This window comes from Bubalus kerabau, chromosome 17, assembly GCF_029407905.1.
Source record: "Bubalus kerabau isolate K-KA32 ecotype Philippines breed swamp buffalo chromosome 17, PCC_UOA_SB_1v2, whole genome shotgun sequence".
Taxonomy (NCBI): domain Eukaryota; kingdom Metazoa; phylum Chordata; class Mammalia; order Artiodactyla; family Bovidae; genus Bubalus; species Bubalus kerabau.
The window spans coordinates 4,086,316-4,230,494 of record NC_073640.1 but is presented as its reverse complement, the minus strand read 5'-3'; the positions used below and the strand labels follow the sequence as shown (position 1 = coordinate 4,230,494).

The following is a 144,179-nucleotide window of genomic DNA, read 5'->3' as shown; positions in this document are numbered from 1 at the left end:
ATCTGTAGTGATTTTGGAGCCCAGAAAAATAAAGTTTGACACTGTTTCCCCATCTATTTCCCATGAAGTGGTGGGACCAGATGCCATGATCTTCGTTTTCTGAATGTTGAGCTTTAAGCCAACTTTTTCACTCTCCTCTTTCACTTTCATCAACATGTCTGACACTTGCAGCCTATTCCTCTGTCTGGGGACCCCCAGCCTTCCTGCCCATTACTCTCTCAGCAGGAACACCAGTGGTATTCCAAATGTATATTTATTTACATTTGTCAATTAAAAAAAGATGTACAACTTGAGAGTTGTGAGTTAAGTTTTATTTGGGGCAAAATGAGGACTGCAGCCCGGGAGGCAGCATCTCAGATAGCTCTGAGAGACTGCTCCAAAGCGGCAGTGGGGGAAAGTCAATATATAAGGTTTTGGTGACGGAGGAGTTCAATACCATGAAGCACTCGTTTTACAAAAGGTTTTTTGTTAGTCATGAGGATCTGATGTCACCATGAAGGGATTTAGTGATTCTCTAGATATGAGGAGATGCAAGGATTGAGATCATAAAATCTGTTCCTAAAAACATCCAACCATCTAGAGACCTGTCCCACCAGATTTTCTGGAGCACAGAGCACCTCACTCCACCCTGAACTCCCTCAGGGGTTGTTGAAGGTCAACAGCTATAGTGGCAGGCGGTTCAGTCTCCCTAGAGGCAGATGGCAAATGCCTTTGCTGTTCAGTCGTTGGCAATGCTCTTGGTAAGTGCCAATTTGTAGTTGACACATTTAAGATCTTAAACATAAGTATTCTCCTACTATGTTACTTTATATTACTATAAGAATAAAGTCCAACCCCTAAATATTTCTGTTTTATACATTTGTGCTCTTTAAAGACAGTATTTATACAGAAATAATTTGTATATGTGTTGTGAAAAAAGGAAAATACCGGTAAGGGGTGTGTATGTGTGTGTGTCCACTTGCATGCACATTCACTCATAGTCCTCCATCTGGAGGCGACCGCAGCATGTAAGGCCAGGAGGGCTTGAGCTAGAGTGTGCGGTAAGTCCTGCCCAGCTGGAGCTTCATCTCCCTCATGACCTCACACTCTGCTCCCCACTGCCTGAACAGCCATCTTTAAGCCCAGTGGATAGAGGGTGGGCATGTTGCAGGAAGGCGGACCCCTTCCAGGGCCCAAAACTGTGCTCTTGTCTAACACTCGGAAATGAATTGTCTGAGGAGACACACGTGCCAACAAAACAAGAGATTTTATTGGGAAAGGGCACGTGGGTGGAGAGCAGTAGGGTAAGGGAACCCAGGAGAACTGCTCTGCCATGGCTCAGTCTCGGGTTTTATGGTGATGGGATTAGTTTCCAGGTGGTCTTTGGCCAATCATTCTAATTCAGAGTCTTTCCTGGTGCGCATGCATCGCTCAGCCAAGATGGATGCTAGCGAGAGGGATTCTGGGAAGTGGATGGACACGCGGGGTCTCCTTTAGACCTTTCCTGAACTCTTCCAGTTGGTGGTGGCTTATTAGTTCCGTATTCCTTATCAGGATCTCCTGTCATAAAACATGCAAATGGTTACTATGGTGCCTGGCCAGGGTGGGCGGTTTCAATCAGTGTGCTTCCTCTAACAGGCATGTCTGTTCTCACTGCCTGCCTAACACTCATTCCCTCTTCTTAACCTCAGTTTCCCTTTGAGAAACCACAACCACACTATATTAAGCCTAATGTGAGTGGAGTGGGTGGTTTAACCCACATGTGGGGTGGTCATATGACCTACACTTCAGTCAGTTTCAGTCACTCAGTCGTGTCCGACTTTTTGCGACCTCATGAATTGCAGCATGCTAGGCCTCCCTTTCCATCACCCACTCCCGGAGTTCATTCAAACTCACGTCCATCAAGTCGGTAATGCCATCCAGCCATCTCATCCTCTGTCGTCCCCTTTTCCTCCTGCCCCCAATCCCTCACAGCATCAGAGTCTTTTCCAATGAGTCAACTCGTCACATGAGGTGGCCAAAGTACTGGAGTTTCCGCTTCAGCATCATTCCTTCCAAAGAACACCCAGGACTGATCTCCTTTAGAATGGACTGGTTGGATCTCCTTGTACTCCAAGGGGCTCTCAAGAGTCTTCTCCAACACCATAGTTCAAAAGCATCAATTCTTCAGCACTCAGCTTTCTTCACAGTCCAACTCTCACATCATACATGACCACTGGAAAAACTATAGCTTTGACTATACAGACCTCTGTTGGCAAAGTAATGTCTCTGGTTTTGAATATACTGTCTAGGTTGGTCATAACTTTCCTTCCAAGGAGTAAACGTCTTTTAATTTCATGGCTGCAATCACCATCTGCAGTGATTTTATAGCCCCCCAAAATAAAGTTTGACACTGTTTCCACTGTTTCCCCATCTATGTCCCATGAAGTGATGGGACCAGATGCCATAATGTTAGTTTTCTGAATGTTGAGCTTTAAGCCAACTTTTTCACTCTCCTCTTTCACTTGCATCAAGAAGCTTTTTAGTTCCTCTTTACTTTCTGCCATAAGGGTGGTGTCATCTGCATATCTGAGGTTATTGGCATTTCTCCCCGCAATCTTGATTCCAGCTTGTGCTTCTTCCAGCCCAGTGTTTCTCATGATGTACTCTGCATATAAGTTAAATAAGCAGGGTGACAATATACAGCCTTGATGTACTCCTTTTCCTATTTGGAACACGTCTGATGTTCCATGTCCAATTCTAACTGTTGCTTCCTGAAACCTGCATATAGGTTTCTCAAGAGGCAGGCAGGTGGTCTGGTATTCCCATCTTTTTCAGAATTTTCCACAGTTTATTGTGATCCACACAGTCAAAGGCTCTGGCATAGTCAATAAAGCAGAAATAGATGTTTTTCTGGAACTCTCTTGCTTTCTCCATGATCCAGCGGATGTTGGCAATTTGGTCTCTGGTTCCTATGCATTTTCTAAAACCAGCTTGAACATCAGGAAGTTCATAGTTTATGTATTGCTGAAGCCTGGCTTGGAGAATTTTGAGCATCACTTTACTAGCATGTGAGATGAGTGCAATTGTGTGGTAGTTTGAGCATTCTTTGGCATTGCCTTTCTTTGGGATTGGAATGAAAACTGACTTTTTCCAGTCCTATGGCCACTGCTGAGTTTTCCAAATTTGCTGGCATATTGAGTGAAGCACTTTCACAGCATCATCTTTCAGGATTTGAAATAGTTCAACTGGAATTCCATCACCTCCACTAGCTTTGTTCGTAGTGATGCTTTCTAAGGCCCACTTGACTTCACATTCCAGGATGTCTGGCTCTAGGTGAGTAATCACACCATCGTGATTATCTTGGTCGTGAAGATCTTTTTTGTACAGTTCTTCTGTGTATTCTTGCCATCTCTTCTTAATATCTTCTGCTTCTGTTAGGTCCACACCATTTCTGTCCTTTATCGAGCCCATCTTTGCATGAAATGTTCCCTTGGTATCTCTGATTTTCTTGAAGAGATCCCTAGTCTTTCCCATTCTGTTGTTTTCCTCTATTTCTTTGCATTGATCACTGAGAAAGGCTTTCTTATCTCTTCTTGCTATTGTTTGGAACTCTGTATTCAGATGCTTATATCTTTCCTTTTCTCCTTTGCTTTTCGCTTCTCTTCTTTTCACAGCTATTTGTAAGGCCTCCCCAGACAGCCATTTTGCTTTTTTGCATTTCTTTTCCATGGGGATGGTCTTGACCCCTGTCTCCCATACAATGTCACGAACCTCCATCCATAGAGAGAGTGCCTGACCTACACTTAGGTAGTGACAATGATGCTGAAGGACCCTTGAGGTGCATCTTGGGAAACAGAAGCTCTATTTCTGCTGTGAAGCTAAGGTGGCCATCTTGCCACCAGGAGACTTTGCTGAGAGGGAGCCACCCAGAGAAAATCAGAGCCTGGGAGACTGAGGGCAAGAGACTGCATCCTTATGCTGTGGTTTTCTGTTACATAAGCGGATGCATTTCATTTTTTTGCTAACTCCTGTTGGAGCTGCATTTTTGATCATTAGCTCAAAGTGGGGGAATGGATGACCACGTGCTAATAGAGTAGACATAGGACAGTTACTTTTAAAATAAAATGATTTTTATTGCCCCAGTTCAGTGCTTACTAGAAAGCTGGGAGAGAATATTCTTCCCAAAGTGTAAGGTTTCAGCTATTGCCTAAATTCAGTTAAAATTTCAAATTTATTTCCTTTGTGGTCAGAGTACATACTCTGTAAGATTTTACTTCTATTGAAATTTATGCAGTCTACTTGGTAAGTATCTATTTGTACTTGAAAAGAGTGTGTATTTTTCAGTTGTTCAGTGAAATGTTCTATAAATGCCAAAGTAATTGATAATGTTCTTCAGATATTTATTTTTACAGATTTCTTGCTTAAATTGGTCTATTAGTTCCTGGGAAAGTTGTGTTAGAGTCTCTTACTATGGTTGTGGCCTTATCTGTTTCTGCTTTTAATTCTATCAGATTTTCATGTATATATCTTGAAAATCTGTTTTTAGACACATACACACTTGTGTCACTTCTTCCTGATTGTATTGATCCTTTTAAAGTAATGGAAAGTCCTTTTTGCCTTGAGTAATACTTGTTTTGATGCCTATTTTGACTCATGTTATTAGAAGCACTTCAGATTTTTCATGCGTACATTTTGCATCTTTTTTCATCTCTCTTGTATTTGAATTGAAAGTGTGTCTATTGTAGACAGCATATACTTGGTTCTTGCTTTTAATCCTGCCTTAAGATTTCTGCCTTTTGACTGGAGCGCATATTCTTTTTACATTTAATATAATTATTGACATAGTTGTATTGAGGTCTGTCATTTTTCTATTTTTTTATATTCACCTCATCTTGCTATTGTTGTTACTCTGTTCTTTCTTTCCTTCTTTTGAATTAATAAAGTATTTCAGCATTTCATCTAAATTCACCTTTTGGTTTTTATCTATGTATCTTTGTTTTTAGGGACCTTAGGGTTACAATATCCACCTTTAACATAATGCATTCTTATTGTTACTATTGAGTTACTTTAGGTTAAATAGAGAAGATTTGAAACAGCAAATTTCATTTTGCTAACCTTTTCTAATGCTATTTTTGTTGTATATATTCATTGTATGCTATAAACCCATTTTTGCAATATTAAAACATATCTTATTTTTAAAATATAATATATTTTTAATGAAGTCATATAATTTTAAAAGGACAAAATTTTAAATATAGTGTTTTGTATTTATTTAAACACCTACTATTTTCAGAGGTATCTATTTTTTTCAGCTTAAGGATCTTCCTTTAGTGTTTTTTGTAGTGCAGGTCTGTGGATGACAAATTATCAGTTTTTGCTTTCCAAAAATGTCTTTATTTTGCCTTCAGTTTCAAAGAACAGTAATATTCTGGATGCAATATCCTTGGTTGGCAGTTCTTTCCCCTTTTTGGTACTTGAGTTATTTTGTTCCTATTTCCTTTGGCTTCCATTGTTTATGAAAAGAAATCAGTCATTATTCTTACTGTTTTTCCACAGAATGTTATCTGCCAATTTTGCTGACTGCCTTTAAAATTTTCTTTCTTTGGCTTTCATAACTTTGAATAAGCTTATTCAAAGAGTTTTCTTTAGTTCTATTATATTTGGGGTTCATGAGTTTTTGGATCTGTAAGTTAATATTTTCAACCAAAATTGAGACTTTGGGGAGCCATAATTATTACTTTTGAATATTTTCTTTTTTCCTTTATTTTTCTTTCACCATTCTAAGATTCAAATAACATGTATGTTGGACCCCAAACTACTATTGTCTCACAAATCTGTGAAGGTCTTTCATTTTCTTCAAACTTTTTCCTCTATATACCCCAGATTAATTTATATTGATCCAGCTTCAAGTTTACTAATAACTCTCTCACTTAAACTTTGCTACTAAGCCTTATTCAGTGGATTTTTAATTTTAGTTATCATAATTTTTAGCTTTAGAATTTCCTTTTTTATGTCTCAATTTCTATGTTAAGATTAATTTTCTGTTAATTTATTTTATATTTCTCTTTATTGTTTTAACATATTTAAAACTATTTAAACATATGTATAATAGCTACTTTGAAGTCTTTATCTGCTGAGTCAAACATATGAAGTTACTTTCTTTTTCCTTTGTCTTAAAATAAACCTTGTTTATATCTTAGGTATACAATGTGGTTTTTGATATACATATACATAGTGAAATGATTACTAGAGTCAAGTTGTTGCGGGAAGGGGGACCCCTTCCAGGGCCTGAAACTAGACTCTTGTCTAACACTCAGAAATGAATTGTCTGAGAAGACACATGTGCTGACAAAGCAAGAGGTTTTATTGGGAAAGGGCACCCGGGTGGAGAGCAGCAGGGCAAGGGAACCCATGAGAACTGCTTTGCCATGCAGCTGGCAATCTTGAGTATTATGGTGATGGGATTAGTTTCTGGGTTGTCTTTGGCCAATCATTCTGACTCAGATGACTCAGAGTCCTTCCTGGTGGTTCACACATTGCTCAGCCAAGATAGATGCCAGCTAGAAGGATTCTGGGAAGTGGTTGGACACGTGGTGTCACCTTTTGACCTTTCCCAAGCTCTTCTGGTTGGTGGTGGCTCATTACTCCCACGTTCCCTACCAGGACCTCCTGCGGTAAAACAGCTCATGCAAATGGTTACTATGGCCAGGGTGGGCGGCTTCAGTCAGCGTGCTCCCCTAACAAAGTCAACAGGCAAATTATCTCACAGAATCACTTTCTATTTACTGCTTCCCGCCCCCCGCCCCCGCAACCCTGATTTCCCCCAATGTCTATTAAATTTTAGATGAAAACTATATATTGCAGATAATTTTTAGTGAATCTGTATTTTATTGTGTTTGAGAATTTTATTTTCATAATGAATTTGCTTGGACTCAAGCTGCAAACTTTGCCTTTCCTGTAAGCACGCAGCAACTGGTATCTCTGCTCTTTATTTTGTTTCTTAATGCTACTTTGGTCAGTACTCTCCACCATGACCTGTGCATCTTGGGTGGCCCTGCACACCGTGGCTCATAGTTTCATTGAGTTACACAAGGCTGTGATCCATGGGATCATTTTGGTTAGTTTTCTGTGATTGTGGTTTCTGTTCGGAAGGCCATGGGATTGAAGTTCTTGCTTCTTCTGTCTGCCCTCTCCGATAGGTGAGGATAAGATAAGAAGCTTGTGCAAGCTTCTGGATGGGAGGGACTGGCTATGGGGAAAAGTGGGTCTTGCTCCATTGAGCAAGGCCATGCTCAGTAGATCTTTAATCCAATATTCTGCTGAAGGGTGGGGCTGTGCTCCTTCCCTATAGTTTGGCCTGAGGCAGCCCACTCCTGGAGTCTGCAGTCTCTATGATAGGGCTATGGGCTCTATGGCAGGGCTAATGGCAACCTCTTCTAAGAGGACTTATGCTGACAGCAAGAGAATTCCAAAAACATCTACTTCTGCTTCACTGACTACACTAAAGCCTTTGACTATGTGGAGCACAGCAAACTGTGGAAAATGCTCAAAAAGATGAGAATACCAGACCACTTTACCTTTCTCCTGAGGAACCTGTATGCAGGTCAAGAAGCAACAGTCAGAACTGGATGTGGAACAATGGACTGCTTCTGAATTGTGAAAGGAGTACATCAAGGCTGTATTTTGTCACTCTGCTTATTTAACTTCTATGCAGAATACATCATGAGAAATGCCTGGCTGGATGAATTGCAAGCTAGAATCAAGACTGTGGGGAAAAATATCAATAACCTCAGATATGCAGATGATACCACCCTAATGGCAGAAAGTGAAGGGGAACTAAAGAGCCTCTTGATGAAAGTGAAAGAGGAGAGTGAAAAAGCTGGCTTCAAACTCAGCATTCAGAAAGCTAAGATCATAGCATACAGTCCCATCTTTCATGGCAAACAGATGGGGGAAAAATGGAAACAGTGACAGATTTTATTTTCTTGGGCTCCAAAATCACTGTGGTTTGTGACTATAACCACGAAATTAAAAGATGCTTGCTCATTGGAAGTAAAGCAATGACAAACCTACACAGTGTATTAAAAATCAGACTCATCACTTTGCCGTCAAAGGTCCATCTAGTCAAAATTATGATTTTTCTAGTAGTCATGTATGGATGTGAGAGTTGGAAGGCTGTGTGCTGAAAAATTGATGCTTTCAAACTGTGCTGCTGGAGAAGACTCTTGAGAGTTCCTTGGACTGCAAGGAGATCATACCAGCCAATCCTAAAGGAAATCAGTCCTGAATACTCATTGGAAGGACTGATGCTGAAGCTGATGCTCCAATACTTTGTCCATCTGATGCAAAGAGCTGACTCATTGGAAATACCCTAATGCTGGGTAAGACTGAGGAAAGGAGGAGAAGGGGATGACAGAGGATGAGATGGTTGGATGGCATCATCGACTCAATGGACATGAATTTGAGCACACTCCAGGAGATAGTGAAGGACAGGGAAGCCTGGCGTGCTGCAGTTCCTGGGGTCACAAAGAGTCGGACATGACTGAGGAATGAACAACAACGACAAAATTCTACTGTTTAGCTGATACCTTTGGTCTCCTTTGTGCCTGTGTAATTTGTTGGTCAGTTAATGATTTTAACAGTGGTGGGGATTACATTATGTTTTCTTTTCTTGTAGGAATTCCCCCTCCCTGCAATTTTCAAAGTTTGCTAGCCTTGGGTTTTGACTTCTGATACATCAAACCCATGAATCTTCATCTTTCTTCTGATTGCCTCCTGAGCTGTGTCTGATTGGGACCTGCACTTGTTTGAAAAAATATAAAGTTTATAGATTGTTCCCTGAGTAGCTCTTTCTTTCATGAGCGCATTTCTTTCTTCTCTCTCCTGTTTCTTTGCCGTGCTTCCGGGGTCTCCTTCATGCTTATGTAATTTAGTTGTCAGCAATGGTTTGCTTCCAAGATTTCTCCTCTACAGACTCTCTGATCTTGAACTCTGACCTCTAGCACCTCTTTTTCATAAGGTTTCAGTTTCCACTCTCATTTTCTATGCCATGTCACTGGATTGAAGAACAACCTCAGATCACAAAGCTACAAATTCAAAATTGTGTCTTTCAAGTGCAACTCACTGAAAGCAAATGTCTCTCTAGTTCCGTCTTCTTTTGGATCCTTCCCTGAACTTTTAAATAGTGTTCTGTTTAAATTATTTTATCAAGTTTTATTATTGTTATCTGTGGGAGGGCTCATGTGACTTGTCATTATTCAAAGTAGTTGATGAATTTTTAAAAAATCTCCTGAGAGTATTCTATTGTCCATTCAGGTTTGAAACCAACAAACCAATGTGCCACTTTGCCTCCATGAAAGACTGGGTTTATTCTTACTCTATTCTTGCTCTACCTGCTGTAGAATTAAGTCGAGTTTGAATAAAAGAATGTTGGCAGCATCGGTAAGAGGATTTGTAATGTTTCTTTCATTACAAAAGGCACCTTTAACCCCAGTGTGGAGATCTGGGGCTCAGTGTTTTAAAAAGTCTCCTAGAACTGGAGACAGTTGGGCCCAGGGATACTGACATCTTCATTTTCAATCAGATGTGGTCGATCACCCTGGCCCCAGTTAGGGCGTATTGGTGACTTAATCTTTGCTGTCCTCAAAATTGGTAAATATGACATCCTCTCAGCCCCGTTTCTTCTTATGAGACAGCTTCTTGGGTGCGGCTGTGTTCCCTGAGACTCACTTAGATGTCTGTGGAATCAGGTGCGTTCTCTGTCTTAGCTCAGAACAGACACTGTGGCATCACTACCAAGAGTCTGGACAGCTACTCATTCCTTTACTCAGCCAACACTTCCTGAGTTTCTGCTCTGTGACAGAATCTAGCCAAACTTTGGGGATGAGGGGAGGAATGGATCACAGTCACTGACCACTACAGACCACAGAAACACATTATGCTGTGATTGTTGTCATATTTTAATATAGGAACATGTCTTGTTTGGTTTGAAAGGCAATAGGGAGATGAAGCAGAGAGGATTCTAGTCCTAGACTGTCTGGGTTTGCCTTTTTAGCCTGGCCATTGACTGTGACCTTGGAAAAGGCATTTAATCTCTCTCTGCTTTTCTTCCTGGGAGTGAAGTAACTACTTCAAGGAACTGTTAAACAGGTCAAGTGAGTTAATATATGTGTAGCTCTCAGTTTGGTGTTTGACAAACAGTGAGGGCCATACAGTGTCATTTTCTTCCCTTTTCTGTGGTGGACTTGGTGTTTGCAATGTAAAATGTCCTCCCACCTCCTGGGAAGGTATAGCAAGTAAGATACTTTTGCTTTACAGGGTACTGCTTTTTCCATGGCTAATAATTCAGGCTGCAGGGGTAATGAAGATTCATTGAGAAAGGAAAGAGAACAGGATTTAAAGCAATGGTGGAAGGAAGGACGAAAGTATCTCGCAGGAAAGCAGAGTGGAAGAAAAGTTCTCCCAAGACAAAAGGACGATGAATGATGAGCGAGAAGGGAGATCACAGGAGGGAGTGGAGTGTACAGGCTTTTGGACAAACCATCTAAGAAGGACACTTACTGGGAAAAGCCACGCTCTCTGATCTGGCCAAGATCTTCAGGAGATCTTGTGTGAGTTCCTGAAAATGGCAAGGCAGCTGCTTTCACCACAGACTGCCCAGCTGAGAACTTGTCCTGAGACCACACCAACTTTCCTGTCGATCTTCTCTGGTTTAGAAGTCAGCACAGCATCGAGGTGACCACTTCCTATTGTCAGTATATGCTCTAGGTCAGCCCCTTGCCCTAGGTCACCCAGCAGAGGTGACACCCAGACCTGCCCCAGGACTCATCTGTCCCAGATTATTATTTCATGTGATAGCCCCCTTCACAAAGCTCCAGGACACTGTGAACCCAAGAGAAGGATTCCTCTGCCTGTTCTCAGTGGGATGGTGCTGAGCTTGAATCTGAGGACCTCACCACTCACTGGACAGTTTTTACTGGCCTCCCCTTAGTGACATGTTGAGTCCTTGCTCCAGGTAGACCACCGTGCCCTGGCTATCACATTCCTTCAGGAGAAACTTCTTGTAGCACCTGGAGAGGTGGCTGTTGCTCCCATTGTCTCAAGGAGAAGCAGGAGCTCCGGATGTTGAAGGGCTTGTCTTGTGCCAGTAGGGAGGCAAACCCAGCAAGTTTGGCTACAGGGCCTGGATGTTTAACCACTGTGCTTTTCGCCTGCCTTGGAAGGACTCAGTATAGGTTTTCCAAAGTCAATTCAGATGTTGTATTTTGTTTTGTTTTTAAATGTTGATCCAAGCCTGCAGCTAGTACCCAGCATGGGGTCAGACATACTCATAACCTATCTGAATACCATACTTTACCTGAATGCCTAACGGGGCTACCTGGGGGCACAACTTGGCAGCCTGGGTGCTTGCGTTTTTCCAGGGCTGGGGATGGGAATGGGGGAAGAAAGGAACTAGTCCAATGGCATTGCCCTGGAGTCCCCAGTGGCACCTGGGGAAGCTGCCCAACTTGCTGGAGGGGAGCTGGCTCCCACAATGCACAGTCTGACTTGGACCTTCAGGCTGCAGGTGTGAGACTGAGGCTGGTATTGGGATGTGTGCTAACAAGCTAGTGGTAGGTCCAGGTCCGCAACACAGGCCTTTGTCCATCCCTGCATGCAACCATCTGTTGGATACTAATTGCCAGGCACTGTTTTAGAAGCTAAAGATTTAGCAGGAAACAAACTAGACATTGTGATTGTCCCTATGAAGTTGATGTTTGGGAGAAAAACCACCCCAGAGCTATGTCCCCAGTATCCTGTTACTCCTTCCATAAATGCTGTTTCCCATAGGCAGGAGCAGAGCTTAGGCCTCCCCAACTTCTGGTGTAGTGAGAGTTGTGTCCTGGCGGAGAGAGCCCAGGCTTGACAGCAGACTGGGTTTGAATCCTGGACCTGCCACTGACTAGACATGATCACTGCACTACCCTGTGATTTGGATTCTCACCTCTGAAGCAAAGATCATAATATCTGCATTGTAAAGTTGTCAAGAGGACCAGAAACACTTAGTTCAGGTGGCTGGACCAGTGTCCTGAAGCCTCACGATGAGCAACACAGATCTGTCCATATCTGTGTTGGACCTCATACCCTCTCAGAACACAACTTCCTGAGAGGCAGGGATGCACCGTACCTGGCACCTCTGGTACTCCACACAGGTAGGCTCTTTTTCTATCACGCTGGGAGGATTCTGTTGGCAGTTTCTCCAAGAGACCTCACTGGCTGCCTTTTCTTGAACAAGAATGAGTGACCTTTGCCATTCTGGCATTTGCTGCTGACGAGGTTCACATGGGGGCCTCTCCTCTGCTCTGCCTGACATTTAAGCGATTTTATCACATCAATTTAACTTAGTCTTCTTTCTTCAGAAGGGTAGGTGAGGGCCTCAGCAAGACAAAGAGACTGCAGACAGCACTTGAGCCACTTGGACTGGGTTTTCCAAATGTTATTGACCTCAAACTACTTTTTTACATTGATATCCCAGTGTGTATGTAGGCATGTATACCTAAAACAATAACAAAGTGTTTGTGAAACAATACTTACTTTGCTACAAGTGATGCATTCATATTTTATTTACTATTGTCTGCTGTTTTATTTTTTTAAATGGTGGTTGATATCCACAGAATTGATCGTATGACCTAAGGATTGGTCATCGCTCACAGTTTGAAAAACAGCCCTGCTAGTTGGCATGCCTGCTGGCCAACTCTTCTCCCTTTCTCCCACTCTTCCCCCCTTTCTCTTTATCTCTATTCTCCCAAACTTGACCTCAGCTGCCCACTGAAGCTCCAGAGTGAAGGTATGAGTGACTGGCCAGTAACACATCTCAATGGAAGGCAGTATCTAGAAGGTTTTGGTGGGTAAGGGGCAGCAGTAACCACATAACAGCAGGGTGCACAGCTGAAACTCAGGTCCTGTCAGAGAGCTGGTCAGAGGGCAAGAAGTCAGGAAGACAGTGGGCCACAGCAGAACACCAGGCCTGGAGAAGTAGCACACAGGGAACTGTTGGCCTCCACAGTGAGACTGAGGCAGGATGCAGACCTGCTGGGGACCAGCCCCGGCTGATCCAGGGTATTCGAAGGAGAGACGGCTAGGCGAGGGTCAGTCTTTCCCAGAAATACAAGAAACGTCTGCCCCTGTATCTAATAGTCCTTCAATAGACTTGCCACTAACGAGGATAGATTTCATAGGACGCGTCTTAGTAATTTCTGTTACCCAAAAAGCCATGTCACTAGATCCAAATCCTTTGTCCTGCCTTTCATTTTGGGTGGCTGTTTGCCCAATTGCAGTATGATAAGGCAAAAGTAAAAGTTGGGCTATTCTCTGTCCCTGATGTATTTGGAAAGTTTTAGTCGGGGGTGAAATCATTATCTGAATTTCTCCTGTATAATCTGAGTCAATTACTCCAGGAATAATTGTAAGACCTTGCATAGCTAGGGAACCTCTGCCTAGTATAATTCCTACCAGGCCTGTTGGTAACGGGCCTTTAACTCCTGTAGGGATTTTTACAGTGGGGCTATCTGGTGTTAATATTGTTGAGGTGGTGGAACTGAGGTCCAGTCCTGCGCTGCCTGGGGTTGCTCTGATGAGTTCTGCGACGGGACGAAGGGAATGAATGGGTTCAGTGAGGCTGCCCCAATCGTTGTCGGGGCCTGGGGCTGGCCCCTCAACCCGTTTCCCGACTGCTGGTCGGGGCCTAAAAAGACTCCATTTCTATGGAATCGTGACCTACAGTCCCTTGCCCAATGATATCCTCTCTGGCTGCGAGGGCAAAGAGACCTAGGATTAATGGGCAGGGGGGCAGGGTTTTGCGGAGCAGACGCAGCCGGTTGGGCCGGATTAGGCAGATAAGAACCGGGTGTTCTTTGAGGGCAATAACGAGAAGTGTGTCCCTCCTGGCCACAGGAAAAACAAGTTCCAGGGAATGCATTCCTGCCTTGGTTATTGGGATCGCCTTGTGATGGCTTATTCTTGTTAGTAAAAAAAGTTTGGACTGCCTGCTGATAAGAATTCCCTTTTATTGCTGCAGCTATAGCAACACCCTGTAGCACTGACGGTCCTACATCTGCACACTGTTTCATATAATCAATTAAAGATCCAGTTCTTCTAATAGGGCGCAATATAGCCTGGCAGGTGGAATTAGCATTTTCAAAGGCCAAGTGTTTTGTTAATAATTCAGCTCCCTCGGAATCAGAAATTATTCTCTGGACAGCTTCTGAGAGTCGTGAGACAAAATCTTCAAATGGCTCTTCTGACTTTTGTTTAATATCAGATAGAGCGGCACCTGATGCCTTACCATCGGGCAATGAGCGCCAGGCAGTAAAGGCACAATCAGCCACCTGTTGTATAGCAGTCCTATCTAATTTCATCTGTTCGTCATATGAGGGGTAGTCGGTCTGTCCAAGTAATATAGGTTCAGTGATATGTTTAAGGTCAGTATTTTGGTTAGAAAAAGCATATATACGAGCGAGATCATCATATTCAGATTTCCAAAGTATGAAATGTCCTCCGGACAGGCAGGCCTTAGCAATTGTTTTTCACTCTCAAGGTGTTAACCATTGGCCTGCTAAATTTTCTACTAGCTGCATCGTATATGGGGCTTTAGGCCCATATGAAATACATGCGTTTTTAAGTTCTTTTACCAATTGAAAGGAAACAGGCTCCCAGTCGATAGCCTTTTGTTCCCTTTCATCATTGTCAAAAATTAAAGGGAAACAAGCCTGGAGTTGGGGATCAAATTTCTCGCCAGGGGCGAAAAAGGCCCGTCTCCGTGGGATCGATAGTGGAGCTCTCCCACTTCGATAGGGAGGTGGCAGCAATAATGCGGGTTTAATAGGACCTGTACGGCTTGGTAAGGGAGGTGGTGGCAAAGGCATGGGTTCCATATTCTCTGCTCTGTACTCTGGAGCTCTTTGAACTGTTTGGTATCCAGAGGTTACATATGGAGTAACTGGGAAGGTCTCTTGGAAATCCCTAGGGGCATATGGCCTAATGGGAGACGTTTCCCTTAGGTTCCTTGGAGCAGATGGCCTGATAGGGGAAGTTTCTCTTAGGCTTTTTGGGGCATCTTTGTTTAAGAGATGCCAATCTTCATCGGAGTGATATTTAGTTGTTATCTCGTCTAAATTCTCTTTTCCTTTTGGGGAAGGCTGATCTTGTTTCTCATCCCTATCTTTAAGTTGTTCCTGAGTAGTCATGGCTGCTAACATTTTTCTTAGTTGCCGATAGTCAGGCGGGTCTTCGTTTTTCTCATTTTCCTCAGGTTTAACTACAGTTTCGACCTCATTTTCCTCTTTAAGGGTTACTCTTTTAGATTCAGGGGCAGATTTAGCTACAGCATTTTCTTCACTATCCCTTTTAAGATGTACTTTTTCTGAATCAGGGGCAGGGTCTAAGACATCTCTAATGGTATTCCATAAGGAAAAGGCGTCATTAGGCACCTTTTCAGAGCCATGTTCGGCATGGTAAGTTTTTAGCTGTTTTCCTACTTTCTCCCAGACATCTAAGTTAACAGAGCCTTCGTCTGGAAACCAGGGACAGTGCTCTTGTACAAAGGAAAAAAATGATTGAATGGTAGATTTTTTAACTTTGATTCCTCTTTTATTTAATAACTGTAAAATTACTCCTATAAAGAGCTGTCTTTCATTTGATTCAGTGTTACCCATGTCAGAAAATTAAGTATAATAGAGGATTTTGCTTTTAGCTATCAAAAGATCAGGCCTTTCTTGTCAGACTTTTTAGAAACTGTTTTTTCTCTCTAACTCTTCAACACTTTCAACACTTCCCACTCCTCTCGCCCTGTCTATCCTACAGGGGGGTCCGCGGCACCCTTGAGTGGGGTCCTAGCCGTCCCGAACACTGGAAGGACAATAGGGGCTGATGACCCAGATTGTCCCGGGGGGGAAACAGAAGGCTGACGACCCAAACTGTTCCGGGGGGGGGGCAGTAGAGCTGATGACCCAAACTGCTCCGTGGGGGAACAAGAGAGCTGATGACCCAGTTGTTCCGAGAACGGGGGAGCAAAAGGGCTGATGACCCTAATTGCAGGGAGCTTACCTTGGAATAGCCTGTCTCGGGCGCCACCTGCCAGGGACCAGCCCCGGCTGATCCAGGGTATTCGAAGGAGAGACGGCTAGGTGAGGGTCAGGGAATAACTGCTTAATTACACTTTAATTAAGGATACAAAGAGTAATAGAATAAGGATAGCTCAGTGAGGAAATTCAGTGAAGAAAAGCGGCTGAAATAAGGATAGCTCAGTAGGAAAATTCAGTAGAGAAAAGAAGCTGAGTGGCTTGGTTTACGCGGAAAATCAATATAACCCGTGACACCAGGTTAGCTCTGACCACGGAGGCCGCAGGCGCCCTCTCGAATAGCGGAAGGTGCCCCACCTTAGACACCTTCTCGAATGGGTCTTAGAAGCCCAGGCAAATAAATGGTCGCAGAGGACATCTGCGCTCCAGATGGACACTCAGCTGGAATTTGGGAGAGAGAGTGACATGGGGAGACCAAGTTTCAGTGAACAAGGCCCGCACTTTATTTTCCAAAGTAGTTTTTATACCTTAAGGTATGCATAGAGGATAATGGGGGAAGGGGTGGAGTCATGCAAGGACAGCAGTTCCTGGTTCTAATCTAAGCCAGGCTTTCAAACTTATCATATGCAAAAGTTCAGGTGATTGACATCATCTTCTGGCCCGGAGGCCTGTTAACATTTTAAGAAACTTATTTTTCTCTAAAGGTGATTATTCCAAAGTCAGGCACCAGCCTTCCAAAAAGCATTGGACAAAGCTGCATTTTACATTTCTATACACCCATTATATCAATCAATACACTGCCAAAGACACAGTAGGTAAGGAGTATGGAGACTTAGCAGCAAACATTGGCCCAACAAGTGAAAAACCCTTCACCAATACATTTTCTAATCAATCTTTTAACTACTCAAAGGAATCTGTGTTTAGGCAGTTTAGAACATCTCCTGCCTCTCACAGTTGGGAGGCTCTGAACAATCACATGTGGCCGGAAAAACCTATTCAGGCAGGCTAGAGGATTTCCAAAGGAGTTTGTAGGTTAAACACTGTCACACCCAGGAATTATTAACTGGAGCTGTAAGCTAACTCTTTTTCCAGAGAGAGGTAGTGGGAGACAGCCCCCCGTAAAGTCAGAGGTGTAGGTGAAAGCACAAAGCAGAAAGTAGGCAGACTCTGGTTTTGGGGGTAGATGCTCGAGAATTTCCAGGGGGACTCCTGAGGCTCGATCCCGCCTTTGCGTATGCCGAGCCTCCTTCCTCATGACCTTTGTCATGGGCGGAGTGCCTCACACTGGCTCCCGGCAGTGATAGAATTCCAGTTGAGCTATTCCAGATCCTCACTCAATATGCAATATGCCGGCTCCCAGCACTTCTCCCTTTCTCCCACTCTTCCCCCCTTTCTCTTTATCTCTATTCTCCCAAACTTGACCTCAGCTGCCCACTGAAGCTCCAGAGTGAAGGTATGAGTGACTGGCCAGTAACACATCTCAATGGAAGGCAGTATCTAGAAGGTTTTGGTGGGTAAGGGGCAGCAGTAACCACATAACAGCAGGGTGCACAGCTGAAACTCAGGTCCTGTCAGAGAGCTGGTCAGAGGGCAAGAAGTCAGGAAGACAGTGGGCCACAGCAGAACACCAGGCCTGGAGAAGTAGCACACAGGGAACTGTTGGCCTCCACAGTGAGACTGAGGCAGGATGCAGGGAGCCCTCTGCAAACAGGTGCATGGAGAATGCACTGGAAATCAGGGGCACTCAGTCTCTCTTGTTGGACTGGGAGCCTCTCATCTACAGAGGGATCCACTGATGCGGATGATGTCCAGGTGATGACTTGGAACAAACAGGGGCTCAGGGATAGTCATAAAATAATGAATAATTTTTATTAATAATAAATAATAATTTCAGTTCAGTCACTCAGTCATGTTCAACTTTGTGACCCCATGGACTGCAGCATGCCAGGCCTCCCTGTCCATCACTAACTCCTGGAGCTTACTCAAGTTCATGTCCATTGAGTCAGTGATGCCATCCAACCATCTCATCCTCTGTCATCCCCTTCTCCCCTGCCTTCAATCTTTCCCAGCAACAGGATCTTTTATAAGAAGTCAGTTCTTCGCATCAGGTGGCCAAAGTATTGGAGTTTCAGCTTCAGCATGACTCCATCCAATGAATATTCAGGACTGATTTCCTTTGGGACTGACTAGTTGGATCTTCATGCAGTCCAAGCGACTCAACAGTCTTCTCCAACACCATAGTTCAAAACCATCAATTATGGTGGCATTCAGCTTTCTTTATAGTCCAAGTCTCACATCCATACATGACTACTGGAAAAACCATATTTTTGACTAGACAGACCTTTGCTGGCAAAGTAATGTCTCTGCTTTTTAATATGCTGTCTAGGCTGGTTGTAGCTTTTCTTCCAAGGAGCAAGCCTCTTTTAATTTCATGGCTGCAGTCACCATCTGCAGTGATTTTGGTGCCCAAGGAAATAAAGTCTGTCACTGTTTCCATTGTTTCCTCATCTATTTGCCATGAAGTGATGGGACCAGATGCCATGATCTTAGTTTTCTGAATGTTGAGTTTTAAACCAACTTTTTCACTCTCCTCTTTCATTTTCAAGAGGCTCTTTAGTTCTTCCTTGCTTTCTACCATAAGGGTGGTATCATCTGCATATCTGAGGTTATTGATATTTCTCCTGGCAATCTTGATTCCAGTGCTTCATCCAGCCTGGAATTTTGCATGATGTACTCTGCATAGAAGTTAAATAAGCAGGGTGACAATATACAGCCTTGACATACTCCTTTCCTGATTTGGAACCAGTCTGTTGTTGCATGTCCACTTCTAGCTGTTGCTTCTTAACCTGCATACAGATTTCTCAGGAGGCAGGTCAGGTGGTCTGGTATTCCCATCTCTTTAAGAATTTTTCCACAGTTTGCTGTGATCCACACAGAAGCAGAAGATATTAAGAAGAGGTGGCAAGAATACACAAAAGAACTGTACAAAAAAGATCTTCATGACCCAGATACCCACGATGGTGTGATCACTCACCTAGAGCCAGATATCCTGGAATGCAAAGTCAAGTGGGCATTAGGAAGCATCACTATGAACAAAGCTAGTGGAGGCGGTGGAATTTCAGTTGAACTGTTTCAAATCCTAAAAGATGATGCTGTGAAAGTGCTGCATTCAATATACCAGCAAATTTGGAAAATTCAGCAGTGGCCATAGGGCTGGAAAAGGTCAATTTTCATTCCAATCCCGAAGAAAGGCAATGCCAAAGAATGTTAAAACTACCACACAATTACACTCATCTCACACTAGCAAAGTAATGCTCAAAATTCTCCAAACCGGGCTTCAACAGTACGTGAATAGAGAACTTCCAGATGTTGAAGCTGGATTTAGAAAAGGCAGAGGAACCAGAGATCAAATTGCTAACATCTGTTGGATCATGAAAAAAGCAAGGAGTTCCAGAAAAACATCTACTTCTGCTTTATTGACTACACCAAATCCTTTGATGGCATGGATCACAACTGCAGAAATGAATAATAGTAAGTCAGAATATTTTTATTTTCATATTATTTTCCTAATTATTATATCACCTAAAATTTTTTTTTAATTGGAGGAAAATACCTTTGCAATGTTGTTTTGCTTTTTGCCATAATTATACATATATCCCCTCCCTCTTGAGCCTACCCTCTCTCCAGACATCACAACCTTCTAGGTCATCACAGACCGCCAGGCTGGGTTCCCTGTGTTATATAGCAACTTCTTCTTCTTCTTCTTTTTTTTTTATTAATTCATTTATTTTAATTGGAGGCTAATTAGCAACTTCTTACCTGGAGATGCAGATGTAGAGTACATTATTTTTCTTTTCCAATATAGTTTCTTACAGGATATTGAATATAATTCCCTGTGCTGTACTGTAGGACTTATCTGTTTAATCACTCTGTATATAAAAGTTTGCATCTACTAATCCCAAGCTCCCAATACAACCCTCCCACGCACCTTCCACCTTGGCAAGCAACCAAAAACATTCTGAGTATATTTCTGTTTCGTAGATAAGTTCATTCATGTCATACTCTAGATTCCACATGTAAGTGACATCACATGGTATTCATCTTTCTCTTTCTGGGAAGTCAGAATCTTTACTCCTGGAACTTCTACCCGTTGGTCATTCATTCATTCATATTCCAACTCTGGGCCAGGCTCAGCACTGAGATTTAGGAGTCAGAGATGGATGAGACTGCCCCAGGCCTGAGGGCTTTGCATTTTGAGGATGTGTGGGCAGGGAACTGACAGACACACAGAGCACAGAGAGCTGCAAACTCCCCAGAGGCTTCCAAGGGAGGCTCTTCCCCAGCTGTTGTTCTTACCTTTACTTGTTCATTATACCTGTGTAATACCTGCTACCTGCCAGGCTGAGAGTATAGTAGAGAATAAGATAAAGTTGACCAAGTTGAGGGCCTTCCTTTAAGTAGCTTATCTTCTGGGCGAGGCACCAAAATCACTGCAGATGGTGACCATGAAATTAAAAGAGGCTTGCTCCTTGGAAGAAAAGCTACAACCAGCCTAGACAGCATATTAAAAAGCAGAGACATTACTTTGCCAGCAAAGGTCTGTCTAGTCAAAAATATGGTTTTTCCAGTAGTCATGTATGGATGTGAGACTTGGACTATAAAGAAAGCTGAATGCCACATAATTGATGCTTTTGAACTATGGTGTTGGAAAAGACTGTTGAGTCCCTTGGACTGCAAGGAGATCCAACCAGTCAGTCCTAAAGGAAATCAGTCCTGGATATTCATTGGATGGAGTCATGCTGAAGCTGAAATTTCAATACTTTGGCCACCTGATGTGAAGAACTGACTCCTTGTAAAAGACCCTGATACTGGGAAAGATTGAAGGCAGGGGAGAAGGAGATGACAGAGGATGAGATGGCTGGATGGCATCACCAACTCAATGCATGTGAATTTGAGCAAGCTCCAGGAGATGGTGAAGGACAGGGAAGCCTGGCATGCTGCAGTCCATGGGGTCACAAAGAATCAAACAAGACTGAGTAACTGAACAGCAATACTTCTGGCCCATGAACACTGGATATATTTCCATTTATTTGTGTCTTCTTCAATTTCTTTCACCAAAGTCTTGTATTTTTCAGTGTAAAGATCTTTCACTTCCTTGGCTAAATTCATTTCTTAGTATTTTATTGTTTTTAATGTTATGGCAAATGGGAATGTTTTATTTTTTTCAGATAACTTATAGTGTATAGAAACACAATTTTTTTAACTTCTTTTTTATATTTAATTGGTAGATAATTGGTTTACAATATTGCATTGGCTTCTGCCACACAACCATGTGAATCAGACACAAGTACACATATGTCTCCTCCCTCATGAAGCTCCCTCCCCTGCCCCCCCATTCCACCCCTCTGGGTTGTCACAGAGCACCAAGTTGAGCTCCCTGTGTCGATACAGCAGCTTCCCACTGGTTGTTTATTTTACACATGGCAGGGTATATGTGCCAGTGATGCTCTCTCAATGATCCTCTCCTGAAAGGACTGATGCTGAAGCTCCAGTATTCTGGTCATCTGATGCAAATAGACAACTCACTGGAAAAGTCCCTGATGCTGGGAAAGATTGAGGGCAGAAGGGGAAGAGGGTGTCAGAGGATGTGATGGCTGGACAGCATCACCGATGCAATGAACATGAACTTGGGCAAACTCCAGGCAATGGTGAGGGAGAGGGAGGGCTGGCATGTTGCATGGGGTTGCAAAGAGTCAGACACGACTGGGCAACTGAACAACAACAACTCCTTTTTTGCTCTGTGTCTAAAGTCTGTTTTCTATGTCTGCATCTCTATTCCTACCCTGCAAATAGGTTCATCAGTACCGTTTTTTCTAGATTCTGTATGTATGTGTTAATACATGAAATTGGTTTTTCTCTTTCTGACTTACTTCATTCTGTATAACACAACTGTTTTTTGTATGTTGGTTTTATATCCTGAAATTTGCTGAATTTGTTGATTAGTTCTAACTTTTTTTTTGTGGAATCAATCAGTTCAGTTCAGTCGCTCAGTCGTGTTTGACTCTTTGCGACCCCATGAATCGCAGCACGCCAGGCCTCCCTGTCCATCACCAACTCCCAGAGTTCACTCAAACTCACATCCATTGAGTCAGTGATGCTATCCAGCTATCTCATCCTCTGTTGTCCCCTTCTCCTCATGCCCCCAATCCCTCCCAGCATCAGAGTCTTTTCCAATGAGTCAACTCTTCGCATGACGTGGCTAAAGTACTGGAGTTTCAGCTTTAGCATCATTTCTTCCAAAGAAATCCCAGGGCTGATCTCTTTCAGAATGGACTGGTTGGATCTCCTTGCAGTCCGAGGGACTCTCAAGAGTCTTCTCCAACACCACAGTTCAAAAGCATCAATTCTTTGGTGCTCAGCCTTCTTCACAGTCTAACTCTTACATCCATACATGACCACAGGAAAAACCATAGCCTTGATTAGACAGACCTTTGTTGGCAAAGTAATGTCTCTGCTTTTTCATTTGCAGACAGAGACAATTTTACATCTTCTTTTTCAATTTGGATGCCTTTTCTTTCTTTCTCTTGCTCTAGCTAGAACTTCCAACACTATGTTGAATAGGAGTGGTGAGAGTGGGTTTCCTTGTCTTGTTTCTGATCTTAAAAATTTTTTTTTTTTCAATCTTTCACTCTTGAGTTAGGACAAAACCCACCTGATCATAGTGATGATCCTTTCAGTGTGCTGTTTAATTTGGTTTGCTAGTATTTTTAAAAATTAATTCATTTATTTTAATTGGAGGCTAATTACTTCACAATATTGTGGTGGTTTTTGCTAAACATTGACATGTATCAGCCATGGGTGCACATGTGTCCCCCCATTCTGAACCCCCCTCCCTTCTCCCTCCCCACCCCATCCCTCTGGGTTGTCCTAAAGCACCACTTTTGAGTGCCCTGCTTCATGCATCAAACTTGCACTGGTCATCAATTTTACATGTGGTAATATACATGGTTTGCTAGTATTTTGTTGAGAATTTTTGCATCTATATTCCGCTGGGATAACGGTCTGTATTTTTCTTTTCTGGTAGTGTGCTTATCTGGCCGTATTATTAGAGTAATGTTGGTTTCATGAAATGAGTTTGAGAGTGTTCCTTCCTCTTCAGTTTTTTGGACAAGTTTGAGAAGAATTGGCATTACTTATTCTTTAAATGTTTGGTAGAATTCTCCAGTGAAACCATCTTGTCCTGGGATTTCTGTGTTGGGAGGTTTTAGATTATGGATTCAATCTCTTTACTGATTATTAGTCTGTTTATCTGTTTAGATTTTCTATTTCTTTATGATTTAGACTTGGTAGGTTGTACATTTCTAGGAACTTAACCACTTCTTCTATGTTAGCCTCAAGGTTTTTTCTTTTAAAAGATGACGTGTTAGGGCATGTATGTATGAGGGTAGTATGGCCAGAAGTAGAGGCAGAAACTGATGAGATAGAAAGAGGAATGGAAGGGAAATGGGCCCCTTTGACTGCACATGGATACATTGACTTTATTACCAGGAGAGAAAGCAGAGTATGAGTACAGATGAAAGGTTGGTGGATTTGGTGTGGGGAAGATGAAGAGGTTTCCATCATGCTATTACTGTAGTGGGCCTCTTTGGTACCATTTTACATCTTCTCAGTCCCATTCTTTTTTTTTTTTTTTTTTTTTTTAAGCAAGGTAAATGTAGAACAGAGTTTCATGCTGGATCTGGAGCTGATTGCAATGCAATCAGCATTGCATGGATAGAATCTGACAATGCCTCATCCCCCTGTATCTCTTGTTCTTGCACTGGGATTTCTCTCAGACCAACTTACCTGCCTCTTGAGAAACTTGTATGCAGTTCAAGAAGCAACAGCTAGAACTAGACATGGAAAAACAGACTGGTTCCAAATCGGGAAAGGAGTACATCAAGGCTGTATATTGTCACCCTGCTTATTTAACTTATATGTAGAGTACATCATGAGAAACGCTGGGCTGGATGAAGCACACACTGGAATCAAGATTGCCAGGAGAAATATCAATAACCTCAGATGCCGGTGCCAGCCAGCAAAGTCGATCAGGTCTCGAGAATGTGTACAGCGTGGCTGAGAAAGAAAACTAAAGTAAAAGAAATTTACAACAACAAAGATGGGGTCGAGAGAATCAGACTCGTCTCCACGAAGGGACGCAGTCTGACCATGACTTTATTCAGCATCTTATATTTATACAGGAGACTGTGAGAAAGACAAGACAGTTAGCATTTTTTTTGGTTGACCTATATATCTTACAAAAAGTCACAAGAAATCTTGAGAACATGGGAATGGCACCCTGTTATTATTTTTTACACCAGATAACATTTTTCTGTGCGTGAAAAGTTTGTCCAAAACTCCAGGTGTCTGCAGTAAATAATCGCCTAATCTCTGGGGTGGCGGGACAGAGAGCTATGTTTGCAAGCAAACCCTCAAAGACTGAGACAGGTCCCATAGCTGTGTCCTTTAGATAAAGGACCCCGTTCTCATGGGCAGCCCCCCACACTCAGATATGCAGATGACACCACCCTTATGGCAGAAAGCGAGGAAGAACTAAAGAGCCTCTTGATGAAAGCGAAAGAGAGTGAAAAAGCTGGCTTAAAACTCAACATTCATAAAACTAAGATCATGGCATTAGGTTCCCATCACTTCATGGCAAATATATGGGGAAACAGTGACAGACTTTATTTTTTGGGGGTCCAAAATCACTGCAGATGGTGACTGCAGCCTTGAAATTAAAAGACGCTTTCTCCTTGGAAGAAAAGTTATGACCAACCTAGACAGCTTATTAAAAAGTAGAGACATTACTTTGCCAACAAAGGTCCATCTAGTCAAAGCTATGGTTTTTCCAATAGTCAAGTATGGATGTGAGAGTTGGACTATAAAGAAGGCTGAGCACAGAGAACTGATGCTTAACTGTGGTGTTGGAAAAGACTCCTGACAGTCCCTTGGACTGCAAGGAGATACAACCAGTCAATCCTAAATGAAATCAATCCTGATAATTCATTGGAAGGACTGATGCTGAAGCTGAAATTTCAATACTTTGGCCACCTGATGTGAAGAACTGACTCACTGGAAAAGACCCTGATGCTGGGAAAGTTTGAAGGTGGGAGGAGAAGGGGACAACAGAGGATGAGATTGTTGGATGGCATCACAGACTCAATGGACGTGGGTTTGAGTAAACTCCGGGAATTGGTGATGGACAAGGAGGCCTGACATGCTGCAGTCCATAGGGTCGCAAAGAGACAGACATGACTGAGCTACATAACTGAACTGAACTGAATCTTGAAACGTTAGATGCCCAGGAATATGCTCTATAGCTGTGCCTATTAAATCTAGACGTTCTGAGAAGATAATTCCTGTTGGGCCACACTTGCTCTATGGGGAATGGAAGCCAGTAAGTAAATGCTTTCCTCTTTTAGCCTCTATGTTGACAGCTCTGAGGCACACTTGGTAAGGCTCCTTTCTCCCCACAACAGGGAATCACTCAAGGAAACATCTTTGTATTGGTTTTTCTTTCTTCCTTGTTTCACTCCCTTCTCTCTCGTCCTAAATCTCTGAGATCTTATTCCCAAATCAAGTACTTGCACGCAAATGTCTGTTGAGGCTCTGCTCTTGGGATCAGGCTGATGACGCCCTGCCTGACCTCTTTTTCTCATTTTGTGCTAGATCTCTAGAGCCTCCCACCCTGGCCTTCTTGTGAAGCCTATAGTATGCCAACGTTATTCCCACCTCAAGCCCTTTGAACATACCCTGAACCCTTGCCTAGCCCTTCCTGTGCCACCTCCTCTGGTCTCCGTTACATGCCACCATTACAGAGAAATCATTGCTGATCATCCAAGGTGAGCAGACCTTACTCTCACCAGCAGGCCTCTCCTTCACAATTGCCTATTTATTTTTCAATAGCACCTACCATACTCTGAAATAGTCTTTTATGAATTGTCTGTGGGTGATTGAATTACTTGCTGGAGGCCTGCCTCCCTGGACTTTACAATGCTTCTCATAAGATGTCCTTTCCAGCAATAGGAGACAGGCAGGTAACACAAACATTTCAAATTGGCCTAGTATAAAGTGACAAATGACAACCAGCACTCAGCCTCTGCATCCAGAGGCCAACAGGAACTGATGGGGACTGAAGGGAAGCCCTAGAGCCAGGCCTGTCTAAGGAGGGGCCTGCACACAGCTCCTTCTGGTTGCAGCTTAGGAATGTGGCTAATACTGCTCAGCTTTCTGGTTTCTCATGATATACCAACACCTGATTGTGTGTGTGTATGAGAGAGAGAGAGAAAGAGAGAGAGAGAAGTCTTCAGATTTTTAAATATTAGCCAACAATTTCATTTTTCAATACTTTCTGAGCCAAAGAACCCCAGAACCCATGCTCTGCCCCAGATACAGCAGGGTTGGAGCTGGCTTTGACCTTTCTGGCTGACTTCAAGCACCCCATGCTCACTCACAGTGAAGGCGATGAGAGCTAGATAACCCAAGCTGTAGATGTTTCTTCACCAGAATCAGAAACAGAGACCCACCAAGTACTAACAGAAACAAGAGAAGGGCCTGCTAGGGTGTGGAATGAAGGAAAATTGAACTGATTAGCTTTCCACCTTTTGCAAATGAATAAATCCAAGATGCCAAAGAAGTAGAGTATATGGCCTTTAGACAAGGTGCCACAAACCTGTCTTGGATAATTAACCTTATTAAGAAGCAAGCATGTTAAGCACTTAATATTGAAAGAGGTATAATGTAGCAAGTAAAGCTATAAATAAAAGATATGGATAGCACAGTTGTATTTTCCCAAGTCATTATGGTGGGTTGTAGCTAATTAATTTATAATGCCACTGAATTGATACTGTGCTATTTGTGTTCATGCAAATTACCTTTTACCTCACATTAAAAGATGAATACGTTGAACAAGTTGAACTTTCAAAAAAGTAAACATTAACAGAAAAAATAACAATGGTTATGGCTGGTTATTCAGGTTACTATAGGTAAGATTATTATGTCAAGATTTCCAATGTAACTTTTATTTTTAACAACTTATAACTCAGTGGTAAAAATAAATTACATTGTGCTATATGTCAATGTGATGGTATCATTGGGAAAGGATTATTTTTTCTCTTTCCTATTTAAAAATAGTTTTACTTCATAGATTGACAAGTTAACATTTCCCCAGGTTTAGAAAATGACTTCCAGTACCCGGGTGGGTCAGGGCACTGCCAGGGGTGGTTGCTCTCTGTCCTGGCTGTTCCAGGGGTTGACCTTGGGGTGATCCCCACTCCAGTGGAGGCTGGGGGTTTCGTCTCACTGTCCCAAACCTGTTATTATTTTTACATGCCCAGTGGTCTGGGATCCTTTTGTCTCTCAGATAGCCCTCTTCTGCCTTCCTTTTCCTCTCCAAGGCTCAGGAGACAATACACTCATTTTCATCTGTTCATACATTCAATGTCTATTCACTGAATATAGTGTGACAAGCCATGTATTTTCATGGGGTCACCATGGTGAACAGAGAGAAATATGGTAAAACTGAGGAACCATTGGAATTCCTTATATTAAAAATGGCATTGCTTTTATTTTGGGTCATAAGGGAGGGCTGGGCTTCCGTGTGGCTCAGCAGTAAAGAATCCGCCTGCGAATGCTGGAGTTGTAAAGACACTGGTTCCATCCCTCGGTCGGGAAGATCCCCACTGCAGTATTCTTGCCTGGAGAAGCCCATGGGCAGAGGAGGCTGGCGGGCTACAGTCTGTGGGGTCGCAGAGAGTTGGACACGACTGAAACAAGTAAGCATGTACCCACGAGGGAGAGCAGCCGAAATCCATGTTCAGTCTCTTTGAAGGTCCTAATCTGGCCATGGCAGACACCATCAGTTGCCCACAGCAGTGAACAAAATAGACTACAAATGAGAAGGCAAAGAATAAGCACTGCCATTTCAGATGGTTAGGAGTTCAACCAAGAAGTAAAAAGGACAGAGTGACAGAGAACACCAAGGGGTGTGGAGGGTGAGAAGACCAGTTTAAACTGGGTGCTAATGGAAGACGTCAAGGGGTGGTGGCGCTTAAGCCGAGACCCATGTGACGAAAAGGGCCCAGCTGTGTGAAGACTTGAGGAGTGAAGCGTAGCAGGCAGAGGGACAGCTGGAGTGAGTTTGGATGTTAGAGGACAGCGAGGTGCCCAGGAAGGCCGGAACACCAAGGGCAGAGAGGAGGAGCAGGAAGGGGCAGGTCAGAATGGTGGGCAGGGCTTAGACGCGTAGGGGAGGAAGCTGGGCCAGAATTCTCAGCCACTTCCTGCTCGGTCCATGGACATCCTCTCCTGTTGTCCTCAGGTAGCTGAAACAGAAACAACTGAGATTTACTTTTTATCACTTTCCAAATGGTAGTTAATTTATTTATATTTTTTATAAAAATAGTAATATAATAAAAACAAAGTAAGCAAATCAGATAATATAGAAAAATAAGAGAAAGCTTAAAATGTATAATATACAATTTATCATATATTATAACTATATGATTATATGTTATTGAATATAATATAAAATATGAAAAAAAATTCCCCATCCAAAGGGGATAATTAACATTTGATGTGCAGCTTGCTAGATGTTTTTTGTTTGCAAAAATGGACATTTACAGACACGTACCAACCCACATGTCTGATGCAATGGACATGAACTTGGGCAAGCTCTGCGAGATGGTGAGGGACAGGGAGGCCTGGCATGTTGCAGTCCATGGGATCACAAAGAGTTGGACATGACTGGGTGACTGAACAACAGGACACCCACCCACACAACCTTTAACAAAAACCTGATCTTGTGCATCCTGACTTATATGATGCTTTTTTCACGTAACACATTGAATATCATTTACCATGTTATTGAACACAGATCAATGATGTAACTTTTAAAGACATTTATAAATGTACCCCAATCTAACCAATTTTGCATCATCTGAGGATAATTTTTCTTTGTTATAAACAGCACTGCAGTGAATACCTTTACATACTGTGTACTTGTCTGGTCACATTCCTGCAAACGGGAGTGATGGGCCAAAGGCTTCAGGTTGTGAGTGCAATTGCAGAGTTTTACCCACAGAGGATCTGAGGGTCCAGGGACAGACATCACAGTGGGCAAGAGAGCGGCCCTCACTCCCTAGGTGGGCAGAGCTCCATGGCCAGCTCTCTCTTCTGGTGTCATCAGCAAGTCAGACCAGGTTCTCTTAGGATCTGGGTTTTCTTTTCACAAACGTGCTGGGAAAAAGTTAGCATCTGGCAGAGTATTTGGCCTCACCATGTTACAGGGAAAGGAAATGGAGAGCCCCAGTTGGGTCCTGGGTGGGGGGAACACAAGACCTGACCTTCAGAATCTTCAGGTGTTCACATCCCATCCCAGGAAGAGGTCTATGAGGGCCCCTGTGTCCTCTGGGGCAAGCCAGGGATACCTCTTACTTTAGGAGCTGGGAACCAGTGCTCCCTGGACAGAGGCCTGTCTAGTGCTTGGCTTTTACTTCACCCAGATCAGTGATTAGAGGCACGGTCCTCAGGGCTTACCGTATCCTCTCATACAAGTGCCCACATGGTCTCTCTTGCCTTCCTCTTCTTCCCTGTTGCCCCCAGACCCATCTCGGGGGTCTCTCTTTTCCCAGGTGTCAGGTTCTGTCTCCAATCAGCATAATCACTGGCTGCACTCCTCTGTCTCTGGAACCCAAGAAAATGTGCATTTGTGACTTCCCTTCAACCAGCACAAATTTCTTGGGCTCCATCTGTGTCCATAAAGTGCCATTACAGACTGAATAGAAGAAATTCGGTCATTCTTCTGCAGCTGTGGATACAGCAATATTTCTGTGGGGGAACAAAAGAGTGCAAGCTTCTATTTTTACCCTAAGGAGTTTATTTAGTGGAGTTGACACAGAGGAGAATGTAGGCTGCTGTCTGGGAACCTGGTAAGGGTGTCAAACCTCCCCTAGGAGCTCAGGGTAATCAGCACATAGCACTGCCATATCACAAAGCTCTCCCCTTCTAACCCCCATCTGCTTAAGAAGACTGAGGCAAGGGGACATAGAATGAGAGGCAGAGGCTGGACACTTGCCCAGGTCTGCGTGAGCCCGCAGGGCTCCCTGGGCTTGTGGAGTTTTTGCAGGGAGAGGACTGAGTGTGGGGACAAAAGGCCTCCAGATGAGGACCCACAGTGGTGCGACAGGGGGATTAGAGGAGCTTAGGCCTTTGTGTCTGTGGTTCTAGCCTTTCATCCTTTATCATTCCAGTCCCTTCCAGCTCTTCCATTAGTAGGACAGATTATCAGTTATTTGGACTCAAATTTGACAAATCAAATTTCAAAGAATTACAAAAAGTTGTAGATCAATACTATCTGAATGATCAATTAATCATTCCTTACAATTAAAACTACCGATTCTTACAAACTTTCAGTTATACTTTATTGCACATCTTCTAATTTAGAGCTTTTAGGCAATTGTATTGATGCAGGTACACTTATACTTGGTAATCAAATAATCTATTAATCAGCACACCTTATTATGGGATATCTGATTTAATTATCATCATCTAGAGACAGAAGGTGGTATTGAGCTTTTCTTAGGATGCTGGAGGTTTGCCCTTTTATTCTGGTGTGTGACTCTACCTGCCACAGAATTTTCCTTCCTTTGTTAAAAAGAATTTTAGGAAAAATAGGTGAATATATTTGAAAAGCAAGTGAATAGACAAACTCAAGTGGAGCTTCAAAATCATGAAGCATGCTTAATTTTTTTCATGGAAGTTTTATAACTTATTTTTGTTTCTATTATGCTTTTAAGATTCAAGGGTAAAAGGACCTTTGAAATTACAAATGGGTGCTGCCTTCACAATTACCTTGGAATACAAATTAAATACCAAGCACTTTACAATCATCTTTCTTGTATCCATCAATTTTGAAACAAGTACAAATAAAATATTTTATTTAACATATACATTTATTATTCCAATGGCAATGCTGGACAAACTAGTGGTTGGATTTAACTCCCCTCAGTGTTTTCTGAGCATAAATTTGAAGGGGAAATATTGACAAACTGTGTGTGCAGATCCTGCAGGGATCCTGGGTGGGCCTGAATCTCCCTCCTGCTTTTCTAGTTCATATTCTAGACATTTAGAGATGCCCAGGGATGTCATGGATACTCAAGGGGCCTAGTTCTTCCAGGATGAAGGGGCCTCTGCTGAGTCTCTCTCTGCAATATGGGATCTGGCAGCAGCTTCTCCTGAGTGACAGGCAAAGCTTCACAGAGGTTTTGAGTTGAGTCCAAGCTGAGTAGGTTCAGAACTTGGTGCTTGGGAGCATGATGACCATAAGTACAGAGCCATGATACCACTGGGGCAGAGGGAGGAGGAGCTGGGAGGAGGAAGATTCTCTACGTGAGCAGTCTCTCTGTCTTCCATGGGCTGCCTGAGGCTTTCCAGAGGTAACCCCTTCAACTTACCCTACCTCTCCAAATGCATCCTTCCCTCCAGAAAATGTACAATTCTCCATCAAAACTGTTTATCCTATGCCTCCCTCTCCCCATGTTCTCTCCAGTCTGCCAGGAGTGGAGAGGAAGCCCTGACATGATGCAAAAGTGTGGTTGTTTGGAAGACAAAGTGGGCCATGTGTTAAGTACGCCCACGTGGGAACACGTTTGCTCACTGTCTTGGAGTCACTGCGGGGCTCACAGCAAGCACATGGACAATGAGACAGCACCATCTCCATGCTGTTTCCAAGCTTACTGGCCCTCATGGTTCCCCTTCCTGGAGAAAGAAAGCCTGAGCTTCTTAATTAAGTGTGCAAGGCTCTTCACAGTGAGGTAGTGGGGTAGGCAGAAGTCTAAGAAGGCTCCCAAGATTCCCACCCCTGATGTAAAGGCCTGGTACAGAGTCCTCCCCTAGGGTGTGAGTGAGCCTGACCTAATCAGTCTAGAAGTCAGAGATCGAAGGGGTCAGAGAAATGTAAGGAGAGAGATTCTCCTCTTGAGGCTGAACCCTTTGCTCTGCTGTAGAGAGGGCTGCATGACAGGGAACTGACTGGCCTCCAGTTGCGCTGGCCTCAGGCCTCCAACGACAGGGATGTGGTTCTGCTGACACTCGGCAAGCCTGGAAGAGGACTCTGGACCTCAAGTGAGATCGTAGCCCTGGCTGACACCTTGGTTGCATCTGGTGGAAACCTGAGCAGAGGGCCCAACTAGCTGTGCCCAGACTCCTGCCCCATAGAAACTGAGAAGTAATAAGTGGGCATTATTTGAGTGGTTTAGTGTGTGGTATTTGTTACACAATAGAAAATAAATAAAGGTCCCAATCTCTGTGTCCCCAAACCCGTCCTCTCCGACCTAGCTTCTATTCTGTCCACTTGAAACCACCCTCATTCTGGGAACGTGAGGTCCTCTCTACCTTCCCCCTTCCCACAGAAGCCGAGCCCAAGACAATCGGCAGAAGACAAGTTGTCGGTCTGGGAGGTGGATAGAACACCAGCAAAGCAGGGAGGAAGTTAGGAAGGAGGGTGTAATCATGCAGTTATCACACCAGGATAGCTGGGGTGGGGGCATGTGAGTAGGGCTGAATTCCACTGAGGAACACAGAGGGCAATGTACAACATACCCTCAGAGGCCTCTCTCAAAAGAAGGCAGTGAGGGGCTATCAGTCATTGTTGGAGGGCTAGGGTGGGCCAGACTGGTTATTCCCTTGCACTTTTGGCTTGCAGGATGGGCAATGGAGAGCCTTCAGTTCAAGGAAGTCAGGGACTGGCCTTGGAGCTCTGAGAAGGGCAGACAGGCAGGACCAGGGAAGCACCCGCTCCACCTGCTCTTCCACCTGCTGGTGTTCTCTTGCATCTTCGGGGCGAGGCTCACAACCCCTCTCAGGATGCACTCTCTGAGCCCTCCTGCTTCAGAGCCTCTGCTCCCCTTGGTCTATGCACCTATTGGCATTTTCTCATTGTGTGCCACATGCCTGGCCCACAGCATGGCCGTCTCCCGCTGCAAGCCACGAGCCACGAGCCCCTCCAGGTCAGGGCCGAGCATCTAGTGAAAGTGAAAGTCGCTCAGCTGTGTCTGACTCTTTGCGACCCCATGGACTACAGTCCGTGGAATTCTCCAGGGCAGAACACTGGAGTGGGTAGCCTTTGCCTTCTCCAGGGGACCTTCCCAACCTAGGGATCAAACTCAGGTCTCCTGCATTGCAGGCAGAGTCTTTACCAGCTGAGACACAAGGGAAGCCCAAGAATACTGGAGCGGGTAGCCTATCCCTTCTCCAGGGGATCTTCCTGACCCAGAAATTGAACTGGGGTCTCCTGCATTGCGCCAGATTCTTTACCACCTGAGCTATCAGTGAAGCCGTAGGAGGTTTTCAATATTCATTTGGTAGATACATGAAGCATATTTTTCCCGAGGTATTTTTGTTACTATTCAATTGAAAACTTGAAAGAGATGGGAATAGCAGGCCCTCTTACTTGTGTCCTGAGAAACCTGTATGTCAGTCAAGAAGCAACAGTTAGAACCTTGTATGGAACAACTGACTGGTTCAGGATTGAGAAAGGAGTACGACAAGGCTGTTTATTGTCACCCTGTTTATTTAACTTATGTGCAGAGCACATCATTAGAAAAGGCATGCTGGATGAGTTACAATCTTGAATCAAGATTGCCAGGAGAAAAATCAACAACCTCAGATATGTGGATGATACCACTCTAATGGCAGAAAGCGAAGAGGAACTAAAGAACCTCTTGATGAGGGTGAAGGATCAGAGTGAAAAAGCCAGGTTAAAACTAAATATTAAAAAAAATATATTTTGGAGTTCTTGCAGGAGAAGATGAGTGCACATCCTTCTACTGCACCATCTTTTCATTCATGAACGTGCAAGACTGGAAGTTTTTCTGCTCTCTTCAAGTTAGGACTTGGGCTCAGCCTCCATTTTTCCCAGGAGGCAGCAGCAGTGGGTCACGATGTTTGGCCTCAAAAGAAACGCAGTAATCAGACTGAACCTCTACTGTGGGGGAGCCGGGTCAGGACACGGCGGCAGTGCCTCCTCTCCTCGTGGGGGCGGGGGCGGCTTTCAGCTGTGGGGAAGGAGGCCACCTTCATGCAAACATGGGCACGATAAAGGACAGAAATGGTATGGACCTGGCAGAGGCAGAAGATATTAAGAAGAGGTAGCAAGAATACATAGAAGAACTGGACAAAAAAGATCTTCATGACTCAGGTAACCACAATGGTGTGATCACTCAGCTAGAGCCAGACATCCTGGAGTGTGAAGTCAAGTGGGTCTTAGGAAGCATCACTACGAACAAAGCTAGAGGAGATGATGGAATTCCAGTTGAGCTATTTCAAATCCTAAAAGATGATGCTGTTAAAGTATTGCACTCAATATGCTAATGAATTTGGAAAACTCAGCAGTGGCCAGAGGACTGGAAAAGGTCAGTTTTCATTCCAATCCCAAAGAAAGGCAATGCCAAAGAATGTTCAAACTACCACACAACTGCACTCATCTCACACAGTAGCAAAGTATTGCTCAAAATTCTCCAAGCCAGGCTCCAACAATACATGAACGGTGAACTTCTCAATGTTCAAGCTGGATTTAGAAAAGGCAGAGGGACCAGAGATCAAATTGCCAACATGTATTGGATCATCAAAAAAGTGAGAGAGTTCCAGGAAAACATCTACTTCTGCTTTATTGATTATGCCAAAGCCTTTGATTGTGTGGATCACAACAAACTGTGAAAAATTCTTAAAGAGATGGCAATACCAGCGCACCTGACCTGCCTCCTGAGAAATCTGTATGCAGGTCAAGAAGCAACAGTTAGAACTGGACATGGAAAAACAGACTGGTTCCAAATTGGGAAAAGAGTATTTCAAGGCTGTATATTTAACTTCTATGCAGAGTACATCATATGAAATGCTGGGCTGGATGAAGTACAAGCTGGAATCAAGATTGCCAGGAGAAATATCAGTAACCTCAGACACACATATGACACCACCCTTATGGCAGAAAGTGAAGAAGAACTAAAAAGCCTCTTGATAAAAGTGACAGTGAAAGGGAGAGTGAAAAAGTTGGCTTAAAACTCAACATTCAGAAAACTAAGATCATGGCATCCAGTCCCATCACTTCTTGGCAAATAGATGGGGAAACAATGAAAACAGTGTCAGAGTTTATTTTTTTGGGCTCCAAAATCACTGCAGATAGTGACTGCAGCCTTGAAATTAAAAGACATTTGCTCCTTGGAAGAAAAACTATGACCATCCTGACAGCATATTAAAAAGCAGAGACATTACTTTTGCAACAAAGGTCCATCTAGTCAAAGCTATGGTTTTTCCAGTAGTTATGTATGGATGTGAGAATTGGACTATAAAGAAAGCTGAGCACTGAAGATTTGATGTTTTTGAACTGTGGTGTTGGAGAAGACTCTTGAATGTCCCTTGGGCTGCAAGGAGATCAAACCAGTCACTCCTAAGGGAAATCAGTCCTGAATATTCATTGGAAGGACTGATGCTGAAGCTGAAACTCAACACTTTGGCCACCTGATGTGAAGAATTGACTCCTTGGAAAAGACCCTGATGTTGGGAAAGATTGAAGGCAGGAGGAGAAGGGGATGACAGAGGATGAGATGATTGGATGGCATCACCAACGCGATGGACATGAGTTTGAGCAAACTCCAGGAGTTGGTGATGGACAGGGAAATCTGGCGTGCTGCAGTCCATGGGGTCACAAAGAGTTGGACAAGACTTGGCAGTTGAACAACTGTTCAGTTGCTAAGTTATGTCTGACTCTTTGCAACCCCATAGACTGTAGCACATTAGGCGCTCTGTCCACTGTCTCCTGGAGTTTGCTCAAATTTATGTCCATCCTGAGATATATCTCTCCCTTTATATGGTTGGACTGAGTTATCTCTCTAAACCTTTGACCTGCTCCTGCCATTTTGGTACTCTCTTCCCCTAGTCCTGTTTTCTTTTCTCCATAGAATACACCACCATCTGGCATATTGTATATGTTTATTTGTTGTTTTTCTTCCTGCACTAGAATGTAAGGTCCTAAAAGACACATTTATTTATTTTGTTCACTGCTTTATTGCCTAGAGCTGGCACACAACACTATCTAGCATATAGAAGCCACTGGAAAAAATCCTTCGAATGAATGAATGAAACTGTGCAATCAGAGTGTAAAAAGGGGGAGTGCTTTGTGCCACTGCAGCAGCTCACCTGGCAAGAGATGGATGTGTGACTGATGGGGAAACTGATATGGTTTTCAACAAAGCCTGAAAATTAATCGTACTTAATGAATGTGACTAATGTGTTAAAGGAATGAGCAATTAAAATATTACCACATCTGAACTTCTCCTCCCTGGCTAATTTCTTCTCCTCCCTAGGGTTACCATCTTTCAAAGAGGTAGGGGCACAGAATTAAAGAAATGGATTTTATGGAACAGAAATGCATTTTAAATGGCTTAAATCGGGGACAGGCTGTGCAATTCTCTAGTGGCTGTCAGTCTTCATGTCTCAGTGCTCAAGTGAGAGATGTGGGCTGAGAGGAGAGGCTGAAACTGTCAGAGACTGGAGCTGGAAATGGGGAGCCAGGCATTTCCCAGGGTAATGGTGTGGAAACAGGAGACAGACGGGGAGCCCTGAAGCAGGGAGGCTGATTGCCTTACAATTAAGCACAAGGTGAGATGAAAGTGGCTGAGGAAGAACGTCCCCTGAGGCAGGGCCAAAGGCATCTCAGCAGCTTTGCACCATCCAAGATCATATACAGAGCTACTGTTATTATAAAGGCTTGAGGATGATCTTTGGAGGATCCTAGCACAGTCTCCTTAAAACACACTTCCCTCCCTGGCTCCAAACACGCCCATTGCCCAGATGGAAGGGTCAAAACTGTAGAGAATAAAACTCACAGACTTGAGACTGGGAAAAATAAAACTCACAGACTTGAGACTGGGAGAGCTAACTGCTTGTTGATAAACTACCACTACTGGCAATGGATCAGGTTTGTTTATGGCATTGTGTGAACCTGAGGCCCCAGACTCAGGGCCTCAGCAGAGACCTGTCAGACGTAACCGAACCAAGTGGGTACGATGGCAAAGAACCCAGACCAACAATCAAGGACTTACCCAGACATTTTCTACTTGAGGATCCAGGCCCAGTAGGGTTAGATCTTCCACTTTTTAGAGAAAAGACAAATGTGTGTATTAGTTACCTATTGTTGCTGTAAGAAATTACCACAAATTTAGTGGCTTAAAACAACCAAAGTTATTATTTTATGTTCTGAAGGTCAAACGGAGGAGGCAATGGCGCCCCACTCCAGTACTCTTGCCTGGAAAATCCCATGGACGGAAGAGCCTGGTAGGCTGCAGTCTATGGGGTCGCTCAGAATCGGACACGACTGAGCGACTTCACTTTCACTTTTCACTTTCATACATTGGAGAAGGAAATGGCAACCCACTCCAGTGTTCTTGCCTGGAGAATCCCAGGGACGGGGGAGCCTGGTGGGCTGCTGTCTCAGGGGTCGCACAGAGTTGGACACGACTGAAGCGACTTAGCAGCAGCAGGAGGTCAAAAGTCTTAAATGGATCTGCAGGCCTGTGTTACTTCTGGAGATTTTAGGAGAGAATCTGTTTCCTGGTCTTCTCCAGCTTCTAGAAGCTGCTCAGATTCCTTGGCTCCAGGCCCCATTCCCGCATCTTCAAAGTCAGCAGCATATCTTCTGCCCTCGCTGATCTCCTGCTTTTCTCTGGTAAGAACCCTGTGACTACGCTGCTGTAGTTGTTCAGCTGCTCAGTCGTGTCCAGCTCTTTGAGACCCCATGGACTGCAGCACGCCAGGCCTCCCTGTCCTTCGCTGTCTCCTGGCGTTTGCTCAAATTCATGTTCCTTGAGTCGGTGATGACATCCAACATCTCATCCTCTGTCGCTGCATTCTCCTCCTGCCCTCAATCTTTCCCAGCATGAGGGTCTTTTCTAATGAGTCAGCTGTTTGCATCAGGTAGCCAAACATTCATTATGCTCTTGCTGTGTACCAAACACTAAGTACTCCATGTGCATTATTTCTTTTAATCCTCATAGCAATCTCATTTTTATTCCCCATTTTATAGCTGAGAAATTTGAAGCTAGGTGTTATCCAAAGTCACACAGTGATAGGGGTCAGAGCTAGTATGCAAACTAGGTTGTCTGCCCCCAGAGCCTATCAAGATGCATTGTCCAAGGAAAGAGATGTGAAGCAGGAATGATAATAGCTTCTTCAGTTAAAAAACAAACAAGCAAATAAACAAAAACTCCCAAGTAGAATTCAGATTGGTTTACAGAGATTCAACTTCCCATATATCTGCCACTCATGGATTCCACCTTCTAGGAGAGGACAGATATTCAACCACAGATTTACCCTTCTTCCTGTTGCAACACTGGTCTAGAATCCAGAACAAATAAATGGTCTTTATTTATCAGTGATGTCCTTGGGCTAGTGATGTAATCAAAATGGCAACATGGGAGACCCAGTCTCTATTTCCCTCACAAAGACCAGCAATTGCCTATTAATTGCAAAGAAATACATCTCTGGGAGCTCTATATATGGACTATATAAGAAACTTTAGCAAGACAGTGGAACAAAAACTTGAGAAAAACCTCACAAGAAAAGAAGAAAGAAAGTTCCCTTTAACCTACATCAACCCAGCACTCAAGCCAGCACTGCTCAGTGACAAGAGGGGATGTCCTAGCCAGACAGAATTCTCCTTGCCAGGGAAGGATGAGCAGGCTGAACCACTGGCTTCTCCAGTTTTAAGAAGACACTGCATAAAGGTCCTGCTTCAGTTTTATCCCACTCAGACTGGCAAAGTAGAAAAATACAGAGACGGCAAGAACAGAGAAAAAAAATAGGGGTGCCAGTTTCAGCCATGCAGCAGGAGTGATCACGGTTCACAGTGGCCTGCTCTTCAAACAGCCCCTGCAGATTTCAGCAGCTTTTGCCTCACAGGTGTCCATATTTGATGATGTTAGCTGCCTGAGACCCCTCCCCAGCAGGAGCCCAGGAATTGCACTGGCAGCCAGTTAAGGCCTCTAAGGCTGCACAAGTGCAAGATGCCAGGGCCGTGGTTGACCTCTACACTGGGCATGTGCTTGGGGCTAGCCCCTCCAGCTGTGCATTACCCATCAGTAGCCTGATGCTCATCATCAGCCTCTCTGTAGTACTCACGCCTAGAGGGAAATGGTGCAGCCAATGAAGAGTGCTAACATACAGGGCCCTGGTAGCTGCCAATGAGTCCATACTTGACCCTGGCCTTGCTGCCTGCCTTGGGTTCCTTCTCTGTGTGTGTGTCTGGAACTGGCTTTTGCCACTATGTAGGAAACTAAAGCTGGTTACTGCAGACAACTGTGTGCCTACCACTAGCTGTGGGCATCACCATTGCCTGCCAAGGTACCTGGCTACCAGACCTGGAGAAGTCACTGAGGAAGATTCTCAACAGCCTTTGCAGCCACTGTGACCCCTACAGTGTCCACTAAGGACTACAGAGTTGAAGCCTTATGACCCCCCAGTCAAAGAGATAGCACACACCTCCAGACCCAGTGTTGTCATGTGCCCCCACACTTGGTATCCTGTATCACTAGACCCGGGTCACAGCATGACCCACTGTACCCCACCCACAAATAAAAAAAGATCCTTCTTTACCGAGGAGCAAGCGTCTTTTAATTTCAAGGCTGCAGTTACCATCTGCAGTGATTTTGGAGCCCAAGAAAATAAACTCTGTCACTGTTTCCACTGTTTCCCCGTCTATTTGCCATGAAATGATGGGACCAGATGCCATGATCTTAGTTTTCTGAATGTTGAGCTTTAAGCCAACTTTTTCACTCTCCTCTTTCACTTGCATCAAGAGGCTTTTTAGTTCCTCTTCACTTTCTGCCATAAGGGTGGTGTCATCTGCATATCTGAGGTTATTGATATTTCTCCCAGCAATCTTGATTCCAGCTTGTGCTTCATCCAGCCTGGCATTTAGCATGATGTAATCTGCAGATAAGTTAAATAAGCAGGGTGACCATATAGCCTTGACATGTTCCTTTCCTGATTTGGAACTCGTCTGTTGTTCCCTGTCCAGTTCTAACTCTTGCTTCTTGACCTGCATACAGATTTCTCAGGAGGCAGGTCAGGTGCTCTGGTATTGCCATCTCTTGAAGAATTTCCCACAGTTTATTGTGATCCACACAGTCAAAGGCTTTGGAATAGTCAGTAAAGCAGAAGTAGATGTATTTCTGGAACTCTCTTGCTTTTTTGATGACCCGACAGATGTTGGCAATTTGATCTCTGGTCCCTCTGCCTTTTCTAAATCCAGCTTGAACATTGAGAAGTTCACCGTTCATGTACTATTGGAGCCTGGCTTGGAGAATTTTGAGCATTACTTTGCTAGTGTGTGAGATGAGTGCAGTTGTGTGGTAGTTTGAACATTCTTTGGCATTGCCTTTCTTTGGGATTGGAATGAAAACTGACCTTTTCCAGTCCTATGGCCACTGCTGAGTTTTCCAAATTTGTTAGCATATTGAGTGCAATACTTTAACAGCATCATCTTTTAGGATTTGAAATAGCTCAACTGGAATTCCATCACCTCCACTAGCTTTGTTTGTGTGATGCTTCCTAATGCCCACTTTACTTCACCTTTCAGGATATCTGGCTCTAGGTGAGTGATCACACCATCATGGTTATCTGGGTCGTGAAGATCTTTTTTGTATAGTTGTTCTGTGTATGCTTGCTACCTCTTCTTAATATCTTCTGCTTCTGTTAGGTCCATACCATTTCTGTCCTTTATTGTGCCCACTTTTGCATGAAATGTTCCTTCGGTATCTCTAATTTTCTTGAAGAGATCTCTAGTCTTTCCCATTCTATTGTTTTACTCTATTTCTTTGCAGTGATCTCTGAGGAAGGCTTTCTTATCTCTCCTTGATATTCTTTGGAACTCTGCATTCAAATGGGTATATCTTTCCCTTTCTCTTTTCTGCCTTTAGCTTCTCTTCTTTTCTTAGCTATTTGTAAGGCCTTCTCAGTCAACCATTTTGCCTTTTTGGCATTTCTTGAGTGGTCTTGATCACTGCCTCCTGTACAATGTCACAAACCTCTGTCCATAGTTCTTCAGGCACTGTCTATCAGATCTAGTCCCTTGAATCTATTTGTTACTTCCACTGTATAATTGGAAGGGATTTGATTTAGGCCATACCTGAATGGTCTAGTGGTTTCCCCTACTTTCTTCAATTTAAGTCTGAATTTGGTAATAAGGAGTTCATGGTCTGAGCCACAGTCTGCTCCCGGTTTTGTTTTTGCTGACTGTATAGAGCTTCTCCATCTTTGGCTGCAAAGAATATAATCAATCTGATTTCAGTATTGACCATCTGGTGATGTCCATGTGTAGACTTGTCTCTTGTATTGTTGAAAGAGGGTATTTTCTATGACCAGTGCTTTCTCTTGGCAAAACTCTGTTAGCCTTTGCCCTGCTTCATTTTGTAACCCCAAGGCCAAATTGGCCTTTTACTCCAGGTATCTCTTGACTTCCTTCTTTCATTCTAAGGGATTCTTGCCCACAGTAGTACATATAATGGTCATCTGCATTAAATCCACCCATTCCAGTCCATTTTAGTTCACTGATTCCTAAAATGTTGATCACTCTTGCCATCTCCTGTTTGACCACTTCCAATTTACCCTGATTCATGAACCTAACATTCCAGGTTCCTATGCAATATTGCATCGGACTTTACTTCCAGCACCAGTCACATCCACAACTGGGTGTTGTTTTGCTTTGATTCTGTCTTTTCATTTTTTCTGGAGTTATTTCTCCACTATTCTCCAGTAATATATTGAGCACTTTATGGCAGAAAGTGAAGAAGAACTAAAGAGAGCTTATTGATGAAAGTGAGAGAAGAGAGTGAAAAAGTTGGCTTAAAACTCAACATTCAGAAAACTAAGATCATGGCATCCAGTCCCATCACTTCATGGCAAGTAGATGGGGAAACAGTGGAAACAGTGGCTGACTTTTTCTGTGCTCCAAAATCACTGCAGATGGTGATTGCAGCCATGAAATTAAAAGATGCTTACTCCTTGGAAGGAAAGTTATGACCAACCTAGACAGCATATTCAAAAGCAGAGACATTACTTTGCCAGCAAAGGTCCGTCCAGTCAAAGCTATGGTTTTTCCAGTAGTCATGTATGGTTGTGAGAATTGGATTATAAAGAAAGCTGAGTGCCAAGGAATTGATGCTTTTGAACTGTGGTGTTGGAGAAGACTCTTGAGGCTCCCTTGGGCTGCAAGGAGATCAAATCAGTCACTCCTAAAGGAAATCAGTTCTGAATATTCCTTGGAATGACTGATGCTGAAGTTGAAGCTCCAATACTTTGGCCACCTGATGTGAAGAACTGACTCCTTGGAAAAGACCCTGATGCTGGGAAAAACTGAAGGCAGGAGGAGAAGGGGATGACAGAGGATGAGATGGTTGGATGGCATCACCGACTTGATGGATATGAGTTTGAGCAAGCTCCAGGAGTTGATGATGGACAGGAAAGCCTGGTGTGCTGCAGTCCACGGGGTTGCAAAGAGTCAGACATGACTGAGTGACTGAACTGATACTTATTTAAAATAGACTTTAAACCAAAAATGGTAACAAGAGATAAAAAGGTCAAGAATATATAATAATCATACATATATATGTATGCTACATCAGAATAGTGAAATATATGAGGAAAAACTAACGGCTGTAAAGAGAGAGATAGACAATAATGCAATAATAGTAGAGAAATTCAATTCCTCATTGTCAACAATGGATATATTGAAAAACAGTAAAACAAGAAGGAGATGTTGGACTTGAGCCAAGCTTTAGAACAAATGAACCTAACAGACATATATAGAACATTCTATCCAGCAACAGAAGACTATACATTCTTCTCAAGGCCACATGGAACATTCTTCAGCTTAGATCATAGAAAGGTCACTAACAAGCCTTAGAAAATTTAAGAAGACTGAAACTGGATTGAGAGCTGAGAAATAAACCCTTGCATATGCAATCAACTAGTATCTGACAGTGATTGAGAATACTAAATAAGGGAAAGGATCATGTCTTCAAAATATGGCATTGGGAAAACTGGAAAACCACATGGAGTAAAATGAAATTGGATTCTCATCTTAGGTCACCCACAAAAATGAACTCAAATTGGGTTAAAGCTTAAATGTAGAAACAAAGCCTATAAAAGTCCTTGGAGAAAACATAGGGGAAAAGCTCCTTGATGTTGGCCTTGGGAATAACTTTTTGGCTATGACACTGAAAGCACAAGCAACAAGAGCAAAATTAATGAGTGAGTCTATGTGAAACTGGGCTTCCCAGGTGGTTCAGTTGGTAAAAAATACACCTGCAATGCAGGAGACACAGGAGACACAAGTTCGATCCCTGGGTCAGGAAGATCCTCTGGAGGATGGCAACCCACTCCAGTATTCTTGCTTGGTGAATCCCATGAACAGAAGAACCTGGCAGTCTATAGTCCATATTGTCACAAAGAGTCAGACATGACTGAAGCGACTGAGCATGCACGCATGTAGTATCTGAAACTAAAAAGTTTTTGCAAAGCCGAAATACTATCAACAAAATGAGAAAGCAACCATCAAAACAGGAGAAAACATTTGCAAATCATATATCTGATAGGGGATTGATATAATCAAATAAACAATCCAAGTAAAAATGGGCAGAGATTCTCAATAGACATATTCTCAGAGAAGACACACAAATGGTCAATAGGTCCATGAAAATGTATTCAACATCACTAATAAGCAGTAAACTGCAGGTTAAAACTACAGTGAGATGCCACCTCACAGAATGGCACCCACAGAGGATGTGCAGTAAAGGGGAAACCTGTGCACTGTTAATGGGGATGTAAGTTTGTGCAGCAACTTGGAAAACTTGTATGGAGATTCCACAATAAATAAAAAAATAGAAATACCATATGATCCAGTGATCCTACTTCTGGGTACGTATCAAAAAGAAATGAAAACAGTATCATGAAGAGATATGGGCGCCCCCATGTTTATTGCAGTATTAGTCACAGTAGCTAAAATATGGAAACAATCTAAGTGTCTGTCAATGGATAAATGGATAAAGATGTGGTACATATACATATACACAATGGAATATTGTTCAGCCATGAGAAAAAAGGAACTCCTGCCATTTGGGACAACATGGACGAACCTTGAGGGTGTGAAACAATTCAGATAGAGAAAGACAAGCACTGTATGATCTCACTTTGTGTGGAATCTAAAAAAGCAGAACTCATAAAAATAGAGTGGGGTTCATGGGGTTCAGCGGCTGATCATGGGGTTCTCAAGGCATGGTTACTGAAGTGGTTTTCCATTCCCTTCTCCAGTGGGCCACATTTTGTCAGAACTCTCCACCATGATCCATCCATCTTGGGTGACCCTACACGGCATGGCTCATAGTTTCATTGAGTTAGACCAGGGGCTGGGAATTGATGGAAATGGAGAAATGTTGGTCAAGGGTAGAGACTTCTAGTTATAAGATGAACCATTCCTGGGGAAATAATGTACAGCATGATGATTATAGTTAATAATAGTGTGTTAGATAACTAAGTTGCTAAGAGAGTAGATCTTAAATGTTCTTACCATAAAAAGATATGGTAATAATTATGTGAGGTGACTTAGATTTTTAGCAGGCTATAGTGATAATCATGCTGCATTCTATATGTATCAAATCAACAAGTTGTACTCTTTAAGCTTATACATGTTATATGTCAGTTATATCTCAATAAAACTGAAAAAAAAATGACGTCTTTGGGTAAGCCATTTGTCTTCTCTGAATCTCAGTTTCTTCAACTAGAAAATTTAAAGAGTCATTTTTATTATTATTATGGACATTTTCATAGCACTTGCCAGGCCCCATGCTATTCATTATATCTATATATGAAAGTGAAAGTGAAGTCGCTCAGTCGTGTCTGACTCTTTGCTACCTCATGGACTGTAGCCTACCAGGCTCCTCCGTCCATAGGATTTTCCAGGCAAGAGTACTGAACTGGGTTGCCATTTCCTTCTCCAGAGGATCCTCCCGACCCAGGGATCAAACCTGGGTCTCTCTCATTGTAGGCAGACGCTTTACTGTCTGAGCCACCGGGATATATATAAATCCCTTTAATCCTCAAAGTAACACTTTGAGGGTAGATACAATTAATATCTGATTCCCAAGTGGGGCAGTGGTAAAGAATCTGCCTGCTAAACAGGGGACATGGATTTCAATCCCTGGGTCAGGAAGATCTCCTGGAGAAGGAAATGGCAATGCACTCCAGTATTCTTGCCTGGGAAATCCCATGGACAGAGGAGCCTAGTGGGCATGGGGTTGCAAAACAGTGGAACATGATGTTGTGACTAAACAACAACTCTCATTATTCTCTTTTTACAGAAGAAGAACTGAGGCATACACAAAGGTTGTACATAAATCATCTCAGGACAGAGCTTGTGAGCAGCAGAACTAGGATTGAACCCTGAGAGTCTAGAAATCTCTAGAATCTAGAGAGTCTTCCTATTCTGCTCAACTTGTGAAGCTCTTTCCTTCATTCACCATTCATCCTTCACTTACTCTTACCCACCTCAGGGGGTTGTTGTTATATTAAATGTTATTTCATGTAAAGTACTCCAACTGTACTAGCTGCTCTGGAAGGTCTGCTTCGATCATTTGGGTTTTTGCTCATCTCAAAGAGTCAGACAGGACTGAGTGACTGAACTAAACTGAACTGTAGGGAAACTTCATTGGTTCACACAGGCATCACCATCACACTTCTTGCCAAGCCTGTGGACTGCCTGTATTAATAATTACTTGATATTTAAATTGGGCTTCACAGCTGGTGCAGTGGTAAAGAATCTGCCTGCCAATGCAGGAGCTGCAAGAGATGCAGGTTAGATCCCTGGGTCAGGAAGATCCCCTGAAGTAGGAAATGGCAACGCACACCAGTATTCTTGTCTGGAAAATTCCATGGATGGAGGAGCCTAGCAGGCTACAGTCCACTGAGTCGCAAAGAACTGGACACAATTAAGCATGCACAAAGGCAATTATTTAAATTAACTAACTTTTCACTGAATAAATGTAATCTCATTACAGTGATTGGAAAATCAGTATTGTTACAAAATGTGTACCATGAAAATAAACTATTATTAAGTCCTCTCTAGATTCAACTACCTAAAGGCTTTGAATTTAAGGCCTATTTTGTTAAAGGGAGATTAGTAAATCTTGAGAAGAATTAAAGATTAACACCAAACTGGGACTTTCTCATTGGTATAATCAGAAGAATTAAAGAGGAGTAAAAAAGAAGTAACATTTTCACCATGTGATAGAAAGTGATTTAGGGATTGATCTCTGCATCCCCTGAAATCAACCTTAGGGAAACTGTGACAATAGCTAAGAGCATAGACTCAGAAGACAGACTCCCCCCACCTCACAATTTGCTGGCTATCTTCGTCTTGCGAACATAATTCCTCTAACCCTCACTTTCTTCATTGGTAAAACAGTACTTATAAAGATGTTGATTATAAATGAAAGAATGAAGGTAAAGCACAAAATCTAATACATAGTAAATGCTTAATAAACATAAGCCACCATCATCACCATTATTATTAAGCTTTGCACATAAGTCCCTGGACTTTTAAAAATGTTTTAAAGTTTTTAGTTGCATAACAATAATATTCATTATAGTAAACACATAGTGATTACTACAATAGGTTCTTCTCTGGGTTTTATATGTATGCTAGCCGCTCATTTAGCCGCTCATTCATGACCGATCCTTTGTGACTCTGTGGACAGTAGCCCACCGGGCTCCTCTGTCCACGGAATTCCAGGCAAGAATACTGGAGTGGGTATTCCCTCCTCCAGGGGATATTTCTGATGCAGGGATAGGACCCAGGTTTCCTGCATTACAGATAGATTCTTTACTGTCTGAGCCACCAGGGAAGCGCGCGCGCGCTCTCTCTCTCTCTCTCTATGCCCAACCATATTTTACATATATAAACATTTTACCTACGTTAAGAATTATTATTATCCCAACTTAAACTATTATGATAATTTATTCTTATCCCTCGTTCCCCACAGATGAGGTTTTTGCCCGAACGGGGGCAAAATCGGCCCCCGTGACATTTCTGGTGGCCTCCTTTGCTGCCTTTCTTGGGGCAAATACCAGAGGCAGACACTCAAGCCACTAGACATCAGTTCAGTTCAGTTCAGTCGCTCAGTCGTGTCCAACTCTTTGTGACCCCATGAATCGCAGCACATCAGGCCTCCCTGTCCATCACCAACTCCCGGAGTTCACTCAGACTCACGTCCATCGAGTCAGTGATGCCATCCAGCCATCTCATCCTCTGTCGTCCCCTTCTCCTCCTGCCCCCAATCCCTCCCAGCAACAGAGTCTTTTCCAATGAGTCAACTCTTCGCATGAGGTGGCCAAAGTACTGGAGTTTCAGCTTTAGCATCATTCCTTCCAAAGAAATCCCAGGGCTGATCTCCTTCAGAATGGACTGGTTGGATCTCCTTGCAGTCCAAGGGACTCTCAAGAGTCTTCTCCAACACCACAGTTCAAAAGCATCAATTCTTCGGCGTTCAGCTTTCTTCACAGTCCAACTCTCACATCCATACATGACCACAGGAAAAACCATAGCCTTGACTAGACGGACCTTTGTTGGTAATCAGGCGCTAACAAATGAGATCACTCCTCATCCTGCGCGCGGGCCCTCGCCCCGCCCTCGACGCCGCGGCTCTCCGTGCTGGCCCCACCCCGTGTGGAGGCGGGGCTTCCCCTCAGCTGGCGCGCTGACGTCACGATCCCGCGCCCTCGTCGCCCGTTCGCGCCTGCGCTGCGGCCGGAAGGTCGTCCCTGTGACCGGCTTGGCTTTTGGAGCTGCTGTCGCCATGTTGTCGGTTGCCGCGCGCTCGGGCCCATTCGCGCCCGTCCTGTCGGCCACGTCCCGCGGGGTGGCGGGCGCGCTGCGGCCCCTGGTACAGGCCGCGGTGCCCGCCACCTCGGAGTCGCCTGTGCTGGACTTGAAGCGCTCCGTCCTGTGCCGGGAGTCGCTCAGAGGCCAGGCCGCGGGCCGGCCTTTGGTCGCTTCCGTGAGCCTCAATGGTGAGCCGGGCTGAAGGGTGCCTCTTGTCTTGCTCCTTCCGGCCCTGGACTCAGGGAGCAGTTGAGAAGGGCAGGGGGCTGCGGGTAATGGAACAGAGCCCTGGTTGGGAATGGCATGGCCTGCGGGCCTGGTTGACCTTGGTTAGGCCTCTGCGCCTCCCAGGCCTCTGTAATAGTGAAAGATTTGAAAGACTGATTTAGCCGTAAGCTCTCACTAAGAGCATATTTTACGCCTCTTGTCAGCATATCCTAGTTTATCTTTGGTGCCTTGTTCTGATTTTATGCACTGTTTGGAGATCCTTAATTGGCAGCTTGTGAGCCAGGTACCTGTAGTCTACCTTTACCTGCATAGTTGTTAAAAACGGACTATCTTTGGCGCCTCTGGAAATGTTGAATGTTGGCAGTGCTGGGCTCTGGTTTCCATTCTCGTGTGTACTGGTTGCATCCTTCACTGAAGCAAGTGCTTCCCCAGTTCATCACAGTCCTCATCAGGCCTGCTTCATTCTTTGTTACTTGCCTGGTCCCATTGACCTTGGCGCTACACCAAGTTGTCCCCCACCCTCTTAAGTCGGCCTGCATTCACCCTTTATCTTTACTCTAAACGCCCCTCCCAGTTTTCCACATTTCCAAGTTTTACCCATCCTCTCAGTTCAGGATCAGGTTAGTAAAATCTTATGTTGCTGATTCCTTTATGTTTTATAGCGCATAACACTTTCTATTCTGTATTGGATTTATTGAGGATTCCTCTGACCTTGAGCTTCAAGGTATAGAGAGTATCCTTTATTTTTCTATCTTCCACAACTTCAGATTTTGCGTGTAGTTGGTGCAGAGTATTTGTGAGTGAATAAAGTGGCAGTTTTTCTTAGTGTGCCCCCCGATTTTAGAGAAATTGCCCAAGCCAGTAATTTGGACCCAAATGAGAAACAATTAGGAGAAAATTTCAATAACAAAGATGAAAAATATCTTGGAATTGGTCATATGGCTAAAGAGTTTCTTCTAAAAATCACGGGCTTACCTGACTTTTCCAAGAAGTGGTAGAGGTATAAGGCAAACGTGTTTTCTGTAATCGTGACTTCAGCTTGAAGCTTAAGTTCATGTTAAAATTTTCTGTATAGATGGTTTGTGGAAAGATGGTTAATAGAGGGTATGGTAAGGGGCAGTTGAGGCAGAAGAAGATCCCTGAATTGGGATACATTAGAGCTCACTTTTGGAGAAGGAAATGGCAGCCCACTCCAGTGTTCTTGCCTGGAGAATCCCAGGGACGGGGGAGCCTGGTGGGCTGCCGTCTGTGGGGTCACACAGAGTCGGACACGACTGAAGCGACTTAGCAGCAGCAGCAAAGCTCACTTTAAAACAAAACTGTGTTGTTATAGTGCCTTAATTTTTCTCCATTTCTAGATGATGTTTCTATAAGTATTTGATTTTGTTTTCATTTAGAGCTAAATATAATGTCTTTGCTACTAAAAGTCACACCTAATAGAATTCATGTGAATTATTTAGAGAATGATTTTTACAATATATAGCACTTTTAATTTCCCAAAGTGTTCTTAATGATGGAATTCAATATAAAGTGTAACCTACTAGATAAAATGTGAGTAGACAACTGGATTTCTTTTGCTACCAAATCTCTGGATGATAATGTCAAAGTCATTCTCTTTAGTATTCTCTGCATTTCCTTGTGTGGAAGGATTGTAGACAGGGCTTTTAAGTATGAACTTGGGTTTCTTTATCTTTTAGGTATGCTATGCATCTCTTTCCTGTGTAATCCTAGACAGTCCTAGGGGAAAGAAAGTCACACTTAAGTAGGGTAGTATGTGATATGTCACTTTGCTATAGTTGTGAGTATCCAGTAGTCACTACCTGTGTCCTTGTCCCCTCCAAAAAATATTGAGTGAGTTAGAAAAGTACGTAGATAGGTTTCTCCATTGTTTTTGACTACTTATGGCTTCCATAAAATTACTGACCATGTGAAACATATTCCTTATTGTAATTGTTTGACTGCTCAAGGCAGTATGTTAGGGTGAGACAGCCTAGTAGGTCAAATAGAATTGCAGCTTATGTGACAATGCTTTTTATAAGTTCATGTTTCTTTTGGAAACATTTTCTAAAACTGAGGAGTTTTTAGTGTCTCCTTTTCTAAAAAGCAGATCCGTGTTGTAGATTTTTTTAAACGAATATGCACTTTGCAAAGAGATTTACTTTCTGAAACATACTTAAAGGTGATACTGTAAGTTAATTTTTTGTCAGACATTAAAAAATGGTATGGGACAGGACATACCTGTTGTTTGAAAAAGTAAACTGTTGCATCCATAATACAATAAGAACCTCCAAGTTTTGAACTTTCAAAGATTCGAACATGTGTTCCATCAGCGTCAGGCGTGAGTGAAATTGCAGCTTGCCCTTTGTCTCCTCTATTTCTGACTGTTCTTCAGCTCTACCATCTCCCACCTCCTCTCCCTCCTCCAGTGGGCACCTCTTGCCTGTTTATTTGATGCCAGCCCCTGTTTGCCAACTGTTGTACTTCTGTACTTTTCAAGATTAAAAATATATTTTATTTTTTGTGTTTGTTTTTTATGTATTATTTGTGTAAAAAATATTGTAAACCTGTTACAGTACAGTACTGTGTAGTTGATTGTGTTAGTTGGGTACCTAGGCTAACTCTGTTGGACTTAGGAACAAATTGAACTCAAAAATGCACTCTCAAAACAGAATTCATTTGTATATGGGGGACTTACTGTACTGCATAAACAGTAATTGTTTGGTTATTTAATGTTCATTTGATATTAACATTGGCCTATTTATGGCCTGGAGTAAAGTGTCCCAGTTGAGAGATCCACAGCAGTTAAAAAAAAAAATAATAATACCCCACTCTTATAGATGTTATTGCCCTTCACTGATGTTATATGAAAAAAATTGCTCTTTTTTTTTCTTATTATACTGAATTGAAATAATTGGTTCTTTTGGAGATTTCATTTGATTTTGATAGTTACATAGTCTGATAAGGGTGTCTTTTCTGCCCATTAGTGGTTTTACTTGAATTTTTACCCCAAAATCTAAAATAGAAATCTCTTTAAGTTTTCTGCTACTAAATTTATACTGTTTACAGAATGTGTAAACAGTGGTGTTTATTATCTTAACAATTCTTAAGTTATGAATTTTTAGAAGTTTGGAGAGCAGGTAGATAGGAATATACAGTTAGACATTTGGGTTAATAAGGTGTTCACATCAGTTTAATGAATGGACTAGATGAGTTTTAGGGTCTCTTCTAATCCAGAAAATATGGATGATATTTAGCATAGTTGCACAGTATATCTTAGCAGGTTGAATTTTTTGAGAGTTAAAATATTGCTGTTTGCAGTACTGTTTAACTTTTTTTAACCTGATGCACTGAATTGTTACAAATTCTGAATCAGCAGTGTTCTCTCAGGTGGAGTCAATTATACATATTATGATTTCATACCAATATGATAGGTAGTGGTTGAGTTAATTTTGTTTTCAGTATTTTATTTGCTGGCACTGCCAACTTGGCCATTTCTGAGACCAGTGAGGGCTGTATTTCACGTTTTAATAATTTTATTTTTGCTTATGAATTCATAAGGGCCCATTCCCTGATGTATGCCTCTTTCAGGGTCCTCATCTAATTGTGTTTTTTTAACCTTCTGTTTATCTTGCAGTCCCTGCTTCTGTTCGTTATTCCCATACAGACATCAAAGTGCCTGACTTCTCTGACTATCGTCGCCCTGAAGTGTTAGATAGTACAAAGTCTTCAAAAGAGAGCAGTGAGGCTCGGAAAGGTTTTTCCTATTTGATAACTGCAACAACTACTGTGGGTGTTGCATATGCTGCCAAGAATGTCGTCTCTCAGTTTGTTTCCAGCATGAGTGCTTCTGCCGATGTGTTGGCCATGTCGAAAATTGAAATCAAGTTATCCGATATTCCAGAGGGGAAGAACATGGCTTTCAAATGGAGAGGCAAACCCCTGTTCGTGCGCCATCGAACCAAGAAGGAAATTGACCAGGAAGCTGCAGTTGAAGTGTCCCAATTGAGGGACCCACAGCATGACTTAGAACGAGTAAAGAAACCTGAGTGGGTTATCTTGATAGGTGTTTGCACTCATCTTGGTTGTGTACCCATTGCAAATGCAGGAGATTTTGGTGGTTATTACTGCCCTTGCCATGGGTCACACTATGATGCGTCTGGCAGGATCAGGAAGGGGCCTGCACCTCTCAACCTTGAAGTTCCCTCATATGAGTTCACCAGCGATGATATGGTGATTGTTGGTTAGAGACCTGGACTCAAGTTATAGGCTTCTTTCAGTCTTCATGTCACCTCAGAAGAGTTAATTGAGAACAAGCCTTCTGTTCTTTGAATTAGTTGATTTGAAATCTTTAAGAATTGCTAATAATGTGTTTGCAAACATGTAAATTGAATTTAATGTTGAATACTTTCAAGCATTCACCTAAAAAAGCCACCATTAAACATTGTTATGCTCAAAGGGTGCAGTGTCTTTGATAGTTAATTCTAATTAAAAATTGTAGATGAGTGTATAAAATATTTGTGAAATCTGTAGTTGACTTTCTGATTATTTACCTTCTGTCAGGGACAGAGATTCTACAGAGCTCATGGTTAGGTTGAGGTAGAATTAGCCGGTCATCTCCCAAGACCTGGGAGATGTTTTTTGGCATTGGCAGAAACAATAGTATCCAAGTTGCTTTGCTGTTTTGCACATGTGGCTATGCACACCTTCCACTCCCACCTGTATGACAGGCCAAGAAGTTTTATCCATCATTTATGGGAGTAACTTATTAATTAGAATTCTTCAGTTTTAACAGGCAGTGGTGTGGGGTATTTTCTGAGAGCAGCTTTCCAAAACGGAAGTGCTGCTCTGTTATTTCCTTCATCTGGTGGAGGTATTTATGTCCCCCAGAGCTCATCCATCCATCCTGTCAGGAGGCAGAGAGGGCATAGTATATCTGAGATTTAATACTACCTTTGTGTGAAAATGATCCTGCTGGTTTTGTTTCTTTGATGGTAACATTTTGAGGTGCTTCTCCCAGTTGGATTTGGAGACACCACTTTTCACTGTGAAGTGAGGGTGGGGACAGGGAGACAAACCTGAATCAACCCCCTCTTCTTTCTGCTTCTTGCTTCCAGTTCACAGGTCAAATAAGACCAAGATCTGGTATTCTCTGTAGGAACCGGAAGTGGACTTTGCCCTTTGTTGAGATCACAGCTATCATGATAGGTTTGTCTTGTCTTTTCCATTTGGAGGTGCGTTAGTATGTACTCCACTGGGCACACCTTGTGATCACACATGTTTTTGTAAAATAGCAAATGAGATTCAGTGATTAGATCTTCCAGAGGGAACTGGTCTTTTAGGGTTCTAGACTTTAAAATCAATGTGTGTCAGAAAATGGCAGTTTCCAGGCTTACAAGTAGATAACAAACTGGTTCATTTTTGCCATCCATTCTAGAGGGAAAATTAGCAGGTACAATATATGGGGCACTTAATAGTATTTTGTTCCAGATCTCCATATAATGACATTTAGGTTCAAGTATTTAAGTATGAGACAAACCTGCAAATTTGCTACTTTTTGACATGTTCTCTATTTTAAATGGAGGGCTCTCTGACCTTTTGTGCCTATGTAGATTACCAAGGAAAAGTTGGTATTGTTTCATTTAAAAATAGTGAAACTGTATCATGTATGAGTAATATATGTTTATAGTGTTTGGTTTTAACATTTGGATCATTTCATGTGAAGTTTTTTTCCCCCCTGATTTATGGTGAGGCCAAGAGAATCAGTATCTATTTGTTGGATATTTTGCTTGTTTATCATTTTGGTGAAGATTCCATTTTTAAAATATTTATGGGCAAAATCCTATACCTTTTCCTATACTCATGCTACTTTTTTAATGGTCCCAATTGTCCACAACTTACTGTTTAAAACTACAATATCTCCAGTAGAAGCTGACAAATTTTGAGGCTGTTTTCTTTAAGTGGCCCCAGGAGCTATTCATAACTTCTTGGGATATACTAATATAGGAACTTTGCATTTGTAGAATTATTGCTTGTAGGAACTTTGTGGGGGTGATAAAGATTCAACTTTTAATTTGAAGGTGAATTAAACCTTGAGTAGAGACCTTGAAACATTAAATGAATCCTTAGAACCCAGCAAATTGTGTGACTGTTCATTTGTCATCCTATGTCAAAAAGTATTGATAACTGTGTTATTTGTACATAATTGAAGCTGCTGAGCTCCAGTATCCAGCAGGTAGTTGCTAGCTAGTTGCATGAGTTGGGGGCGTGGTGTAGTGGAAGAACTTTAGGGTTTTCTGGCTTTGCCATTTCCTAACCATGGGCCTGTCACTTACTCTCCTTAGGACAGTTGTTCTCTAAAAATCCTTCCGACTAAAATTTTATGAGCCCCTTAATCTTACTTCTGTAATAGAATTGATTTCCTTAAATAAGCATTTGTTGTATTTGGTCCAGACTCAGAATTTTAATTAACAGAGCCAACCTTTCATAACTCGTGCTCAGCCGGGGGCAGCTCTGCTGCTTTATGGGGCGTTAGTGGCCATCGTTGGATGTCATTGTGGTTGCAGGGTGCTATCAGTATTGGGGGAGGTGGTTCTGAGGAATGTAATATGTTCAGTTGAGGAAAACAGATCCACACGCTGGAAGAAAAAAAAGTGCTGCCAAAAATGTTAACTGCACCATTTTTCTGTAGAGAAAAGTTATATTTTTCTCCTACCCTGAAGTGATACCTCAAAGTAGTTGATATTTTCATATTTAAAATGCTGAAAAACAACTGCATTAGAGGCTACCTGGCAGTGGGGGACAAAAATAGGCAATTTACTGATTCCTAGATATATCACAGGCAGTTTGTGCTGGAATTGCTGTATATGGTGGGCTGCTTATGTCTTTCATGATACTTTGACTAATGATGTTAAACCATTAAATCCCAGTATCCCATTTAATTTTTAAGAAGAAGATTTTTCCATAAGTGACTGGACAAGTAAAACTACTTTATACTACTTTGCTAAATGAGTGGATAGAGCAGATCTGTGTTAGCTTTTTATTATTTTGCTGAAACAAAATCCTAGATATTAGGGAGAAAAATCAGGGAAACCTGACCAGTTGGCATCCTGATGTGAGATTATTAGCCTGTACTTCTCTATACAGGGAATTGGGGCAATCTTGAGGTCCATGCCACATGCTCTTAAAAGAAGGGTTATAGGAAAGAGTATTTCTTTAAAAAAGAATTTGTTAGAGATAACACCAGATTTACCATGATCTTTCAAATCATACCTTTGGAAAATCTTTTACTCAGTCCCAGTCCTTATCTGATATCAAAATGGGCTATTAAGTACTCTAATTTTTCTGGACAATGGGAATGTACTGTTTGTCTGAATTTCAGAGAAGTCACTCTTCGTTCTGGTGCTGCTGAAACTCATTTTCTGTATTTTCATGTCATGTGAATATCATTGCATTTTTTATATTAACCCAAAATGTCCATATTTTTTTAGAGTGATATCCTTGACCCACTGTTCTAATACATTCTCATCTGTATTTTCTAGTGACTCCCCTTGATCACTTCTCTAAACTTCATACTCCATTCAGCTGCTTAGCTGGCATCCGTGCACGGATGTTGCATTAACACTTGAAACTCAAAATGTCCAAAAGAAAAGGAAGTCCTGTCTTTCTGAAGCCATCTTCATAGCAGTTGGCAGGCTTAAAACTTCTAGTCCCTCCTGCCTCCTTTTCCATTACAGTCAATCCCCAAACCCTGCTAATTGTGTCTTCTTAATAAAACAGATCTGTAACTGTCTCAGCAATCTGTTTTTCAGTCCCTAAGTTGTGTCTGGCTGTTCGCAACCCTGTGAACCGCAGCATGCCAGGCTTTCCTGTCCTTCACCATCTCCCAGAGCTTGCTCAAATTCATGTGCATCAAGTTGGTGATGCCATCCAACCATCTCACCCTCTGTTACCTCCTCTCTTGCCGTCAGTCTTTCCCAGCATCAGAGTCTTTTCCATTGAGTCGGCTCTTGGCATCAGGTGCCCAAGGTATTGGAGCTTCAGCTTCAGCCCTTTCAATGAATATTCAGGGTTGCTTTCCTTTAGGATTGACGACAATCTGTAGCATTCTAATAAAGACAAACTTTTAGAGCACTGTCTCCTAGCCACCCAGGCTAAGTGTACTTTATGTGTATTATCACATTTAAAACAAAAAATCTATCAGGGAGGACAACCAACAAAAACTCGGTTGCTATTCCTAATTTACAGAGAAACAGGCATGCAGGAGTTTCTTGTTTACAATCACAGCTGGTAGGTTTTATTTCAGCCCAAGGAGTCTTGAGCCCAGAGCCTGTATTTCTGATAGCCATCATATGTATATAATTGAAAAAGATCTCAAAGCACTGTACCAATTTCTTGTCCATTTTTGCTTGGTCTAATTGCAACAAGATTCCAAGCAGGTCTTTGCTCCAATCCTGTCCCCTAAAAACCCATCCATCCTCCACATAGTTGCCAGAAGAGTATGGGTGTGGTTCCTGGGTTCCAGTGTTGGCTCTGATCTGATATAAATCACTTCATCTTTTTGTGCTTCCCTTCATCTGAAAAATAATACCCTCAAAGTGTTTCTTTATGAATGAATGCATTAGTGTAGGTCAAGAGATGACTTCGAAACTCCTGAACATAGAACCTCTGTGAGGTGCTACTTGCCTGCATCCCGTCAGTAAACCTTTTGCTCCAATAACATGACTTGCTTGTTGTCACTGATGTTCTCCTTTTAACCTCTTCCCACACTGACCCTTTGCCTTGTTTCCCTTCCTTTCTTTTTTATTAATTAGGCTGACCTCTGCCTTTAAGACCTGGTGTGGTACTCTGCACCTAAATCGTGTAGACTCTTCCAGTAAGTTTCCCCAAAATAACCAGGGCATATCCATCTAGATATTTATATTTTACTTCATTGTAACGTTCACTCTCCTGTTTTGTCTCCCCACCACTGGACAAGAGGCTGGGGCCCATAGCAAGTACTCAGTCATGGAATTGAATTCTGAACGGGGGAAAGAGGTGAATTTCTGAGTGGCATTTGAAAGGAAAAATTTCTAGGGTGTACTTTGTAAATATCAGCTTTGACATTTTAAAAAATAGAACAATCATGTAACATCTGTGTATCTTAACCTTTCTGGTATTGAGGAATGAACTATAGTACAGGATATTTTGGATTTAAATTTAGACTTCATTCCCAGAAGAAAAAATTGAGAGTAAATAATTCAACATTTAAAGAAAATCTGGTATTATAATATTTTACTTTATTTTCAATTACTTCATAATGACCTTTCTTTGGCCCATGGAAGATTTCAATGTCAAAAGATTGTTCTTTAGTTAATTTTATTTTCAAAACTTTTAAATGTAGTTGATGACATTATTTCTACCATTTTATCTCTCTTCTATTCACTTTTCATCCTGGGATTTAGGAAGGGACCATTTTGCTTGGAGAGGAAAAATATTATCAAGCACATGAATTGATCAATTCTTCTCTGAGGTAGGAAGGATTGTGGATTATTTTCTCTTTTATAATAGTCAGCACTACTTACTGGGCTTAAAAATGTCCTAAATATAGTACTGCCAGGAATGCAAGGTTGAGACGGTTTCTACTTTAGCTACTTAAAGGAGACCAAAATATACCACATAAGACTATTCAAGTGCTTACTCATGGGAATGCTTATAAAAAAATTATAGATTGAAAATCTCTAGTTGGAGTGCAAAATTAAAATGAATTTTGTGAAGAGGTTTAGCAACATCTTTGTAATAATTTCTCCATAACAACACATGACTGGTTTATCAGTGAATGAAAATCACAAATTCAATAAACTACACTTGATATTTTTGCCTAAACTTGGGCTAGTGTGAGTACAAAAGTTTACAATAATCTGACTTTTGAAATTCTTAATAGAATATTTGCAAAGGTAATCAAAGTATAAGTAATAGATTTTTCATACATTTTTAAAAGAGCTAACAAAACTTGGACTCCTTAACTGAAGGGGAAAAAAGGCTAACACATTTCACATAATTGTCCAGTCTAGGGTGAGTGTCTGAAATCTGCCATTTTCTTTAATCTGTGTGTGATAAAATTCTAACCCAATCTCTTCCTGTTTCTGAGGGAATGCAGGCTTTCTTAGCTCTACCCAAAGATACAGTCTCTCCTGTGGCCCGTTTGGCCATTTGGAGGGAGAGCGCATTCTGAAGATTCCAACTGATATCAGAATAGAAAAATCAGACTAGGGACCGTTTTCCCTTTAGTCAAGGATTTTATGTTAGACCCTCTTAAATATAAATCTCAAATGAGGTAACGGGTGTGAAAGGTAAATAAACTAAACATACAAAAGCTTGAAGTGAGGTATACCAACGAGGTATATGAATATGTCTTTAGAATATGATTAAGTATGTAGAAAGGTGATTAGGTGAAAATATGTCCATATTCAAGACTGTTTTATCAACTGAAGATTGGTGTTAATCTGCATTCTTCCCTGGAAGTTCAGATTTGCATGTGTACATGGTTTTGATGTTAATAGAGAGCAAAGCTAAATTCATCTACAGTTAATGGTTCACACTGTAGACCTCCCTGCCCCTTTTAACATCCAAGGACTTTACTAACTGAATCCAAAGTCTGGTTATTTGAGAAGACCAAGAAAATAAAAATGAGACAGAACAAAAATACATGAGACAAAAGAGCTGACCATTGTCACTTGATGGAAGAGGTTACTAATAAAGGAATGCAACTGTACTACAACAAACTTATAAAGCTCAGGTCTTACAGATGATTTACTAGCAAAATATACCAAAATTTATCCAAGAAGTGGAAACCTTGAATGTACCAATTAGCAGAGATCAAATTAAGTATAAAAATTTAATATTAAAAGCCTGATATGAAATATATTAAAATAAGACATCAGTCTCATTTACTGAATAAGTGCAATTTTCTGGTATTTTTTTCACCAGTAACGGAAATCTGGGCTCTCTGCTGCTCCCCTTAGACAGTCACACCATCCTTGAGACATGATGGTCAAGTGTGGAGTAAAGGGATTTGGCTGTACTAAACACCTGGTCGTCAGGGCTGTTTATAACTCTCACAAAGGATATTGTGGATATTGGTATTAATGACCCCTTCATTGGTCTCAGCTACTTAGTCTACATATGTGTATGTATGCTCAGTCGCTAAGTTGTGTCCAACTCTTTGCAACCCCATGGACTATAGCCCGCCAGGCTCCTCTGTCCATGGGATTTTCCAGGCAAGAATACTGGAACCCCAGGTTGCCATTTCCTACTCTGGGGGATCTTCCTGACCCAGGGGTCTAATCTGTGTCTCCTATGTCTCCTGCATTGGCAGGCGGATTCTTTACCACTGAGTCACCTGGGCAGCCCACTTAGTCTACATATTCTAGTCAACATATTCCAGTATTATTTCACCTATGGCATGTTCAATAGTATAGTCAAGGCTGAGAATGGGAAGCTCATCAATGGAAAGCCCGTCTCCAAGGCTGTAGGCAAGGTTTTCCCTGAGCTGAATGGGAAGCTCACTAACATGACTTTCCATATCTCCACCCCTAATGTGGATCTGGCCTGCCATCTAGAAAAAGCTGTTAAACATGATGACGTCAAGAAGATGGTGAAGACATCAGAGGGCCCCCAAAAGTTTATCCTGGGCTACACTGACAACCAGGTTGTCTCTTGCAAGTTTAGCATTTATATGCCCTTACATATTTATCTCGTACAAATCCTTGAAGACGAGATAAAACAATATTTTTTCTGTTGATCAAGCAATATTTCCAGAAAACCTAAAGGTCCTAATTAAAAGAATTAAAAATTTGGTAAGGTGCTGTAAGAAGTATTCTAAATTGGAGCTTTTCACTACATCAGAAGTAAAGCTCCTAAAGCTGAAAATGGGGGAAATAATTACTTTTATAATATGTAAGGGATTCCCTGGTAGCTCAGTTGGTAAAGAATTCACCTGCATTGCAGGAGACCCCAGTTCGATTCCCAGATCTGGAAGATCCACTGGAGAAGGGATAGGCTACCCACTCCAGCATTCTTGGGCTTCCCTGGTGGCTCAACTGGTAAAGAATCTGCCTGCAATGTGGGATACCTGGGTTCAATCCCTGGGCTGGGTTGGGAAGATCTGGAGAAGGGAACAGCTACCCACTCCAGTATTCTGGCCTGGAGAATTCTATGGATTGTATAGTCCATGGGGTTGCAAAGAGTCAGACATGAATGAGTGACTTTCAGATTCACTTTATAATATGTAAGCTACACTTGGGTGAAGATTGCCTTTTTAAGTCAGTATTCTCAGCACTTTTAGAACAGTGCTTGATATATGGTAGATGCTAAATAAATATTTGTTAAATATGTCTATGACCAAAAGAATATAAAACATGAATGCATTTCATTAGAAACATACAGGAATATAGAAAAAAGTCTAAATCAAGATATAAATAAATGGAAAGGCTCTTGAATGGGATAACTTATTTTCAGTAAAAGGTAAATTCTCTCCAAATTAACATATACATTTAGTGAATTTGCACTTTAGGATTGCTACAGCCTTTCTTTTTTTCTTTGTTTACTTTCTTTTATTTAGGATAAAATGGTCGTGAAATTTATATAGAAGAAAAATCCAGAAATAGCCAAGAAAAATATAAAAAAGAATGAAGATTTGCTTAGGATATGAGAAGCTACCATAAAATAATTGTAGTTATATTAGTATGACATTAACATGAGAACAAACAGATCAGTGGAGCAAAACAGACGATCAAGAACTGGATATCAGGGTATATGAGAATTTCGTACAAGGAAAACAGCATTCAGTTCAGAGGGGAAAGAACGGTTTGTTTAATAAGTGGTACTGGCGAAACCTACTATCTGTTTCAAAGAAAACAGTTGATCTAAGCTCTTATTACACATAAATTTTAGGGAGATTAAAATGTGTGAAAGACAAAAAAAATTTAAGAAATCTGAAAAACTGTTTATGTAATCTGAGGATGGAAAGGCCTTCTTAATCATGACAGGACACTTAAAACCTATAGCAGAAAAGTTTGCAGCTTGCAGATGACATGATACCATACATAGAAAATCCTAAAGATACTATCAGAAAATTACTAGAGCTAACCAGTGAATTTAGAAAGTCACAGGATACAAAATCAAACACAGAAATCACGTGCATTTCTATATACTAATAATGAAAAATTAGAGAAATTAGGGAAACAATCCCATTCACCATTGCAACAAAAAGAATAAAATATCTAGGAATAAACCTACCTAAGGAGACAAAAGAACTGTATACAGAAAGTTAAATGACACTGATGAAAGAAATCAAAGATGACATAAACAGATGGAGAGATATTCCATGTTCCTGATTTGGAAGAATCAATATTGTAAAAAATGGCTATATGACCAAATGCAATCTACAGTTTCAGTGCTATCCCTATCAAATTACCAATGGTGTTTTTCACAGAACTAGAACAAAAATGTACAATTCATATGGAAACGCAAAAGATACCCAACAACCAAAGCAATTTTGAGAAAGAATAGAGCTAGAGGAATCAACCTTCCTGACTTCAGACTGTACTTCAAAACTACAGTATGGTACTGGCACGAAAATAGAAATACAAACCAATGGAGCAAGATAGCCCATAGATAAATCTCACCTATGGGTACCTTATTTTTGACAAAGGAGGCAAGAATATACAATGGGGCAAAAACAGCCTCTTCAGCAAGTGGTGCTGGGAAAACTGGACAGCTTACATGTAAACAGATGAAATTAGAACACTTCCTAGCATCATACACAAAGATAAAATTGATTAAAGACCTAAATGTAAGACCAGAAACTATGAAACTCTTAGAGGAAAACATAGGCAGAATATTTGATGACATAAATCAAAGCAAGATCCTCTATGACCCACCTCCTAGAGTAATGGAAATAAAAACAAAAACAAACAAGTGGGACCTGATTAAAATTAAAAGTTTTTGCACAGCAAAGGAAACTATAAACAAGGTGAAAATGCAGCCCTCAGAATGGGAGAAAATAGTAGCAAATGAAACACTTGACAAGGATTAATTTCTAAAATATACAAGCAGCTCATACAACTCAGTACCAGAAAAACAAACAACCCAATCAAAAAGTGGGGAAAAGACCTAAACAGACATTTCTCCAAAGAAGACATACAGATGGCTAAGAAACACATGAGAAGATGCTCAACATTATTCATTATTAGAGAAATGCAAATCAAAACTACAGTAACACCTCACACCAGTCGGAATGGCCATCATCAAAAAGTCTACAAACAATAAATGCTGGAGAGGGTGTGGAGAAAAGGGAACCCTCTTGCACTGTTGGTGGGAATGCAAATTGATACAGTCACTATGGAAAACAGTATATAGATTCCTTAAAAAGCTAGGAATAAAACCACCATATGACCCAGCAGTCCCACGACTAGGCATATACCCTGAGGAAACCAAAACTGGAAAAGACGCGTGTAGCCCAGTGTTCACTGCAGCACTGTTTGCAGTAGCCAGAACAAGGCAGCTACCTAGATGTCCATTAACAGATGAATGGATGATGAAAAACTGGTACACGTGTATAATAAATATTACTCAGCCATTGAAAGGAACACATTTGAATCAGTTCTAATGAGGTGGATGAACCTAGAACCTATTATACAGAGTGAAGTAAGTCAGAAAGAGAAATATCGTATCTAATATCATAGATACCGAAGAGAATATTGTATACTAATGCATGCACATGGAATCTAGAAAGATGGTACTGATGAATTTATTTGCAGGGTAGCAGTGAAGACATTTACATAGAGAACAAACTTACGGACACAGGGAGAAGGGGAGGGAGGAGAGGATGAGATGTATGGAGAGAGTAACACGGAAACTTACATTACCATATGTAAAATAGGTAGCCAACGGGAATTTGCTGTCTGACTCAGGGAACTCAAAACAGGAGCTCTGTAACAATCTAGAGGAGTTGGGTAGAGAGGGAGATGGGAGAGAGATTCAAAGGCAGGGGACATAGGTACACCTGGCTGATTCATGTTGATGTCTGGCAGAAACCAACAAAATTCTGTAAAGCAATTGTTCTTCAATTAAAAAAAAAACTATAGCAGAAAAGATAGACCAGATAGATCTATGTAAAAAACCCCCAAGTTTTGAATAACAAAAGATATTAGCCAAATCAAATAAGAGAAGTTTATTAAAATTCTAATGAAAGGATTAATTAATATGTATAATGTAGAGAGAGATTCTATAAATTGACAAGAAAAGGACAAAACTCCAGAAAAAAAATGAGAAAAAGGAATACATAAGCAAATAGAGGAAAAGTAAATCTGAGTGACCAGTAAGTAGATAAGAAGGTATAAAATCTCCCGATTGTCAGATTAAGCACAGTGGTAATGGGGTATCATTTTACATCCATTATACAGGCAAAAAGTTTACAGAAAAACAGTATCTTTGGCTATTGAATAAGTGTGAGAAAATGTTACTTTCACACATTGCTGGCAGATATAGATCATTTAAATATATTTCTTGAGACTTTTTTCCAAAACCAAAAATACACATACTTATTGGTACTGCAGTCACTTTTCTGAGACATGCCTCATAGAAATAAAAACACAATTATGGGAAGATCAAGGTAAAAGTATTTGTTTTGGTGAATTTATAATAGGTCCAAACTAGAAACAAAGTGACAATGATAAAAACAATAAAAATGTATAAATGCTTCTGCATATGATTTTGAGTGTGAGAAAAGTGTGGAAGAATACCAGGTGCTAAAATGGATTATCTGGAATTGAGGTTGTTGACTGAAAAGACGTGTACAACATGAGAGCTGTGAGTTTCAGTTTTATCTGAGGACTCACTGAGAGCTCCGAGGAACTGCTCCAAAGAGGTGACAGGAGTGGTCAGTATATATGTGCTTTTGGCCAGGAGGCACATGCAATCAAGCACACGTTTGGTAGAATGCTATTGCTAGTCACAAGGAACAGATATCTCTTAATGATTTTAATCTTTTCTAAGCACAGGACGAGATATGCAAGAATACAGGTTCATAAAATTTTCCTGAAAATATCTAACCATCTGAGGGCCTGTTCTGCCAGTTTTCCCAGAGCAGTGTCTCATCCTGACCTTTGCCCCGAATCCCTGTCAGGGTGTACTGTAAGTCAGCAATTGCAGTGGCAGTGGACTCGATTGTTGTAGAACCAGGTGGTTGTTACTCCTTAGTTGGCAAGGTGGATATGGAGAGGTCAGAAGAGGTGGCAGAGGGTGTGTAGAAACAAGCTAACAAGGAAGAAGCAAGAAAATGCCACTACCTACCTGCTGCCTGTCCATGCCCAGCATACGTAGTAGCCCAGTTTGTAAAATAATATATATGTGCATATATGTGCTTGTGTGTGCCAAGTTGCTTCAGTTGTCTGACTCTTTGTGAGCCCCTGGACTGTAGCCTGCCAGGCTTCTCTGTCCATGGGATTCTCCAGGCAAGAATACTGGAGTAGGTTGCCATGCTCTCCTCCAGGGGATCTTCCCCACCCAGGGATTGAACCTGTGTCTCTAACATTTCCTGCATTGGCAGGCGGGTTCTTTACCACTAGCTCCACCTGGGAAGCCCATGTATGTGTATATATGTATGAATATATAAGTGTATATGCGTAAATCTGTCTATATATATGCAGAAAGAGATTGGAGCAAAAGTGATTTATATCCATATCTATAGACCCTCAAGAATGTCTATGACATTTTGGTAAGTGAAAAAGAAAACATTGCAAAGTTAAGTGTATAACAGGGGTCCCCAAGCCCCAGGCCACGGACCAGTAGGAGTCTGTGCTGGTCTCTGGCCTGTTAGGAACCCAGGTTATAGAGCAGGAGGTGCGCAGTAGGTGAGCAAACAAAGCTTCATCTGTATTTACAGTTGCTCCCTATTGATTGCATTACTGCTTGAGCCCCACCTCCTGTCAGATCAGCTGTGGCATTAGATTCTCAGGAGCACGGACCCTACTGTGCATTTGAGGGATCTAGGTTGCAGGCTCCTTATGAGAATCTAATGCCTGATGATCTGAGGTGGAGTTGAGGCAGTGATGGTAGTGCTGGGAGTGGCTGCAAATATAGATCATCATTAGCAGAGAGGTTTGACTGCAGAGACCATACTGAAGCAACTGCTTGCAGACTCATATCAAAGCCCTATCAGTGAGTGGCAAGTGACAAACTGCACCTGGTGGCAGGCTTTAAGTCAGAATCCACGCATGGCCGGCCCGTTATTTTATTTATCACTTCTGTCTGTGCCTCTTTCCTGCGCTGCACACTTGTCTCAGGCATGGTTTTGGTAAGCCCACAAGCTAACCCTCGCCAAAATGAGTGAAAAACAAGCATCGCCGGAGAGCTTCTTTGAAAAGAGGGAAAGACCCAATGATGAGACAACAGAAGTCTCTAAGACTGCCCCCCCCCCCCGCCAAAAAAAAGAAGAAGAAGAAAGCTGCATTTTAAAGAAAATACCAAGAGTCCTTCTGAAATTATGGTTTCATTGCAATAGGTGATTCACATTCTCCAAGCCCACTCTGTATAATACGTGGCGACCAGGTCACACAACAAAGCCATGAAACTTCAAAATTGCTTTGCCACATGGAGACCAAGGATCCTACATTAAAAGACAAACCTTTGGAGTTTTTCAGAAGAATAAAAGCTGATCGTGCCTGCTGCTAAGGACATTTGTTGTAAACTTTTAGGAGAGACTTCAGTTAAAAAGGCTGTTCCACTTTTGGCTAGCACCATAACTAGATGAATTGATGGAATAGAAGAGAATAGAGGCACAACTGTTAGAGAGGATTAATGAGTCACCATGATACACAATCCAACTTGACAAGTCCACCGATGTTGACAACAAGGCAACAGTGCTTGGTTTTGTGTGATATATTTTTCAGGAGGATGTGCAGGAGGATATGTTATGTGCACTTTTGTTGCCAACCAACCCCACAGATGCAGAACTATTCAAGTCTTTGACTGATTACATATCAGGAAAATTCTGCATTGGTCACTTTGTGTCTGCATGTGCATGGATGGAGAAGCTGTCACAACTGGATAGCTTTTTGGTTTCACTGCTTGGATCAAACAGGTTGCTTCTGAATGTGAGTCTACACACTGTTTCATCCATAGAGAAGTGGTGGCTAGCCAAAAAATGTCACTCTGACTGAACAATGTTTTGCTGGATGTAATTAAAATTGTCAACCACAGTAAAGTACATGCCCTTAACCAATATCTGTCTGCACAGCTCGGAGAGGAGATGGACACAGTGCATGTCTTCTCTTTTACACAGAAGTGGGATGGCTTTCTAAAGGTAGATCACAGCCAGAGTTTTTGCATTACTAGAGTCACTTCAGAGATTTCTTTCAGAAAAACAGTCACCACTGGCAGCACACTTCAATGACCCAGAAGGGGTCACAAATCTTGCTTATTTATGTGACATATTTAACCTACTCGACAAACTCAATCCATCACTTTAGGGAGAAGGACAACTGTGTTCAAGCTTCAGACAAAGTGGCTGCATTCAAAACCAAACCGGAATTATGGGGACAACAAGTGAGCATTGGGATTTTTGACATTTAAAACATTAGCAGAAGTCGAAAGAGACTGAGCCAGGGCCTTGTTTCTCCAAGCTGGTGCATGATCACCTTATGTCAGCTTTCAGAAGAATTTGGGCATTACTTCCCAACCACAAAATACCCCCAAACTGGGAAGGAATGGAACCATGACCTATTTGTGATTAAGCCAGGTGAATCAGCTTTGTCCACACTATAAGGGGATCAACTGCTTAAAATTGCAAATGACAGTGGCCTTAAAAGTATGTTTGAGACAGCTTCAAATCTCCATACATTCTGGATTAAAGTCAAGGCGAAATACACAGATTTCCACAGAAGTACCGAAAAGCCTGCTACGATTTTCAATATCCTATCTTTGTGAAGCAGGGTTTTCTGCAGTGACAGCAGCCAAAATGAGATTACAGAGTAGACTGGACATAAGCAACACACTTTGGGTGTCACTGTCTCCCATCAACCCCAGATGGGACTGTCTAGTTGCAGGAAAACAACCTCAGGACTCCCACTTATTCTACATTATGGTGAGTTGTACAATTATTTTGTTATATATCACAATGCAACAATAATAGAAATAACACAATAAATGTATTACATTTGAATCATCGGACACCTTTACTTGTATTACTCATGTATCAAATCACAATTTGTTTTGGTTCTTTCAAATATGGAGGGAAGAAGGATGGAGAGTAACTGCAAAAAATTCATTTGCATCTTCTCAAATAATTATGTATTCTTATCTAGACCAAAGTTGTCTGATGGAACTCTCTGCAGTGAAGATCATGTTCTAAAATCTGTACTGGAAGAATTAGACGATTTTGTGGCTAGCTGTATGCACTACTGAGCATTTGAAATGTACTAATGTATCTAGAATTGAACTTTAAATTTCATTTAATTTTAGTTTTAATTAAACTATGACGTGTAATCTTAAAAAAGGGAATACATGGGCTGGGGTCTGGGGGCTATGAGATGATGTAGGTAAAGGGGTACAAAATTTCACTTATAAGGATAAATTCTGAGGATCCAGTGAACAGCATGGTTCCTACAGTTAATAATAAGATAGTGTATATTTTGAAAATTGCTGAGAGTAGATCTTAAGCATTCTCACTGAACCACCCAACCCCGCCCTACAAAGTTAACTGGATTAACTGTATGATGTGATGGATGCATTAATTATCTTGATAATCAACTGACAGTGTGTAAGTATGTCAAATCATGGTGAACACTTTAAATATATGCAATGATATTGGTCAATTGTTCCCCAAAATTAAGAAAAGAAAAAACTATTAGGGAAGAATTAAATTCAATGAGCTTTATGGGAAAAATGGACATTTGCCAATAGGTGGGGAAGGTGGTCCAAGAGAAGGAGTCAATTTTCCTCTTGTGAGGGGAACAACCAGAAGGTTTCCCTATAATTTTCATGAAAGGATTTGCCTAAGGAAGTGGTTCTCAAACTTGTTTGCTCATTAGAATCAGCTGGGAACTTATAAAGCCCCTGACGTCCAATCCACACCCGGAGATTGTGACTTCACTGGTTTCAGGGATTCCTATTGAGCAAACTCCTTGACACAGGTCTTGGCAATTATTTTTTTAATCTGACACCAAAAGGAAAAGCAACAAAAGGAAAAATAAAATATGCTAGACTACATCATACTTATACTAAAAAGATTCTGCACAGCAAAGGAAACCATCAACAAAATGAAAACTTATTGAGTAGGAGAAAATATTTGCAAAACATATATCTGATAGGGGGCTAGTATTCAAAATATATGAAGAAGTCATACAACTCAGTAGCAAAAAAAATAATCTGACCAAAAACTGAGAAGATCTGAATAAACATTTTTTCAAAACAGACACACAGATGGCCAACAGGTCTTTGACAAGATGTTCAACATCATTAAACATCAGGGAAATGCAAATCGAAATCACAGTGAGGTATCATTTTACACTTGCTTTATAATGATTATTATCAAAAAGACAAGAAATAACAAGTGTTGGTGAGAATGTAGAGAAAAGGGAACATTTGTGCACCATTGGTGGAAATGTAAATTGGTGCAGTGACTATGGAAAATAGCATAGAGTTTTCTCAAAAAGTTACAAATAGAATTACCATATGATCCAGCAATTCCACTTCTGGTTATTTATCTGAAGAGAAAAAAGAAACACACTAACTTGAAAAGATCCCTGCACTCCCATGTTTATTGCAGCATTATTTACAATGGCCAAGGTGTAGAAACAATTTGTGTTCATTGACGTATAGTTACATTTTCCTTATCTAAGGGCAGGAAAAGAGAAAACAAGTGGCTCAGATGGTTAGTTATCAAAATCAACCAAGATCTCTAAAATAAAGGAGTCTCAGTGGGAGAAGACAACTGGCTTTGCACTTTATCTAATTGTGTATTTATTTGAGATCTGCTTTGAAGTGGATGCCTCTTTGAAATGGATGCTTTGGCAATCAAAGCTTAAGTCAGGCACTTGCATTATGAAAAAAAAAAAAACTGTCAGGGCTTACATTACATATATATGTGATTAAAAAACTGTTCTGGACTCATTAAAAATGGTATGGAAGTAACTTAGACATTGAAATTATTTAAAGCCCCCAGTAAATTCTAATGTGAAGTTAGATTTGTGAATTTGTGGCCCAAGGGAAGTCAATGTTTTCAGGAAAGAATTAGATCAAAGAACCTGAAATGAATTTAGAGCTCTATTTCTGGCTTCTATGTGCTGGGTTCAGTCTAGAATTACCATATAATCAGCAAATTAGGCACAAGGGAGAAAAATAGAGGCCCTCTTTTGCTTGTAGTCAGTCAGTGCGAGCATATCTGATCCAAAACACTTGGAAACACACAGTTTCATCTAGTGGCCAGTGGGGACTCTCCAACAGAACCTGCAAAACAGGAAGACTTTGGGATCTGGCTTTTTGAAACACTGAGGTTACAAGGAAGAAAAGGATTGCAAGTTGTTTGATTGACACAGAAGAATTACAAGTGTGAGAGAATGAGGAGGCAGAGGGCCAAAGGGAAGTATGTTTCTGCCGCCGCCACATCACTGCTGCATTTCAGGAATGGCATTTCAGTCGGGAAGGTCAGTATAAATCATATTACCTAAGGAAAAGGGTGTATTTGTCTCTTGCCCTTACCACTTGGCTGAAATGGTTGTTCCTGGAAAAGATAGTTCACTACTGAGTTGAGTGAGTGGGTAGATACAACATCAGTAAGAAATGGAATTTCACTTTTGTAGCCAAGTGAGATGAGATATCTGAGTAGAACTGTCAGAAAAAAAATGCAGGGCCATGCTCAGGAGTTAATGTTTTCTGGGAGAGGAAAAGGAAACAACAAGAGGTAGATTAATAAGAAAATGAAAAATCCCAATAGTAAATGTTGTAGATACGGATTGCGGGTTTTATACCTTTGGGTGGTTTTCTTTTATTTATTAGACTTGAGAAGAAGCTGGGTCTTCAACTAGAGAGTGGAACAAGAGATCATTTAAGATCTAATATTTTTCTTTTATTAAACTTTTCATGGGAAGAAAACAGTTATAGCATAAAGTGTAAAACATTCTTATGCATTACCTGAAAAGTTAAAGGCAGCACTTAATTTATATGTTTTTTTTTTCCCACAAATACAAAATAAGAAAACCTTGAAAGCACAAAAAAGTGAATTCACCAAAATCTTACCCAAAGATAAACACTCTTAATATTTGGATGTGTGTAATTTCAGTATTTTTTCCTACAAATGAATCTATGTGCTTTTCTTAATACAAATTATATCCCCTCTACAGAGTAATTTAGAGTAAGGATATTCTTGAAATACTAATAGGGAGAAGGCTGCCTATAAAACAGTCTGCATAGCCTATCACAGCCATAACTCAGCTGGGTCAGCTCTGGTTTCTGTAAGGCATTTGACTTTTTTTGTTTGTTTGTTTTTGCTTTAAAAATTTTTTTATTGGAGTGTACTTTGGCCACCTCATGTGAAGAGTTGACTCATTGGAAAAGACTCTGATGCTGGGAGGGATTGGGGGCAGGAGGAAAAGGGGACGACAGGATGAGATGGCTGGATGGCATCACTGACTCTATGGACGTGGGTTTGAGTGAACTCCGGGAGATGGTGATGGACAGGGAGGCCTGGTGTGCTGCGATTCATGGGGTCGCAACGAGTCGGACATGACTGAATGACTGAACTGAACTCAACTGTAGTTGACTTACAATGCTGTGCTAGTTTCTTTTGTACAGCAAAAGTAATCAGTTATACATATATCTACTCTTTTTACGATTCTTTTCCCATATAAGTTATTAAAGTGGTGAGTAGATTTCCCTCTGCTATAGAGTCGGTCCCTATTAGTTGTCTATTTTATATACAATAGTATGTATATGTCAATCCCAATCTCCTAGTTTACCCCTTCTCACCCTGTAACCATAGGTTTGTTTTCTACATCTGTGACTCTATTTCTGTTTTGTAAATAAATTCATTTGTGCTACTTTTTAGATTCCACATATAAGCAATATCATGTATTGTCTTTCTCTGACTTACTTCACCCAGTATGGTATTTGATTTTGAAGGGATGAACTTGTGGTCAGCAGAAAACACCCAAACCTGGTCCTAGAAAACTACAGGGGTAGATTCTGATTCTCAAAGTTGCAAAGTTTGTCTTTATCCAGGCCTCCTAAAGTGAAATGAGAGTTTAATATGGCTGCCTGTCATTTTGCACTCTGTCCTCTGCCCTTTGTGTTTAGTCCAGGCCTTATCCTATCCTGTCACCTTTTAAAGCCAGCTGTCAAATTAGCTTATGGGGAAGACCCTTAATAATTTGACTTGATGACAGTTCATGCCATGGGTGTGTTCCATTACTCATTCACTCTCTTTTTTTCTTTTACAAACTACTTAGCATAATTATGCTGTTTTAACGACCACTCTAGCAACTTTAATTATGACATTATCCAACAGTCTATTAATTGATGTTGGAAAGCTCTTTTTCAGTCCCAATATTAGTTACATTTCTCAAACAGAACTATTGCTATCTTAGCAATAGTCCTGTGAAATATTTCTATACTATTTTAATCACACAAAGCAAAGGAAGCTCCCAGGTGATGTGGTCTTCCTTAGATGTTAGTTTTCACCTGTCTGTTCAAAGACCTCTCCCAGGTGCTGTGTTTCAAGGCTCTGAGAACCAAGCAGAGAAGCTGAAGCTAGGCTGACTCTTTGCAGTTGACTTTGGAGTCTTCTACCATTGGGAGCCTCCTCAAGTACAGACAGATGCTGTAGGCTTGTGGACTCTTTCCTGGATGGTGATCGCAAACCTGGGTACCCCAAAATGTTGACAATTGGTCTAGCCAAGCTTTCTCATTTAACAGATGGAGCTGTGTGTTAAGTTGTTGAGATCTTATGGTTAATTTACAGTTGGATGAAACTCTGTACTCCTTCCACAGTGTTCCACTCCCCCCGCCCCCACCACCTAGAGAAATATCATCTTCTCTAGATGCTAACTTGGATGAGGATTCTTCCAGGGCTACTGTTACATAATTCCCTTAATGAGGCACAGGCTTATACCATTCAAAACTTTTCAAAAGGCCTCTCACTCACTTTCTCAACTTAGCTGACTCTCTGAGTTCTGAGCTCAATTCCAATTAGTTACTCCTGACCTCCTTTGGACTGCCCATGTTTCTTGTTGTTTAGTTGCTAAATTGACTGTTCATGACTCCATGGATGGTAGCACGTCAGGCTTCCCTGTCTTTCACTATATCCTGGAGTTTGCTTAAGCTCATGTCCATTGAGTCCAACAGTGATGCTGTCTAACCATCTCATTCCTCTGCCACCCTCTTCTCCTTTGGCTTCAGTCTTTCCCAGCATGAAGGTTTTTTTTCCAATGATTTGGCTCTTCGTGTCAAGTGGCCAAAGTATTGGAGCTTCAGCATCAGTCCTTCCAATGAATATTGATTTCTTTTAGAATTGAGTGGTTTGATCTCCTTGCAGTTCAAGGGACTCTCAAGAGTCTTCTCCAGCACCACAATTTGAAAGAATCAGTTCTTCATCACTCAGCCTTTTTTATGGTCCAACTCTCACAACTGTATGTGACTACTGGAAAAACCATAGCTTTGACTATATGGATCTTTGTTGGCAATGTGATGTCTTTGTTTTTTAATATGCTGTCTAGATTTGTCATAGCTTTCATTCCAAGGAGCAAGCATCTTTTAATTTCATGGCTGTAGTCACTATCCACAGTGATTTTTGAGCCCAAGAAAATAAAATCTGTCACTGTCTCCAATTTTCCTCCTTCTATTTGCCATGCAGTGATGGGACTGGATGCCGTGTTCTTCATTTTCTGAATGTTGAGTTTTAAGCCAGCTTTTTCACTCTCCTCTTTCACCTTCATCAAGAGACTCTTTAGTTCCTCTTCACTTTCTGCCATTAGAGTAGTATCATCTGCATATCAGGTTATTGATATTTCTCTTGGCAACCTTGATTCCAGCTTGTGAGCCATCTAGCCTGGTATTTTGCATGATGTCCTCTGCATAGAAGTTAAATAAGCAGGGTGACAATATACAGCCTTGATGTACTCCTTTCCCAATTTTGAACCAGTCCATTGTTTCACGTCCAGTTCTAACTGTTGCTTCCTGAGCTGAATACAGGTTTCTCATGAGACGAGTAATGTGGTCTGGTAGTCCCATCTCTTTAAGAATATTCCTCAGATTGCTGTGATCCACACAAAGGCTTTCACATAGTCAATGAAGCAGAAGTAGATGTTTTTCTGGAATTCCCTTGCTTTCTCTATGATACAACGAATGTTGACAATTTGATCCTTGGTTCTTCTCCCTTTTCTAAATCCAGCTTGTACTTCTGGAAGCTCTTGGTTCACATATTGCTGAAGCTGAGCTTGAAGGATTTTGAGCATAACCTGACTAACAGGCGAAATGAGCACAAGTGTCCAGTAGTTTGAACATTCTTTGGCATTGCCCTTATTGGGATTGGAATGAAAATTGATCTATTTTAGTCCTGTGGCCACTGCTAGTTTTCCAAATTTGCTGACATATTAAGTGCAGCACTTTAACAGCATCATCTTTTAGGATTTTAAATAGCTCAGTTGGAATTCCATCACCTCTACTAGCTTTGTTTGCAGTAATATTTCCTAAGGCCCACTTAACTTCATACTCTAGGATGTCTGGCTCTAGGTGAGTGACCACACCATCATGGTTATCCAGGTCATGAAGATCCTTTTTGTATAGTTCTTCTGTGTATTATTTCCACCTCTTCTTAATTCCAGTTAATTATTTCTGACCTCCTTTGGACTGCCTATGTTAAGAAAGACTAAATGGTAGTGTTTGACCTCACTCCACTATCTAGAATTAGCCAGACAATTGTGGAACAACTAGGCAGGAAGAACCAGAGCTTCTCCCATGTCCCACAGCCTCAACACCAAGGTACTCATCAATAGTTGCCACCATTCCTGGTAGAACATTTACTGGAACTGAAATTCAAATAGAGACAACTTGGCTCTAAGATTTGTGTTCCTTGTCAATTACAGTTTTTTGTTTTTTCTAAATCTTCTTCTTTATTGGAAGGGGTACAGAACCGCTGGGCCCAAGTTGCTCCACTTCTTGCACAGCCTCTGGTGCATCTTGAGTTTACTTACAGGCCCACAAGAATCTCTCTGTGCCTGGGGCTGTAATGGAGACCGGCAACTTCCAGCTTCCTAACCAAAGCACAGTCTTCAACAATATTCTTCTCTATCCTCAAAACTGATAGTCCAGGTAATTGTCTACCAAGAACCCAGGCCATGGGTCTGATGCATTTGTAGGATGCCTCTTGAAAGACACTGAGACCGTCAGTGACACAATAAAGCAAAACTGGATTTCTGTTCATCAGCCCTTATTAAAGGAGATGATACCCATGTATTGATTTGGTTTTAAATAAGAAATGATTGTGTACCAGATGCATAAATAACAGAAATCTAACCCGGAGAAGAGCATACTGATTTAGAGAGGTGTGATAACTAATTTTGATATAGAGGACCCTGGAGGAAAGAGGTGTGTCCATATTCCTTGTGGTCCATAGTTAGCCTGTTAAGGGAAGGTAAGGGAGATCTAAGGAAGGGCTCATGGGCAAAAAGGGCTGCATAGAGTGAAATGGGCTGCCTTAGAGGCAGCAAGACTCCCACACTGGGTGTGAATACTGGCTGGACAGTTAACTAGTGAGAGAATTACATAAAGGATTCAAACAAGAGGTCAAGGCTTTGCCTTGATAGCCTTCCTGATTCAGGGACTCAGAACTTTATTACATATTTAAAGATTTTGGAAAACACTTAAAATGCTTATAGTAATTCGACATTAAATCATCTAGGATCCGTTACGATCCTTTTTCTTGCAAAACATAGAAAACGGTTCCCAATTTACTAAGCAAAACGGGAATATTTTGGCTTACAAAATGACAAAGTCCAGGAATAATCAGGCAGGAATGGATCCAGGAACTCAGTTGAAGCCATTATGACCCTTCTTCTTCCTGTCTGTCCCTGGCTCGAATTCCTTGGTGTTAGCCTGTTCTGAAGCGACTTCTCCCCACAGTCATATAAAAATGACTGCAGCTCGTCCTTTCAGCTTCAAGCCTGGAGAAGAGAGTCTTTGTGTCAGCACTTCCAAAAAATAGGCTGTTGGGGAAATTAAAAATCCTTCTAGCAAAAAGACCTCCCCTCTGCCCCAAATGCCAATATAGAGGAGGGAGCAAACCTGATTTATTCCCGGATATGCATAGCTTATATCCTTTCAAATGGTCCGTGCCAGCCTAGAAAATCTGGGCAGAATTTCACACAATTTATACAGCCAATTAGAAGAAGTAAAAATGAAAACTTATTTATCTCTTTGAGAGACAAATGGGTGTAGCCTGTGATAACCTCCTGTGCACCTCATGAGAGTCTCGAGGCAGTTTTGGACGTATGTGCTTACAGTTCCCAGAATCAGAAGGCCTCTGGTTTAATACTGTTTATCTAAGACTGAGTTTATCTAACTCTAGCCTACAAGGTCTAGCCTACCTATTTTAATTTTAAGGAGATACTCTAGCATTGAGGAGGAGCTGCTACTGCCCCTTTCTCAAACAGAGTTTCATTGTATTTCCTTGCACAGGTCCATTACACCACCTTGCCTTGGGTTGGGTGGTATGCCCACTGCTGAACCAATTTCTGTGGCCAGAAATAGGACACACCAATTGGCCTGGGCCTGGTTTATAGAGGGGAGAATTCAAAAGTGAGTGGGATACAAGAGGAGAAGAAGGCATGGATGCTGTGAAGACCCTTCTGGGTCCTTAGGGGCCTGGGGATGGTGTAACAGTACCCTTGGGTCAAACTTAGCAGGTAACTAGTTTGTCTGTTAGGATTTGATGTGTCACTGTTTTGGCAATTCTCAACCCCTTTTTATAGCCCCAAGATTTGAATGGAGATAAGAATGAATAACTTCAGATTTTTTGAGAATAATTGCTATGGATTTCAGAAAATCAGTAGTGAAAGAACACAAAACCCATGCTGAGAGCCAACTTTTAAGGTCTCACTTGCAAAGTGAATGTTTTAAGATGAAATCTGTGTTGCAAGGTTTGGAGTCTATGGTCTACCCCAGTTGACATGCAAAGGAAAACTATCCAAACTCCAAGTGGTTTGGCCAACAGAATGTCTGGGGTGTGGTCCATTATCCCTGCCAAAACCGTGGTCCAACATCTTATTAGCAGGTGACTAGCGGAAGCAGCTGGAGAAGGAAATGGCAACCCACTCCAGTGTTCTTGCTTGGAGAATCCCAGGGATGGGGGAGCCTGGTGGGCTGCCATCTATGGGGTCGCACAGAGTTGGACACTACTGAAGTGACTTAGCAGCAGCAGGGGAAGCAGCAAGACCTTTGGCTTTGGCAGGGATTGTTGTAAAACTTTCCCAGATAAAGTCACTAGTACTATTTTCCAAATATTCTCTCTTTAGAACCTGTATATGATGACCAGTTATTAACTGGTCACTGGAACAAAAAGATTAAGCAGAGAGAAGCAGGATAAGGTGAAGATAGATGAACTTTGTTGACCATTGAGTGCCAAAACAGGGATTTGTAAACTCCAGCTATAGCCCTATTGTGCGGATCAGAGAACTGGGGCTTGGAGATTAACTTGCCCCCAGGCACATGACCCTGCGGTGGTGGCCAAACTATAATTTCAACCCCACTGTCTAATTCCAAAGCCACAAATACTTTGCTTATGGTGAAAAAAAAACAAAACAAAACACTGAAGTTTCTCTAGTAGAGATGAGTAAAATTCCAAAATACTATTGGAGGTCTTTTTTCCTAGTCCAAAGAGACACTTAGCAGTTGACTGCCAAGGACATCGTTTGGTGACAGGCAGAATGGAGGTGCTTTTGTTCAGAGACCTTTGTTCTTTATGTCTGTGCAGAATCATAGGTCAAATGTAGGTAGCTGGAAGAGCCTTTATAATAATTCACTGAGATAGTTAATTCAAATCTGAGACATCACACGAGTAGAACTGGTGGTATAGGAAACCCACCACTCTTTGGACTGAAAAGTTTAGTTCTGATTAGCAATCTAGGAGAGCAAACTCCTGTTGTGAAATTCTGGTAAGGCTCAGTGAGCTGCACTGTCTGATATTTTTTTGTTTTTTTGTTTTTTTTTTTTTTTCCCATAGCAAAACTGTACTCTGCTACTGAAGAAGGGATGGAAGCAGGTTAGACTAGTGGAGGGTACTAGTCAGCCTCTCTAGTACTTTCAGCCTCTCTTCTTGGGACCACGCTGGGTCTGAATACCTCCAAAAAAAGCCCCATGCCTCCCCACCTTAGGGTCTTGGTATCTGTTGTACCTTCTGCTCAGAAACCAGTCCATGGGGTGACATAGTATGTGCTATTTCCCAAACTATATGTAAACCAATTTTACCTATATGGAAGCCAATTTTACCTATATGGAAGCCAATTTGATGGGGGAGAATCTCAAGGCCAGAACACACTGAATCACCAGTTCCCTCACTCTTACTTGCTGGGTCTTTCATCTGTTTCTGCTCATGAAGTAATTATCAAACTTTAGAGGCTCTTAGGTTTCAAAACTCATTGCTTTCAGCTGAAACCAGGAGATGCAAACAAGAGTTTCCATGCCTTCTTGGGGGCTGAGCAAAAGGTAATAGTCTAGCCTCTCCTTTCACAAGCACAGATAATGGAAGTGGGAAGAGTTAGGAGCCAGAATTCACCATGCTCCCTCCTGAGATTGCAGCACTGCCGGAAGTGGAGTTGGTGGCTGCCTGCCATCCTGTGGCCACCATTCTGGCTCTGTGTGCTGACCAGCCATACAGGGCCTCTTCATTCACTTTGCCCGGTCCAGCTATTCTCAGTTTGTCTGACCCCAGGCCTCATTAGGGAGCTAGTGGAGATGCCATGATTAACTGTCAGGTGGAGTCTGTTGGCACTTGGCTGGGGAGACTGAAAGAAGCTCTTTTCCTGCTACCAACTGCTCTACCAACATTTGTTTTTTAAAGATAGTGACCTGCCTTGACAGATAATCTGCTTTCGCTTATGATTAGCATCTCTACTGTCACCCTTGACCCTCTTGCCATGTGCTCCATAAATCATGAGCTTTTTAATTTTTGCTGTGAATCCCTTGTCATTTCCACATTACTAAACCAAGGTCTTTAAGGTGGTTGCTGCCAGTACTATTTATACTCAAGCTTGGTTTTCTCTCTGCTTTCCCAGGCCTCCTCTTTCTTAGGCAAGACCCCTTGAAATTATTTCAAAAGGTTGTCCTCTCAGTGACAGTGATCCATGTTAATTGCTTTAGCCAATGTGACAGACTCTGGTGGCCTCATCTGGCCATTAAAGGCCCAAGAATGATTTGAAGATGCTGGGCCACTTCCTTCCCACCTAAGGACAAGAGGAGCAAATGTGTGGTGGTAGTGTTGGCAGACCAGGCTGGGCTTCATGGGAGCTGTGTGGCTCTGTGGAGCTTATAAATGGTTCTGAGTCCTTGTTAGACCAGGAACTTCCAGCCAGTGGCCCATCTCTAACCTCTCCTGACTTCTTCTGATTTCTCTCTTCTCTGCAGCTGGTACCTTGCAGATGCTCAGTAAATGTTGATTGAGTAAATTAATGAAAGAGTAAATGAATGAACAAATGTCATTAACTCTTAAGGAAGTCAATGCAACAAAGCAACAAACTCAAACCTCTTGACTAGTGGAAGATCCTTTTTGGCCTGTCTTCTGCTAGCTTGCTCAGTTTTGTCTCCCTTGCTGTACCCTTAGCACTTTACACTCCATTAATATAGAATTATATGCAATTCTCTAGCTCCATGGCAGTGTTTCACAACTCCAGGCTTTAGCAGCAGTTGTTACGTGTGTCTGGATACTTTTCTCTCCTTGGCTCAACTCAGATATTTTTCCACATCAAATTTTTTTTTTAATGCAAATTCATTTATTTTAATTTGAGGCTAATTAATTTACAATATTGTATTGGTTTTGCTGTACATCAACATGAATCTGCCACGGGTGTACACGTGTTCCCCATCCTGAACCCCACTCCCACCTCCCTCCCCGTACCATCCTTCTGGGTCATCCCAGTGCACCAGCCCCGAGCATCCTGTATCATGCATCAAGCCTGGTCTGGTGATTCATTTCACATATGATATTATACATGTTTCAATGCCATTCTCCCAAATCATGCCACCCTCGCCCTCTCCCCCAGAGTCCAAAAGACTGTTCTATACATCTGTGTCTCTTTTGCTGTCTCGTATACAGGGTTATCATTACCATCTTTCTAAATTCCATATATATGCGTTAGTATACTGTATTGGTGTTTTTCTTTCTGGCTTACTTCACTCTGTATAATAGGCTCCAGTTTCATCCACCTCATTAGAACTGATTCAAATGTATTCTTTTTAATGGCTGAGTAATACTCCATTGTGTATATCTACCACAGCTTTCTTATCCATTCATCTGCTGATGGACATCTAGGTTGCTTCCATGTCCTGGCTGTTATAAACAGTACTGCGATGAACATTGGGGTACATGTGTCTCTTTCAATTCTGGTTTCCTCGGTGTGTATGCCCAGCAGTGGGATTGCTGGGTCATAAGGCAGTTCTATTTCCAGTTTTTTAAGGAATCTCCACACTGTTCTCCATAGTGGCTGTACTAGTTTGCATTCCCACCAACAGTGCAAGAGGGTTCCCTTTTCTCCACATCCTCTCCAGCATTTATTGCTTGTAGGCTTTTGGATAGCAGCCATTCTGACTGGCGTGAGATGGTACCTCATTGTGGTTTTGATTTGCATTTCTCTGATAATGAGTGATGTTGAGTATCTTTTCATGTGTTTGTTAGCTATCTGTATGTCTTCTTTGGAGAAATGTCTGTTTAGTTCTTTGGCCCATTTTTTGATTGGGTCATTTATTTTTCTGGAATTGAGCTGTAGGAGTTGCTTGTATATATTTGAGATTAGTTATTTGTCAGTTGCTTCATTTGCTATTATTTTCTCCCATTCTGAAGGCTGTCTTTTCACCTTGCTTATAGTTTCCTTTGTTGTGCAGAAGCTTTTAATTTTCATTAAGTCCCATTTGTTTATTTTTGCTTTTATTTCCAATGTTCTGGGAGGTGGGTCATAGAGGATCCTGCTGTGATTTATGTCGGAGAGTGTTTTGCCTATGTTCTCCTCTAGGAGTTTTATAGTTTCTGGTCTTACGTTTAGATCTTTAATCCATTTTGAGTTTATTTGTTTATTTTTGTGTATGGTGTTAGAAAGTGTTCTAGTTTCATTCTTTTACAAGTGGTTAACCAGTTTTCCCAGCACCACTTGTTAAAGAGATTGTCTTTTCTCTATTGTATATTCTTGCCTCCTTTGTCAAAGATAAGGTGTCCATAGGTGTGTTCCACATCAAATTTGGATACCTACTTGGTAAGAACCATCTCCAAAATACCCTATGGTCAACTTTCACCACTCTCAGCATCTTCTGAAATTGGTGCACTGGGCTCCTGTATTGAAATGCTCTTTAACTGTATTTCTTAGGGTATATTTGGTGAAATGCCATCCAAAGAGGTTGTCCCCAAATGGCATTCGGTGTTAATAAGTCAGGAAAATGTTACAAACTACACCTCTTTCTTGTATGGTTTTTCTAGTAGACATGTATGGATGTGAGAATTGGACCAAAAAGAAAGCTGAGTGCCAGAGAATTGATGGCTTTTGAACTGTGGTGTTGGAGAAGACTCTTGAGAGTCCCTTGGACAGCAAGGAGATCAAACCAGTCCATCCTAAAGGAAACCAGTCCTGAATATACATTGGAAGGGCTGATGGTGAAGCTGAAGCTCCAATGCTTTGGCCACCTGATGCGAAGAACTGACTCATTAGAAAGACCCTGATGCTGGGAAAGATTGAAGGTGGGAGGAGAAGGGGATGACAGAGGATGAGATGGTTGGATGGCATTACCAACTTGATGGACATGAGTTTGAGCAAGCTCTGGGCATTGGTGATGAACAGGGAAAACCCTGGTATGCTGCAGTCCACGGGGTTGCAAAGAGTCAGACATGACTGAATGACTGAACTGAACACCTCTCTCACAGAGATTCACAGCAAACACTGGCATTTTCCCCCTCAGCTTTATAGAGGTACAATTAACAATTACAAATTGTGCATATTTAAGTTTAAAATGTGGTATTTTCATTTATGTGTATATTGTGAAATGATTTCCACACACAAGCTAATTGACATATCCATCACTTTGCATCATCATCTCTTTTATGTGATGAGGATCCAAGATTTCAAGTGTATAATATGGTAATATTAACTACAGTCACCATGCTATATATTAATTCTCCACAACTTACTCATCCTGAATAACTGAAGCTTTGTTCCTTTGAACAAGATCTCCACATTTTCCCCACCCCAACACCTGGCAACCACCATTCTGCTTCTTGCTTTAGTAAGTTAAAATTCTAAGGTAGTGGGGTCAAAGGACATGCGCGCATCTCTTCCTGAGAGAGCACCAAAACCACAACTAGCTGCTCAACAACCATTGACAGGAGAATGCTGGAACCCACCAAAAAAAGATACCCCACATTCAAAGACAAAGAAGAAGCCACAGTGGGACAGTAGGAGGGGTGAAATCACAATAAAATCAAATCCAATACCTGCCAGGTAGGTGACCCACAAACTGGAGAACAATAAAACCAAGGAAGTTCTCCTACTGTTATGAAGGTTCTGAACACTACATCAGGCTTCCCATCCTGAGGAGCTGGCAAAGGGACTGGGAATCCCCATGACATCTGACCTTGAAGACCAGCAGGATTTGATTAGAGGACTTCCACAGTACTGGGGAAAACAGACTCCAGTCTTGGAGGGCACAGACAAAATCTGCACACATCAAGAAACCCAGAGGAAAGGAGCAGTGACCCCACAGGAGACTGAACCAAAACTACCTGCTAGGGCTGGAGGGTCTTCTGTGGAGGTGCGGGTCTGCAGGGGCTCACCGTAGGACCAGCAGTAGCAGTCCAGGAAGGTCTTGGCATAAGCCCTCTTGAAACTTCCCATAGGGCCTGTAGAGCCCAGGACTGGGTTGCCTCAGGCCAAACAACTACCAGGGAGGGAGCACAACCCCACCCATCAGCAGATAATCAGATTAAAGCTTTATTGAGCAAGACTCTGCCCACCAGAGCAAGACTCAGTTTTTCCCACTGCCAGTCCCTTCTGTCAGGAAGCTTACACAAGCCTCTTAGCCTCCTCCATCAGAGGGCAGACAGAAAAAGCAAGAAGAACCACAATACCACAATAGCTAAAAGAAAAACCACATTAGAGAAATTTCATCAGGATGAAAAAGCAGAAAGTTATGTCCCAGATGAAAGGACAAGATAAAACCCCAGGAATCAACTAAATGAACTGGAGTTAGGCAACCTTCCAGAAAAAAATTCAGAATAATAATAGTTAAGATGATCCAGCAGCAGTGATTTCCACCATTCTGCCCTCCAGGTCATTTATCCATTCTTCTGCCTCAGTTATTCTGCTGTTGATTCCTTCTAGTGTATTATTCATCTGTTTGTTCATTCTTTAGTTCTTGTAGGTCTTTGGTAAACATTTCTTATATCTTCTCCATGGAAAACCATGAGGCAGAAGAATGGATAAATGACCTGGAGGGGAGAATGGTGGATATCACTGCTGCAGAACAGAATATAGGAAAAAAGAATGAAAAAGAAATGAGGACAGGCTAAGAGATCTCTGGGACAACATTAAGCACACCAACATTTGAATTATAGGTGTCTCAGAAGGAGAAGAGAAAGAGAAAGGACCTGAGAAAACATTTGAAGAGATAATTGCTGTAAACTTCCCTAATATGAGAAAGGAAATAGTCACCCAAGACCAGGAAGCACATAGTCCCAGGCAGGATAAACCCAAGGAGGAACACAGTGAGACACATAGTAATAAAACTGACAAAAATTAAAGACAAAGATAAAATATTAAAAGCAACAAGGGAAAAATGACAACATACAAGGGAACTCCCATCAGACTATCAGCTAATTACTGAACAGAGCTCTACAAGCCAGAAAGGAATGGCATGATATATTTAAAATAACCAAAGGGGAGAAACCACAATCAGGCAAGACTCTTATTCAGATTTGATGGAGAAATCAAAAGCTTTCCAGACAAGCAAAAGTTAAGAGAATTCAGCACCACCAAACCAGCTTTACAACAGATACTAAAGAAACTTCTCTAGGCAGGAAACATAAGAGAAGGAGAAGATCTATAGAAAATAAACCTGAAACAGTTAAGAAAACAGTAATGGGATCGTATACATTGATAGTTACCTTAAATATAACTGGATTAAATGCACCAATCAAAAGACATAGACTGGCTGGGCAGATGGAAATATATGCATGTATGCACTTCCACTTACCACATCACACTGCTTGACCACACCTCTCAAATTGTATGTGATTATTTTATATTGTAGGTTAATTATGTTCCCATCATGGCTTGCAGTTGTAATTATCTTTTATTTTTTGTCTAGCTATTGATTGTAAAAACTGATAAACATCATTTACTATTGTGATTGTGTAACTATTACTCAGTTAATACCATAGTTCATGATTGGTTAATAGAAAAATAACAGAAATCTATATCACCAAAACTGCTATTAAAAGAAAAATCTGTAATCACTTTTTAAAATCCAGATGCATATCAGAATTATCTTGGAATGTTTTGAAAAATACAAATGCCCAGGTATTGCTATTTTTTTCTCCAGAGCTCCAGATATGTTTCTAATGAGCTGCTGCTAAGTCGCTTCAGTTGTGTCCAACTCTGTGAGACCCCACAGAGGGCAGTCCACCAGGTTCCCCCATCTCTGGGATTCTCCAGGTAAGAACACTGGAGTGGGTTGCCATTTCCTTCTCCAATGCATGAAAGTGAAAAGTGAAAGTGAAGCCGCTGAGCCGTGTCTGACTCTTAGTGACCCCATGGACTGTAGCCTACCAGGCTCCTCCGTCCATGGGATTTTCCAGGCAAGAGTACTGGAGTGGGGTGCCACTGCCTTCTCCAATGAGCAGCCATGTTTTAAAACAACTGGACTATGTGATGATCTTTCACTTTTACCTAGTTTGTTTCACTTTTTCTGTTTAATATTAAGTGCTCCCGTTTCATTTAGTTTATGTTTTCCAATTTCTCTGTCTCTTCTTTTTTTTAAATGTTCTTTGTCAAGCCTTTATCAAGCATAGTAGAAAGGCTTTTCTATACATATATATAATATGTGTAATATATATGTATATTAAATATAAATAATACATATAATATATATCTTAGAAAACTTATGAATTTTTGCCTAACTAAAAAATTCATGACATCAGGTGAGAAAGTAATCAAGTGAGAAAACAGTAGGCTTCTTGTGCAGCATCCTGCATGGCAGGGAAAGCCAGATACTCACTATGCTCTCACTTTCCCCTGTGGGAGACGCTGTGGGTTTGTGCTTCTCTTGGCACTGAACTCCAATGCCCTGAAGCCTGGTAAAGTGAGAAGGTTCTTCTTGCTTTCTTCAAAGGATCTGTTCTTGGATTTCTTTTGCTCCAAAGGGGTACAGGGAGGACCTCTCCAAAGGTAATCTTATCTATGGATTGTCAAAATCAGTGTTTCTGTGGAGAGGATGAGTGTGGAAACCTTCTATTCCACCATCTTATTGATGTCCGTCTCTACCACTGCCATTTGAAAAGCTCCAAGAAGTCCAAGAGTAAAGATGTTTACTCAATTTTAACTTGGTTTTTCTATACTTTTAAATATAGAGCCCCTTTTCATTAGTAGTTATTAATATCCCATCTATTCACTTTCCACTGAAGTCCCCATGGCAGCACAACTTCATTTACATCCCGTATTCTCATCGGGGTAGAAGTTCAGGGAGGGCAGACACTTCTTGTTATGCCATCCATGGCTGGCACCTCATCGGCACACAGAAACAATCTGCTGAATCTAATTGGTTTGTGCCAACGAGATGAGCAGCGCACCTCTCAGAAGCTGTGTGTTCTTGTCCTCGCTCTCTGGCAATATCTGGTTGTCAGCAGGCTTACTCTGCAAGTCTGGTCTTTACTGAATGGCACCCATAATTCTCACCTGGGGCTCCCCCTAGTGTTTCCCTTGCTGCCTGTTGTGGGCAGTGACACCAAGGTGAGCAGCAGTGAGAGGGAGGGAATGTGTGCCTTGTGGGAAATTCATGCTTGGCTGCAGAGAGGGGATAAAAGTCTTTATCAGAGGCTGTCAAAAGGGATACAGTTCACAATCAGGGAGGGATCCTGGGGCTGTGTGCTTAGTCAGACTCTGACCCCATGGACTGTGTCCTGCCAGGCTCCTCATCCATGGGGATTCTCCAGGCAGGAATACTGGAGTCGGTTGCCATGCTCTCCTCCAGGGGTCTTCCCAACCCAGGGATCGAACCTAAAAGTGAAAGTCATGTCCTACTCTTTGTGACCCAATGGACTATACAGTCCATGGAATTCTCCAGGCCAGAATACTGGAGTGGGTAGCTGTTCCCTTCTCCAGGGGATCTTATGCATGGGTAGGGGGATTCTTTACCACTAGCACCATCTCGGAAGTACCAATAATATAAATGGCTAGAGCCAAAGTCAAAGACAAATTTGGTTTCCATTTTCATGCACCACAGATTTAGTTAAGGTTTACTGGCCCTTGTGTGAGCTATGGGCTTGCATCTCCTTTGGGATCACATCTGAGGCAGTCCTGAGCTTCCACATTGTTCAGCTCACAGCTCAGCACACTCTCAGTGCCCAGCGGCACTAACTGACAGGATACTCCTGCCCTTCCTGCCCTGGCACTCCTGCGATCTTATTCCTTCTTCACAAGTGCCAGTGCGAGTGAGTCCACATTTAACCCTCGAGGACCATTCTCCAGCTTCCGTGGCTTCTCCTGGGAGGAAGCGCTGTCCATCCTCAGATGCCAGCGTAGTCTGTCTGCATTTCCTGGGAAGCCCCTGTTGCAGTGAGTAGTGCCTGGGCCTTGCAGCCAAGCACTGGGGTTCGAGTTTCAGTTCCAACATACACTGTATAGGAGACTTCAAGAGCCGCAGGCTCCTTACCTGAGAGTGAAAGTGAATGGGATTGTGGTTCCTGTCTCAGAGAGGTTGTCCTGTGTGTTAAATGGGTTAAAGCACGTAAAGCACTTAGCAGGGTGCCTGGCTTGTAGGAAGAGCTTATTTCATGTTAGCTATCATTATGATAATTTGTAGTTTTATTAATGTTGTTATTATCACCTCAGATTTATTTGTGGTTATTTCTCCCTTACAAGACTGTGAGGACAGGATTACGACTGCTTCAGGTCTTCACCCCACAGAGTGCTAATCACAACACTTGCCACATAGACGATAGCCAGTAAATACATAACGAGTGTTGAATGAATAATCCTGTAAAATCCACACTAGAAACCCCTCAGAAAAACCAGCTTGGCTCACTCTCTGTGATTTCCCCTATAATTCAGAGTCACCTCTGAGGCATGAGTGTGCTACAGACAGGTATCTTGAGTGTCCTGTCATCTCTTGGTGCCTGCCCACATCATGATGTCCTTGAGGAGTTGTGGTACCCCACAGCACTTGGAGCATCTTTGAACACCTTCATTCTCTCAGGAAGAGAATTACAATCCTTTCGATTATTCTTTTCTTTTGATTCTGGGTTGTATTTCCCTGCTTCTTTGCATGTCTCATAATTTTTTGCTGTATAAACTTAACATTGTAGATGATAAATTATAGATTTTAGGCTCTGTTCTCTTCTGAGAACAGAAGAAGAGAACAGACTAGTTTTGTTTGTTTTTATAATGGACAGTTAAATTCTTAGGGAATAATTATGGTCTTGTAGAGGCTTGGTGTTAAGCATTATTAGAGCATGTTTATTTCAGAGCTTTTATTTATTCCTAGGACATAGTCCTTAGCTCTAGTATATAGTCCTTATTCTTAAAGATGTGGCTCTTCTGAGGTTTCAGTGGATAGCTAAAGGTATTGAACAAGATCCTTTAACTTTGTGGAATTTGAAAGTCAAACTTGTCTTCAGCAACCACCAGTAGCTGCTGAACTCTGTTCAACTGTTAGCTTTCCAGCTGTTGCTATATATGTGGTTCCTGGGCGCGTTGCCACAAACATATGATGTTTAGGAGTCATCTAAGATTTTGAAGGCAATTGTACACAGATGTGAGGCATCTACCCTCATTCTGGAAATTCCCCTCTCAATTTTCAGCTGTGTCTGGCAGTTCCAAGCTCTTTGGCCCAGAATAGATGGCTACTTTCTACTTGAGCACTGTACTTTGAGCTCTGAAAACTTGGTAGGACCCTTGAGACGAAGAGGCAATTTAATATCACCTACTTTGCGTTCTTCTTTCTGAGACCATACCTCTTCCAGCTCATTTCTGCTTTTTGTTGCTCTCTTGTGCCTTCGAACAGTTGTGTTTTATATTTTGCCTAAAGTTTATACTCGATATTGTCAGGAGGGTTAGTTATATAATTATGTTGCCAGTACAGGAGCTGGAACTAACCTGTCCAAGTATATTTTTATTTTTAAAAAGCCTTTAGAGAGCAAGAGGAGCCTCTGTGATTGAATCAAGAATTTCTATAAATATTTTCTTCTTAAATTTACTCAACTAATAATTTTTGAACCCTAGATTGTTCAGGGATCTACCAAGCATGCCACATACTCTTCTACAAATTAAGATCTGGCTGAAATTTGTCAGAATTAGGAATTGGTTTTATGACCTTTGATGTTCATCAGACTCTGAATTCTGAATTAGCTATGGACCCTATCTGATTTCTGTGAAAATACCTCCATTACATAATAATAAAATATACCAAGACCTTGGCAGAGTAGTTGCTATTAAAAATTTTTTGTTTTGTTCTACCCAGAGTCCATTTTTACTTCTTCTGATAAATACCTAGACTTTTGTAAGGGGAGGTATTTCTCTCCTCACCCTCTTAGGCCATATGCTCGAAGTGGGGTTCCACCCAAGTTCAGAGATAGAACATGTGGCTCTAAATAAGCCAGCCAGAGTGCTACCAAATCTCAGTAGTCATAGGTGATTGGTTTAGGGGTTTCCATGCAAGTAAAGCCTAGAAGTTAGTGTTATTATAGCTCTTGGCCACAGAAATTGTTTCCTTATATCAAGATGAAGACATTGGTCCAAAAGATCATGAATCATGGAATGTGGGCCAAAGCTTTTGGAAAATAAACTCTTTGCTTTTCAGACTTGAAACCATAAAGATGTAGATGTAGGACTATTAGCATTATGCTGACCTCACAAGAAACTGAGATTTAAATAGTAAGAAGAGAGCAGAGTCAAATCGTTTGAGAACTTGGGTACAGCTATACCTGCCACTCTATGCCTGTACTTTTCAGTTGTGTGAATTAGAGAAATTCTCTTTTATAAGCCAGTTTGAATTGGGGTCTCTTTCACTTAGAACAGAAATAACCCCTGGCACATCAGTCAAAGGCTTAAGTGCCAACAATGTCACCCAGGGATGAAAAGGTAGGCCTGGTCACTCCAGCTTGCTGTTGGTTGAACACATTTAAGCTTGTCTTGTCAATCACCAGATTCACAGCTGACAGCATTTCTTTGGCACCTGCAGTAATTCCCCTGTAACTTTACAGAGTAAGTGGAGGCAGGCGCTAGATCAACAGCATTGGTCATGTGTTTGTGTGATCTACATGTTCTTAACTCATCCTGCAACGAGACCACATCACTCTTCCTAAGTGGACAGAAATTTTCCAGGGATGTTAGCATTCTGTGTCTTCCCTGTCTGTGCTGGGATTTGGTGATTATGCAACCTTAGTCTCTGTCTACTGGATGAGAGGTAACCTTTGAGCACTTTGTGGGAACTGTTGCACAGTCTAGTTTCTGACTATCCCTCGAATAACTGCACTTTAAAGGTGTTTCCTGATCAGAAAATCTTACATGTTGGTTTAGAAAATGTGCCTGCTCTCCTTTTTAAGTTTCAGCCCAAATTAATCAACAGTTTCTCCCAGATATTTAAAAAATAGAGTCCTGACATCTTACCTATTTGATTGGTCAAACATATCTTTTTCTCTTCTAGTTGCTCAAGACCTTTTGTGTAAATTTAAAACAGAAAAGGGAATCGCAAAAGAGGCTTTGTTTTTCCTTTTATTTTCTGTGTGAGCTACAGTGGGCCTTCCTCCAGGGTACCTACAAAATCAGAAAGTCTTAGGATACAAGAATGATTTTTGACAAGCAACAAATGATCACTTTGAACTAAATAAATACCCCCTTTTTTTTTCCATTTGTGATGCCTGGTTTCTCCACAGCAACAGAAGCCCAGCATGGCTGTTATCCCCAACTGTAATTTATATTGGACCAGATTGGTTTGTCAGTCACTTGTCATTCTATGTCCCCCAGAGTTACCTCAGCAGTGCTGTGAACCAGGTATCTCCTGGATGTGTGTCTGTTCTGACTTCTTCAGTTAATTTCACAAATTTGTGGGGCTTTTTTGTTGTTTTATTCCCACATGCATTCACAGAATTCTTTACTTCTGTCTACCAAGAAGTATCAGTTCAGTCATGTTTGAAGAAGGGAAATAAATTATTTATTTAATCTCCCTTTGTGAAGAGCAGTTACTTTGTTACTATTCACTAAGACCAGGTCTAGGCACACAGATGAAATTGTAGTAATCCGTTTATGGAAAGTTAGGTTTTATTCTTTTTTGCTAAAGTGGAAGAACTCTGAGGACGTGGGCCATGACAGGCATTTCTGGTGTACATGAAAGGAAAAGATGGCACTTGAAAGAGTACACCCCCAATCCTTTGCTTTCAGTCAGGGCCATATGACTGATCCTGGCCAATAGGATGGGAGAGGAAGTGACTTGTATCCAGTTTGGGCTGAGGCAATTTAAAGCCCTGATGATTCACCAGTTTCTCTACCCCTGTCAAGGGAACTGGAGGAGGCTCCATGTGAGGTGCAGAGACACATTTTTGAAAGAGGGCTGCCCAGTCCTGCAGTGCACTTTAAGCAAGAAATAAACATTCACTGTGTTAAGCCATGAGGATGTAGGGGTTGCATGTTACCAAAGCATAGCCTATCTTGTTCATAATGTAGAAATTATGGATGTAAAAAAGATGGAGACATAATTTACAAATAGTGAAATATTCAGATTTTGAGTGTACTATTTGAACTCCTTTGACAAATGCCTATATTCATGTAGCCCACATCCATTTGTAAGACACAGAACATTACTATCGCCCCAGACAGTTCTCTTCCGGTTCTTTCCAGCCAATCCTCTTCTTCCAGAAAAATCACTCAACTGATACCTTTTACTATAGTTTTGACAATTCTAGACTTTTCAGACATAAATACAGTATGTACATTTTTGTATGTATCTGGCTTCTTTCCTTTTGTTATTGTTCAGTCACTAAATCATCTCTAACTCTTTGAGACCCTGTAGACTGATGAATGCCAGGTTCCCCTGTCCTTCACTACCTTGGGAGTTTGCTCAGATTTGTGTCCATTGAATCAGTGATGCTATCTAACCTTCTCATCCTCTGCTGTTCCCTTCTCCTTTTGCCTTCAATTTTCCCCAGCATCAGAGTCTTTTCCAATGAGTCAGCTCTTCCCATCAGGTGGCCAAAATTTTGGAGCTTCAGTTTCAGCATTATTCCTTCCAACAAACATTCAGGGTTGATTTCCTTTAGGATTAACTGGTTCCATCTCCTTTCAGCCCAAGGGACTCTCAAGAGTCCTGCATATATGAGGTTGTTGATATTTCTCCTGGAAAACTTGATTCCAGCTTGTGCTTCACCCAGTCCAGCATTGCATGATGTACTGTGCATATAAGTTAAATAAGTGGGGTGGCAATACACAGCCTTGTCATACTCCTTTCTCAATTTTGAACCAGTTAGTTTTTCCATGTCCAGTTCAAACTGTTGCTTCTTGACCTGCATTCAGAGTTCTCAGGAGACAGGTTAGGTGGTCTGGTATTCCCATCTCTTTAGTAATTTTCCAGTTTGTTGTGATTCACACAGTCAAAGGCTTTAGTGTAGTCAATGAAGTGGAAGTAGATATTTTTCTGGAATTCTCTTGTTTTCTCTATGATCCAGTGAATGTTGGCAATTTGATCTCTCTTTCCTCTGTTTTTTCGAAATTCAGCTTGTACATCTGGAATTTCTTGGTTCACATACTGCTGAAGCCTAGCTTGAAGGATTTTTAGCATTATCTTGCTACCATGTGAAATGAGTGAAATTGTATGGGAGGATGAACTTTCTTTGGCATTGTCCTTCTTTGGAATTGAAATGAAAGCTGACCTTTTCTAGTTCCGTGGCCATTGTTGAGATTTCCAAATGTGCTGACATATTGAGTGCAGCACTTTAACAGCATCATCTTTTAGGATTTTAAATAGCTCAGCTGGTGTAATATTTTTGAGATTTATCAATGTTTACAACATGCATTAGTAGTTTTCCTGTTCTTGATGAATAATGGTTCATTTTATGAATTTTCCACAGTTTATCCTTTTTCCTTATGATGAACTATTTCTACTTTGGGCTTACTGTGAGTGAAGTTCTCAAAAACAGTTGTTTACAATGCTTTTTGTGGATATAGACTTTTTACCTTTTAAAAAATACTTGTTTTTATTTTTTAAATTTATTTTTTAATTGAAGGATAATTGCTTTACAGACTTTTGTTGCTTTCTATCAACCTCAACATGAATCAGCCATAGGTATACATATATCCCCTCTCTCTTGAACCTCCCTCCCATATCCCTCCCTATCCCACCCTGCTAAAGTTGATACAGAGCCCCATTTGAGTTTCCTGAGACATACAGTAAATTCCCGTTGGCTATCTATTTTACACAGAGTAATGTAAGTTTCCATGTTACTCTCTCCATACATCTCACACTCTCCTCCCCTCTCCCCATGTTCATAAGTCTGTTCTCTATGTCTGTTTCTCCACTGCTGCCCTGGAAATAAATTCTTCAGTACCACCTTTCTTGATTCTATATATATGCATTAGTATATGATATTTATCATTCTCTTTCTGACTTACTTCACTCTGTATAATAGGCTCTAATTTCATCCACCTCATTAAAAATGACTCAAATGCATTCCTATGGCTGAGTAATATTATATTGTGTGTATGTACTACAGCTTCTTTATCCATTCATCTGTCGACGGACATCTAGGCTGCTTCCATGTTCTAGCTATTGTAAATAGTGCTGCAGTGAACAATGGGATACATTTGTCTTTTGCAATTTTGATTTCCTCAGGGTATATGCCTAGGAGTGGGATTGCTGGGTCATATGGTGATTTTATTCCTAGATTTTTAAGGAATCTCCATACCACCTTCCACAGTGGCTATATCAATTTACATTCCCACCAACAGTGCAGGAAAATTCCCTTTTCTCCACACCCTCTCCAGTATTTATAGTTTGTAGTCTTTTTGATGATGGCCATTCTGACTGGTGTGAGGTGACATCTCATTGTAGCTTTGATTTGCATTTCTCTAACAATAAGTGATGTTGAGCTGTGTTAGCCATCTGTATGTCTTATTTGAAGAAATGTCTGTTTAGGTCTTTTTCTTGCTTTTTCATTGGGTTGTTTGTTTTTCTGGTACTGAGTTGTATGAGCTGCTTGTATATTTTGGAAATTGATCCTTTGTCAGTTGTTTTATTTGCTATTATTTTCTCCCATTCTGAGGGCTGACTTTTCACCTTGCCTATAGTTTCCTTTGCTGTGTAAAAGTGTTTACGTTTAATCAGGTCCCACTTGTTTCCTTTTGTTTTTATTTCCATTACTCTAGGAGATGAGTCATAGAGGATCTTGCTTTGATTTACATCATCAAGTGTTCTGCCTCTAAGAGCTTTATAGTTTCTGGTCTTGCATTTAGGTCTTTAATCCATTTTGAGTTTATCTTAGTGTATGGTGTTAGGAAGTGCTTTAGCTTCATTCTTTTACATATACCTGTCCAGTTTATCCAGCACCACTTATTGAAGAGGCTGTCTTTGCCCCACTGTATATTTTTGCCTCTTTTATAAAAAATAAGGTACCCATAGGTGGATGGGTTTATTTCTAGGCTTTCTGTCTTGTTCCATTGGTCTATATTTCTGTTTTTATGCCAGTACCATACTGTCTTGATGACTGTAGCTTTGTAGTATAATCTGAAGTCAGGAAGGTGGATTCCTCTAGCTCCATTCTTCTTTCTTAAAACTGCTTTGGCTATTCAGGGTCTTTTGTTTCCATATGAATTGTGAATTTTTTTGTTCTAGTTCTATGAAAAATGCCATTGGTAATTTGATAGGGATCACATTGACACATTGAATCTGTAGATTGCATTTGGTAGTATAGTCATTTTCACAATATTGATTTTTCCTACCCAGGAACATGGGATATCTTTCCATCTGTTTATGTTGTCTTTGATTTCTTTCATCAGTGTCTTATAATTTTCTGTATATAGTTCTTTTGTCTCCATAGGTAAGTTTATTCCTAGATATTTTATTCTTTTCGTTGCAATGGTGAATGGGATTGATTCTTTAATTTCTATTTCTGATTTTTCATTGTTAGGATATAGGAATGCAAGTGATTTCTGTGTATTGATTTTGTATCTTGTGACTTTGCTAAATTCACTAGTTAGCTCTAGTAATTTTCTGATAGTATCTTTAGGGTTTTCTATATATAGTATCATGTCATCTGGTAACAGTGAGAGCTTTGCTTCTTATTTTCTGCTCTGGATTCCTTTTATTTCTTTTTATTCTCTGATTGAGGTATCTAGGACTTCCAAAGCTATGTTGAATAAAAAACCTATTTATTTTTTGATTGGAGGATAATTGCTTTAAAATACTGTGTTGACTTCTACCATACATCAATCTGAATCAGCCATAGGTTTACATATATCCGCTCCCTCTTGAACCTGCCTCCCACTTCCTACCACATTCCACTCCTCTAGGTTGTCATGGAGCACCTAATTTGAACTCCCTGCATCATGCAGCAATTTTCCACTGGCTATCAATTTTACAGTTGACCTACAATATTATATTAGTTTTAGGTATACAGCATAGTGATTCAGTACTTGTATACAATTATGAAATGATCACCACAAAAATTGCAGTTACATCTGTCACCATGCAGCATTATTAAAATATTATTGACTATAGTTCTTATGTTGTGCATTCATCTCTGTGACATTTATATTATAATTGGAATTTTGTACCTACTACTCTCCTTTACCTATTCTGTCTCTGGCCCACTCTCCTTCCTTCTGACAACTACCAGCTTGTTCTCTGTATCTATGAGTCTATGTATGTTTTGTTTTGTTTGTCTTATTTTTTAGATTTCATATAAAAGTGAGATCATATGGTATTTGTCTTTTTCTGCCTGGCTTATTTCACTTAGCATTATACCCTCTAGGTTCATAATGTTCTTGCAAATGGCAAGACTTCTTTTCTATCATTCAGTAACATTTTATTTTATATCTATATCATATCTTCCTTTTCCAATTATTTATTTATGGACACATATGTTGCTTCCAAATCTTGGCTATTGTGAATAATGCTGTAACAGGCATAGGGGTGATATATCTTTTCATATTAGTGCTTTTGTTTTCCTTTAGATAAATACCCAGAAGTGGAATTGCTGGACCATATGGTAGTTCTTTTTTAAATTTTTTGAGGAGTCTGCATACTGTTTTACATAATGGCTGCACCAATTTACACTCTCATCCAACAGTGATGAATGCTCCCTTTTCTCTTGGACATATATTTTCATTTCTCTTAGATAAACATCTTGGTGTGGAATTTCTGTGTCATAAGATATATGTTTAACTTATGGTATGTATTTAGTGAAACAAATCACGTATAAGTGGACCCACCCAGTTTAAACTTATGTCTTTCAAGGATCAAATGTATGTTCAAGTTCCCACTATCAATTTTACACATCAACTCAGTTCAGTTCAGTTCAGTCGCTCAGTCGTGTCCAACTCTTTGCGACCCCATGAATCGCAGCACGCCAGGCCTCCCTGTCCATCACCAACTCCTGGAGTTCACTCAAACTCACGTCCATCGAGTCAGTGATGCCATCCAGCCATCTCATCCTCTGTCATCCCCTTCTCCTCCTGCCCCCAATCCCTCCCAGCATCAGAGTCTTTTCCAATGAGTCAACTCTTCGCATGACGTGGCCAAAGTACTGGAGTTTCAGCTTTAGCATCATTTCTTCCAAAGAAATCCCAGGGCTGATCTCCTTCAGAATGGACAAGCTGGATCTCCTTGCAGTCCAAGGGACTCTCAAGAGTCTTCTCCAACACCACACTTCAAAAGCATCAATTCTTTGGCACTCAGCTTTCTTCACAGTCCAACTCTCACATCCATACATGACCACTGGAAAAACCATAGCCTTGACTAGACGAACCTTTGTTGGCAAAGTAATGTCTCTGCTTTTGAATATGCTATCTAGGTTGGTCATAACTTTGCTTCCAAGGAGTAAGCGTCTTTTAATTTCATGGCTGAAGTCACCATCTGCAGTGATTTTAGAGCCCCCCAAAATAAAGTCTGACACTGTTTCCACTGTTTCCCCATCTATTTCCCATGAAGTGGTGGGACCGGATGCCATGATCTTCATTTTCTGAATGTTGAGCTTTAAGCCAACTTTTTCACTCTCCACTTTCACTTTCATCAAGAGGCTTTTGAGATCCTCTTTACTTTCTGCCATAAGGGTGGTGTCATCTGCATATCTGAGGTTATTGATATTTCACCCAGCAATCTTGATTCCAGCTTGTGCTTCTTTCAGCCCAGCGTTTCTCATGATGTATTCTGCATATAAGTTAAATAAGAGGGTGATGATATACAGCCTTGACGCACTCCTTTTCCTATTTGGAACTAGTCTGTTGTTCCATGTCCAGTTCTAACTGTTGCTTCCTGACCTGCATATAGATTTCTCAAGAGACAGATCAGGTGGTCTGACCTGAGAAAACTGGTGGGCTATGGTCCATGTCAAAGAGTGAGACATGACTGAGCATATGCATGCATGGTCACGCGCGCGTGCACACACACACACACACACACACCCACTGTATATGTGTTTATCTCAATCTCCCAATTCCCCTACCCCATGTCCACATGACCATTATCTATGTCTGGGTCTCACTTCCTGCCCTCTAAATAGGTTAACCTGTACCATTTTCTAGATTCCACACATGTATGTTAATATACTATACTTGTTTTTCTATTTCTGACTCACCTCACTTTGTATGACAGTCTCTAGGTCCACCCACTTCTCTACAAATGACCCAATTTCATTCCTTTTTGTACTGAGTAATACTCCATTGTATATATGTTACAAAGGAGAAAAGGAATATATGCATATATGTATAAGGAATATATGTATATGTGTATACAAAGGCAAAGGAGAAAAGGAAAGATATACCCATTTGAATGCAGAGATCCAAAGAATAGCAAGGAGGATAAGAAAGCCTTTTTCAGTGATCAGTGCAAATAAATAGAGGAAAACAATAGAATGGGAAAGACTAGAGATCTCTTCAAGAAAATTAGAGATACCAAGGGAACATTTCATGCAAAGATGGGCACAATAAAGGACAGAAACAGTGTGGACCTAACAAAAGCAGCAAATGTTAAAAAGAGGTGGCAAGAATGCACAGAAGAACTATACAAAAAAGGTCTTCCTGACCCATATAACCACGATGGTATGATCACTCACCTAGAGCCAGACATCCTGGAATGTGAAGCCAAATGGGCTTTAGGAAGCATAACTATGAAGAAAGCTAGTGGATGTGATGGAATTCCAGTTGACCTATTTCAAATCCTAAAAGATGATGCTGTGAAAGTGTTGCACTCAATATATTAGCAAATTTGGAAAACTCAGCAGTGGCTGCAGGACTGGAACAGATCAGTTTTCATTCCAATCCCAAAGAAAGGCAATGCCAAAGAATGCTCAAACTACTGAACAATTGCACTCATCAATTAATGCTCAAAACTCTCCAAGCTGGGCTTCAACAGTATGTGAACTGTTAGCTTCAAGATGTTCAAGCTGGATTCAAAAAAGGCAGAGGAACCAGAGGTCAAATTGCCAACATTCATTGGATCATAGAAAAAGCAAGAGAGTTCCAGAAAAACCTTTACTTCTGCTTTATTAACTATGCCAAAGCCTTTGACTGTGTGGATCACAACAAAATGTGGAAAATTCTTCAGGAGATGGGAATACTAGACCACCTTACCTGCCTCATGAGAAATCTGTGTGCAGGTCAGGAAGCAACAGTTAGAACCAGATATAGAACAATGGAATGGTTCCAAATTGGGAAAGGAGTATGTGAGGGCTGTATATTGTCACCATGCTTATTTAACTTCTATGCAGAGTACATTATGCAAAATGCCAGGCTAGATGAAGCACAAGCTGGAATCAACATTGCTGGGAGAAATATCAATAACCTCAGATATGCAGATAATACCACCCTTATGGCAGAAAGTGAAGAGGAACTGAGGATCTGCTTGATGAAAGTGAAAGAGGAGAATGAAAAAGCTGGCTTAAAATTCAACATTGAAAAAAACTAAGATCATGGCATCTGGTCCCATCACTTCATGGCAAATAGATAGGGAAGCAATGGAACCAGTGAGAGACATCATTTTCTTGGGCTCCAAAATCACTGCCGATGGTGACTGCAGCCATGAAATTAAAAGATGCTTTCTCCTTGGAAGAAAAGCTATGACCAACCTAGATAGCATATTAAAAAGCAGAGACATTAGTTTGCTGACAAAGGGCCGTCTAGTCAAAGCTATAGTTTTTCCAGTAGTTATGTATGAATGTTAGAGTTGGACCATAAAGAAAGCTGAGTGCCAAAGGATTGATGCTTTTGAACTGTGGTGTTGGAGAAGACTCTTGAGAGTCCCTTGGACAGCAAGGAGATCAAACCAGTCAATCCTAAAGGAAATCAGTTCTGAATATCCATTGGGAGGACTGATGCTGAAGTTGAAGCTCCAATACTTTGGCCACCTGATGCAAAGAACCGACTTATTGGAAGATACCCTGATGGTGAGAAAGATTAAAGGCTGGAGGAGAAGGGGACAACAAAGGATGAGATGGTGGCTGGCATCACTGACTCGATGGACATGAGTCTGAGCAAACTCCGTGAGTTGGTGATGGACAGGAAGCCTGGTGTGCTGCAGTCCATGGGGTCACAAAGAGTTGGATGCGACTGAGCAACTGAACTGAACTGAAGTGAACTGTATATATGTACTATATCTTCTTTATCCATTCATCTGTTGGTGGACATTTAGGTGCTTCCATGTCCTGGCTGTTGTCAATAGTGCTGTGGTGAATATTGGGGTGTATGTGTCCTTTTGAATTGTGTCCTTTTTTTTTTTTTTTTTTTTTAGTGTATATGCCCAGTAGTTCAATTGCTGGGTCATATGGTAGTTTTACTTTTTCTTTTTTAAGGAACCTCCATACTATTCTCTATGATGCCTGTATCAATTTACATGCCCACCAACAATGCAAGAGAATTCCCTTCTCCACACCTTTCCACTACTTATTGTTTGTAGATTTTTTGAAGATGACCATTCTGACCAGTTTGAAGTGATACCTCATTATAATTTGGAGCTGCGTTTGTCTAATACTTAGTGATGTTGAGCATCTTTTCATGTGCTTCTTGGCCATCTGTATGTCTTCCTTGGAGAAATGTCTATTTAGGTCTTCTACCCATTTTTGAAAAGCTTTTTTGTTACTGCATGTGCTGTTTGTGTATTTTAGAGGTCAATCCCTTGTCAGTTGCTTTGTTTGCAAATATTCTCTCCCATTCTAAGAGCTGTCTTTTTGTCTTGTTTATATTTTGCTGTGCAAAAGCTTTTAAGTTTAATTAGGTTCCTCTTGTTTATTTTTATTTTCATTACTCTAGAGGGTCAGTCAAAAAAGATCTTGTTGCAGTTTATATCAAAGAGGGTTCTGCCTATGTTTTCTTCTAAGGGTTTTATAGTGTGTGGCCTTGTGTTCAGGTATTTAATCCGTTTTTAGTTTATTTTTGTGTGTGGTGTTATGGAGTGTTCTAATTTCAGTCTTTTACATGTAACTGTCCAGTTTTCCCAGTACCATTTATTGAAGAAACTGTCTTTTCTGCATTGTATATTCTTGCTTCTTTTGTCATAGATTAGGTAGCCATGGGTGCATGCGTTTATCTCTGGGTTTTATGTCCTGTTCCATTAATCTATATTTCTGTTTTTGTGTCAGTGCCATACTGTCTTTATTGCTGTAGCTTTGTAGTGGAGTCTGAAATCAGGGAGCCTGATTCCTATAACTCCTTTTTATTTTCTCTCTCTCAAGGTAGCTTTGACTATTTAGGGTCTTTTGTGTTTCTATATATATTATAAAATTTGGTTCTAATTCTGTGAAAAATGCCATTAGTAGTTTGATAGGAATTACATTAAATCTGTAGATTGCTTTGGGTAGTATAGTCATTTTCACAATATTCGTTCTTTCAATCCAATAATACTGTTTATCTCTCCATCTGTTTGCATCTTCTTTGATTTATTTTATCAGTGTCTTGTAGTTATCTGACTACAGATCTTTTGCCTCCTTAGGTAAGTTTATTCCTAGGTATTTTATATTAGTTTTTATTAGTTTCAGTGTTAAATGGGATTTTTCCTTAACTTCTCTTTCTGATCTTTTGTTGTTAGTGTATAGGAATGCAAGAGATTTCTGTGCATTAATTTTGTATCCTGCCACTTTGCCCAATTAGTTGATAAGCAATGGCACCCCATTCCAGTTCTCTTGCCTGGAGAATCCCATTGATGGAGGAGCCTGGTGGGCTGCAGTTCATGGGGTTGCTAAGAATCGGAAACAACTCGGCAACTTCACTTTCACTTTTCACTTTCATGCATTGGAGAAGGAAATGGCAACCCACTCCAGTGTTCTTGCCTGGAGAATCCTGGTGACGGTGGGCTCTGGTGGGCTGCCAACTATGGGGTCGCACAGAGTCGGACACGACTGAAGTGATGCAGCAGCAGCAGCAGCAGCAGTAGTTTTCTGGTGGCATCTTTATGATTTTCTATGTATAGTGTCATGTCATCAAACAGTGAGAGTTTTAATTCTTCTTTTCCAATTTGGATTCCTTTTATTTCTTTTTCTTCTCTGATTGCTGTGGCTAAGACTTCCGAAACTATGTTGAATAAGAGTGGCAAGAGTGAAGATCTTGTCTTGTTCCTGATCTTAGGAAATTCTTTCAACTTTTCACCATTGAGAATGAAGTTTGCTGTTGGCTTGTCATATATGGCCTTTATTATGTGGAGGTAGATTTCCTCTATGCCTACTTTCTGGACAGGGTTTTTTTTTTTTTTAATCATAAGTAAGTGTTGAATTTTGTCAAAAGCCTTTTCAGCATCTGTTGAGATGATCACATGGTTTTTATTCTTCAATTTGTTAATATGGTGTATTGACTCATATATGTTGAAGAATCTTTGCATTCTTGGACTATATCTCACTTGATCATGGTGTATGATCCTTTTAATATGTTGTTGGATTCTGTTTACTACTATTTTGTTGGGGATTTATGCATCTATGTTCACAGTGATATTGGTCTGTAATTTTCTTTTTAAAAAAATTATCTTTGGTTTTGGTATCAGGGTGATGGTGGCCTCTTAGAATGAGCTTGGGAGAGTTCCTTCCTCATCAATTCTTTTGGAAGACTTTGAGAAGGATGAGTGGTAGCTCTTCTCTAAATGTTTGATAGAATTTGCCTGTGAAGCCCTCTGGTCCTGGAGTTTTGTTTGTTGGCAAATTTAAAATTATAGTTTCAGTTTTATAATTTGTGATTATTCTGTTTATGTTTTCTATTTCTTCTTGACTGGTGAGAGGAACACATGCAGAAGTGAGGCGACACAGCAGGTCCAGTGACCTACCCAGAGGTCTTGGAGGGCCTACTAGGGAAGTGGAGCTTGGCTGTAGCTCAGTTTATGGGCAATGACACTTATAGATAAGGTTTCAGGGATTTTAAAATATGTTTTATTCTTACTTTTTATTTTTTAATTTAAAATTCTTATTTGTTACTTTTCGCTGTTGTGGTTCTGTTTTGTTGTTTCACTATTATTTTTCTAATATTACTTCATTTTTTATTATGTGCTCTGCTCTAACCCTTTTTCTTCTTTTCTTTTTTCTGTGCCATGTGGCTTGCAGTGTCTTGGTTCAAAGGCGAGGGGTTGGACCTGAGCTCTTGTGGTAGGAGTTACAAGTTTAAGCTGCTGAATTAACAGAAAACGTCAGGTCCCAGGGACTATTAATCAGAGTGAGGTCTTCCAGAGTTCCTCATCTTGGCAGCAAGACCTGGCCACTCTCAACTGTCTGCAACCTCCAGAGCTGGATGCCTCAAGTGAAACATCCAGCAAGACAGGAACATAGCCCCACATATAAAAAAAAAAAAATGAGGTGACAAAAAATATAGTACAGATAAAGCAGAAAGGTAAAAACCTACAAGACCAAATAAATGAAGAGGAAATATGCAACCTACCTGTAAAAGAATTCGGAGTAATAATAGTAAAGATGATCCAAAATGTCAGAAGTAGAAGAGGCACAGATCAAGAAAACACAAGAAATGTTTAACAAGGACTTAGAATACCTAAAGAACAAACAAACAGTGATGACCAGCACAAGAACAGAAATGAGAAATACATGAGAAGCAATCCATAGCAGAATAACTGAGACAGCAGAACAAATAAGTTAACTGTAAGATAGAATGGTGGAAATAACTGCTGAGGAGCAGAATAAAGAAAAAAGGATGGAAAGAAAGGAGGCAATCTCAGAGACCTTTGGGACAACAATAAAATTGCCAGTATTCAAATTATAGGAGATCCAGAGGAAGAGAAAGAGAAAAGGTCTGAGAAAACATTTAGAGATTATAGTAAAAAAAAAAACCAAAAAACAAAAAACAAACAAAAAAAACCTTTCCTAACATGGGAAAGGAAAGAGCCACCCAAGTCCAGACAGTTCCATACAGGATAAACCCAAGGAGAAACACACCAAGACACATATTAATCAAAGTAACAGAAATTAAATTTAAAGACTAAATATTAAAAGGAGCAAGGAAAAAGCAAAAAATGACATACAAGAAAATCCCTATAAGGTTATCACCTGATTTTTCAGCAGAAACTCTGCAGCTCACAAGGGGGTGGCAGGATATATTTAAAGTGATAAAAGAGAAAACCCTACAACCAAGATTACTATACCCAGCAAGGATCTCATTCAGATTTGATGGAGAGTTCAAAAGCTTTACAGACAAGCAAAGGGGCTTCACAGGTGGCTCAGTGGTAAAGAATCCACCTGCCAAAGCAGGAGCTGCAGGAGATATGGGTTCGATCCTTGGGTCGGGAAGATCCCATGGAGGAGGAAATGGCAACCCATTCCACTATTCTTGCTGGGAAAATCCCATGGACAGAGGAGTCTAGAAGGCTACTGTCTGTGGGGTCACAAGGTGTTGGACATGACCTGGCAACTGAGTATACATGCACAGACAAGCAAAATCTAAGAGAATTTGGCACCACCAAATCAGCTTTACAACAAATGCTAGAGGAACTTCTCCAGGCGGGAAACACAAGAGAAGAAAAAGACCTAAAAAATAAACCAAAAACAAGAAAATAATAATAGGAACATGTATATTGATAATTACCTTAAATGTAAGTGGATTAAATGCTCCAACCAAAAGATACAGACTGGCCAAATGGCTACAAAAACAAGACCCATATATATACTGCCTACAAGAGACCCACTTCAGACCTACAGACTGAAAGTGATGGAAAAAGATACTCAATGCAAATGGAAATCAAAAGAGAAGTGAAGTAGCAATACTCATATCAGATAAAATTACTTTAAAATAGAGAGTGTTATAAAAAACTAGGAAAGACACTACCTAATAATCAAGGGATCAATCCAAGAAGAAGATATAACAATTGTAAATATTTATTCACCCAACATAGGAGCACCTCAATACACAAGGCAAATGCTAATAGCCATAAAGGAGAAATTGACACTAACACAATAATAGTGGTGGAAGACTTTAACACCCCACTTAAGCCAATGGACAGATCATCCAGACAGAAAATAAATAAGGGAACATAAGCCTTAAATGACACAATAGACCAGATAGACTTAATTGATACTCATAGGCAAATCCATCCAAAAGCAGCAGAACACATGTTCTTCTCAAGTACATATGGAACATTCTCCAGGATAAATCACACCTTGGGTTACAAATCAAGCCTCAGTAAATTTAATAAAATTGAAATCTTATCAAACATATTTTCTGACCACAATGCTATGAAGTTAGAACTCAATCACTGGGGAAAAAAAACTGTAAAAAACAGAAACACATGGAGACTAAACAAAGCACTACTAAATAACCAAAAGATTGTTGAAGAAAGCAAAAAGGAAATTTAAAAAGAACTTAGAAACAAATGACCATGAAAACACAAGGATCCGAAACCTGTGGAGTGCAGCAAATGCAATTCTAAGAGGGAAGTTTATAGCAATTCAATCATACCTCAAGAAATAAGAAAAATCTCAAATAAACAATCTAAGCTTACACCTAAAGCAATGACAGAAAGAACAAACAAAACCCAACCTTAGTAGAAGATAAGAAATCATAAAGATCAGAACAGTAATAAATGAAATAGACACAAAGAAAATAATAGCAAAATTCAATGAAAGGAAAAAACTGGTTCTTTGAGAAGACAAAAAAAATTGATAAACCTTTAGCCAGACTCCTTAAGAAGGGAGAGGATTGAAGTTTAAAAGAAATTAGAAATGAAAAAGGAGAAATTACAACTGACAATGTAGAAATACAAAGGAGACTTTGTAAGTTACTATAAGCAACTATATGCCAATAAAATGGACAACCTGGAAGAAATGGGATATTCTTTTAAAAGTTTACATTTGCAAGCCCCATCCCTAGGGATTTTGATTAAGTAAGTCTGTGGAAGAATCCACGGATCTGTATTGCTAACAAGTGCTTTTGGTTACTATATTGCCAGTGGTCTGCTGACCATACCCTCTGGTGACCAGCATATTTTTAGGCCCACACTTGGATTAAGAGAGTAGTATATTGGTTAATGAAGAGATCTGAACAGCATCACAGGAACACATAAGAGAGCAGAACCTTAGTAAGAACCTTGGAACACCTTTCAAAATCAGTATAAGTTCATGTGGCCAACATCTCTGAAGTCTGTTCTCTGTTTTCTTTCTTCTTAGAACCTTTCTTGACACTATTTGGTGTGAAATGACCTTATGAATTCTGCTTTCTGCTTTGGTAAAATCCTATCTCTCAGACACATCCCTTCCTCATCCCTTCATTAAAGAAATTGTTGTTTGGCTTTTACTCTCCTTATCCCTCTCAGAATGGTGCTGTTATTTTTGTTGTTTAGTTGTTAAGTCATGTATGACACTACATCTGTTTTAATAATATGCCTATGTTATTCACTCAAGAGGAAAATATCCATTTTCAGAACAGAGGACAATCCCGTACCTGCTGGGCTCTTGACTGTCTCCAGTTGTTCTCTTGCTTGGGATAACCCACACCCCAGACTTTCTGGATGATGTACATACAGTCCAGCAGGTCAATTGTTATGACAACCATATCTTGTTTCATACAAGGCTTTCTCTTGTAACTCTTTATAAAGACTAATTTTGCATTGTACTCTGTACTCTAATATGCAATATATAGCATACTACAGTTCTCCAAGACACCTTATATCAAGGGTCTTGAATTTCAATGATAATGGCTTCTTCAGAGCCAAGCAAATTACAGTTCAACTATATAGCTACTGTTTAATCTCCCAAATGAGACAGGGAGAGGCCAGGTAGGACATTTTTCATAAGCAAAAAGGTTTTAAACCTTGAATGCAGACTTTAAAAACTTGCATATATTTCAGGTAACAAGTACTTGGCTGCTTTATAATGAAAGGTCTTCTCAATAAATATTGCAGAGCTGGCTCAAGGGCCACTCAACCATGAGGAGTTCATTTTGGCAAAATGATGGGTCAGAAGGGGCTCCCGCCATAACCAAGTTATTTATTTGTGTTTAGCTCACATAATATTCTTTGAATTCAGACCTCTAGCAGATTTTTTCTAGGCATCCAAGAGAATGCATAGTGACTACAAACTGACAGAAATAACGTGCAGGTGTCCTGGCCACTGAACCTGTCCCATTTACACACTTTTCCTGACAATCTCCCTCCCGCTCCTCCTCCCCTCAACATTGACCCATGATTCGAAGCTATGGCTGGAGGAGGCTTGATAAAGCCAAGCCTAGGACATTCATTGTCAGACACCCATCAGTGAGAATTGTTGACACATAGGTGGTTTTAAATCAGGCCTGGAATGTTATCTTCCTTGGCCAGAGTCTGTTAACCACTGGGTTTGTTTCCTCTCTGCAGTTGTCATGCTGTGTGTGTGTGTGTATCCTTATGCACACAGGGTAGCACTGGGGAAGAGGATCATTTGTGCACTACCCTGACCCAGCTTGTGCCACCTTTGAGTTAACTTGAGTGGCAGTGGGGGAGTTGTGATGGCAATGGGGGTGTTGCTTCTTTAAACTCGCTCAGGTCAACCACAGTGATTCTGGCAGCAGCCTTTGAGGTGTAGCCAGGCTATCCACTCCTCATGCTGAAATCCTCAGCATCAATACTCAGCCTCCCCTTCCTTGCCTTTTGCATGGCCCTTCTCCAAATGAGATTGCTGATTAAAGCCCTCCCATGCTTTAAGGATCAGCTCAGAAGCCACCACCTTCAGGAAAACTTCCATAACCTAATGGCACAATTTGCAATCGTCTGTTTGCCTCAGTTTGGAATGGATCATTCCCTTTAGTGTGTGTGTGTGTGGGACTTTGTAAGCTTTTTTAGAATTTTTATTAAAATAATATTGCATACTGGTCAAGAATATGAACATAGGATAGACCAAGGATCTAATGCTCGTTCTGCCACTTAATACCTGGGGGAATTTGGGCAAATTACTCTGATCTCTACAAACCTCAATTTTCTTATCAGTAAAATGTGAAATATAATACTTTGAGCTTTCCTTGTAGGATTATTGGGGTAATTACATGAGATATTTGTGAAATACCCAAACTAGGACCTGCTTATAGTATATGCTCATTATACATTGCTTATTGTTATTATTATTATATTCATTTGTTCACTAAAAAATATGAGTCCAGCAATGTATCAGACACGGATACAGCGATGAAGGCACCCTGCCTTGAAGGAATTTACAGGTCTCTGGGGAGATAGACACATACACTAACAAGAGTCTATGAATTGCAGTTCAGTGAGGCAAATTTGAAGGTCTGTTTAGTCAAGGCTATGGTTTTTCCCGTGGGCATGTATGGATGTGAGAGTTGGACTATAAAGAAAGCTGAGCGCCAAAGAATAGATGCTTTTGAACTGTGGTGTTGGAGAAGACTCTTGAGAGTCTCTTGGACTGCAAGGAGATCCAACTAGTCCATCCTAAAGGAGATCAGTCCTGGGTGTTCACTGGAAGGACTGATCTGAAGCTGAAGCTCCAATACTTTGGCCACCTGATGCAGAGAGTTGACTCATTTGAAAAGACCCCAATGCTGGGAAAGATTGAGGGCAGGAGGAGAAGGGGACAACAGAGGATGAGATGGTTGGTTGGCATCACGGACACAATGGACATGGGTTTGGGTGGACTCCATGAGTTGGTGATGAACAGGGAGGCCTGGCGTGCTGAGGTTCATGGGGTCGAGAAGTGTCGGACATGACTGAGAGACTGAACTGAACTGAGGAAAATATGATGGCAGAGGTGTGAACCTTTGTGGAGCTGCCAACTCAGATGTGCAAACTCTGTCTCATCTTGTCATTTACTTGGGTGTCTCTGTCTGCACCATACATTCCTGAAGGGCAGGAATCAAATCCAGATTTATCTTCAAGTTCTTGGAAAATCATAATTAAGTAAACTTACGGTTACATATTAGATTTGAAACAGAGAGCTGGACTTTTCCTCATCTTCCTGTGTTTCCACGAGGCCCATCTACCTTTGCCTCCTCAAGCTGCAGGTAGTACTGGGCAAGTTCTAAAGAGCACCTGCAGTGATGATGGGGTTTTTAAAGTTCCAGGTTATCATGAGCAGATGACCATATTGGTTGGCATGGAAGATCTCTGGTGGGTGCTGTGCCGAGTCAGAATTGACTCACTGTCCTTTCTCTAAGCCAAGGTCAACACCATGGGCAAGTGATTTCCAGTAGCCGGAGGCCTCTGGGGACTCTTACCCTGGTGGGTAGTTACATGTTTTTACGAGCATGGCTTGATTAATTAGCTTCTGAAAGGATTGTACTTATTCCCAGAGAGGCTGTTAGGAAGCACCTTTGTTACTTGGTCCTTGCGAGAAACGATTAACTAAAATTCACACTCTGCAAAATAATTAACGAAGAATGGTAACACTACATTATGTAGTCATTTTGAAGAAAAGGTCTCTTAGATTGCAACTTAGAACTTTAAATTATTTTGGAGACTAGCTTTGGCTTTTAGATAGATTATAATAAAAGCAAATTATTGTACATTTTAATAACTGGCTTCAGTGAATAAGAAGTATGATACAAGGCTGATGACTGTGATGTATCTCATAAAAGCTAATTGACAATCTAGTTCTTTAAATACCACAGGAATCCATCATGGTTAACATTACTACGATGAGTTCCAAAGGAATTAAAGATGATTTACCAGCCGTTGAGACATTTGGCTAATATTATGCACACTGAAGGAAGTAGTAAAAAAGATGAATACTTTTAGCTACCTCCAATTGCCTCATTTGTAAACAGATGCCATGCTCAGCACCTTTAGTTCAAGGGCACATACCTAGTTGGGACAAATGTGGCATTGTGATTATGCAAACTTTATCTTGTCTCTATATTGTCCTTTCTCTAGATTTTGGGACAGACTAATTGGGATATGGTGTTTCTATTCTTGGAAACAGCTGGTTTGTTTATCCCTTGTGTTCTGCCTTTCTTTCCTGTTCCTTTCCTGAGGGATTCTGTGGGAAGGGTTGCACTGTGATCCACTGGGCCCACTTGGAAACAATTCGATAGAGGCAGTTCACACTTACTGACTTCGCAAACTGGCCAGGAGGTTGATGAGAGGAAAGAGATGATTTGGTAAAAAAAAAGGATTCCTCTACAAAGGGCACTAGGCAAGGGGGTCCTAGCTGAGTTGGCTGAGGATATTCACACCCTAGTTTATAGACCACAGGTCACATCTGATAAATACAGAGTATTCTATCTGTCCTCAAAGTGTTAAAAAGAATTTTGGGTCACTGTTTAAAAATATAGGATTAGGATGGAGTCTTTCTTAGAACACTACAAATCTGATAAAACTACACTCTGAATCCCATAGAGCAGGAGGCTCTGTCCTTTGAGAGAGGACAGAGGTTATCTTCTTATCTCTGACTTGGTTCACTAATTATCTCACTTTCTTGGACCTCAGAGATTGAGTCTGGGTCCTGTATCACCAGAGACCACTGATTGACAAGGACTCTAGGAAACTTAATCATAAAGGCTTCTGCTTTGTACTCAGAAAGAGTTTAGACTCCTGGATTGACACAAGCGTCCTTTGGTTCTCAGGCCCCGTGCTCACCACTCCCCTCCTCATCACCAAGCTTCATACTTGGACTTCTTCAGTAGAGAAGAAACATGACCTAGTTGAAGATTAGAAAATAAAATAATAATCTGAGTGAGAAAACAAAAATCTATAACGAGGGTAAAGTATGGGAAGCCAGCAGCTCCACATTCTGTCACATTTTGGGCTTTTTGTAGGCAAGGACAGTGGGCAAAGTGGCAATCATGGTAAGTAAGAGGAGTCTCTATTCTTTTATTGTGTTATCACAGCTCAGGTAGTTTAGTTTTGTAGCACTTCTCATACTGTGAAGTTAATACGTTGTTAACTTGCTCTTTCTTCCACTAGTTACTTAACTCGCTGAAGGGCAGGCACGATGACAGTGGGCAAAGTGGCAATCATGGTAAGTAAGAGGAGTCTCTATTCTTTTATTGTGTTATCACAGCTCAGGTAGTTTAGTTTTGTAGCACTTCTCATACTGTGAAGTTAATACTTTGTTAACTTGCTCTTTCTTCCACTAGTTACTTAACTCGCTGAAGGGCAGGCACGATGTCATATTTATCTGGGTATAAACTGGGTTTTCCCAATCCTTACCTGCTTGCATGTACAATGGAACAACATACTCCACTGCACATATTTGGCTCTGCTTCTAACTCAGAACTCTATTCCTCTGTGAAATGTCACTCAGGATTTCTAGGACATTCAAGGGGGTGGCTTAGCTCCCCAGATGGAGCTAAGTGGTAAAGAACCCACCTGCCAATGCAAGAGACTTAAGAGATGCAGGTTCAACCACTGGACCAGGAAGATCCCCTGGAGGAGGAAATGGCAACCCACTCTAGTATCTTGCCTGGAGAATCCATGGATAGGGAAGCCTGGTGGGCTACAGTCCATAGGGTTACGAAGAGTTGGACACGGCTGAAGCAACTTAACACAAATGTGTGCACAAGGGGGTGGCTCACCTTTGTTGAGGAGGAGGGAAATTTCCTCTACCCTTCTAGGTTCTTCTGTTGAGTCAGAATTAAATTGGCATGTGATAGATTAACAGGAGAAAACAACAAAATTTAATAACATGTGTACATGGAAGAGACCTAGGAAAACTGAGTAACTCTCTAAAATGGCAAAAACCTTTACCTTAACTCTCATCTTTGTTGCTGTTCAGTCACTCAGACTTTTTTGCCTTTTCCTATTGTTCACGGGGTTCTCAAGGCAAGAATACGGAAGTGGTTTGCCATTCCCTTCTCCAGCGGACCATGCTTTATTGTAACTCTCCACCACGACCTGCCATCGTGGGTGGCCCTACATGGCATAGCTCATAGTTTCACTGAATTAGACAAAGCTGTGATCCATGTGATCAGTTTGCTTAGTCTTCTGTGATTGTTGTTTTCATTCTCTCTGCCCTCTGATGGATAAGGATAAGAGACTTACAGAAACTTCCTTTTAGGAGAGACTGATTGTGGGGGAAACTGGGTCTTGTTCTGATGTGCAGGGCCATAATCAGTAAATATTAATCCAATTTTCTATTGATGGACAGGGCTCTGTGCCTTCTTTGTTGTTTGGCTTGAGGCGAAACTATGGTAGGGATAATGAAGGTAATGGCAACCTCCTTCAAAAGGATTTGTGCATACACTGTTGTATTCAGTGCCCCTGACCCCGCAGCAGGCCACCGTCGACCCACGACTCCTCCAGAGGCTCCTGGACACTCACAGGCAAGTCTGGCTCAACCCAAGAAAAAGAAATGCAAAAAGGCAAAATGGTTGTCTGAGGAGGCCTTACAAATAGCTGAGAAAAGAAGAGAAGTGAAAGGCAAAGGAAAAAAGGAAAGATACACCCATCTGATGTATAGTTCCAAAGAATAGCAAGAAGAGATAAGAAAGCCTTCTTCAGTGATCAGTGCAAAGAAATGGAGGGGAAAAAAAAAAAAAAAAAAAAAGAAATGGAGGAAACAACAGAATGGGAAAGACTAAAGTTTTCTTCAAGAAAATTAGAATTACTAAGGGAACATGTCATGCAAAGATGGGAACATGTCATGCAAAGATGGGCACAATAAAGGAAAAAAATGGTATGGACATAACAGAAGCAGAGATATTAAGAAGAGGCACAAGAAAACACAGAAGAACTATACAATAAAGATCTTCATGACCCAGATAACCACGATGGTGTGATCACTCACCTACAGCCAGACATCCTGGAATGCAAAGTCAAGTGGGCCTTAAGAAGCATCACTATGAACAAAGTCAGTGGAGGTGATGGAATTCCAGTTGAGCTATTTCAAATCCTAAAAGATGATGCTTTAAAAGTGCTGCACTCAATATGTTAGCAAATTTGGAAAGCTCAGCAGTGGCCACAGGACTGGAAAAGGTCAGTTTTCATTCTAATCCCCAAAAAAGGCAATGCCAAAGAATGTTCAAACTACCACACAATTGCACTCATTACACAGTCTAGCAAAGTGATGCTCAAAATTCTCCAAGCCAGGCTTCAACAGTAGGTGAACTGAGGGCTTCCAGATGTTCAAGCTGGATTTAGAAAAGGCAGAGGAACCAGAGATCAAGTTGCCAACATCTGCTGGATCATAGAAAAAGCAAGAGAGTTCCAGAAAAACATCTATTTCTGCTTTATTGACTATGCCAAAGCCTTTGACTGTGTGGATCACAATAAATGTGGAAAATTCTTAGAGATGGGAATACCAGACCACTTTACATGCCTCCTGAGAAATCTGTATACAGGTCAAGAAGCAACAATTAGAATTGGACATAACAGTCTGGTTCCAAATAGGAAAAGGAGTACGTCAAGGCTTTATATTGTCACCCTGCTTATTTAACTTCTATGCAGAGTACATCATGCAAAATGTCAGGCTGGGTGAAGCATAAGCTGGAACAAGACTGTTGGGAGAAATACCAATAACCTCAGATATGCAGATGACACCACTCTTATGGCAGAAAGCGAAGAGGAACTGAGGAGCCTCTTGATGAAAGTGAAAGAGGCGAATTAAGAAGCTGGCTTAAAATTCAACATTGAAAAAAACTAAGATCATGGCATCTGGCCCCATAACTTCACAGCAAATAGATGGGGAAACAATGGAAACAGTGAGAGACTTTATTTTCTTGGGCTCCAAAATCACTGCAGATGGTGACTGCAGCCATGAAATTAAAATTTCTCCTTGGAAGAAAAGCTATGACCAACCTAGACAGCATATTAAAAAGCAGAGACATCACATTGCCAACAAATGTCCATCTAGTCAAGGCTATGGTTTCTCCAGTAGTCATGTATGGATGTGAGAGTTGGACCATAAAGAAGGCTGAGTGCTGAAGAATTGATGCTTTTGAACTGGAGAAGACTTTTTAGAGTCTCTTGGACAGAAAAGAGATCAAACCAGTCAATCATAAAGGAAATCAGTCCTGAATATTCATTGGAAGGATTGATGCTGAAGCTGAAGCTTCAATACTCTGGCCACTGGATGCAAAGCGCTGACTCATTAGAAAAGACCCTGATGGTGGGAAAGATTGAAGGCAGGAGGAGAAGGGGATGAGAGAGGATGAGATGGTGGATGGCATCACCTACTCGATGGACATGAGTTTGAGTAAGCTCTGGGAGTTGGGGATGGATGGGGACGTCTGGCGTGCTGCAATCTATGGGTTGCAAACAGTCAGACAGGACTGAGCAACTGAACTGAACTGAACTGAGTCACTCTGACTAGACAGATCTTTGTTGGCAAAGTAATGTCTCTGCTTTTTAATATGCTATCTAGGTTGGCCATAGCTTTTCTTCCAAGGAGAAAGCATCTTTTAATTTCATGGCTGCAGTCACCATCTGCAGTGATTTTGGAGCCCAAGAAAATAAAGTCTCTCACTGTTTCCATTATTTCCCCATCTATTTGCCATGAAGTGATGGGGCCAAATGCCATAATCTTAGTTTTTTCAATGTTGAGATTTAAGCCAGCTTTTTCATTCCCCTCTTTCACTCTCATCAAGAGGCTCCTCAGTTCATCTTCACTTTCTGCGTAAGGGTGGTGTCATCTGCATATCTGAGATTATTGATATTTCTGCTGGCAAATTTGATTTCAGCTTGTGCTTCATCCTGCCTGGCATTTTGTATGATAGACTCTGAAGATAAGTTAAATAAGCAAGATGACAATAAATAGCCTTAATGTACTTCTTTCCTAATTTGGAACCAGTCTTTTGTTCCATGTCTGTTCTGTTACTTCTTGACTGATACAGGTTTCCTAGGAGGCAGGTAAAGTGGTCTGGTAGTCCCATCTCTTGAAGAATTTTCCACAGTTTGTTGTGATCTACACAAAGGCTTTGACATAGTCAATGAAGCCAAAATAGATGTTTTTTTTTTTTTTTTCTGGAATTCTCTTGCTTTTTATATGATCCAACGAATGTTGGCAATTTGTTCTCTGTTTCCTCTGCCCTTTCTACATCCAGCTTGAACATCTGGGAATTCTTGGTTCACATACTGTTGAAGCCTGGCTTGGAAAATTTTGAGCATTACTCTGCTAGCATGTGAAATGAGGGCAATTGTGTGGTGGTTTGAACATTCTTTGGCATTGCCCTTCTTTGGGCTTAGAATGAAAACTGACCTTTTCCAGTCCTGTGGCCACTGCTGAGTTTTCCAAATTTGCTGGCATATTGAGTGAAGCACTTTCACAGCATCATCTTTTAGGAATTGAAATAGCTCAGCTGGAATACCACCACCTCCACTAGCTTTGTTTGTAGTGATGCTTCCTAAGGTTCACTTGACTTTGCACTCCAAGATATCTGGCTCTAGATGAGTGATCTCACCATTGTGGTTATCTGGGTCTTTATGAAGATCTTTTTTGTATAGTTCTTCTGTGTTTTCTTGCCACTTGTTCTTAATGTCTTCTACTTCTGTTAGGTCTTTACTCTTCTTCTCCTTTATTGTGTGCCCATCTTTTTATGAAATGTTCCCTTGGTGTCTCTAATTTTCTTGAAGTGAAGTCTAGTCTTTCCCATTCTATTGTTTTCCTCCATTTCGTTGCATTGTTCACTTAGGAAGGCTTTCTTATCTCTCCTTGCTATTCTTTGGAACTCTGCATTTAGATGGGTGTATCTTTCCTTTTCCCCTTTGCCTTTCAGTTCTCTTCTTTTTTCAGCTATTTGTAAGGCTTCCCCAGACAACCATTTTGCCTTCTGAATTTCTTTTTCTTGGGGATGATTTTGACCACCACCTGCTGTGAAATATTACTTTCCATATTTCTTCAGGCACTGTGTCTTCCAGGTCTAATCCCTTGAATCTATTTGTCACTTCCACTGTATAATCATAAGGGATTTGATTTCGGTCATACCTGAATGGCCTAGTGGTTTTCCCTAGTTTCTTCAGTATCATCTTTAGTTAAAGACAAAAAAAGCATGTTGGGAGTAGGGGTTTGGGACCTCAAAGGGGAAGAGGGTAGTGGACATGGAGATGGAAAAGCAAATGTTTGCTGGGCAAGGCAGAGACAATGGGACACAGAGTAGCTTCATCTTTAAGAGTTTCTCCCACCACGCCTAGGCCATATTCTTTCCAGATATCTCTGATGATAGCTATATTCCTCAAACAGGCTCACTATCTAAATTTTTCAGGTAGTTAGGGATATGGCCAAAATGTCTTCCTGAAACTTGACAGTTTTCAGCTAGAAATAGTCTGCATAGTATGAAACATCTGGGGATGGCAAGTTCTGCTCCTTGAATCCTTGCTCACAAATGAAAATGTTCAGCTATTTGTCATTTGATTCCATTTATACTCCAGGCTCCTTCAGCTGGATCCACAGTACCTACCAGACCTGGTATGATTGCCATGTTTGGTCAGTGAGGCCCCAGAAAACTTTGTCTATCTGGCACCTAGACTCGACTACTGATGGCTCCAGCTAGAACAGTTAAGGTTCACAACCATTTCGGCACCACCCCGTCTCCTGACCATGATGACAACAACCAGAGCCCCAGAGTACTCTTTTAGCAATGGGTCAGTTAAAAGACCCAGGACTGCACACCAGGCACTATATTGGAAAGTTCCAGTACTGGAGATGCAAGGCACAATCTTGGACCTCAGGGAACACATAATGCAACTACATTATGATGGGTAAAGTGGTAACATAGAGCCAGGATGTTGAGTCCAGATTTCTTTCTAGGAAAAGCATTAATAACATTTACACTGAAACCCAAAGATAAGGAGGGTTTAGGTAAGAAAGGGTGGCTCAGCTGGTAAAGAATTGCCTGTAATGCAGGAGACCCAGGTTTGATCTCTGGGTTGGGAAGATGCCCTGGAGAAAGGAATGGCTACCGGCTCCAATATTCTTGCCTGGAGAATTTCATGGACAGAACTTGGTGGGCTACAGAACATGGGTTTGCCAAGAGTTGGACATGACTGCATGACTAACATACTAAGGTAAGAAAAATCAGAACCTAGAAGAAAGAAGAAAAGAAGATGGAGTGGCAATGGCATTTAGAAACACAGATGGAAAAGGGCAAACCAATCCTCATGTGGGTTTGTGGTCTAAAATCAGGTCATCCAAATAGGCCAAAAAATCATTTAGCCAAGAATTTAGCTTAAGTTGGTTCTGGCTGGTAGATTCCTCTAGACCTATGGCAGAAGCAAATTCAAATCCTCCTTGATCTTGTTTTCAAACTAGGTATCATATAATTTCTACTGATAAAGTTCTAGGAAAAGAGCTTATAATAAAAATAACACACCTACACTCACACATATGGAAATGAGGCATAATGAATGTGAACCAGCAAGAAGATCAGTATCTGACCTGAAAATTTTCAAATACTGAAATTATTAAACACCCAACAAAAAACAAGTATGTTTAACACACTTCAAGAAATAGAAAAGATTACAGTGCAAATGAAGAGTAAAAGACTATAAAATAAGATGGATTATATTAACAAAAAATTCTGGATATCAAACTACAATGGTCAGCATAAAAATGCATAATGAATAGGTTTAACAGTAGGTTAGGCACAGTTAAAGGAGAGAAATAGTGAACTCCAAATAGATCTGCAAAATTTACCTAGAATATGACACAGAATCAAAGAAATGGAAAATCTGATAGAGGTAAGATAAGTTAAGAAATCACATCAAGTGAGAAGTTGCAAAAGAGAAGAGGGGGGTGGGGCAGAAGCAATACTTGAATAGGTAATGGTTGAGAATTTTCCAAAAGAGGTAAAAGCAATCATTCTACAGCTTTGTGAATTCTTACAAAAATAATATTAATTCAGAACCTACATCCTACACATCATAGAGAAACACAAAAGGCAAAGAGAGGGTTTTAAACAGATCCAGGTTAAGAAAAGAATACACCTCAAAGGAATGGCAAATAAACTGATTACAGACTTCGCATAGAAACAATGGAAGTTTGAAAACAGTGGGGAAGTATTTCCCTGCACTGGGACAAAAACTTGTTGACTTGAAATTGTGTGCCCTTCAAAGATATCTTTCCAGAATGAAAAGAAAATGTAGATGTTTTCAAACAAGAGCTGAGCATGTTTCTCCACAACACACTCTAATTTTGCGGATTCTAAAGGGTGCACTTCAGACTGACGGACTGTGATCACAAATGGAAGGGCAGCATGAAGGGAAAAATCATGACCAGAAGATGGTATAAATATGTAGGTGAGTTTAACAGTTTCTGGTGGCATAAAACAATGATTAGAATATGTCACAAGGTTTAAAAAAGAGGTAACATTCATGCCAGCAATAGCATAGAAATAAGGAGAACAGGAAGTCAACATCTCAGAAAGAATGTTTGTCTGAGAGGAAGTTATAGAGTAACCCATGTGATATTACATCTTTTAATTAAGCTTTAAGAGTTTGCCAAGTAATACGGTGCATTGCGGATGGTTACATACCCCATATAGTACAAGTACAAAGCACTCATGAATAGCATGTGTCCATGTTCAGACGCTAAGTCATGCCCAACTCTTTGTGACCCCATGGACTGTAGCAGGCTTCTCTGGCCATGGAATTTCCCAGGCAAGAATACTGGAGTGGGTTGTCATTTCCTTCTCCAGGGGATCTCCCCCACCCAGGGATGGAACCTGCTGTCTCCTTCATCTCCTGCATTCGCAGGCAGATTGTTAACCACTGAGTCACCTGGGAAGCCCCTATGAATTTGAGTTACACACCAATTTAATGGTTGTAGTTAGCTATTAGGAGATATCAGAGAGGAGGACAGAAGACATTTCAGTTGTCACTATAATTTTTTTATTCTGGAAATACAAATATATCTGAAACAAATATAGACAAGTTTAAGATGTGTCCAATCTAGGTAGTAGGTATACAGATATTCTTGTACATTAGAAATATTGTAATAAGCAGATTATTTTGAAGTCAACATGACTGAAAAGGAAAGTTTACAGGGTATTAATTGGAGGTTATGGTGGCTAGAAGGAGTCCCTGTTCTTCTTTTAAAGTAAATCTGGAAGAGAATTCAGCTTGTTGCCGTGCCACCAGGACAGAGCCAGCGAAGAGAACAGCTGATCGGCCTGGGCCCCAGGATTCAGCCTGCGCAGGAGAAGGAGTCCTCCTCTCCTGCTGGGATGTGTGTGGGAGGAAACCAGGCGCATTTCTGAGTTTTGCACAAGAGAGTTGAAGGTATTCCTATCTGATTGCTTAGGTCAACTCTGCATGAATTCGTCTGCTGAGACGGGGAGAGCAGATGTTTGAGGAGCCTGAACAGAGCCTTGAATACTGATGGAAAGGTGCCACAGCTGTGTTTTGGCAAAGTGGGAGGGAACACCCGCCATCAGTTTGTGGAATGTGCTTTCTGTATACCAAAGCCATGTCTCTCCTTTTCTCACCCCGTTAAAAGGGTTTCAGTGAATTCTTCCGGCGGTTCCACAGCATTTAGGTTTGAACCTGAGAGGCCAGGTGGGGAGACAGTCTGCTCTAATCCACCTGTGTCAGTACGTCACCCTTTTCCCTCAACTCAGGGCACAATCTGTGCTTCTTAGACTTACCTGGAGATCTTGTTAAAACACAGACTCCAAGTCAGTGAGTCAGGAATGGGACCTGACCTGCATTAAGTTTGCAAGTGATGCTGCTGCTGCTGATTGATAGACCACACTTTGAGCAGAAAACTAGCCTGGCTCTGGCTCATTTGGGTAAGTGCTTCCCCCCCGCCCCCTGCTCCACCGGCTTTCACTCTCACTCTTGTTATGACTTTCAGTACTCTTTTGGGAGGCTCTTTGGTTCTCCATCCAAATAGAGTTGTTTTGCTTGTTTGCCACATGTGCCCATCTCTATCAGAACCCCAGTCTAACTGGAACTTCGTCTCAAACCTGGTCCTTGGCTCCTGTTGGCTTTCAGCACCCAGACCTGGTTTTGGGTCAAAGCAGAGGCTCAAGACAAGGGAGGTTCACTTCTAGGAGGAAAAAGCCAGCATGGCACTCAGCTTCAGGCAAATCTCATGTCTTCCCTCTCTCCTTTGGACAGCAGAGCACCTCTCTACATTACTGCAGTCAGAGGATGAGGGCACAGGACCCCCCACTTAGTTATCTCATTAACAGAAAAAAGTCAGCAATCAGTAGTACTGAATACCATTCTGCTCACAAAACATTAAGCAACTCCGGGTCTGGTAATACTTGGTTGTCTCTTACATAATTGAATTGGTTTGTGTTCAGGGCATCATGGAACTCATGCACTACCACCCCTGAGATTGTCTGATTAGTTTTCCCACATGCAAGTCACAAGTAAAAGCTATAGTTCCTATATCTTCCCGTATCTGTGCAACTTGGTATTTTCAGATTTTAGTTTCATTCAGTTGTATGATAATAACAGGGTTCTTTGATGTTAGCTTTAGAAACTTGTATTCTTTGACAGGAATCCTTGGGAAGAAAACACCAAAGTTACCAGTATCCACAGGCCAGGCCAATGAGCTTCTAGAACAGGGCTTCTCAGTCTTGGCAATAATGACATTTGGGATGGAATAATTCTTTTTGTGGGAGTCTGTGTATTATAGGATGGTTAACAGCATCTCTGTAGCACCCTCCTAGTTGTGGTGGTCAAAATGTCTCCAGACATTGCCAGATGTCCCCTGAGTGAGAACTGCTCTTCTGTAAAATCATCTAAAACAGAAAGACAGAAATTATGTGAATTTGATGTTGGACGATTCATTAATTTAGACTGATTGTAGGGAGGCCCCATCCATAACATAAAATACATTATTGCCAGTGCTATTGGTTAATGCATTAACCAATGAAGCCTGAATGCTGGCGATTCTCAGGTTTCTGCCTTGGATCTTTTTATTTCCTTGATTGCTCTCTGAGTACCTCATTTACTTCCAAGGTTTCAGTGATTCTCAGTGGGCTGAATAATCAACTTTTCCATATCAACCTAACCTTTCTGCTGAGCTCTGGACAAATAAATTCAATTTCTTATGGCATCTGGACTTTCTCTGGATACCTCAAACATAATTTTCTCCTGATTGACTCATTGCATTAGCCAGGAGGATATTTTGACACTAAAATTTTGATTATATCGTTCCTCTTGAAACTTTTTGTTGGCATTCCATCACTTTCACGGAAAGTCTAGCCTATTTAACACAATGAACAAGGCCCTTCATAATCTGTCTGTCTGTCCTTCATTCTGACCAACCCATCCTCTATTTTCCTTGGTACCTTGCTCCAGCGACACCCATATTCTCTCTCAATCCCAAGCATTTCATATACTTTTCCCTCCTTCTGGCTCAGGCTTGCTGGTTCTCCTAATTCTAGTTTGAATATTACCTCCTCCTGAAGCATTCTCAGAGGCCCCAGGATTGGTTGAGTCTTATAGCTTGACTATATAATCCTGTGCTTCCTCCTTTGTAATGTAAAGTTTTGCCAGGAGGGTTGATTTTTACTGAGAAAGACACATTTCAGGGGAAATGTGAAAAAGTACAGGGGAAAAGTACATTTCATGTACTTCCTTCCATAGAGAGCTGGAGAGGATTGGTGCATGGAATTCAGTTTCCCCAGCTGAGGGCCTTTTGGGCACTCATTGTAAATGATATGTTGTAGAGACTCTGAATTGTTAACTTTCTCTGAAGACTGTTAGGTTTTGTTCTGTCAGGCAGTTCAATTACTGGCAGACCCACTTGAGTTATTGGAGGCTTGGTCTTAGGTTTTGTTAGGGCACGTCTGTTGTTTTGCCTCTAGACCAAGCACACACCCTTAACCCTGGGAAGACTCTTAACTCCTAAGGTGTAGTCCTTCTAGGGTTTCAGTGGAATTGCTGAGGTTTTTACTGACCCCTTCTAACTTTCTGGGATACAAACTCTATCTCCCATGCACTGAATAGGAGCTGATATATCAGGTCGGTCTTTTAGCTTTCCAGCTGCTCTTTTCTTCTTGTGCTTCCTGGAGTTATTATTTATATACAGTTTAGAGATAAGCCAAGAATCAGAGGGGACTTTATATATAACCTCCTCTATATCGAGGGCTTCCCAGGTGGCACTAGTGGTAAAGAAAGTGCCTGCCAGTGCAGGAGACTTCAGAAATAGAGGCTCAGTCCTTGGGTCAGGAAGATCCCCTGGAGGAGGGCATGGCAATCCACTCCAGTATTCTTGCCTGGAGAACCCCATGGACAGAGGAGTCTGGTGGGCTACAGTCCATAGAGTCGCAAAGAGCTGGACATGACTGAAGCGACTTAGCAGCAGCAGCCTCTCTATTGAGAAGCATTTGTAGATAGAACTGGGGACTCACCTTCTCTGTAGTTTCTTCTTTTAAAGGACTTCCGCCTTCAATTTCCAGCCACTCTGGCAGTTTCAAACTCCTTCTTTGACATATTAAGTCAATATGACCACAGCTTTCAGCTTGTACCTCCCTGGCAAAGTGATATGACTACGGCTCTCATTCTCTGTGTGCTGTTATTTCAAAGAAGAAGTCCCATCCAGCTCCTGCCTGCCTGGCTGCTTCCCAGTTCCCTCAAGCAGCCATACTTCATAATTTTTCCAGAGTTTACAATTGCTATATGTGAGAATATTCTACTATTTCTGGAACTGAAAATCTTAACAAATATTATTGAAAAGAGAAGAAAGAATAAATAAATGTGTCGATTTTTGTGTTGACATCAAGGATGACGTAGGGAACTTATGATTTATGGCATAAAAACAATGCATGTAAAATATCTGAGGTTAGTTGGAAATACTTTGGTCTCAATTATTTCAGCTATCACTTTGTGATTTTTATCCTTTCTGAAAAATGCTGGGCAGAGGATGACTCAAACAGAGTCTGGTTCTTTCATCACTTAAGACAATAAATTAAGTTTTTTTGTTGGGGGATGGGGAGATGGTGAACCAGCAGATTACATTTCTAGGTACCTGATATAACAGAAAAATTCTATAGAAGAGTCATTGACGTGTTCTGTTTTCAGTTTTTCTCTTGTCCCATAACTATACTAAGACTGCTAATGACTCATATGATGATGACTAAATTGTCAATGATCAATGTTCATCTCACTTGTCCTGTTTGCAATATTGGACCAGTTAGACCTAATTGATATCTACAGGTTATTTCACCCCAAAACATGAATTTCACCTTTTTCTCAAGTGCATATGGAACATTCTCCAGGATGGATCACATACTGGGCCACAAATCTAACCTTGCTAAATTTTTAAAAATTGAAATCATTTCAAGCATCTTCTCTGATCACAGTGCTGTAAGATCAAACATCAACTACAGGAAGAAAACTATAAAAAACACAAACATATGGAGGCTGAACAACACACTTCTGAATAACCAACAGATCACTGAAGAAATCAAAAAGGAAACCAAAATATACATAGAAACAAATGCTAATGAAAACATGACAAGCCCAAACCTATGAGACTCAGTAAAAGCAGTGCTAAGAGGGAAGTTCATAGCAATACAAGCCTACCTCAAGAAATAAGAGAAATACCAAATAAGCAGCCTAACTTTATACCTAAAGCAACTGGAAAAAGAAGAACCAAAAACCTCCAGTTAGTAGAAGGAAAGAAGTCATAAAAATCAGAGCAGAAATAAGTGAAAAATAAGTGAAGGAGACAATAGCAAATATCAACAAAACTAAAAGCTGGTTCTTTGAGAAGATAAACAAAATAAACAAAGTGTTAGCCAGACTCAACAAGAATAAAAGAAAGATGACTCAAATCAAAAAAATGAGAAATGAAAATGGAGAAATTACAGTGGACAGCACAGAAATACAAATCATCCTGAGACTACTATGAGCAACTATACACCAATAAAACAGTGGAAGAAATGGACAAATTCTCAGAAAAGTATTACCTTCCAAAACTGAATCAGGAAGAAATAGAAAATTTGAATAGCACAATCATAAGCATGAAAATAGAAACTGTAATAAAAAATCTTCCAACCAATAAAAGCCCAGGACCAGATAGATGGCCTCACAGGTGAATTTTACCAAAAATTTAGAGAAGAGCTAACACCTATCCTGCTCACTCTTTCAGAAAATTGCAAAGCAAGAAAACTTCCAAATTCATTCTATGAGGCCACCATCACCCTGATACCAAAACCAGACAAAGATGCCTCAAACAGAGAAAACTACAGCCCTTGATAATTCTGTAGTGCCCTTCCTTGTCTCTTTAAAGTCTGTTTTATCTGATATGAGTATTAATACTCCAGCTTACTTTTGGTTTCCGTTTGCATGGACTATCTTTTTCCAGCCCCTCACTTTCAATCTGTGTGTGTCACTAGGTCTGAGGTGGGTCTCTTGTAGACAACACATATATAGGGGTTTTGGTTTTGTCAGTCTGTTTCTTTTGGTTGGAACATGTAGTCCATTTACATTTAGGATAATTATTGATATGTATCTTATTACCACTTACTTTACTGTTTCAGGTTTGTTTTTGTAGGTCTTTTCTTTCTCTTGTGTTTCTTCTCTAGAGGAAGTCCTTTAGCATTTGTTGTAAAGCTCCTTTGTTGGTGTGAATTCTCCTAACTTTTGTTTGTAGAGCTTTTGATTTTTCCTTTAAATCTGAATGAGGTCCTTGCTGGATAGAGTAATCCTGTTTGCAGAGTTTTCTTTTTTTTCCCCTTCATCAATTTAAGTATATCCTGCCTCTTCCTTCTGGGCTGCAGAGTTTCTGTTGAAAGATCAGCTGTTAACCTTATTGGGATCCCCTTGTGTGTTATTCGTTGCTTTCCCCTTGCCACTTTTAATATTTGTTCTTTATGTCTAATTTTTGTTAGATTAATATGTGTCTTGGTATGTTTCTCCTTGGGTTTATCTTATATGGTACTCTCTGGGATTCCTTGATTTGGGTGGTTATTTTCTTTACCATGTTAGTGACGTTTTCAACTATAATCTCCTCAAATATTTTCTCATACTCTTTCTTTTTTTCTTCTTCGTTGACCCATATAATTCTAGTGTGGGTATCCTTATTGTCCCAGAGATCTCTGAGACTATCCTCATTTCTTTTAATTGCTTTTTCTTTTCTTTTTTTGATACTATATCTTTATTTTATTTTTTTATGATATTATACATGTTTTAAGTTATTTCCACCATTCTGTCACTTATCCATTCTTCTGCCTCAAATAGTCTGCTATTGGTTCTCTCTAATGTATTTTTAATCTTAGCTATTATGCTGTTGATTGCTGATTGTTTATTCTTTAATTCTTCTAGGTCCTTGTTAAACATTTCTTGCATCTTCTTGATCTGGACCTCCAGTAAGTAAATAGCTTTGTGCCTCCATTTTTCCCCTAAGATTTTGGATCATCTTTACTATCATTACTCTGAATTCTTTTTCACATAGACATCTTATTTCCCATTTATTTGTTTGATCTTGTGGGTTTTTGCTATGTTTCTTCATCTGAAACATGTTTCTTTGTCTTTTCATTTTGTTTAATCTACTGTGTTTGAAATCTCCTTTCTGCAGACTAGAGTATCATAGTTCCTCTTAATTATGGAGTCTGCCCCCTGTGTATGGGATTGGATCAGTACATTGTGAAGGTTTCCTGGTTGGGGGGGACTTGTGATTTTGCTATGGTGGCTGGAGCTGGATTTTGCCTCCGTGGAGAGCTGTGCCATGCCCAGTAGTGTGTTTTGGGGTATCTATAGGCTTGGTATGGCTTTGGGCAGCCTTTCTGCCATCGGCAGTGTTGTGTCTTTGTTTTGCTAATGATTTGGCATGAGGCATCCAGCACTGGAGCTTTCTGGTCTTTGGGTAGGTCTTTGTCTTGAAATGGAAGTGTTGAAATGGAAGCCTTTGGAAGAGTTTGCATAGACTAATATTCCATGAGGCTGGGATTTCCCTGATGTTACACAGTCCTGGGCTCAGGTCTACCACCTCAAGGTTTCAGGTTCAACCCCTTACTGTGGCATCAAGACTTCACAGGCCTCACATTATAGAAGAAAAAAACCCTGCAGCTGATGGTGCAGGCAACAGTCAATAGCCAAGAGCAACCAAGGAAACTTGCACAATTACAAAGAAAAAGAAAGAAATAAAAAAGAGGGAAAAAAGGAGAAAAACTGGAGTCAAAAAAAGGAGAGAGCAATCAAAACTATACAATTGGAAACAAATGAATATATTTAAAAATAAGAAACTTTGAAAATGGAGAAAGCAGGTACAAAAATAACAATGAAAGGAGTAACAAAGAAAGAACATGAAAACAATAGGCAAAAGGAAAGAAACAGAGTGGAAAATGGGGGGAAAAAGAAAGAAGGAAAAAAAGGGGGAAAAGGGAAAAAAGGAGAAAAATGTTTAAAGAATGTAGTTCCACCTTTGCCTCCCTAGGAGGCCCTCCAGTACTAGACTGTTCTCTGGACCCACTGTAGGGGCAGCTCAGACTCCAATCTGGCCCAACTCCTTCAGGTACTTGCCTCCAGTGTTCATGGTTGCCAGAGCTAGGTCTTTTTCTTTTGTGTGAATACTCACTGTCCTTTTATGTTTTCCGTAGACACAGAGTCTACCTAGTTGATTATGTGGATTTAATCTGCAGCTTGTATGGAAAGGTGGAAATGTTTTCAATCCTCTTCCTTAGCCGCCATGCCCCTGGAGCTCGATTGTGGTTTTATCTCCACCTCTGCATATGGGTGATCCACAGGAGTTTGCTCCTAAGGCTGCCCTGGAGGACTTGGGTCTGCTTCAGTGAGGACCAGGCATGCAGCTGGCACAGCAGCTTGGATCATGGGGACCACAGCAGCGCAAGGTACACAGAGGAGCCAGTGGCCACAGGCTCAGGGGATATGGTGCTCAGTTCAGTTTAGTTGCTCAGTTGTGTCCGACTCTTTGCGACCCCATAGACTGCAGCACGCCAGGCCTCCCTGTCCATCACCAACTCCCAGAGTCCGGCCAAACTCATGTCCATTGAGTCAGTGATGCCATCTAACCATCCCGTCCTCTGTTGTCCCCTTCTCTACCTGCCCTCAATCTTTCCTAGCATCAGGGTCTTTTCCAGTGAGTCAGTTCTTTGCATCAGGTGGCCAAAGTATTGGAGTTTCAGCTTCAACATCAGTCCCTCCAATGAACACCCAGGACTGATCTCCTTTAGGATGGACTGGTTGGATCTCCTTGCAGTCCAAGGGACCCTCAAGAGTCTTCTCCAACACCACAGTTCAAAAGCCTCGGTTCTTTGGTGCTCAGCTTTCTTTATAGTCCAACTCTCACATTCATACATGACTACTGGAAAAACCACAGCCTTGACTAGATGGACTTTGTTGGCAAAGTAGCATCTCTGCTTTTTAATATGCTTTCTAGGTTGGTCATAACTTTCCTTCCAAGGAGTAAGTGTCTTTTAATTTCATGGCTTAAGTCACCATCTGCAGTGATTTTGGAGCCCCCCAAAATAAAGTCAGCCACTGTTTCCCCATCTATTTACCATGAAGTGTGGGAATGGATGCTATGATCTTAGTTTTCTGAATGTTGAGCTTTAAGCCAACTTTTTCAGTCTCCTCTTTCACCTTCATCAAGAGGCTCTTTAGTTCTTCTTCACTTTCTGCCATAAGGGTGGTATCATCTGCATATCTGAGGTTATTGATATTTCTCTCAGGAATCCTGATTCCAGCTTGTGCTTCTTCCAGCCCAGTGTTTCTCATGATGTACTCTGCATATAAGTTAAATAAGCAGGGTGACAATATACAGCCTTGATGTACTCCTTTTCCTATTTGGAACCCGTCTGTTGTTCCATGTCCAGTTCTAACTGTTGCTTCCTGACCTGCATACAAATTTCTCAAGAGGCAGGTCAGGTGGTCTGGTATTCCCATCTCTTTCAGAATTTTCCACAGTTTATTGTGATCCACACAGTCAAGGGCTTTGGCATAGTCAATAAAGCAGAAATAGATGTTTTTCTGGAACTCTCTTGCTTTTTCCATGATCCAGTGGATGTTGGCAATTTGATCTCTGGTTCCCCTGCCTTTTCTAAAACCAGCTTAAACATCTGGAAGTTCACGGTTCATATATTGCTGAAGCCTGGCTTGGAGAATTTTGAGCATTGATATGGTGCTAGTAGGGTTTTTTCCTAGCTTCTGGCAACCCTTCCCCAGTGAAGGCCAGGCATGGTGATAGCACATCTGCTTGATCACAGGGAAGCTGACTGGAGACTCTCTTAGAACATTTTTCTAGCCTCTGGAAGCTCTCATTCAAAGAGATTGCCTGGCTGGTCCTCTTTAGTTTGGTGCAGTAGGCACTCCAACACCCTCCGCCCGCCACCCTCCTCCACCCCCTGGAATCCTTCTCTTTTGCTAGATGCAGCAGTCTCTCCAAGGGCCCTCTTGGCTGGGATCCTTCTCTATTACTTGGCAAGCCAGGTGCTCAAAGGGTCCCCCTAGGTGGGGTGCTTCTCTATTGCTTGGTGCATTAGGCACTCCAAGGCCCACCCTCTCTGGGGGAGCTCTCTATTGATCAGCTGCCAGCGCTGGCATGTGGGAGAGAGAGGCTATAGCGATGACCCCACCTTCCGTGTGGGACTCAGCAGTGTCGCCCAGCTTCCTTGAGTACCCAGATTGCCCCCAAGGGCACTCCTCCCCGTGATCTCCTCTCTCTCATCCCCTCAGGCTGCCTCCCTGCTGACAATAGCAGTCCTCACCCTGGGACTGTTCTCCAATCCCTGCACTTCAGCTCCTAGCCACCGCATGCACTGGAGGACCAGAATCCCTGCGGCATACGTAGGCCTGTGGTATGGATTGTCTGTGTGGTTCTTACTCCCTTCAGACCATCACAGATCAGCTGCTTCACTCTCCAATAGCCTCACATGTCTCCCCTCTGTCCCAAACTACTGCTCCAATGTGGGAATCTCACCCCTACTTCAGTTCCTCCACCTCCCTGTGTGCTGGTCCAGTCCCACTCACTCCCCTCCACTTTTTCCCTTCCTTCCTTCATCCTGCCTGGTTTTTCTTGGATCTATGTATTCCTTTCCTGTGTTCAGGGACTCTTGCCCACTCTCAGCTGTTGCTCCGTGAGATTCTTTGCATCTGAAGATGTATTCTTGATGATCCCTGGAGAGAAGTACTCCTCATCTACCTACTCCTCCTCTATCTTGTTGAATCACCTCCTTATTGTCTTGATTGCTAAAGTTGCAGTGTCTGCATGAGGGTTCTTTGTACATATTCTTTCTTTTATTGACACCTTTCCTCCTTAGTGACTATATTTTCTCATGGATTTAAACACCCACACAATGACAAGTTCCCAACTGTCATTTCCCTTTTAGACTTCTCCTCTGAATTGTAGAATTTTATATCCAGTTGTCTACTCTCCATGTTTATGTAAGTGTGTAACCATCATCTCAAACTCAAGTTGTTCAAAACAGAACTCCTACCTTCCACAATCTTCCCCATTATAGTTGGTACAACTCCATCCTTCCGTTTCCTGAGGTCAAAATTTTCAGTGTCATCCTTGGCTACTTTTTTTGAAAGTATCCCCAATACAGTTTTTTTTTTTTTAGCAAATCTTATCACTATACCTTCAACATTTAATCAAAGTTTCCTAGTTGCCATATCATCTTTAACCTAAATTATTGCATAAGTTTACTAACTGGTTTCCCTGTTTCATCCCTTTCCCTTTGTAGTTAATTACAGAGTGATTATTTTTAAATGAAAGTAATATTATGACCTCCTTCCTGTTGGCTCAGATGGTAAAGCATCTGCCTATAGTGCGGGAGACCTGGGTTCAATCCCTGGGTTGGGAAGATCTCCTGAAGAAGGAAATGACAACCCACTCCAGTATTCTTGCCTGGAAAATCCCATGGACGGAGGAGTCTGTTAGGCTACAATGGTTGCAAAGAGTTGGACACGACCGAGTGACTTCACTTACTTCTGTTCAGCACACCCAGTTGCTTCCCATCCATCACATAAAAGCCAAAGTCTTTATAGCATCTAAGGTCATACACATTCTGCATCTTTGCTTTCATTCTCATCTTACCTACTACTCTCTCCTCTCTGCCATGACACAACAGTCTTCTTAAAGATTCTGGGCACATTCATGCCTCAGGGCCTTTACACTGGCTTTTTACTATGCCTGGATTGTTTTCCTTTTGGATATCTGTGACTCACTCATCTTCACATCTTTTTAAGAACTTTACTGTAGCATTGTGGCTTTCCTCATGTTTACTTTACTTTAATCTCACCTTTCCCTCATTCTCTGCCTTGTTTTTCTCAAAGTAGTTACCATCATATGATGTCTGGTATATTACATATTAATTTTCTACTTATTGTCTGTATTCACTGACTGAACTATGTTTCATAAGGACAGATTTTTTTGTGTGCTTTTTTTTCATTACTCTAACACTGCATAGATAAGCACTCAGCACAGAGAAATAACTAAAGGCGTATTTATTGAATGAGTTAATAACAAATGAGGATATAAAGTACCTAGATTCTTAGTTGGTGGTTAGGTACTTAAACAGGTGGTTCTTTAAGTACCATGATTTATCAGAAAGTAGAGGATCCAAAAAAGCTGAACTCAAACCAAGGGGTTGAGCATCTTCCTCCTTAGTTTTTCTCCATTTTCTTTGTACATTTCCCAGTATGTGCAAATCACTGCACTTGTTATAACACTTCTATCTCCTCTAGATAGTGACTGTAGATTAATTGCATTTTCTTAGAACGTTTATAAGAAGCAACTGTTATGTTTACTTGTCTGTTATTCATTTCTCTTTACTGAGATAACAGTACCATGACTGTTTCTCAGGGGATTGTCCTTCCTTCAAGTTCAGCCTATGAAGTTTGGATGCATCTGAGATCTTCTTCACCCAAGCTCCATGGACTAATCCTGAGCAATCAGAATCTGCTCCCCCCCAACTTCTGGCTCCTGCTCCAAATGGCTATGGATTTGGGGATGGATGGTTTTTCGTAATTCAACAAGATCAAGTCAGAGCAAGCAAATTCTGGGATATTTGCTATAAGCACAGGGTAAGAGAAAATTTTTCTTCTTAGATTGCACTAAGGCTAATGTAGACATGACCTGTAGAAATCTACCATGTAGAAACAGGCTATCTGAGAATGAGGCCAACACAGGAAAGCAGAGTGGAGAGATGCAGACTGATTTCTGATGATAATGCTTGATCTCCTGGATCTGGCTTCCTTGAACCCTATACCCAATGATTCATTTATACGACCCAGTAAATTCCCTTTTATGGCTACACTGATTTGAGTGGGGTTGTGTCACTTACAATCAAAAGAATTCTGAGGCCATATTTAGTAATTTTGCCATGTATAAACTAGTTTTTTATGTTCGCATCATCCTCAGCTTCCATGGAATTTTGTTGGAGCCATTTTTGCAACTCCAATACCACTTGCAGTGATCTAGCTAGGAGGTGCTTAATAAATACCTGGATGGATGGATGAATAAGGAAAATTTTACTGGTTCAAATTGTTTATTTTTAAATAAGGGCTTCCGTTTGATCCTATGAAGCATAGTTATCTTTGCTCAGAAATTGCATGCCTTGTATTTATAAATGTGATACATTTGAAGGAAAATATCAATTTTATTTAGTGCAATTTTTAAAAACCACTCTTGAAAATGAGTTTCTGGATATCTTCTGGAACTAATATATCAAAGATAAAAATTCTTTATGCATAGGTAGCCTATGATAAGATAGTAGAGATTTGGAATTCTGGTTGACTTCTTAAGAAAGGATATGAATCTCCAAGGATGGTTAATGACAACCAATGAGGGGCAGCTAGCTGTGCATTTGGTTGGTTTGCAGTATGTGGCTTTGGTTCTAACAACTCCCAGAGGTTGCACAGTAATTGGATAACTAATCTACACATTGGATTGGTTGGGTTTGAATTAAAGACTATTACTTTTTTAGTTTCCTCATATTGAGAGTGCTGTAATGGTTCCCAGATCTTTCCTTCATAATTTTTTTGTGAGTGTACAATTATGATAAAATGTCTTTGAGCTATTGCTTGAATGCAATTATTTTATGTTTTTGAATATTAATATAGAATTTTAGCTATCTTATTCAAAGACCATATTTATTCTACAGACTCTATTCTTTGTTTTAATGTTAAATTAATGTTAAATTAATTCCCAAATACCATGAAAAACCTTATGATAGCTTCGTGAGTGATAAACTTACTCTAAAGCTGTTCATTTTATCTTAGAAGATCTTTATTCAAATACATTTGCCATCAGAAAAACATGAACAAGATTCTTCTCATGGCAAGGCCTGTTTTGCTTCCACAAAGAAGAGTTTCTTTGTTTCCTTGGCCTGACAATATCTGGTGTGATTGGAGAAGGTTTTAGCGAAGTCCAAAGTTGTGACAGAATGTTCTGACCATTATCTTCTCCATTGGAGATATGATGAGGTTGCAAGAAGCCGAGCTCTCTTGAAGATGATGAACTCTTTCCTTCAGAGGCATTTGCCTGCTTATGACTCCCACTTTCTCAGACTCTAAGTCATATCTTTGACCATTTAGTGAGAAGGAGGAGAAATACCAGTCTTCTTCCCAAAGGCTGAACTGTGACAGGAAGTATGACCAAGTTGGCCAGGGCTGCTATCCCACCACTGCAGGGCCTGGACAGGTGAAGGTGGTGAGACAAGCCAGTACTGGTGGCAAGGGACTGCAGACCATGCCCAGAGGGACACTGCAGCCAGCTCCGTGTGTTTCCAGAACTTTTGAATATTTATGAGATGCCAAGTTTGAGCTTTTATATGCAGCTACCTGAGTTGAAAATATTGGCAATGAATTCAATGTTATATAAAACCTAGGGCAACACTTGTGCACCCCCTTCCCCGCCTTTGTCCTGTCCTTCTCTGCTTCCTTCCTCTTTATGCTGGGGCGTGGGGAGGTGTTTCTGAGATCTGGCACTGAGAATCCCTGAGTATCCTGGTCTCCTCACCCTTTGCAGGCCTTCTGGGTGAGATTGGCCATCACTTAGCTTCCTCATCTAAGTATATTCTCCAAGAACCTTTAAATCCTGAAGTAATCAAGGGGTAATTATAACTATCATGATATCACCTCCAAGGACTGGGGTGAAAAGTAATGAAGTGCTTCTCACATGTTCTCAAGCACTTTTAAAAGTTGCTAATTTTTCAGAAAATGTTATTTATCCTCTACCAGGTGGAAATTAGAGAACTTATGGGGCAAGTTTCTCAAAGAGTGGCAAGCCAGCCAACGGCATCAGAATCACTGGTGTGTGTGGGTGGGCGGGTGGGGGGGGTTTCTTGTTAAAATGTGTGTTCCCAGCTCCACCCACTCATATGAAATGAGCTCTTGAGAGAGTGGGAGTTGGGACTTTGTGTTTTTAACAAGTACATCCCCTATATCTAGGTGATGCTAGTGTTGTTAAAGTTGAGAAGGATTTGAGTTGAGTCTTCAGAGGTACGCAAATGGGGGTGGCTGTGAAAAAAAATCTTTCAGTTAAAGGGAACATCTAACTCAGCTCCTCTGAGCCTGCAAAAATAGTTTATTAAGGCTTTGGAATTGGTAATATAGAATGAAAGAATATGTCTAGAGATTTTGAATGACGAGTAGAGGTAAACACATAGACATATGCCACATAGACAGCTGTGTTCAGATCCAGGCGTGAGGTCAGAGAAAACTTATTTTATCTCTTTGAGTCTTATTTTCCCCATTATAGCTCAGAGATAGAAGATAAGGTGTTCAGCTCTCCTATAGAAGCCTCATGGGATCAGGGTACTCACAACTGTCAAGAGAAATGGACCATGGATGTAGGTAATACTAGTGGATCTGTCTGGAGTCAGTGGATCTGCCTGGAGTCAAATAGATAAGAAGCAAATACATTTCTGCCACCAAAAGAATCATGACCGTGGACAAACAGAGACTGAGGCTATCTGAGACTTTAGACAACCCGTAAGCCTCATCTGGTCAGGAGGCTAGCTGAGAAAATGGAGCCATGCTCCCAAGAAGAGCATGTTTCCCACTGTCATCCATAGAGGTGGCCAAGAAGAAGAGTGGCCTGAGAAGACCTCCCATGGTACAAATCTACAGGCAGTAAATGGGGTCCTCAGGCCTTCTGAGAAGTGGTATCGGTACCCACCCCGCTTCCGTCCCTGTCTTCAGCTAGATGTTTATGTGGTTTCCAGCCCTGTTCCACAGCTGCATGTTGGGTGTGGGGGTAAGAAAGGCTGCTTCTGCCTCACAGAGATGGACCTGAGTCTGTGAGGGGGTAGCTGTCTTCCTTGGGTAAGCGCTGTGCGCTCCCCTCGTGGAGGGAGATAGTATTCATCAATACTACATTAGTATTGGTGAATATTTGTTTCTCCCTTCCTGGGGCTGGGGGTGGATTATTCTTCCCCACTCCAAGGAGATTAGTCTTTGGTCAGTGACGGTGAATGAATGACTCTTGTTATTTCAGAACAGAAGCTTTAAGCACCGACCACACTGAGCATGTCTCTTCTCTCTGCTGGCACAAGTCTCAACTGGCAAAGCCCCAGCGAGGGCCTGCCCTAGCCAGGCAGAGAAAGATGGCTATACTCACAGCTGCCTCCTCTGACCAGCGAGGGGACTGGAACACAAACTTTAGTTATTCTAAGCTAGGTTAGCAGCCTTTCTGTAAAGAGCCAGAGAGGAAATATTTCCATTTGTGGGTCATGTAGCCTCTGTCACAACTAACTACTCAGCTCTGCACCTGTGTCAGGAAAGCAGCCACAGACAATACCTCAATGAATGGGCATGACTCTGTTCCAATATGACTTTATTTGCAAACACAGGCAGTGGGCTGGGTTTGGCCTTCGGCAGAAACTGAGGTTTGGGATCTTTTGTCCTAGCTGGCTGGACCTCAAACTTTAACATGTGTCAGAATCATCTGGAGAGTCTGTTAGGCCTGGGCTGGGGAGTATGGGGTGAGAATACATTTCTAACATATTCCTAGGTGATGCTGATGAGATCAGCTCCATCATTTTCCTATTAATATCTTGGTCTCTCTTGACTGACATATAATCTGTAAAATGGGGATAATATCAGAACTTCATAGCAGTCTTGTCCTAACTAAATGACATAATATTCTGACGTGATTAGGACAGGCCCTGCACTTTGTATCAAAAAGTCTCGGCAAACATTAGGCACTGCTGTGGTGTTAGTCATTGTGCTCATATGCACAGACCTATACACACACACACGCACAAACCGCATAATGCCTTCGCTTTCTGAGGATATAGCATGGTAACTTACAAGTGGACCATTTGCTTCCCAGGTGAGTCCTCACTTCATTGAAGACTCCACCACAGGATTTACCTGAGCATATTACTGTGGTGTGTTTACAGTGGGGCTTCAATGTCAAGCTGGCTTCCAGCTAGAATGGTCATTACTCAGGACAGGTGCACCTTTACCGTCTCACTGAAAAGATGGCCTTCAGCTCGCTGGCTGGAGGCACACCATGGTATGGCCTGAGAAGAATTAATCTTTCCTTCTGCTTCAGCTGGCTGAATCCATGCCTGGGTCTCCCAGAAATGCTTCCATACCCAGTTCTCTTGGAGTACCAGGCTTGTTGGCCACAGAGGACCTGACCGATCTAGCCCTAAACTGAGGCTGGTTGTTGTAAGGCTTTTAGAAAGAGAAGCCAGGAGTTGATCTTACCTCTAGAAGGGAGGAGAAGGGAGAAGCCAATTCCCTGAGCAGCCCGTCTGGGAGGGCTCCTCTCGAGCAGGAATGAGAAAAAGTGGCATCTCCATGACTTATATCAAATTAATAGGGGACACATTCTCCCTTGTGTTTCCTTTTGAGAGTCTTCTATCTGTTGGGCAATTTATGTCAGTGATTTTTACATCATTGTCAAAGAAATGAGCCATATTAGACTGGAATGCCTTATTTAGTTTCTTTGTTTATAGGTCAGTGTGGATAATCCACTCTTTAGAAGCAAAGTCAGAAGTACAGGCTAGAAACTGGCAAATGCGATCCCAGCTCCCAGTGGCACTGTGTCATTTGCAAACCCCGTGGCTTCCAATCCATGTCTGCTCTGAATGGAATGAGAACCGGGAAAGCTTAGGAAAGGCCACTTGCTCAACCACCAGTGGCTTATGCTTCCCATTGTTTCTGAAACTTGGAGTTAGGAAAGGACATGAGAGGCATGCTGGACAGTTCTCTTAAACCTGCCCATCCCAGGTGCCCAGGAGCCAGGCTTCTCTACACACTGACTCTGGTTTGCTTAAGGGTCCCCTAGTGAGGACCATGTGGCTTATGGGGTAAAGAACCAGCATCTCCTACTTGTCCGCTCCTGTGCTCCGTGCCATTTTAGCTCCACAACCTCACTAGCACTGTTACCCCTAATTAGCTGTCTCTTTTATGTTTATTTGTTCTCCAATACACTCAATCACGTTCATTTTTTTTTTTTTTTTAAAGCCAAGCTATAATCTGGTCACTTTTCTGCTCAAAAATCTTTGTTACTTCCCTACAGCTTATGAAACAAAGTCCAGACTTTTTGGCCTGACTTTCAAGTTCAAATTTCCCAAACAGGCTTCACAGTAACTTTTCTGCCTTTTTATCTCCCTCTTCTCAAAATGTTCACTGAAGCAGACACTGTGCACTTTGCAAATCCTTTCATCCTTAACCCCTTAGCATGCACTAGACTAAGGGCTTACTGCCAGCCCTGGGCTTTGCTGCCCGAGGGCTTTCTCTGGTTTCTGGAGTCCACTTTACTGCTTGCACCAAGTATCAGAAAATTAACAACTCACTGCTCCTTCCTAAGACCCCATCAGCAGCCCTTCAGCAGGGAAGTTGGGATATAAACAGCCAGCTTCTTTAAATTTGCAGTTGGATGGCTCTTCAGGGCATGTCCTCTGCTGGCTTCCATCGTTCTTTGTGATTTCAGCTTGAGTTGCCTCAGAGGTCCCTAAGTTGGTCTTGGAGAGGCAGCAGTGAGCTTGAAGCAAGATCTTAATTCCCTGCAGGAATTGAACCTGGGTAGTCTGGAAAATCCCATGGATGGAGGAGCCTGGTAGGCTGCAGTCCATGGGGTCACGAAGAGTCGGACATGACTGAGCGACTTCACTTTCACGTTTCACTTTAATGCATTGGAGAAGGAAATGGCAACCCACTCCAGTGTTCTTGCCTGGAGAATCCCAGGGACGGCGGAGCCTGGTGGGCTGCCGTCTATGGGGTCGCACAGAGTCAGACACGACTGATGTGACTTAGCAGCACTAGCAGACCAGCAAGGGCTAGAGACTAGAAGCAAATTTTCCCTGTATCTTGCCTCCATTGAAAAATGATTTTCTCAAGGAGGCAAAAACTGTAAAAACAGTGCGAAGTTTATTATTAGAGACATAGCACAACAAGTGGGGGAGCAGAGAAACAGTTTCTTCAGTTAAGACAAGAAACAAGGCAGTGCACACCCAGAGAAAAAGGGTGTAGGCATCCTCCCTGATGAGGAGCAGCACAGTGGAGAGGCAGTTAAATCGTTTATATAGGGCAGTTCTTCCTGTCTTTGCTTACCTTTGGCTAATTATCCGATTTTTTTCCCCACACCTGACCTGCCCCAGGACCCTCCCCAACATATGTGAGCAACTTTGGATTCCAGCCCAGAGGCCTAACTGGGGGCCTTGGCTCACCTATTCTGGAGTGGTACTCCCTCCTTTTTGACTCCAAAGGAGCCTTTTCATGAATGTGCAATGTCTTCCTTGTCCCAAGAATGAGAAATATGTGACCTCTTGATCTTTGACTCAAAAAGGGTTTGCCTCCTCTATGTTTCTGCCATAAATGTTGTATTTGATGTTCGGTTGCTAAATTGTGTTCAACTCTTTGTGACCCCATGGACTGCAGCACGCCATGCTTCCCTGTCCTTCACTATCTCCTGGAGTTTGCTCAAACTCATGTCCATTGAGTGAAAATGCCCAAAGTCTGGCTATTTACCCTGCTCTTGTTTTTTTTTCCTATCTTGAAGTGCAAATGGGCTTCCCTGGTGGCTCAGCTGGTAAAGAATCTGCCTCAGTGTGGGAGACCTGGGTTGGGAAGATCCCCTGGAGGAGGGCATGGCAACCCACTGCAGTATTCTTGCCTGGAGAATCCCATGGACAAAGAAGCCTGGTGGGCTACAGTCCATGGGGTTGCAAAGAGTCAGACAAGTGGGAGGCTAGTTGTAAATATCTAGCCTAGAGCCCACCTGCCTCCTTCCTCAGGAAATGTAGACAGGAGGCTTGTTGTAAATGCCTGGCCTGGACCCCATGTACCTCCCACCTCAGGCTGACACCATGCCCTGTGCTGACTGTCTTCCCATCTCTGCCTCCCTTCCCCACTCCTCCAGAAGTGCTTCCTGGAATCCTACCCCTAAACCTACTTGTGCTTCATCCTTGTCTTCATAGTTGGCTTCTGGAAGAATCAAAGCTAAAGTGTTGCCTGTGTTGGTTGCCTAGGATGATTGTGACAAAGGACCACATACTAAGTGATGTAAAACAACAGAAATTTGTTCTCCATAATTCAGGAGGCTTCTTGTTGTTTTTCAGTTGCTCAGTCATGTTCAACTCTTTGTGACCCCATGGACTGCAGCATGCCAGGCTTCTCTGTCCTTCACCATCTCCTGGAGCTTGCTCAAACTCATGTCCATCGAGTCAGTGATGACATCCAACCATCTCATCCTCTGTCATCCGCTTCTCCTCCTGCCTTCAATTTTTCCCAGCATCAGGGTCTTTTCTAATGAGTCAGCTATTTGCATCAGGTGGCCAAAGTATTGGAGCTTCAGTCCTTCTAATAAATATTCAGGATTGATTTTCTTTAGGATTGACTGGCTTGATCTCCTTGCAGTCCAAGAGACTTTCAAGAGTCTTCTTGAAACCACAGTACAAAAGCATCAGTTCTTCAGTGTGTGGTCTTCTTTATGGTCCAACTCTCACATTCATACATGACTACTGGAAAAATCAAAGCTTTGACTATATGGATCTTTGTTGGCAAAATCATATCTCTGCTTTTTAATATGCTGTCTAGGTTTGTCATAGTTTTTTTTTCCAACTCCTAGGAGCAAGCATCTTTTAATTTCATGGCTGCAGTCACCATCTGCAGTGATTTTGGAGCTCAAGAAAATAAAGTCTGTCACTGTTTCCATGGTTTCCCCATCTATTTGCCATAAAGTGAAGGGACCAGATGCTATATTCTTAGTTTTCTGAATGTTGAGTTTTAAGCCAGCTTCTGGAGGCTAGATGTCTGAATTAAGATGCTGGCAGACCATGCTCTCTGATGGCTCTGAGGAAACTCCTTCTAGCTTCTGGTGTTTGCTGTCAATCCTTGGTGTTCCTTGGTCTACAGACACATCACTCTGGTCACATGACATCTTCTCCCTGTGAATTCACAGTGTCTTCCTTCTGCTCATGTTTGTCTTCGCCCAAATGTCCCTTTTTAATAAGGAACCCAGTCATTTTGGTTGAAGGCCCCTCAATGACCTCATTTTCACTCGATTACCTCTGTAAAGAGAGTTTTACGAGAAAGGATCATGTTCTACGCTATTGGGGTTAGGACGTTAGCACATATTTCCAGGAGACAAGTCAACCTGTCTTCTCCTCCTTGCTCTTCAGAGGCTGACATTTGCTTCTGCTGCTTCCTCACCCCATTACCCCTCAATTCCAACTGTAAGAGTCTCTTCCACCCTTGGCCTTTGCACTTTGGGAGCGCCTCTTGATGGACTCCGTCCCTGCCTGCCTGGAGTTATGGTGCTTATGAGTCCAAGCAGGGGTGTCGCAGGAAGATAGCTGGGCCCAGTCTGCTTTCCTGCCTCAGGAAATCTAATTAAATAAGTACAATTTAATCTCCCTTGGATTTTGAACTCGAGCAGCACCTGGGGAGCACAGCTCTCACCACTCAGGTGACAGATGCAGAAACGATGGCTGACTGAGATGTGTCTGTTGGGGTGGGCGGACTCCAGGAGTGGCATTCCAGACTTGCATCCCTGCATCATTTTCTGTCAACTGTTATTTTCTTCTCAGTGCCAAATTCTGAGAAAAATAATCCTGGTGACCTGAAGTTAACAGGGCCTTGAAGGACTAGACGTATGGAGACAGTCTGATAGCAAATCCGGAGAGCAGATAGTTCTATTTGGGCGAGTAAGCCTTATAATTCTTTGCTCAATTTTTAACCAAATCTAACTGGCCCACATTTCCTGGAGGCTCATTCCTGTGCTGTTTGCAGGACTTGGGGAGACAAAGGGGGAGGCTAACTTGGTTCAGTCCAACACTGTACTGTAGCCCCAGAACAAATTCCTGATAGCAACTGAGCAAGAAAAAAATCAAACCAGTGAATCCTTAAGAGATTTGACTTAAAGTTTAGCTATTTCCCACTTCCTCAGAGAATGCTTGCAGGGTTCTGGCTGTAGACAAGAGTCCTAGGCTGCATTCAGATCACTCACATTGGGGTGACTCTTACCTAGGAGTCACCCACCTTAGCATGGAGGGCTGACTTCACTGATGGCTTGTGTGCCAGATGCAATCATTTTCAATCCTGCAAGGACCTTATGGGAAAGACATTACTGTTCCATTCTAGCTTGAGGAATCTAAGAGCCAGAGACATTAGGCAGGCACTCCATATCCTACAGAGACCCAGAGCAGCCTGCTGGCTCCTAACTTCAGGCTGGATGTGTTTGCTTCCCCCACAAGAGCAGTTGTCCACCAAGAAGAGTGCTGGACCCAAGTGTGAGACGTGGATCTGAATTCATGAGTGAAGAGCTCAACAGACAGCCAGTCTCAGAGCCCACGGCTCTCAGTGGAGAGCACAGGGACTCAAGAAGGAGTGCTAAGGTTGGTAAGGTGGAAACTTCCACCAGTGTTGTTTCACCTTCTCTGTGAATCTCCTTCTATAGCCTGGTGCTTGGCCTTAGATAAAAGTTTACTCTCTAGCAAAGGAAACCAAATTTGATTTATAAGCCATAGTCCAGATATATAAGAAGAACTTCCAAAAAAATCTGCCCAATAAATCCCAGCCATCCCAGGGGTTTTTATCATTTTTATGTATATGGAGAAAAAGGAGACAGAAATCTAAGCCTTTTTATTCTGTGTTTATTGGAAAGAGCTTTTGAACTACAAGTGCTTGGGGCCCCTGGGCCCTGAAGGAAACAGTACTGGATCTGAGCCACAATTGGGAACTTCCTTCAGATTCTCCCACCTCCAGGCTTTGGCTCCCAATTTGCACAAACCCTTCTTTGCTCTCTTCCTAATTCACCCTTTGAAGCCCAGGTTAGATGCCTTGCCTGTGTTGCTCACAGGGCTTTGGAGCTCAAACTCCACCGTGGGTTGGCCTCCTGTGCCCTCCTCCTTCCCTGCCCACACTCCCTCTGGTGCTCACCCCACTGGTTCCACGTGGATCTGTGGGTACAGAGCACTCAGCAGCGAGTCTTCTGTGTGTTCTGGGAGGGAGCAAGCCTAGCTCCAGCTCATCCAGGAGGCTTGGCACTGGAAGGGATTCCAGCTCGGCCTACTGGACAAGGTGCCAATCACCAGAGAGGTAGAGGAGAATGGCATTGCTCTAGGGCTTGCCTGGGAGAGAGGTAGTTCTGTGGCAATAAACAAAGCCAGTGAGAGGAGGCCAAAGCACTTTATTCAGAGTTTGCTTTAACAAGGGAGGCAGCCATTGTACAAGCGTTCTAGCAGTGACTTAAAGGGGTGGGAAATTTTTATAGTAGGAAGAAGGGAAGGCCCTGTTGGCACAGGGAGGCTGTAAGTGGCCTGCTGCTGCTGCTGCTAAGTCGCTTCAGTCATGTCCGACTCTGTGCGACCCCATAGACGGCAGCCCACCAGGCTCCCCCGTCCCTGGGATTCTCCAGGCAAGAACACTGGAGTGGGTTGCCATTTCCTTCTCCAATGCATGAAAGTGAAAAGTGAAAGTGAAGTCGCTCAGTCATGTTCAACTTTTCGTGACCTCATGGACTGCAGCCTACCAGGCTCCTCCGTCCATGGGATTTTCCAGGCAAGAGTACTGGAGTGGGGTGCCATGGAACTAGAGGCAATTGTATGTGATTGGTTAGTGGTGCATGTTTGGCTTTTTCTAGTTGGTCTTAAATTGGAAGCTAAGACAAAAATTAGAGAAGCTGTCAGTTATGAACCAAGTTCTGGTTAGTTTGGGCCAATTGTTACAGGGGTGATTGGCTTCCTGGACTGGTTGCTAGAAATAGTGGTCTGACTAGAAGTCTGACTCGTAGGTAATGGGCTGGCTTCCTGGATGAGTTACTATAAATGACGTGTTTGTTTTCTGGGCTGCTTGCTGCAGATTATGGGTCAGAGTTCTATTTTTGCACATGATGTAGTGATCGTCCATTTGCATGTTCAGTCTCTCAGATCAATATTCACCCAGGACCTACTTTATGCTAGGGCACAAGGATGGGCTGATGAGACGCTGCCTGTCAGGATCCTGATCCCAGCCTGTGGGCTCTCAAGCAGATCACAGAGGCCCCAGGGCAATAGGGTGAGACTCATGGGCAGTGTGGAGAATGAATGACCTGGGACCCAGGATGCCAGCTTCTGTTGGCTTGGGGTGGGAGGAAAGCGGGAGACATGGTGCCAAGGAGGGGGGTTCCACAGGCCCCTCCCCACAATCCCAACTCCACTCACTTCCGGTTCCTTGTCAGTCTGTGGGGAGGGCACAAAAGCGGGTGCTGCTCTCCCATGGCTGGTCTTCATTTTAGGACAGTGTTGTAGGACAGGGTTCCCAGGAGAGGACGGGGAAGGGCTTCTCATGCAGTTCAAACAGCTGTCACCCACACCCCCGCCCCCAACCCTTTTTTCTCTGAGTGGATCCCCACTGCTTCTGTCTGCCCAGCATCCAGCCCCCGATATAGAAACTGGACTTCATTTTAAAATTTTGCTCTGTGCAGAGTGAGAGAGGCTACTGGCCTTTCTAGATTCATGAGAGGGTTTGGAATGAAGACTTGGCTCAGCAGCGCTTTACACTCCTTGGGAGGCAGCATGTGACTCAAGGCCCTCCAACCAGAACTACTGGGCAAGGTCACCCATGGTTATCAGTACCACTAAGCTTGCAGGATATAAACCATGTACTGCCACAGTCAAAAGAGGAAATTGTGCTTGGAAATGAGTCAACACGTAGAAAAACAGAATCAAGAGATAGCAACAGTAAAACTGGATTGAGCTTTGTCTGAAAGTCCTGGTCCTGGACTTTTAAATTTAGTTAAGTTTTAGTTCTTTTTAGTTTAAAGCATTTTGAGTTGATTTTCTATAGTTTTCCACCATAAGAGTTGTGATTAACTTGTCCTCCTTTGGGGAAACAACAGCACAGCGTTTACCCCTCATCTCATCTGGGGTGTGTACCTCAGACTCTATTAGTGCCTCTCTTATTCTTTTCTCTCTCTTTCTGCAATACTTGCTGGTGGGCAATGAGTTCCCACATGTTAGGGAAAGGGTGCAGAGATTAAATTCATCTGGGAAATGGTTTAATTAAATAAACTAGATTTTCATCCCACTCAATCTAAGAGTTTTATCAATATTGATAAGTGGGGACTTCCCTGGCAGCCCAGTGGTTAAGACTCTGCTCTTCCAATGCAGGGGGCACAGGTTCAATCCCTGGTCCGGGAACTAAGATCTCGCATGCTGTGCATAGCTTAGCCTAAGACATAACATAAATAAAGATTAAAAGTTTCTAAAAAAATCTATATGTAAACCCAACTATGTGATGAAATTCAGATGAAATGACCATTAGCAATCCCAAATGGTGAAAGCTGACCTTTCCCCTGTGCAGGTACTGTTTTAAACACTTCCATCTGTTATTCTTAAGCCCAACAGCACTGAGGGACAGAGGTCCCCTTCCTCTTCTTGCTGGAGTTTAACAACTTGTGCTTAGTGATACATGGATCCAGGCTGGGTGAGTCTCAGCTCCTAACCGCCAGTTAGGGGCCTGGCGTGCATGGTGTTCTCTTTGTCCCCTTTCCCTTCCCATTCAGGTGGACAGCAGCTGCCTGAGCTCCTCAACTTCCCCACCCCCCTCCCTGCTGTCAACCACTGGGACCTGGGCCTTGATGGGAGGGGACAGGTGCAGAGCAGTGGGGTTTAGGGGCAGGAGAGCAGAAGAGCATATGACATGAGCTCAGAGGGAGAGAGTCTGTGCAGGGGAGAGAGGCTTTCTCTAGGGGATATCAGAACTGTGGGAGATTGGGGAAGAGATGGGTCATGTCAGCGTGTGTGTGTGTGTGTGTGTGTTATGGATTGAAATTCATTTCATATGATTTTTGGGGAAGGACATTAAAGACTTTATTATTAGTAGTAGTCATTTAAAAAATTATTTATTTTACTTGGAGGCTAATTACTTTACAATATTGACGTGGTTTTTGCCACACATTGACATGAGTCAGCCATGGGTGTACATGTGTCCCCCATCCTGATCCCCACTCCCACCTCCCTCCCCATCCCATCCCTCAGGGTTGTCCCAGGCCACGGCCCTGAGTGCCCTGTCTCATGGATCAAACCTGGACTGGTGATCTAACCAAGACTGCGTGTGTCTATATAAAGATTGGACCACAGCGTTGGGAAGATATAGGGTCTGATTATCTATTCTTCCATTTCTCTATCCATCCAGTTTTATAGCCTCAGTAAGTTAGTGTGAGTATTCACCCAGCAAGCCGCAGAGAGCACTGCCAGGGGGATAAGCATGGGGAGATAGTTAAGAGGCCCACATGTGGAGCCAGAGGGTCAAGTTAGGCTATTTGGAGCTTTGGTGGGAGTGAGAGGTGGACAGACTGCTTGAGGGTCCACTGTGGCTCGGGTGGGGGTCAGCTTTAGCAGCTTCAGGAGGGCTAAGGCTCCCTCTTGGCTTTTGGCTCTTTTGCTCCCATCAGAGGTTAGGATCTACCCAGCACGCATGCTGTTCAATGCTTTGAGGCCACCTTGGCTCCAGGTGTAAGTGAATATCAGTCATTTCTGTAGACTGTGCTGGCAGGCAGTGTTTCCTGCTTTTGAGGACAATGTTCTGTGCTCTCGTGGAGCGATTATGCTAGTGGATGAAGGGCTCTTCTGATGGATAATGCCAACTCTGCAGTCCAAGCCAAGTGTCACTTGGCACTCTTGTCTCCTGGATGTGAAAGGAAATGGTTCCACACTGATGGTTAGGAAAACAATGGTGTCCAAATGGGTCTGATTGCAAAGGTTGGCAGTGTTTTCAGCAGAGTCCAGGCTCCTGGATGTCCCAAGTATGATAGGTTCAAGGCAGTGGCAGTTACAGTCTTCAGGGCACAGGTGTTCAGTGAACGCTTGCTGACTTGAACCAAAGGGGAGTTTTGTGGTTTAGCTCCCTAAAATGACATTTAAATGACAGCAGCCTCCAAAGCAAAGCAGTAGAAGCTGAGATCATGAGCCAGGGCCCCACACAGACATTGTTTGAAATTGATGGCATATGTGTTGCTGCCACTGGGAGCTAGAGCTAAGAGGGATCTAGAGAGTACCTGTCTGGCTCCGCACCTCCACTTTCTTATCTGTAAAGTGGGATGGTGGGAGTACCTTTAAGAAGCCAGGGAAGTGAGGCAATGTGCTCAGAATGTGCATGGTGTCTAGAAGCACGCAGGCTGTGACTCTGGGTTTCCTCTTCCAGTTCTAAGAATTCCAAATGGCGTTTTCCCAACTACAGCTTGTGTTCCAGTGTGGTCTGGCTAAACCCCACTAATGGTTTCACATTGTTCCTAGGCAGGAAAAGAAAAGGGCCACTTGAGTGCAGCAATCTGTGTGCTCACTTGGACCAAGATTCCTGCTCTGCATGCTCACTTCCCAATGCATTTTCTACCTCCCAATGCAATATGTTGTTCAGTCACTAAGTTGTGTCCAACTCTTTGTGACCCCATGGACATTGGCATGCCAGGCTCCCCTGTCCTCTACTATTTCCCGGAGTTTGCTCGAATCCATGTCCTTCGAGTTGGTGATGCCATCCTGTCCACAAGGTTCTCCAGGCAAGACTACTGGAATGGGTTGCCATGCCCTCCCCTAGTGGACCGTGTTTTGTCAGAACTCTTCACTATGATCCGTCCATTT

At 41.7% G+C, this 144,179-nt stretch overlaps 1 protein-coding gene and 3 long non-coding RNA genes across 4 annotated transcripts; 2 read left to right on the top strand and 2 right to left on the bottom strand.

Annotated features, from left to right (window-relative positions):
- Window positions 1-47,863: 47,863 nt before the first annotated feature.
- Window positions 47,864-52,665, top strand: LOC129631083 (cytochrome b-c1 complex subunit Rieske, mitochondrial). Its single transcript, XM_055551859.1, has 2 exons — window positions 47,864-48,170; window positions 51,845-52,665. The coding sequence occupies exons 1-2, from the start codon at window positions 47,957-47,959 to the stop codon at window positions 52,453-52,455; spliced, it is 825 nt and encodes a 274-aa protein (XP_055407834.1). The 5' UTR covers window positions 47,864-47,956; the 3' UTR covers window positions 52,456-52,665.
- Window positions 52,666-67,344: 14,679 nt separating this feature from the next.
- LOC129630784 (uncharacterized) lies at window positions 67,345-130,321 on the top strand. Its single transcript, XR_008703750.1, has 7 exons — window positions 67,345-69,893; window positions 84,034-84,146; window positions 109,213-109,267; window positions 117,279-117,968; window positions 123,466-123,509; window positions 124,824-124,991; window positions 128,966-130,321. It is a non-coding gene; the product is annotated as an uncharacterized LOC129630784 (long non-coding RNA).
- Window positions 75,057-78,928, bottom strand: LOC129630786 (uncharacterized). The gene is made up of 3 exons (XR_008703752.1): window positions 77,728-78,928; window positions 75,526-75,589; window positions 75,057-75,404 (listed from the first exon to the last, which is right to left on the bottom strand). It is a non-coding gene; the product is annotated as an uncharacterized LOC129630786 (long non-coding RNA).
- LOC129630785 (uncharacterized) lies at window positions 117,280-119,610 on the bottom strand. The gene is made up of 3 exons (XR_008703751.1): window positions 119,484-119,610; window positions 117,825-118,931; window positions 117,280-117,396 (listed from the first exon to the last, which is right to left on the bottom strand). It is a non-coding gene; the product is annotated as an uncharacterized LOC129630785 (long non-coding RNA).
- Window positions 130,322-144,179: the final 13,858 nt, after the last annotated feature.

What these genes read in the sequence shown, in the direction of transcription:
- LOC129631083 (XM_055551859.1), top strand. Translation starts at nt 47,957, where the DNA reads ATGTTGTCGGTTGCCGCGCGCTCGGGCCCATTCGCGCCCGTCCTGTCG. An exon ending in CGCTTCCGTGAGCCTCAATG is followed by an intron (nt 48,171 to 51,844) that starts GTGAGCCGGGCT and finishes TTTATCTTGCAG; the next exon opens with TCCCTGCTTCTGTTCGTTAT.